This window comes from Neopsephotus bourkii, unplaced genomic scaffold (assembly GCF_033783945.1).
Source record: "Neopsephotus bourkii isolate Nb327-2 ecotype Australia unplaced genomic scaffold, CSIRO-AGI_Nbou_v1 NB_359, whole genome shotgun sequence".
Taxonomy (NCBI): Eukaryota; Metazoa; Chordata; class Aves; order Psittaciformes; family Psittacidae; genus Neopsephotus; species Neopsephotus bourkii.
The window spans coordinates 212,501-356,679 of NW_026900865.1; the positions used below are offsets into that span (position 1 = coordinate 212,501).

A 144,179-nucleotide genomic window follows, 5' to 3' on the forward strand; every position below is an offset into this window, starting at 1 on the left:
ATGATGACCAGAGCAGATGTTTCAGGTTTCAAAAAAGCTACGGACAATTAAATTGCTGTGCGAGGCACTGGCAGCGCCAGCTTTCAGTAATTCCCTGTCTCCGTGTGGATGTGATGTGATGGGAGTGGAAAGCAAAAGCAGAAACTTAATATGACCCTTGCCACAGGCATCTTGGATAAAGCACTCTTGGCTGCTAGACAAACACAGGCCTTCATCCTGCAGAAGCTGATTAGTTTTATACACACAAATAGTCCCACTGTGGCAAGAAGCGTGTAGAAGTTTATTGGAGGATGCCCCGAGAAGGGAAGTGGGAGTGCAGCAAGCTGGAGGAATGACTAATAAGCAGAGGGGAGTTAAGCAGAGGGTAACAGAAGTTCAGCTACTTGGCTGATCCATTAGGTGGGTGGGTTACAGCTGGAGCATCACATCAGATAAAGCAACAGGAAGACCTGAATGATGGCAGCCACAGGGAAGAAGACCACCAGGAAGTCTGAAAAGTGGAATGATTCTTTAATACCACCGAGGAGGGTGAGAAAGGAAGATACACAATGTGAGGAACGCAATTACTCACATGTCTGACTCAGGACTGAATGGGTGTTACTTCTTTATGCTTTCTTTTGTGATTGTGTTTTGGTTATTTTACAAGTAAGCAAGTCCAAAGAGAACACGCTGTGAAGCCCTTGGGAAAGCAGAGGTTACTAGGCCAAAGGAGATTAGGGGAAGAGTTTGCAAATGAGTGAGCACAAAGAATGTGTAAACCTAAACATCTGAGGAATTGATATCTGAGCAACCACCTTAGGTGAGAGAAGCAGAGCTGCAAATATGAATCAATGGACGTCACCGTGATCTTTAAAACTCTCTGTAACAGGCAGGAGGGCCATAAAAGAGCAAATGAAGAGAAGGAGCCAGAAGAATCCTGCCCAACTTGCCTGTGACAGTCTGGCAGGAGGGAGGCTTTTAATGGAGTTTTCTGAGCTCCTCAATTAGTGCCCCAGACCATAACCCTGTCTTTGCAGCTCTGAGTACCCGCTCTTTTTAACCTAATGGCTGCAGAATGGAGACTCCGTAAACTTGGATGCAAACTGTGGTCTTGCCTAAGAAGAGGAGAAGGCTCATCATCTTGATGTATCCCCAAGAGGCAGGTCTGAGGCCAGCCAACAAAACCCAAGCTTGGCCCTTGCTATGGTGTTTCCAGTCTGGTGGGCAAGACTGCAGCATCCAGAGTGCATGGCTTAGCCCTTAGCTCAGCACGGCGAGTCCCAGGCTAGGAATGGGTGCCTCACCTTTAGGGGAGAGTCATGGGATGTGTCCATCTGCTGAGCACCCAGCCCTAACAGCAAATGCACTTCTCAGGCACATGCCTACGGTCCTGGGACAAAAAAAAAGAAGACTCCTTGCATGCAAAGCTTTCACAAATTTGGTCACTGTGACCAAACTTTATTACCCATTTTATGGAACTGTGACAAAAAGTCTAAGAATCAAACAACATGGGGATCACAGAGGCTATTATGTTTATTGTGCTGAACAGACTGTGATAATCCATTAAAGGAACATTTTCAACAAGCAAGCGATTTGAAGTACAATCATAGACAGCAACTCTACACGAAGAACAAAGCGCAAAGTTAGAAGACACTCAAAAGAAAAGGTAAACTGTAGTTAAACATCTTGAAGCGGGTTTTTTTTACTTTTTTTCCTGCAAACACACCTCTCTTGCAGAAATGGTAAAGAGTTAAATGTCCAGTCTTAGTTAGCAGTGACCACTGACAGCAAAGAACAGTCGTATAAAATTTATCTCCCACAAAAATAAACTATATATATAAAAAATTTTATGATGTTCTCACTGATTCCGTGGCCACATGCGATTTTTCAGTCTGAAAACAAATGAGGTATAGTAGGCCCTAAGAGGTAGTAATGTGTTTTGATTGTACTACAATATAGAGAAAATACAAGACTCGGTTCCTCAGAGTGGTAAGTCTCTCAGAGGCTGAAGTGTGCCGCACACCCAGCCGTTATTTCTGTGTCATCCACGGAATACTGTGGTTTTAAAAAATGCAAAAATAAAACCCCAAAAGGGACTTGCTTAAGGCTTGATTCGATGCCCTTTGAAGTCAGCAGAATTCCTTCTACTGCCTTCAAGTGACACTGGATTTGGCCTGTTAGAGCTACCGTAGAGCTAGGATTCTTTCTCTTTCACTCGGTATTAACGTGTCTAGTTGTAATACTCTGATCAGCTCTTTCTCAGCGATTTCCGCCACTGAACCCTCTGTGGGCTTTCAAGGAGGGTCCGTATTTCTTGACACTGCCTCTGGGAAGAAGCCAGTAAGTAGTTATCTTAACTGCATTTGGCTTGGTACTAAAGCCATCCTAACAGACGCCTTCCTGAGAAACTACCCCTGGCCCAGTTATTAATACAATGGTAAAAAGTACTGACTAGGAAAGAGAGGAAGAAGAGAACTAAAACAGAACTAGAGAAAGCAAAACAGGAGGAGAGAAAGAGAAGGAACAACAAAAGTGAGAGAGAGAAGAATAAAAAAAACCTCTACATAAGAAGCATTTAAAATAAATCTGGCTGAAACATATTACAAAATCACATTTGTGTAAAATACACGAAAATACTTGTCAAGTATTTTCTTACAATCTACTAATTTCTTCTTCTTTTTTTTTTTAAAACACATATTTGTGATTGCATTATGCAAAAGCTGAGCTTGTTGCTTCCCACCTACAAAGCTTCAAGTTTCTTTGAAGGGTTTTATTTTTTTTTTGTTCTTTTTTTTTTTTTTTTAATACGAAAGTAATTTAAAATGTGTTCATTTTCCACAAGTTATTTTACAAAAATAGTTTTCAATTAGGGATTAGTTGCAGTCCTAACTGTTTCCAACGTCTCAAAACTAATGCTGAAAGTAACAAGTTCATTCTATTTAAAGTCTGGAGGTAGGTCTTTGTCAATCAATTAGTCCATTTCTTTAAACAATTCATTTGAGGTACAAACTTGGACAGTAATATTTAAACATTACAGCTAAATTTTTTTCTATGTCATGTAGTGTCATTGCAGAAAATTATCCTCACAAACCTATCAGCAATTCAGTACAAAAATATATTCAAGTTAACAGTACATTACACAGAAGTCTAGCAGAGAATAGGGTAAGTACATTGAAAAAAAACCCAACAAAACAAAACAGAAAAAAAAAAAAACAAACCAAGAGAAAGAAAAATACATAGTCATGCCAAAACACAATGAAGATATTGCTTCCTTAACTGCAATCAAGTGTGGAAGTAGAAATAAGGGGAAAACGCAGATACTCATGATTTATCTACCCAGTAAAAATTTCCTGCATTGAATGTGTATAGCAGCATGTATTTATCAGTCTGTCGAGTTACTTGTAAAAATCAGAGGTAGCACTGAATAGTGGGGGTAATATTGCATCTGGTGCTAAAAGTGCTGCTTTGAATGAAAAGATGGAAAAACGTCACTGGCACCAAGGTGCTCAGTGAACCATCCTATGTCAAAATACATTGCTTAAAGTAATGCACGAGCTTAGCTGAGGTACGTGGTGTTTGTTCTTACATCAGGACTGATGAGTACTGAGGAGGGATGCAATGCTTTTGAAATACTGGTATGGGGCGAATGGAATTAGGCGAAACTAAGCAAAACATCTGGATTATTTTTGTTAGGACAAATACACGGTTAATTTTGAGGTACCTTTCTGTATGTTTTAAAACGCTTTTCTCAGTAAAGACTTAGTCATTAATGGCATAAGGTGTTTGGTGTCAGTTATTTTTGTTTCCATAGAAAATGCCTGGATCTACAGGAAGCCAACTCTGGCTTCCTATCATCCAGAAGATGAGGGCTGCTCGTTTCGTTTACTACTACTTGTGCTGATATGTTCGTATCTATTACTATACAACGTATCTTTGTCTTTCTTCCCTTTTGCAAAATGAAAGTACCTTTCTCGTGTGGATTTCTTTCTTCTGCTTACCAGCTGAATGAAGTGAAAGATCAGCTTTCAATTTTTTTCCTGAAATAACAGTAAGTCTTAAAAAAAATAAAAATAAAATAAAATAAAAAATCAAGTACAAGTCTACAAGAAGGTTACAAGAGAAAAAAGAGTAGTATGTATTCCCTATCTTTGGTGTTCTAAAACAGGGAGTTCACTAAGTAGGGAGTGGGTTCCTGGAAGAGCTGCAAGGCTTTAGTGTCACACACACAGCCTTTCCTATTTCAATGCCCATTATAATGACTATGTTACAAGTTAATTGTTTAGATGCAGTGCAGTGAATGACATAAACCCGATTCGGAGCAATTTTTGACCCACTCACCATTACTTAGCAGCTCAAATGGACTATTAGTAGGTTAAGAGAAAAGAAAACAGTAATTAAAGGTTGCATCGTTAATCTGTGTCCCCTTTGTGTTACAGCAGTTTTTCACTAAACCTGGGACTGTGAAGGGATTACAAAAAAGATGATTAGTCAAATCCTTTTTAAGGTTATGCAATTCCCACCCCCCCCACCCCCCCCAGGCAAAAGTGGAAAGACCATGGCAATAGAAAATAAGTGGTCAAGGCAGTGTCTTCTCCCTTCAAAAGACCCAACTGCTGATGAGGTAGAAATTGCGTGGTGCGGTCTCCTAGTCTTCCTCTGCAGACTCTTGTGAGGACGTTTCTTCGGTCTCTTCCTAGAATACACAAACAGGAAGAATAAATGCTGTGGCAACTGTGTGTATTAATGCTGCTGACAACTACCTCCTGAGCTAACAAAATGCCCTTTACAACTGCTGTGACATCTCACCCCCACCTTGGGAAGGAGGTGTAGGTCCCCTACTCTCTGATCCCCACACTTTTCTCTACCAGGCTTTCCATCTACCCCAAGGAGTGCCAAGAAAAGGTCATCTGTGCCATGCTCTGTCAAGGGCCTCTTATGGCCAGAAGACATCAACAGCTAGAAAATGGAAAGCACTTTGAGCAGGTAAGCTAAGGCTCTGGAAAGCTTTCTCCTCCCTGTAGGCTGTTCTCCTCCGCCCTAGTGCTGCCTTCATGTTTGCCTTCAGCAGGCCTGACCAAACACGATGCTCTTACGCTGCTTATTTAACAAATGTGCAGTACCTTTCAGGACACGGGTGGTAAACTGGGGGCAATAAACATTTCTAATGAAAGGGGCTGTCAGTGAAAAGTTGGTTTTTATCATCGCCTAAGACAGCACGTGAAAAAGATCTAGGAAGAAGAGGAATTTACCCCCTCAGCCAACTGAGACCTTTGAAGAATGACCAGCTTAAAACAGCTTATAACAGTCTTCATACTTTAATAGATTTGATTTTCCACATGGCTTCATTTTGTCTGGGTGGCTAACTGACACAATTTATAACTCTCTTCCTTTCCCAGGCCACTACAGTACACCATTCAGCAAAGCATGCCTTAAAGCTTGCCTGCGTTATATGACCAAACTTCCATTCATTAGTGTTTGAAACACCTCAGCTGTGAAGGGCTCCTAAATGCTACCATGTGTGACACTACTGCGGAGGAGCAGCATCAAGGAAAAACACTGGGCTTTAATCATAGGCCACTGCTCACTGCAATCCCCTTTCAAAAGGTTTTAAGCTCCCCCCCTGCCACCTCCCCACAAGAAAAGACTGAAAAAAGCTGTAAATCCAGGAAATAAACAGAAGTATAAATAAATGGATGACAGCTTAAAAAATACAACCAAAGCAGCATCAAGCCATGAGATTTCACACTGGTTTTGTTTAGTCTGCTTTGGGTTATGTGGGAAATGTGAAAAGCATGAAGCGAACGGTCCCCCCTCTCCCTTCAAACCCCTACCCCCTGCTAAAGCTTGGGCCTCAGGTATTCAAGCCAGTAGGTTTATACCTCTTGACTAGGAAACAGTCCATGACGCTGGGGTACCCTCTCAAGCACCAGGCACAAAGATGTAGCATGAGCAAAGCCGTGGATAGAGGAAAGAGAGCAAAGTCAAGCATCAGCTGCCCTCTGACCCTGGATTTTCAATTAATATTTAGATTCCAGAAGACACCGATCTATCATGCAGATGAACAATCTCTTCCTCACAACTCAGTCACAGTGCTGCTAAGGAAATGACCCCCAGCTCACAAAAGGAGCAAGCAAATTTTACTCCATCCCTGGCGGCACTGAGGGACCTGAGCTCACACTCCATCGGATCCCATTAACGCGTAAAGGATTTTCCCTGCTTTATCTTCCTCCCAGAACGGGGACTGTGACTGTTACAACATGCAAGTCAAGAAGAAAAATGGTACGTCCAGGCATCTAAGGAAGGGCTAATTTGGGTTGCCTGTGGAGAGACAGTACGTTGGTTTGAGCCTCGGTAATTCAGAACTCAGGATGATCACGGCAAACACTGGCTTTGCCTCCAAGCCAAGTATTTCAGTTAAAAATCACAACTGTGGGTTCTGTGCTCTTAACATAATACAGGTAGACATGGTTTGGTATTTGATGATGACCACATGCTTAATTCCTCCCAGCAACTCAGTCCGCCCTGAGCCTCTCCTCATTGCTTCCCAAGACGCCAAGTGTACACGTGAGCGTGGAGCAGCAGCTCCCTGTTTTATGCTTGGCTTGTCAGGAGACTACTGAAACCTGATGGACTCATTTTCCATGAAGGTAGACTTCCGATCACAGCATAAGGAAGGATGGGAGAGAGGCGAAGGATCTGGAAGGACTTACTTCAGAGCCCAGCCAGGGTGGCCACAGAGAGCTATTTTAGTTAAAGAGTTGCCTACTCTAGTGATTTTTACTGTCAACCTCACAATATTCCTTTTACTTATAGCCCCTGCTCCACTGACCATCAAAATTAAGGAGAAGATCTTCCTTCATGTGTATATATATATATATGTATATATGTTCATGTAACGAGGGATGAGTTTATCTTATCTGCGTATGTACATGCAAATGTGTGTACCTGTAGTACCTGGAAGGATGAGAAATAAAAAATCAAGCTAAACTCCCCCAAATACATGTAGTACTTATTAAATACTTATTAAATTACTTATTTAATTATTATTAAATAATGAACTAATTATTAAAAATATTTGATACCAGCAGACTCTGAATTCACATCAGTCCTGGGAAAGACTTTTTTTAATGAAGAAAAGCTGGCAAAGGGATCAGATTGTTGTGCAGCAAAAAGAAAACTTTCCTTCATTAAGTTCATTCCTTGCAAAAGCCTAGGATAGCTCAGTTACAGACGGGTGGTTTTAAGTCAAGCTATCATGTAAGTCCCTTGTCAAGGCACAGATGGAGACATGATTGCTGCTCTGAAGGGCTTACAATTCAAACAAAGGGATAATACAAATCAGACATATATGCATGAAGGGACCCAAAGGAAGAAGCAAGTAGAGGTTCTGAAAGAGAAAATGCAAATGTGTAAGACCAGAACAGAGAGGGAATTTTTGCACTTGTGAAAAAATGGTTGCAAATATCAGCAGATTGTGCAGCTGTGATCCTTAACCCACCCTATGCCTCTACAGCACCCACAAGCACATGTCTCCCCAAAAGATGGAGGGGGGCAGGCGTTTTGAACTGTGCACTCCTTTGTTGCAAACCAGCTCTCTGCTGAGTCATTCACTGAGTGCATTGCTTGGCATGTCAGGGCACTGGGCACCTCAGGGGAAGGATGCTTTGCCATCAGTTAGCACCAGAGCACTGGAACAGGTTGCCCAGGGGGGTTGTGGAGTCTCCCACATTGGAGATACTCAAGTCCCGCCTGGACAACTTCCTGTGTGATGTACTCTAGGTTACCCTGCTCTTGCAGGGGGGTTGGACCAGATGATCTTTTGAGGTCCCCTCCAACTCCTCGGATTCTGTGATTCTGTGACCCTCCAGGCACTTGCAACTCCTCACAGACCCACCAAGGTCAATGGCCTAGCCATGTATCATAGGATCAGTCCCTGGGCCAAAAGTGAAACACTTTGTAAGTGCAAAAGTGCTTCTGATCAAGTTGAAGAGAAGGGCAAAGCTCACGAAGGAAAGCGTGGTCATTAGAGCATACATCAGAAACCCAAGTCATTCAGTCACAGCATGATAGCCACGCAGAGCATAAATTCAGCATCACCACCGCCACAGGAAACGCTCGGCCAAGAAGCAAAGGTTTCACGTTGCACAGCAGCCTTAATTCAGGTTGTTCTCACTTTTTAGGTGCATTCACTGCAGTTGTGGAGACAGAATGGTGACATGTGTTAATTGAGCGTGAATGTTCATTGACCCAGTTTTGCCTTGAACTGCTACTCCCCTGGTTATTTGTTTTCTGCTCCAGCAAGCTGGGGAGCAGCTGGGCTATCGACTGCAAAGAGAAACCTGAGAAAGCTTCAGACCTGGTCAAAGCTGGCTAACAGGGAATGCGCAGCCAAGCAGAGATAGGGTAAATAGGACAAGCACCTGAAGGGCAAGGCAAATACCTCCATGCACAACTCCGCCTTTACTCCCTGCTGCCAAGACAATATCCCTGTGCATCTGTGTGCCCCACATACGTGCATCCTCAGGGGCTGACTGGCATGACAATGTGCTGCAGAAGCAGCTTTACTTGGCTCCATGCATACTTATCACAGAGTGATATTGCAAGAGAAGCTGCAAGCTGTACGACAAACACCCTGAGCTGTTTCCTCCCTTAGTTGCTGTAACTGCCCTACCAAGCAGGGAGTGATGGGGGGTTGCTGTCTCTCCCACAAGAAAGAGCACCAAGAAGGCTTTCTCCAAAGCTCCTATGTGCACAGATGTTTAACAGGTCTTTTCTGGAGGGATATCGTCTGCCAGATGTGGACACTGGACTGGGACCCTCCTGCCTGTCTGATGTTGGGCCCAGAAGATGATAAAGGGCAAATGCTTCACAATGGCTCAAAGCAGGTATTTGCCCTCTGAAGGGGTACTCTGCAGGGGGGCTGGCACCACAGTTGTTGGTCCTGATTTAACAGTGGTGAAGGTAACAAAAAGGACCAGGAGGCAGGACAGCAGGCTTCAGTCAGAAGTGCTATCTGCAGCCAGCATGTCTATTTCAACTTGCCCAGCATGCAATCCTTGGTGGGATCTGGTTGCCTGAAGATAGGAGCCCAGGGCTGCTTTAGAAGCCCTGGGTATTTCATCTGGTATCTAGCAGCCAGCCCAGAAGGGTCCTGGTCTTCTGTGTCATGCCTGTCTGCCTTGTGTTGATGTCCCTCATCCCCTGGGACACCTAAAAGGGCACAGACCAGCAGGGTTGAAACGTGTGGCCCCGCTAACCCTCTCCAGCGTGACAATGATCCCTGCTTTTCAAGCTTCCCCACTGTGGGAAACAAACCAGAGTATGCTGCAGGAACAATGTGAAGTGATAACCGCTACCATGTGCGTCTGGTTCCTAAAGCTCAGACAAGAGCATCCCCCACCTGCAGAGGGCAACTGGCATTTCTGTAGAAACGTTTGTTCTGTTCTAATACCCCGGGGGCAAAGCTCCTTTATGGCTGTTTCAAGGTTAATTGCCTTTGCCTTACAAAGCTCACTGACAATTCAGCTGGCGATTCGGTTTTCTTCACCTCCTGCTCGTGAATTTCTGAGCTGCGGATTTAAAACCACTGGAGCCAATGTTTCGAGATGAACTGCAGCATCACAGAAATACTACACACGGAGCCTCCGAGTTTGTCAGAGCTTTTATTTTATAGCAAAGTATTAGCTATTGGCACAGATTTCGCTGGCTGCTTTCTAAGCCCAAGAGGGTATGCTTGAATAGATATGTCAAAAAGAACTGCTGACAAGAGCAACTTGCAAACTGTGGACCATTGTCTGTTGTTAACTTGTCTGAAATCCCCTGGCATGCACGCTAATACTTTCAGAGGAGTCCCTGAAGGCAGTGGCTCCTATTGCAGATGCAAGGAGCCGGGCTGCACCCAGCTGAGACACAGCACCAACACACCAAGCTGCTTTAGGAATCCTTACAGCACTAACAGATGCTCGGTAGGTTGGCTTGGTGTGAAGCTTCGGGTGGGATCGGCTGCTTCGAGCTACTTCATTCTGCAAAGCACACTGACAAGCTCAGGGACAGCTGTTGCTCAGCAGTAAGGCAAAGTTTAACTCCAGAACCTGGATTTAGAGCTCAAATTGATGCAGGTATTTACTTCACACATCACAATAAACAGATTTAACGGGGCAGAAGAGGTCACCATGGCCATGTACAGAATGGCCACACAACTCTTCTTACTGCTGGATTAAAGCATGTTTCTAAGAAGGGCACCTAAGGAAATCATTTCAATACAGAAACTCCACATCCCAATACATACACGTAAACCAGCCCACAAGCAAGAAATTCCTGTCACTGCAAGAAGGAGCACAACTTCTTTAACTTGGTGACTAAAAGCACAGTTAAAAACTCTGCCTACAGAGCAGTTCTGGAGCCTCACTGCCCTCTCCCAGCACTGCTCCTGCAGTCCTTAACTAAGGCATGGGACAGCCCTGGGGCAGTGACCAAGCAGGTCTCCCCAAGGAAGCAAAACTCAGTACTTAAATGACATTAAACAGAGGGACAAAGATGGCAACTGATGGGAAAGTTTTGGGTTGAGATTTAAGGAGTGGAAACTACCATTTTACTTTAAATGTGTAAATTCCTATGGACTTAGCCTCTAATGGCCCACCTTTTCATGTAAGGATGTTAGCCTTCTAGAGACTACAGGCTTGGCCATAGTGTGAGTCCAGCATTTGGACAAGAGCAAGGAGCCTTGCTGAGCTGCTGCTTAACGTTCCCAGTGCCCAAGTGCATGACGTTGGGCATATGCAGAGCTGCCTGCTGCTGTTAGGAGCAGTCTAAGGGTTGGCAAGTGCCTTAAAGATCATTTTGACTTGGAGATGTCTTCAAAGGTTCCATGCTCAAGAAGGCAATGCACAATAGACAGCAAGGATAAGCTTTGAATGTTCATGTACACAATAGCACTGGTTGGGAAACTCACAGGCAGACTTGTTTTGAAATCCTCATGATCTCTGATTTGAACCTGATACTTCAATCAGTGTTTTCTATCTTCTATGAAGCAACTTACACCCATCCAGCTGTTGTGTGTGGAGGACGCACCTTTATTCTGTTGAAGTCACTCCAGTTTTATATAAATAATCAAATATTTTGTGAGGGATGGAAAAGGAGCAGAGAGAACAAAGCAAAGCACTGATGCTGTCCTGCAGGTGACCAGGCTTCTGAGCTGCATGTTTAATAAGCAAGTTAAGGGTGTCCTTTCCTTTTGCTGCAGGAATGATACCGCTTGACTAGCAAAAAGGCTGTTCATAGGGATTACTGGATGATCCACATCCCCAGCTGCTGGAGGAAGTGATTTAGCTGGGGCAGGCAGAGTGAAGCTGCTGGGACTCAGCTATTGCTGAGCATGACAAAGGCCAACAACAGTGGGCAAGGTGGGAGGCGCAGGAACCACTCTGACAGAGCCCCTTCTTCTGCTGGAGGAAGTGTTTCACAAGGCTTTGCTAAATTACAGCCCTTGAGTAACAGGTTCAGGTAACAAGGAGACTAGGACAGTGCTCAGGAGGATCCCAACAGGTCAGGACAAGACAGGACAGGACATTCCTCTTTATTAAATAGAGATTCAGATCTCTCTTTCCTGTTAGATTAAGGGGGATTCACAAACATTTGTCCATCTCCTAGCTTATCTCCCACTAGGGGAACTATTTGATATAATAACGAGTCTCCCTGGTTACTCTGAGAGAAAAGCCTTATCTGACACAACACTTTTAAAGCCTCACACTGAATACTTCCAGAGACGGGAATTAGACCGGCTGACATTTAGATACCTTAAAAAGTACCTGCCTTGGGCTCTGCTTTTCAATGCCTGTTACAGATGGGCATGAATGAACCTCAGCTCCAGGTGCCCAACTTTGCCACCTATTTTAGAGCAGCCCTGAAGTTAACTCGGCAATGTGGCTTCTGCAAGGCAGCAGGGCACTCACTGAGCGCTGAAGCCTTTTGAAACTGAGACTCAGCTGTCTACATTACGTCAGGCCAGATTTCTTAAACACATTTTGGCATCTGAGTACAGCAAGTGCCTTTTTGACCTAAGCAGGTCAAAACACTTTGAAAAAGAATCTGTTCCCCATGTGATTAAAAGGAGACTAAAAATCCCCAGCAAAATCTCAGCACTAGTCGGGGAGAATTTCTGCAGGAAGCACGGTTTAAAGCCTGCAAAGCACGGACCTGAAGTGAAAATGGTGCTTGAAGCAATCACGGGTGCTGCGCTAACACTGGCAGAGCCGTGTTTTGCCTTGGACAGCTTCAACCCTACAAGACGTAAACAGTTCTGGTGGGAAGGAAATAAAATGTTAAGGAAAAGAAGGTAGCAGTGCTATTAGGAACATATACAACTGAGCTGGACTAACCCCAGCTTTGAGAAGCTGCTCTTACAAACCTCTTGTGGAGCTGTAAACTGGAGGAGCGGTAAACTGCTCGCACACCACACTTCAGAGCCAAAACCCAGTCTGGAGCATAAGGCAAGCAGAGGCTCTAATAATAGTCTCTAATCAGCAATACATATGACCATAATTAGGTGAAAGAGCAAAAACCAAGAGTGGATGTCAACCTTTAACAATCCTTAGGTTTGTGCAGGTCACTGCACGAGCTCTGCTCTCTTGTGGCATTGGAAGCAACAAAGCCCGAGAGGATCCTGGAGCCCACACAGGTAAGCCTGAGGGAGTCTGCTTTCCTCCTGAGCCCCTGTGGTACTTGAAACAGTGCCAATTTGTGTGCCTATTTTATGTCGAGCAGCACAAGGGGGATCACGGTGAAGGTGTCCCAAGAATGGAGCAGGGAAAGGAACACCAGTGCAGACTTTGAAGTGGAGGTCAAACCCCCACGGTTTACCTTCTGCCACTTCCCCCCTATTGTAGAACATGAAAAGGAGAATGAGGGAAGGCCTGTTAGATTTCTATTCCTTTCCCCCCCTAAAAATGACTACTTGTTACAGAGAGGAAGCAACTGCCAGAAGTTATTCACCTCCAATCCTTTATCACTTCAAAAAGCATTACAGCTCTGTCCACAGACCCACTGGCAACTCTGCGGTTTGGGAGCACCTCTCTATCTGCAATGATAAATACCAAAATAAGGCGTCTTCCCTTTTGAATCCCGGCTCAGAGATTTTGCCAAGTGATCAAACTTGTCTGAACCTTGGCGCAGCAGCTTTGAAGTATTGAGAAAGAGAGACTGAAAACCTGCAGCCAAGAGCCACACACACCTCATTAGGGCCCAGCCATGCGGGAAGACCGAGCGGCAGCCGCCGGCCCCGTAGACCCACTGGAAAAAGGGCTGCGGGAAGGGAAGATAAAAGAGCCTTTCACAGTGGAAGTGCACCAGTGACATATTTACGAGCCCAGCCCCGAGGCTGAGCATCCCGCACCATGCCAGCGCAGCCCTTGGGGTGGGCAGGGGCACGGGGGCTCCGTTGCTGCCGTCACTCTTCCGCAGTCTGCCCCGGCTTTCCTCTTCCTCTCTTTTAGTTGGTTTCCGAAGGAGGGATTTTAACGTAGAAGGCTCTACCTTCCATGGGTCGTGCCTTGAAAAGCCCCCAGATGAGAAACGTAACAGTGAAAGACAGCGAGATGGGCTCTCCAATCTGGTCCAGCAGAGTTCATGTGAAACTTGATGATGTAATTCCGCTAAATGGTTTTTCTTTGTTCTTAAAATAATACCCCAACTACCCCCAAACCCCCAAAATAAAAACAGTAAAGCGTAACAAGAGTTGTAAAGCACTTTTAAAAACTTCTGAAGAGTTTAACCACACAGACACTGGTGAGGCCGTGTGCTGGCGAGCAAAGCCGAGTCTTTAACTTTGAGAGCTGAAGCTCTGGGTTTAATTTTCAGTTTCAGACTAAACAGCAGGTCTGCAGCGAAAGGCAGAGCAGAGCGATGACTCCTGAGCAGAACGGGGTAATGGAAATGCTTTCCTTGCAGACTTTACTGATTGTGTAACCATGGAGCGCCTCTTTGGGCAGGCAAAAGCCCAAAATCTGAGAAGTTTGTGTTGGTTTTAATAAACTCACCCCCCCTTCCCCCCAATCCCTTTTTTTTTTACTGCAAAGAATTCTGTTGCTATTTTATTATGTAATGCTGCAGGCTAAAAATATATCCCTAATTTAAGCCATCTTTGCCAATAAATCTACAAATATCAGGTAATCCAAAAAAGGTAGGTATGGTTTAATGACACACTCTTCTTGTCATCTTAATACGTTCAACTCCTAAAGGATTTAGAGTTATGCATTTAAAGATTTTTGCCAGTTTCTTGAATATCTCCACACAACCTGGTGGAAAGGGCTATAAAGTAGGGTCTTCTTCAGCATGGAGCAACAACACAACTTCGCAAGCCCCATCGGCACCGCGATGCACGCTACCACAAGGCCAAGCATTTTCTTTCTCTAAGCAAGATAGTCTGATTCAAAATGAATAGGGCTGGCCAACTTAAAAGATAGTGATTACTTTTGATTATAGAACCTTTTATGGGAGTTTCTCCTCCATCTGAACACATCTATATTCTCTAACCAAATCACAAAAGGTATCCTGGGGGAAATGTGTGTTCAAACCGTGTTTTCTTTTAGGACTGAGACATTTGCTGCAATTTATACCTCAGTGTTAATTTATTCTCCTCTTCCTAAACATAAAAAATTACTAACATAAATTACAGTTAATGTCTCACTGTATAACACAGTTCTCAGGAGACCATTAAAGTGATGGGTGAGCTGCCTACCATACTGTAACCGTCTCTTTGCTGCTCTGATTTCAGTTTTCAGATTTCACCTCAAAATAAGCATGGGAATCATGGAAGGGGAGGGGGTAAAAGCCATTCACTGCCTCGAATCTGATATCTCTCAGGTCCTACAGCTCACGTCCCTTCCTTCCAGACTCAAGTCTGGTTTCAATGGAGCTCTCATTTTTCTTCCCACTAATCCTGCCGTGAGATCAACCATTGGTAACTCTGTGAGAAATTAAATACTAGGATGTGGGAAATCTGAGATCTGAATTCAGGCAGAAAGTGGGTGATTAATTTTTTTATTTCCTTCCTTCTATTTTCCCATGATGTTGTGTGGCAAATAACTCTCGAAACCTGATATCAGACATCAGCCCCAAACATTTGACCATATTGACAGAGCAGACGCAAAGCAAGAAGTACATTGGCAGTATTATATCCCTTTTTAATATAAGCAACAGTGATTTCCAAAGAGAGATTTTGGCCAACATTTTCTGAAAGCATTCTGGCATTTCCAGAATTGCCTTGCAATGGGATCAGCAGCGGAACTTCATCATGGTGATGCTCACCATCTGCTGGGGCAAACTTCATAGAGAATCTGCCATCTGTGGCATTGGGATCCCAGTGAACAAAGATCCACGAGACAGTTTGCTACAGTGATGTGTTATAATGCCCAACAGCCAGGCAGTCATTTTGAATGGCTTTTTCTCTTTCCTCAGAGTGAGAAAAGCACATTTATTCATTTAGGTCCTGTAAAGATAAACTTAAGAAGTTAAAAAATGTTGGGCTGCCCAAAGGTTTAGGTCCTTCATTCAGAAAATCATCTACATACTCCTATATCCTTCAACGTGAAGTATCTGGGAGTGTAATTCTCACTGCATAGTCTACTAAGAAGCTGTGACACTCTCAAACTTATTACTCTGTCTATAAACAAAGCAGCACCGTGCTCACAATACCCAACAAGCAACTGATGACCATGAGCTCTGAACGGTCCCCCAGATGGCAGCCTGTCTGTCACAGCCAGTGCTTGCCATCTGGGTTTCTTCATACAATCACAGCACTAAGGGACGGCACCATAACAGCCTCAATGGAAGTGATATGGGATGGAAGCCCCACCAGGGAAAATGGTTTTAGAGTATCTATCACAATTTCATTTAGAACTGACTTTTATGAATCCTTTGTATGTGGTCCTCTCTGACCTGCAAGGGAGGAGACATGCTCATAGATGTGGCCTATCCATCCCAGCCTTAATGTCTGGCCCAGGTGTCACAAGCTGATGGACTGCCCAGGGAGATCAGGTGTCACCCCAGGGTATATGGCAGCAGTGATTTCAAGGAACCAAATTCACTGAATTCCACAAATGCCCCACTGTGACTGACAGAGTAGCTGTGAAATGCTGCTTATTCTTCCGTTCCAAGACTGTTATTTTGAGCTACAAGGGGACCTTATAGAATTCCCCATATGTCATACAAAATCCAGAATCAAATACGGTATTAGCTTCTTATTGCTTCCTTCCGGAATATGTTTGAAGACATATATCAGTTAATAAGAGCTGAGCATGCTGTTCGTTTCCCTAGCCAAAGCTTTTTTAATAGTACTGGTATGCAAACACTGTAACAGACCACCCCAGCAAATTATATAACAGATAAAACAATGTATTTTCATAAATCTTAACTTTGATTTTCATTGTGTTAACCGCCATTGCAGAATACCTCATTTTTAACATACCATTTGCCACAGAATTTACACGGTCCTGAACTGGCATGGCAAAGATGTAGAAGTGGCAGATGAACTGGTTTACAGCCCTGGAGTATCTGTTAATAATATCTATGTCAGGAAAAAGACCTTCTTCCAGTGACCTGAGCCGGGTGTGGAGGAGCAAACACGATGCTGACTGTGAACGATGCAGAGCCTTTATGAGAAGCTCAGGCACCTTCCTGCACAGCTTTCTGACATCCCTCATCGTTGCTAATTAGCATTTTGATTACTTTTATTGCTCTAAGTCCAGAGGCTGATTGTTCTGGCAGTTTCAGCTGTCTGGGTATTGTTCTGTAAACATCTTAAACCAGTTTCTCAGAGGGTAGTCGAGTACTGCCTAGGATCCTGAATGTCTGTGAAGTTAGATACCCAAATACTACCAGCACAGACTCTTGTTACTCTTGGACATCTTGGCCTAAGTACGTACCACGTGCATGCAAAAGTAGCACTGTTTAATTTACTCTTGACTGACATGCTTTTAGACACTGTTCCCTGTCCAGCCATCTTCCTCAATGGTGTTTCCCAAGCACATGTCACAGCCCCTTCTCTTCTGGCCATCATTAATAAATAATTAATAACTTGATAAATAATTAATAACTTGATGAAATAGAACAAGTATAGAGTCCTGCATCTGGGCAGGAACAACCCCAGGTTCCAGTATAGGCTGGGGAACGACCTGTTAGAGAGCAGTGTAGGGGAGAGGGACCTGGGGGTCCTAGTGGACGACAGGATGACCATGAGCCAACACTGTGCCTTGTGGCCAAGAAGGCCAATGGCATTCTGGGGTGTATTAGAAGGGGGGTGGTTAGTAGGTTGAGAGAGGTCCTCCTTCCCCTCTACTCTGCCCTGGTGAGACCTCATCTGGAATATTGTGTCCAGTTCTGGGCCCCTCAGTTCAAGAAGGACAGGGACCTGCTGGAGAGAGTCCAGCGCAGGGCAACTGAGATGATGAAGGGAGTGGAGCATCTCCCTTATGAGGAAAGACTGAGGGAGCTGGGTCTCTATAGTTTGGAGAAGAGGAGATTGAGGGGTGACCTTATTAGTGTATATAAATATATAAAGGGGGAGTGTCACGAGGATGGAGCCAGGCTCTTCTCAGTGGCAAACAATGATAGGACAAGGGGCAATGGGTACAAACTGGAACACAAGAGGTTCCACTTAAACTTGAGAAGAAACTTCTTCTCAGTGAGGGTGACAGAACACTGGAACAGGCTGCCCAGGGAGGTTGTGGAGTCTCCTTCTCTGGAGACATTCAAACCCGCCTGGACACGTTCCTGTGTAACCTTATCTAGGTGTTCCTGCTCCGGCAGGGGGATTGGACTAGATGATCTTTTGAGGTCCCTTCCAATCTCTAACATACTGTGATACTGTGATTAGTGCGATTGCAGTTTGTGTCAAATCAGAGCTAAGTTCTGTACTGGATGGAGTACCCCCCTAAACAGCTTCCACGGCCACAGTCATGGGGTCAAAGACAAAGCCACCCTGTCCGCAGCCACTGCATGCCTGTCCAGGGCTTCCTTCTCTGACAGGCTGGGGAGAGGGAAGAGATGGGGAGAGGGCAGAGAGGGAAATGTTTCAGCTTACCCCTGTGGCCTTCAGCCATCAACTGCAGTGTCTACTCCAAGTGCTATGCATGGGGAGGTTCAACAGCTGTAGTCCATGAATGTTTACATGTGCTTTTAGGGACAGGTCTTGCCCACCATACAGGGAAAGAGCAGCAACCTGAGAGCATGTCTATATTGAATGGGCAAATGTGTGACATGCGCTGCATTCAGAAAGCTGCCTCCTGCTGCAGGGCTTGCCTCAAGGGAATGAAATGCTGCATGTTTGAACAGTTAAAATAAACTTTTTCTTGTTCAGAGCTGAAGGCTCCTCCTGCGTTGGGCTATGCCATGGCACTCCTGCTATTCACTGACTCAGAAACGGGTTGACAAGGACATGAGATCTCCAAGCAGCACATGGCAGCAGGCAAGACTCTGAACCTTCCAGACAGTCCCTGACAAGCCATGAAGCAAAACGACCTTGCTAAATCCAATTCCTTTTTAGTCACATCAAATTGTGACTGTGTGTTACTCAAAAAGGGAGCATCACCACCTCAGTTTTAGCAGAAGGGGAATAGCAGCACTGAGAGACTGCCCTAAAATGTGACTTGCACACTGCCCTGCTCAGTGCTAATGTCTTCAAAGGAAGCAAGAGGCTTACCTGGCACAGTGCTGATTGGGGCACCCCTGCTCCTTAGGCAGTGTATGGGGACACAGGGACAAGCACCTCAGCCTGCCTTGTAGGCCACCCAAACACCAGATCCCAGCAAAGGTCAGAAAGGGTTTCCAAGTTCCAAATAACTTGAGACAGGAGCCTGGGGGTCAGATGCTTGGTGAGTGCCTCTGGTTCCTGTGGGCAAGCTAAGGCACCTGCTGACTTCAGGAGGGACTGGGAAGGTAGGAATTGGGGTATGTAGTGATTTTCTCCATTAAACATCCAGTTTCTGCCTGCAGAGGAACAGGGCTACCTGTACATCTGCTGGTAATTCACAAAGATCGAGGGCTGGATTGCAGGGGTTATTTGAGAATCTACTGAAGCAGTGGTCATGATGCACACTTCAATACTTAAACTACCTCTGTAAAAACCATCTGCCTGTTCCCTCTGTGCTCTCCATGAGCTGGTGGAAATGCTGGGTGAGCTATTTCTAGGTTGTCATTACTGGGCGGTACTCACTGAGGTGTGAGCAAAAGCAACTTTTATGCAAGTGATCTTTGTAAAACTGATTTGTGCTAATGGCCCTGTGGCTCCAAGTGCTCATTGTACTAAACGGTACTTGCTGGCAAAGTCTTTGCCATCCCCACACTGAGAGAGGCCAGTGTGAACCTGCCCCTATCATAAAAGAAACTACAAAAATGTGAAAGGAATTGCCCCACAGAGCAGAAACCGACATCTTCAGAGCACTGCATGGATTTCTCATTTCTGACTCTTTAAAAGTCTTTCTTTAGTAGAATACCTGAATATACTCCTGTTCCTCTGAATATACTTCCTTCTGGTCATAGAATATCTCAACTTATTTATTTACAGCCAAATTTCTGGAAGCAGCCATCTCAACAATGGCTGCTCTATCATAGCTATGTAATCATAAACACTGAAAGCCTTGGAAACCTGAATCTTACACTGATTTGGATATTTAAGTGTAGCATCATTGAATTATGTTATTCAGAGTATATTCAGAAGTTATGTCATAATGTAACACAAGATCTGCTGTCAGTAATACCTGGCTTCCTCTTCTAGCCTTCATTCTTTAGAACAGGCTAGTGCTTCATCCATTCATAGAACAGATTATTTTGGGTTTTATCTCAAAAACTGGGCCGTTTGATGTTTTGTTTTGAGGTTTTTTGGGTTTTTTTTCAGTCATCAGACAAACTTTTCAGTTTCCCGGTCACAATAAACCAGTCGTAAAATAAGACTGAATAAGTCTTCCTTTGGAAACCACATTATGCAGTTGCCACCATTTTGTGCTGGACGGAGAAAAATGGCAAGGGCATAAAGCTCAGCACCATCCACAAGTCTCTATTTACTGCAGGCATAAAGAAAGCATGAGACCTTCCTGATTTCCTTAAAATCAAATGAAATCTCTCCCAGTTCAATGGTAGATCCATTGCCGCAGTTCAGGCATTCACCTGATTTCTTAACAATTCTGTCTGTAGTCCCCATATTTGGTATTCTAATGTTGTCTTTCTCATTTTACACCAACCCATCCTTGCAGGCTGCTTGAAATATAAACAGCAGGAACTGGTACCAATGAAACATAATTTTCAAATTGAAGCCATTTTTCGCAGGACGTTATTATCCATTTGTTTAAGTGGCATTTTCAAATCAGAAAAATGTTTCCAGAACACTCAAAGGCAAAATCTGGAAGGATTTTGCAAAGTGGAAGTGTTCAAAGGCCCCAGATCAAACCCTATTTTTATTTAAAAAACTCAGTTCCCAAGTGATCATAATATTGGGAAGCTCTGGAAAAACAAAAATTCCAAGGACACCTATGGCGAAAAGGGTCGATAAAACCATGAAGCTATTTATGCAAAACCTCTGACCAGTTCCAACAAGCATCGTCCCCCCATGTGGGAGTGGTGGGAGGCAGGGCACTGAGCTGGAGGGCCCACAACAGGTCTGGGGCTCAGCCCCAATGGTAAAGCTTTGAGCAGCTCCACTGGGTCCAGGCTGCACATGGGAAGGGAGGTACGGTGAGCCTGAGCTGATGGAGCTGTGATAAACACTTGCTCAGCATGTGTTCACAGGGTACCAAGAGCCTCAAGTGCATGTAAGATGTCCCCCCACTTCTGCCTCTGGGAAAACATTCAGTTATTTGCCTTAAAGAAACCCAATAATGAAAGAATGGCAACCAAGACTTTCAGAGGATGCTCTGGAGTGGTGTATGTAACACAACATGCGCTCACCCTACACTGAAGCATAAAATTCCACATTATCATTGAAAAATAAAGTTCTACCTCTGGGATCTGACAACTTCTTGACTCCCTGTATCAGGAAAACCAGGAAAAGTACACGACACACAACACAGCTTGCTGGATGCATTGGGGCGACCAACAAATTGAGGCACCAGGTCAACCTCCAGGGCAGTTTTCCAGTGTTTCTACAGCCAAGGCTCAGTTGAGTAAGGCTGCAAGGAGGGGCTTGGACAGTGGCACACGCTCTCTCTGATGTGTATGCACACTTACTTGGGTGTGAAGGATTTGCTGTCTCATGTCTTTGATGCTGGAAGCGTCTTTTCAACTTACTGAAGTGTTTCTCTGGGGTATTTCTACCACATTTCTGTCTGAGATTTCCTAGAAGGGCAAAAATAAATCCACAGAATGCTTGAAACTTGTGGAAGTGAAGATTCATTCCACAGCACAGAGAGGTGATGCTGCATGTGCCTGATGCATGTCCCAGTGCGTCAGACCTGCCATACAACCACCAAGGGTCCGAGGCTCAGTTCTGCTTACTGCCTGCTGCTTTTGGGCTGCATATGAATGTGTGAATCACAGATGTAGCTCCTGGGCTGCAGAGCCTTACTGTGCTCTACATTGAGTAGGCATACGTGATGGGTGCGGCTGGGGAACATATATAACTTGTGGTTGTGAGTGTGTGTATATATGTATCTACATATATCTATATATGGAATAATTAACATGTGTAACCTTATTGATATCAAGACTTAGAAATGAGTAACATGAAAAAAAAAATACAGCAAATCTGCATTTTATTTCCTATGCAAAATTACACTGTTTTTTTAGCTTTTATTCTTGTTTGGATTTGATCTTTCTGATCACTGTTTTGAAAGCATCTACTGCATTTGGCATTAGATGCCAAAGTACACTTTGTGCATTTTGGTGTACTTTTTCTGTACACTTTTTTGTGTACACCTTTCTATATACACTCTATGCCTACTTTTCTGACTGTCTTTCAACTGATATGCTGTCTTTCAGACTCAGATACAAAGGATTTGAGATTTGCATAGACCTCCCAAAGAGATTATAGGAAGATTTTCAAAGGGCTGTTCTACACTCCGTATTTCTTCTCTCCAGAATGATAAAAATAAAACATGTCCTGTTTCCAGAACACTCTGATAGCTTTCATGATGTTTTCCTAAATATATCTATTTCCTTTGTATTACCTAAGTGTGTAACTCCCCCATATGGCTGAGTCTACAGCTGCTACAAATTGCTTAAAAACTCGGAAAATTGAGACATTTCTATTTGGACCGCTTATTTACACAGCTCGGTAAGAATATTCCTGCATCATGGTTGTAGGATCTGGCTGTCATTCTTTAGAGACAGAGCAGATTTCAAAGGAATGTCTTGGTTTTGAGGTTTAGGCACGTATTTCCATGAGAGTGCTAAACTTACCGATGTCACGCAGTTAGGCTGGCTATCTTTCCCTCGTTTTCCCAAGGAAGTGTGAGAGTATGAGTCAGTGATCATCACAAAGATGTGTACAGACCACAGTGTTTAAAGGTTTGCATTAATGATATGGGTGTGTGGATTTCCAGTGGATTTTACTGCTGCATTTACCGTCTGTGTGATGGTAGACACTCAGTGCTTTGCGGATGTTTGAAGACATCGCAAAGGTTTATACAGGCGTCTGTATGGCCCTAAACTGGACAGCAGATATTCATAAAGAGATTTAGAGTACGATGGAGCTCTGCATGGAGCTTAAAATGTGGGAAAGAGTAATGGGAACTGCGCTGTTATTCGTAAAATGAGAATCTTACCTGTTTTTTCTGCTTATTTTTAAAAACGACACAAACCCAAGAGGCATAGGCACTAGAATCACAGAATGGTCTGAGTTGGAAGAGACCTTAAAGATCATTCAGTTCCAACCTACCTGACATGGGCATGGACACCTTCCACTTAACCAGGTTGCTCAAAGCGTCATTTCAGCCTGGCCTTGCACACTGCCAGGGATGGGGCAGCCACAGCTTCTCTGGGCACCCTGTGCCAGCGCCTCAGCACCCTCATAATCAAGAATTTCTTCCTTATATCTAATCTAAATCCACCCTCTGTAATTTTAAATCCATTCCCCCTTGTCCTGTCACTTCATGCCCTTGTAAAAAGTCCCTCTCCAGATTTCTTATAGGCCCCCTTTAGGTACTGGAAGCTGCTCTAAGGTCTCCCTGGAGCCTTCTGTTCTCCATGTTGAAGAATCCCAGCTCTCTCAGCCTGTTTCCATAGGAGAGGTGCTCCAGCCCTCTTATCATCTTCATGGCCTCCTCTGGACTCCCTCCAACAACTCCATGTCCCTCTTGTGTTGGAGGCTCCAGAGCTGGATGCAGGACTGCTGGTGGGGTCTCATAAGAGACCTCCTTCGACCTGCTGGTCACGCTCCTTTTGATGCTGCCCAGCATACAGCTGACTTCTGGGCTGTGAGTGCACACTGCTGCGTCATGTTGAGCTTCTCATCAACCAACACTCCCAAGTCCTCCTCCTCAGGGTTCCCCTCAATTGACTCTCTGCCCAGCCTGTATTTGAGCTTGGGATTACCCTGACCCCAGTGCAGGACCTTGCACATGGCCTTGCTGAGTGAACTTCATGAGGTTTGCCCAGGCCCACCTCTCAAGCAGCAGCAGCAGTAAGAGTAATGGCAATGTAACCTAACATTCACTGAAAACTTAAGAGAACACAACAAAAATTCAAAGCACAGGAAAACACTCAGGGATGAAGCCTGACCAAGAGTTTCTGCCGCTTTTACCATAGCAGGCTGGGGTAACACGCTCACTATCACATAGCAGTTCTCAAGTGTAACCTCTTCCAGTCCCCACTGATGAAGAAAAGATACACTTCTAACTTAGTCCAGACTGCCACATGGTAAAGCCATCTGGGAGGATATTTTGAAGGAAACAGATGGAAAAGGAAGAGATTCCTCTGAATGTAGTGTAAGATTTACATTATCCTCCATGAACTTCCATGTAGTCCCCATGTTTATATAATTTATCACTATTTCCTTAGACAGCTCAGATTAGGAAGCCTGCATGAGCTCATGTTCTTGTCTGAATTCTGAGTCTGAACCTCCCTCCTTTAAAGGGAAATTCAGTAGTGTAAAAAGAAATTGGAGGAAGGCAACTGGACTTAAGTGAAACCCAGCAGCATGAAGCTCCTGATCACTGTCCCAGGAATTACACTGCTTTACCTCCTGCTTTCAACCTCAGGAAGACACTGTCGTTAGCGCTTGCTCACAGTGATAGGTTTTGTTCTCTGTACCCACACCCAGCAAAACCTCAATGTTGTGCAAGCATGGGAGAGTGGCCTGTTAAAACCAGAAAGGGTTAAAGACAAGTCAATGATTTCACTGAGCATCCCCCAGGCCAAGGACTCAAAAACAAAGCCATGTTCTCTGAGTGAAGACATGGCATACAAACAACTCAAAGAGTGCCGTTTCACTAGTTGCGCTGTGGTGACTGGGGATTTCTAAAAAGCCTTCTCTCTCCTTTCATGCATTCTTCCGTGCCTCCTCATTTTCTATACAAACATTTCCATTACTAATGGGAATGTCAAAGGGCTTCCTTTTCCCTTTCTCTGCTTCTGACCACAGAGATGCTGCCGAGGCTCCGTGTAGCAGCGGCTGCATCCGTCTGGCTGAAACACCCTACAGCATCCCCACCCGAATCACTGCTTCAGGAAAGAAGGGTCAGGAAAATCCACACAGGGAACCCTGGTGCTTTAGTTTAAACGCCTACATCATTTCACCATCAATTAAATCTGTCATTACTTAGTTCTGCTACCAGAAGATGGAGTCCCAGGTTCCCTCTTTGTCCTCCCACACCCCAGCTCAGCCTCAGACCCAGACGTTTCTTCCTCTCTTGCACTAGGGCTAGCACTTGATTACTGTTCAAACAAAACAATTGCAGGAGTAAGTGCCCGTGGAGACTGGAGACCTCACAGCTCCACACATGCCATCAGCAGCAAGGGCTTCTGCCAAGCCAGGCTGCGGGCACAGCAACTAGCTCTAGACCCCTTCATCCTGCTGATCCCAGTGGGTATGAGCTCTGCTACGTGCCAGAGGAAAAAGCAACATGAACCAGCTCCTGGGAGGCTTTGCCTCCCAGATCTGGCCTCCTTCACACAGCAGGGTTTAAGCCTCCCTGTCTCTCAGGTGCCACAGAGGAGATGACTGGCCTTGTGCCCACTGCCAGATTTACTACCACGCTGTAGTAGGAATAGCCCGATAGCGGCTGTAACAGTTCAAGGATGTAAATGAGACCAGGGAGAGGAAATATCTTTTATTAGAACAATTCGGTGTGTTTTGAATTGTGTGGGGTAGTCCAAGGGTTACAGACAGTAAGTCCTTGGAGACGGATGTTGTGTTTCTTGCACAAGCTGGCCTAATATAAGACATTACCTCTCCTTGCAAAACTTACCTCAATAGAAAATACTACTACATTTATCCTGTGTGTTATCTCTGCCATTTGGAGAGACATTAATACTATTGCCAGTGCCATGGATTCACCATTGCTGCAACTGTATTGATTCCATTTTGTAGAAACCTGATCCCTGTACGTGCTTTGGAGAGCTACATCATTTCACCCCTTCAACTCACAGCTAGGATGTTTTCTGTTTCTTATGTAACAGCTCCTAATTCAGATTACAGTTATTATTACACAATTATGTACATTGTACAATAATGTATTGAAACCATAAGGCAGAAAAACAGAAGTATTATTTCCTTCTGAAAGCAGACCTTTTTCTAGAAAAGCAATGGACCCTTTATGCTCTTGACTGAGCATAGACGTACAGCAGCACAGCCCATGGACTCTGCCAAGCAGTGATGGACCTGGTCCCACGCCAACAGTCTTTTCTCTGCTGGTGCATATATAAAGAACTGGCATAGTCATATTTTGGGTTTTTTTTTAACACAGGGCAGGCTGGGGAAAGAAAATGGAGGCAAATGTAACACAGTGTTTGACCCGTTTCATAATGCCTTGTGGCTTGCACTTTGTCCAAGGGTGTTAAAGAGGAATAATACAATCCAACAGAAAAAGTTCAAATGTGTTAGCCTTTATGATGGATCCAGTCTAGTTACCAAGTTCAGCCTGTTTTATTTTGTGGACTTAAAGACTGCTTTAGACCAGTGGGGAGAAGGTTTTTATGCCTGTGCCTTCTCCTTGCTGGAAGCAGTCCCCAGTTAACCCATGATCAGGACATGCAGAGAGACTTACCACATGCTGTGTGTGCGTGTGCCTGCATTATCATGGCAAGGTGGCCTCTGCAGAAAGAGCACCAAGCAAGCACTGTCTACTGCTTCCTCCTCTCCTTCCCAAGGGCCACTGCATGAATTGTTCTGGTGATTATGCCTAGCAAGCCAACAGCTGTCCCCCAGCTCAAATGATTGATGTATTTCCCTTCATTCTTTACAGTAAAAGAGACCCGTTTAAACATGGAAGAACTATTCCATTCAAATTAGTCTAAGAATTTAAATGCGCTTTTCTTACCTGAGCAGGCTTCTTTTGAACCACTTGTTGAGGCTGAAAAGTAAAGCAACAGCACGGTGAGAAACTCATTGAGGCCACTTGACCGTGATTTTGCAGATGGTGGGAAAAATGTTTTCAGCAACAGAAATAAAACACAGGCAAAGCCCACATTCAAAAACAGAGTGATGAACATAGCTCTCACACCCAGCCTCTCCTACACCTATCTATGACCTCGCTCTGCAGTAGTTCAGATTACTGTTGATTCAGAGCAGTATGTTAAGTTTGTGTAATGAAAACCAAGGTGAAATCTGATTTAATTACATATTTCAGCTCTTCCATGGTTCTGCTAGATTTGTTTTGCTGCACTACTTATCAGACAGTGAGAGTGGCCTAATACTGTAATTAGAGTTTGTTGTCTCCACTGATGCTGTTCACTCTCTTACCACTTTCAGCTATGAGTGTAATGTTCCACTGTGGCAAAGTCCTCCCCCTGCCTATAAGCAGGAGCACAGCTTAGACAGAGAGATGAGGGACACATAACCACATTTCCAAGCCAGGGCTTCCCACTTGATGCAAGCCATCCCTGCCAAAGAAAGCCAGGAGGCTGGGTAGGCAGTGGCCTCAGCCCTCACAAGTTCTAGTTTGAGACCTTTAGCTGCACAAAGGTGATGCAGCGCTGACCCTCATGAGCCTGTTGACGTGTTTTTGGGGATGCCCATCATCGGGCAGGTTGGCTGTGTGGGCAGGGAGAACCACAGGCTGTGCCCACCTGCCTGTGCATGACCTGGTGGTACAGCCAAGGGATCCTCAGCGAGGCTCCCTCCTGGCTGCTTCCACTTGGGAATGGGAAACACGGTCCCCACAGGAGTCAGAAGACCCACCAAGGTGCTAGTGTGTTTCAGCCCCACCCCAGGGAAGGAGGGGGAGTATCAAATAAAGCACTAATACAGGCACATTTAAAATACACCACCAGCACCCAGCTGGTGTAACAAACCTTGTGGGTGCTAGGAGCAGCATGGAACAATAAGACCACAGATAAAGGATGAAATCCTGACACCAAGAGCACAAAAGAGCTTTTCTTACTTTAGTGGGGCAAAGCTGCAGCCTCTCTCCCCTCCCCCTGACTTTCTGTTTTCAAAGTATATGAATTGCACTCAATGATTTTCTTCCTGCCCTTCCTTCCTGCCTGTTCCTAATCCTAGCCGTGATTTTAGTGCCTCTCTTGGGCAGAAGCCAACATGCTGTCCCTCTGCATGGCCAAAACCCTAATTTTCATGACAGTGTAGTAGGAAATAACTTGAATATTTCTGAATAAGCAGTTTAGTGTAACTGGCCTTTCGGAGCAATATTCCAGCGGGAAGGATCAATGAAAATGTAAATTGTATGTAACTGATTCAATTCAGGCTGCCCACCACAAGTGTCCCATTTGAACAAGAGATGCTTTGTTTATCTTCAGTCTTTTCCTAATTCAGTGGAATCCTAGGGCTGTTATGTTTTTGTGTCTGTGCCCCAGGCTCCAAGTTCTGCTCTCAAGCAAGTATGAGAACCCCCCCCTATGTGATGACTGGGTTCATCTTTAAACTTCAGGGTGGACCCGTTTCTTTTCCATTAAATACCCTTGCAATGGAGAAGCTATTACCAAGGCACACATTTTACTGATGCCTTCTCCAGGTGGGCTGCAAGCCCTGAACTCATTAATGGACATCTTCTGCCCTTGGACAAAGCCATGATTTGTTTCAAAGAACAGAACTCATTGAGCTCTTCAGTAATCTGCCACTGGTGCTTTTCTGCTTTATTTTCTTGGTTTGCTTGCTGATTACACCTGTGCACATGTTTACTCTCAAACCACATGAAATCCACAGACATTCTTAGAGGCTGACTGGTTTTTCCTGCTCAGAAATCCCCATGTATTTTTGGCCATGCACTCTGCATTCATGTGACTCTCACACACTGTAGCTCAATGAAATCTTCTGAAAGAGCTGCCAACTCACCAAATTTTCCATGAATTAGGTCCTGACACTTCAATGAGAGGAAAGACAATGTCTGAAACAAGGCCAGCTCTGGCTTTCTGCCTAGTATGTGTCACAGTAATTCTACCAGCTGCCCTTCTACACAGCACTTCATACTTTTCAGACCACCAAAAAGCCCCTTGAATACTTTCAGTGATAGCTGGGGCTCGAGTTGCCAGCATGTTTTCCCAGCCTCTGGCACCCAGTGGCTCTGGACTGGACCTGGAAAGTTTTGTGTGTGTGTGTTTGTTTTGTTGTGTTGTTATTTTTATGAATGGCTTTCGCAGGGGACTCTGACTCCGGCACAATCCTATCCAGCCATTCATAAAAAACAGAGAGAAAATATTGTACTTTGCCCAGTTGGAAACTGTCTCTGATACTGACCAAGGCTGTCAAGAATCTTAAGTCATTCAAGAGCTTCGCTATCGTAGTGCTTCCCGTCGAGTGCTTCCCGGCTAGGTTTCCACTGGATTTGGGATCTGGAGTTAGGTGTGTGTTATGCTTTCTTCCTTAAATGGAAGCAGCACGGCCATGAAAGCTGGAAAGCAGGGCTCAGCCCCATAGCCGGTATGAACAGCCACCCCACAGACACTCGGGGAGCCGTGCCCACCCGTGTCACACCGAGCACTCCAGCCTGTGGCTGCTGAACCCACCGCAAGAGCTGGGTTTCAGGAGTGTTGTGTTTCTTGCTGCAGCCTGGGAGAGGCATCAGGATGAACGCAGGCCAGACAAAAGCAGCCAGATCCAGTCCTGCGAGGACTGCAGTGCTGGCTCACCTAGGTCACCCCAGACCAGAGGAATGGAAGTGTGCGGGGATCATGAGAAGTTTCCCAAGCACCCCCCTTTCATCTCTTTAACTGTTATGGATGTGATGCCTTTGGAAACTTTGACACAGTATAGACACAGAATCACAGAATCACAGAATCCCAAGGGTTGGAAGGGACCTCAAGAGACCATCTGGTCCAACCCCCCTGCAAGACCAGGGTAACCTAGAGTACATCACACAGGAACTTGGCCAGGTGGGCCTTGAATATCTCCAATGTGGGAGACTCCACAACCCCCCTGGGCAACCTGTTCCAGTGCTCTGGCACTCTCACAGTAAAGAAGTTCTTCCTGATGTTAATGTGGAACCTTCTATGCTCCAGTTTACACCCATTGCCCCTTGTCCTACGCTAAGCTTTGTGTTCACTGAGTTAAAAGATCACTTCAAGGCTTCAAGGGGGACACCTCTGATGCAAAGAGTGTTGCGACTGCATGTTCAACTAGCTGGAAAGAAAGAGAATCTGTCTTGGTTATGGAAAAGACTGAAACCATAAAAAAGCCAAGAACGAGATACTTTAAAGAGGTGCTAAGGAGCAAAATAAAGTTGCACACAAGACACAAGAGTCCTGAACCATTATGTATCCTCCTCAGGAGCCTGAAGAGTAAGATAGCAGACCTTATTTTGCTCTGACAGAGGCTCTCTCGCTTGTGTCAGGGATCAGATGTAAGGGGAGCTTGGTGATCGTATGTCAGGGGAGCTTTGTGCAACGCAGGACTTTCACATTTTACTTTTATCCTGTTTAAAAAACACCTACTGTAAAATGAATGTGTGTCTGCTGAAATACCACACACTTGAATGCAAAATTCAGGGTTTTTTTAATATTATATTCAAGTACAAGTCAACCTTAAGCCACTTTCTTAAACATGAGAGGGAAAGAACGAGCGACAGTGTTGGAAAAACACTATGATCGTGTCATTTAAATGCCTCCCATACAAGAACAAATCCAAAGTACAGCAGGGTTCCTTTTGCCATGTTTGAACTATTAGGCATGTGTGAGCTAAGGCAAAAGATGATGATTTAAAACTTCAGGATAAGAGTTGTGATTTTGAGCAGATAAAAACCCACCTAATGAAGGAAGTATGCAAAGGTTTGGGTAGTTTTATCTTTGCTGTGAGCTTTGGCTGTTCAAAGCCCAACTGTTCATATTCTACAAGACACTTTTTCCACTCCTCCTCTGTCACCACATACCTCATTCTCTTTTCAAATTTTCAATTCAAATTTTCAATTCAAATTTCAAATACTTTACCTTTTGTCAATATCTTAGATGCATCCTTATGGCCTACACAGTTACTGGTCAAACTATTTCTTTGCTTTTTATAGGGGAACAAAAGGGCAGCCTCACGTGAGGAGTCTATATTCATCTTGTAACAGCGGTCAGAAGTTGTTTCAAATCCAATTTGTCACACTTCTCATTCACTGGAGTACTTCTTACCCTGTTACTTTTCATAGTGCTATAAGGAAGGAGAAGGGTAAGTCTATGCCAACTAGTATGAGCAATGCTGGATCGCATGCTCTGATTTGAATGCAAATCATCCCCTGACTGCTGTGCCTGAAGCTCCAAGGGCAAGAGACACACTCACAGCACTCCTAGACTTTGTGTTTCTGTTTTCCTCTCCAAACTGAGTATTATGAAGATGTTTGACTGATGCTTCTTGGCAACAGTGATTCTCTTTTATACCCTCAGTTTGACACAGACAGGACATTCACATGGACGCAGCTCTGCTGATGAGACTAAATGACCATGATGGAAATTAATACCCAGTTAGGAAGCCATTCATAGAGCTGACGGATCAGTGTTGTGCAGAAATCATTAAAATGATTTCACAGGTCACCCAAACACTTGTACCTCTAAATTAAAAGATGAGTAAACCCATATTTAATCTTTTTGTCTACATATCCTCGAAAAATCAGGAAGTTCGTATTATACCAGTTGAGACCAATATAATCCAAAATGAATCATGTCTTCCAGGCAGTTCCATGTGACAGCAGTTCTTCCCTACAGCTTTAACTGGTTTGAGTACAGGCTTTCCCTATCTTCTCCAGTACAGTGATACAATGCAGCCTGCAAAAGAGCCTTCATCTCTGGGCAAAAACTACTTCCAGCTTCATGACCGTCAGCAGGATTGCATGGGATGGTGTGCCTGTCATTCACTCCTCTATGCAGTTATGCGCAAAGCTTGCTGTAGAAACTATCTTTCTTTCAAGAGCATAGCAGAAATGCTTTTTCACCCCATTAAAAGCAAGGGGGAGATGTCCCCTTCATCCAAGTGGGACTGGCTGGTATTTTGGAAGCACAGGTCATGAATTCTCCTGCCTCCATTGCATGTTTGCAGTCAACTGGCAACCGTGGTGTCTGTGTATGCACACTGCTGTGGGTCATTAGGATCTAACAGCAAAACCATCTGGCCCTTAGAGTTCAAAGGAGATTTCACAGTTCTCTGTGCAGTCTCATAAAAGAAGCTAATAGTAATCTGTGGAGAATTTTGGCAAAATCTGTGGAACTTTTATCCTGTATTTTCTATTCTATTTGGCACTCCTCTGAGTTTTTTAATACCAAATACAAAGTCAGGTCATTCAAAAAATATTTATTAGCTTATTAAACCGACCTCCCCTGACTGCTGCTGGAAAACCCTGCAAGATCTCAGGAGCTGCACCAATAATTTTAGCTGATGACAAAGAAAATAGTACTTCTATTCCACTTGTGGAGGAGAGCAGAGAGCATCAGAGTCTTCCAAGTACACAAAGTGACTTCTTATAGTTGACTGGCAACATAATGTTATATTCTAATTGGCAAATTCAAAACACACTGCTTCAAATTACTCTTTTGGCAGCCAGGAAATTCAGGCACTGGCACATATATTCGGTCAGGTATGTGTATACCCAACTGACTTCAGCAGGGTTAGGATTGCATGCGTTTTGTTTCTAGGAAGCTACCTTCACCACAAAACGTCTGCAAGTTGCTGCATTTGCAATGGGTTGATGTTCTGAGAGGTTAAAAACTGTGAAAAGAATGCATCAAAAGTCAAATCCTGTTTTCTTTTATGCTAATATAACCTATTTATTTTTCAGCTGCTTTGCTCAAACCTTCCTCTCAGATGACATCCCCCCATTACAGGTGGGATATCCCACCATTACAGGTCTTGTTAAGTACAAATGTAATGGTTAGAAACCATAAGGGGTTAGAAAACCCCTTAATTCTTCTTCATCTGCCAGCTGAACTTCATCTGCAAGCACAATACCCCATTGAGTTTATCAAGGATATAATCGAAATTCAAAGCACAGTAGCTGTTACTTCAGTGCTCTTGATAGATGCTATTAATTTTTATAATGTTTCAGCCATTATTGGTTACTTTTCCATAGAATATTTAGGGTAATGCAGCTTGTGAAATATCCATTTAATGGACCTTGTATCAGTGGTTCAATACCACAAGTAAACTGGCATACTCAGCTAAAACCAATAGAGTTTGGCAGCGGGAGTATCTGTTGTTGCTGACTGCTTTTTAGAGTCTCTGCTGCTCTGTTGTGTCCCCCTGTTACTTGATTATCATCTATCATGTATTTGACAAGCTTTCCTGGTGCATTTTGCTCAGCTGACGTTCAGCACCTTAGCATTTTTCTGTTAAAATACCACAAAGCAATTCCTGCCTTTCAGAATAATTCTAGCACGCAGTCCAGCGCTGAGGTTTTCTTGATACTCACCTAAGGAAATACGAGCTGGCTCTTTTGTCTGGCAGATGTCATCTGTATCTATCTATTTATAACTCCATACACAGACAGACTATTGAGAAAGCCAAATGGGACGTTCCAGTTATTCTTAGTTATAGCACAGGGGGGAAAAAAAAAGAAACAAACCTACATTTTAGTAGGCAGAAATAAACTATGTTATTTGCAATGAATCCAAGCCCTCATGATTCAGGGATATAAACGGATCAGAAACCGCTTAGCTTTATACCTTGCAGACTTCTCCAGACAAATAACTATTGTGCAACCCTTTATCTCCAGACTGTCTTGTCTGTTTGGATACAGCAACCCCTGTGTTCACCATGCATTTCTTTTGGCTCATGTGGAAATGATTTTGGGTCACCACTAAACAGGCTTGATTTGAATTCATGACCTGGAGGTGAAACGCACTGTATCGCATTACCATCCAGTTCCAACTTGTGTTTTAAGGTCTTCCCTCTCTCCTTCTTGCTCAGGCATCTCCTGCCATACAGACTGAAAAAACAGGGGCAGGACTGTCATCACTGGGCTCATCTGTAGCCCTGACTGCTAGGAGCTCCCGAATCTCCCTCCAGAGAAATAACAGAGTAAATAGGGCAGTAAAGGCTCAAACCAGGCAATCTGCTGCAAAACCGGCTACTGTTTGGAAAGTGAACGCAGAACTTCAGTGATTTTGCTCAAAATATAACTATTGTCAGGGAACACTTCTCTTTCTGGCCCTCTACATTTATTCCCCTCCACATTTTAAGGTCACAAAGACCTTAATACTTAACTCATTCATTGATAGTGTCCTTGAGTCATTTCGAGACTGGAAATTGAGACAGCAATACAGGCTTAGATAGAAGCAGTCCGATTAATTTCCAGGCCTATGAAAGGTTTTGCCAACAACAGGCCCAAGCCTATAGGCAGAGATGGAAAAAGAACTGAAGTGGCAGTGATGTAAAACAAGGGACAAACTGCTCCATTGGGCAGCCCTGGGACCACAGCAATGTCACAGCAGTGTCAGGTGGCCACTCTGCCCTCTGCCCCACATCTTCACCACCAGGACGCTGCAAGGCCCATGCCACTTTTTCAGTGCACTTTCCTTCACTTATTGAAGGAAAATACCAGTGAAAATACAACATTCACTTCCCTAAGCTATTGGCCACCTTCACGACTCTTCAAAGCTGCCTTGAAGGTAGTAATTCAAGCCAAGAAATCTCAGTGTCCCCCCTTGGGTATTTTCCAGTGGCAGCCTGTGACATATTTCTTCAGTTTATCTGCATGCTAAAAGTGCTGCTGCCTCTAGAGACTGTGCTTCATGTTTTAGCAAGGCACACCTCAACCAGAGGAGGAGAGCATCAGAGTAGGCGCTATGTAAAGGCAGGTACAAGAGAACGTGATCTGCCTAGAAAATCAGCAGACGTCACCTACGGGAGAAAACAATCCAGTCCAGGTCCACAGCCTGGCTTCCATCCATACTGCCTTTCTTCCTCCTGTACAGCGCTCTCTTCCACACTGCCTACAGGGAAGAGTCTGTAGGCTGTGCTCTTTCCTTAGCCACATGTGGGTACCATGTTAGGCGGCAGAGGACAAGACTGTGTGAAGGAGAGAAGGCTCCCAACTGCACAGCACAGATGACTGCAGACATCATTGAGGCTGTGCCCAGGCACTGATCAGCAGCTCACTGAGCACAGACACAACTTTATATCCTGTTAGGAAGAACTATCTGTTCCCTCGTCTGTACAAATTAGGGTAAGGATACAAGGGATCTAAGCAGCCTCTATTGCAGAGCATTTCTGCTCTGTCAGAGATGGAAAGCATCTTGTACCAAGCTTATGTGGTCCTCCCCAGGCCCAGCCTGAAACTACTGCAGGAGCTTCCCTTTCCCATACAGTCCATTGCCTCTGTGACCTCCCATTGCCCTGTAATGGCTGGGCAGGGTTTTCCTCCAAAGAAAAGGCACACAGTGCAAGGCAGCCCAAGTGACTGTGCCTGGCTCATTTTCTGCAGCTGAGGATCTGGCCTCAGGCACTTCTCTTGAACTTCTTTGTCTGAGCAGATCCCTTGGTAGCCACATGGTTTTTGTACGTCTGGGATATACGGATGTCTGATAGCTGTCTGCCTATTGAACAAACTTGATAATCATTAGTGCCTCCAGGAAGCTGATGCTGCTGAAAGTGTGTGCCCGAGCCCGACCAGAGCCTGCTGGCATCCTGGCACAGTTTTCTGCAAGAAGTCCATGTCCAAAATAGAAATACACTTCCCATGTACTTGAAATATACCAGGGGTTTGGTGGCGAGTTGTTGTAATTAACCCACTTCCTGGCTCGATATATTTTGGGATCATTCTGCTGTGTGGTATGTTAAATAGGGAACTCAGCTCGTACTGGTATTTTTTAAATGGAAATTACATTCATTATGTCCAAAGGCATGATTTGTAGGCACTCCTTGCAAAGCAGGAAAAAAAAACTCCGTTGCATTGCATTTCATTTCTGGTGTGCTTTTACCATTCACTCATTACTAGCAATTGCATCATTGTGAAATCCGCGTGACGTGGTAACACATTTTAAGAGGTGGCAGCAAAACAACTTTCTCTTCTATTTAGCAAGAACTCATTTAATAGAAGATGGCAAAGTCAAAGTCTACAGTATCCTATCGTCAGCCTCTCAACAGCAGCAGAAATATGAATAGTGTCTCTGTACACATGCTTCCCTTGCTCTGAGAGAACTGAGGAGAGAGGGAGGGAGAAAGAGATTCTGCTGTTGATAATCCTGGTGTAATTTTGGAGTTGTTCTATTTACATCCCTGGACAGACTCTAAATTTAGCCCAGCCTAAGAGAGGTTTGACTGTAGTTGTTACAGGACAATTACCTGACTGTCTAGCTACATTTATTTAATAGCCTTTTGGAAGCTACATCCGATCTGAAGGTCCTATTTGTTGCTTGGATCTAACACTGTGAACATGGAAGGTATGTGTGTTAGGTATGCATGCAAATCCCCTGCATCTTTCCCCATAATAGTACTGAAACCTGATAGCACATCAAGAATGCAGCGCCTGGAGCACCCTACTACAGCCCCGCTCCCTGGTACAGCTTAACCTGGTTTCCTCGCTCACAGAGCTCCATTCGCAACTTGGAAAGCGGCCTGCCTTTAAATGTTATGGTTGCTAGGAAGGGCTTGTGATCATTCTGCCAAACCCAGGTCATTGCAGAGAATAGGACTGCTCAATATTTACTCTCGGTTCCTGGTAACTCTTCCGTAGTTTGTTGCTTCTGTTGCTTAAGTGACAAAACCTGATTTTTCATGCCACAAAACCCAAAGCTAAATCCTGCCCTTGGCTAAGTTCTGCCCTTGGTTCAAACCACTTGCACAGTCTATTCAAAGAGGTAAATCCTTCCACCTCCTACCCAGTCACATTCTATTGTGGTTGGAACCTATGTGGTTTGGGACGTGCCAAAAAAACATACTAGTTGGTAGCATCTGCGGCTAGGTGGTCCTGGCAGCAGAAGTGAAAGCTGCTTGCTGGATGAAGAAGGATAGCTGGCCTCCAAATACTGCTGCAGTTGGCACAGACATACCTTTTCTAGGAGCTAGGTACACTGGGTAGACAGAAGCTTCATTTGCAGCTAGCTGGACATAAATCACCTCTGTGAGATCAGGTGGTATATTAGCACCAGGCCACTTAAAGGCATCTGGTAAGATCATTTTAGTGTTGGCAGCAATGTGGCCAAGGGCACCCTTGTGCTCTCGATATTAACAGATGTGAGAGCTACTGATGGTGTGGAACAAAGTCTTTCTGCTGGTACTCACCAGGCCACTGCCAGGCACCTAAGTATCCCCATGTTCCATGCCTGTGACTCAAGCAAGGCTTCATCTTGAGAAAGGAGCCAGGGAGGCAAGCCCCAAGGACACCAGAGGTTTCTTTGAGCCCAGGCAAACCCTGTGGCCTGCAAGGAAGCCACCAGCAAAAGAAGAATAGCATTTGGAGGAGAAGTAAGGAAACAACAGTATGGCTTGAGACAGCATGTGTGCACTTAGGAGCTTCTGGAAATCTTTGGCTGGTAGGGAACAGTGTTGGGAAGTTTGCATAGTGGGAAAGATCCAAAGGGATGGAACGGAGGAATGAGAGTGGCAAGGAAAGATGGTGGGGAAGAAGGGGACCAAACACACACCACCTTCCCTACCTGCACACAAAGGGGAGCGAGATCTCTGCACTGCTCGTTATACGCAAGGAATTGAAAGGAAACACAATTACTCATAGGAACACAGTTACTCAAAAGAAACACCTTACTCATATTTCTCTTTGTCCACCAACGCACACAAGACTGCTGTATTGTTGTCATATTTTTGGCTTCTTCTATGCTTCTTGGTGTGCATTACTGACATATTTTGGGGTTTTTGTGGTCTTTCATAGGGAGTAATTGCAAAATTTGGTTAGAAAGACTGTTTTCAGGTACCAGTGGGCTTTTTAGATTTGAGGTTCAGATACTTTTTGTAGGCTTTATGGGAACTCTTCATTTCCTCAGATCACAAAAAAGGAAAAGAGAAATAGGAAGGCCCTGGGACTGTACTGCCTTGGATTACACCCCTACCCGAAAGCAGAGAAACAACCTGCCATTCAAGGCTGATGACAGCAGGATCCACAGGAACACGTGCTCTTCCTGAAGAACTCAAGCCATTTTTCAGCATGGCAATGTCTGCATAAACAGGTCTGCTTCAGCTTTGTGGTTAGACAGTGCTGGCAGCAGCACAGCCAGGACATTCACTGTTTGGTATACAAGCCCTTCAAAAGGGTGGGGGACAGCGATGGGATAGGGAGCTGCCCATGCTTCTTTGCTTCTCATCACCTCCCAGGAATGTCTGCCTTCGGGGATAGTTACATGCATTTATGCTAATAAATATGTGGCCTTTTCAGTCATGTTTTTTTCACTTTAATTCTTGTGTGCCCTTGCTGGCACGTGCCCTTAGCAATTTGTGGTTATTATTTTGCTCATTCAAAATTGTACAACTGTCTTTTATGACTGAATATAAGGGGTTTTTTTATACTTAAGCAAATGCAGAGCTCATGAAAGTGATATAGTCTAGATCCATTTTGCTTAGCAAATACTGGGTTTTCTTTTCTTCTCTCTCTCAGTCAAAAAGACAGTATCTTGCTCACTGTACATTGGTTTGCCAGCCCCGAACTGATGATTTCACGAGTCTTCCAGATGCACCATCACAATTCCAGAAAGCCAGGATTTCTGTGAGATCTCCACATCAGGATATTATCAATAAACTTTTTGTGCCTCCAAGGGAACCCTTCAGTGTTATGTAAGCTCCATATAGCTCCCTACTCAACTCTGTGGTGATCTCCCTCAGATGGGGCCGATGGGGTGATGGGGCTCAACCTTTTTGGCTGCGGTTGGTTGAATGGCCCCTTACGAGGTACTCAAGATCTCGATGCTCAGCACCAACCATGACTTAATACATGATGACACTTCTTTCAAATCCATGCTTATCCCATGACACGATGATCCCTGTGCTTGGACCGACTGATAGACATGAGATCATGCAGCTGAAGAGCAGGATTCATACATCCTTAAAGAGAGAGCACAGTGAAAACAAGGCTGCTGCCCTCTGCGCAGGATAAGGGCAAGAAAAGTAGATGCAGGGTAATTTTGCATTGCTGATAATTCTGGCAGGGAGGATGCAGCCCATGAGCTTTAGTTTAACCAGCCCTGCCCTAGAAAACAGTTTGGCCATGTGTCCTGGGTTCATCAGCCAGTAAAACTCAGAAGTGTGCTTTCTTCAGCATGTCTCAGCCATAATACACTCAAATCACAGGGTTGTCAATGTCCTGGGGGAGTTTTAGTATGCAGGAGTTGTGTTACTGGAAGGGCGTGGGGTGCCAATGAACCACAGAGACTTTAGGAGGAAAACGTGTAATGCTTTTGCTGAATAGCATCCTGTAAAAACACAGATACAGACAAGGGCATCTAGCTCCTGAAGACTACAGAATCTATCTGCAATCTGAACTTTCCTACTGTTACACAGTAGACAAGGGCAGACTTCAAGCAGGGAAATTTGACAAGTGCGTGGACAACACCACGGTGAACATGTTCGTATATCTCTTCAGCAATATGACTCATGGTGGATTTGGTTTGGTTTGGGGTTTGCTTTTTTGCTTGCTGTTTTCCTCCAAGTACATTCTTCTTAACTGTCAGTGATTCGTCAGAAATGGAAATTAACTCGGACATTCAGTGGAAGACCTGTGATGCTGTGATGGGTCATACCAATACTACTCCTCAGTTCACCATGGACTTTGCCACGAAAAGCTGAAGAATTTATGTTAGATAACTAAAACCAACAGCACTATTTAAATACATATTACCTCTGAATATCCTTCTAATCTCTGCAGATCCCAAAGTGATTTGCATACTTGGAGTGACAGGAGAACGTGATAAAGGGGCCTGTTTCACTCCGCTCTGCAATGCAGCCATTGCTGGGATGTTTAACAGCACAAGACAGTGTGCTGGAGGGGCAGGAAGTGAAGAATAGCATATCCAGTGTATATGGCAGGGAAGAAAGGATGTAATTATCCAAACTTGAATTTGGCCAGGACACTGAGGTCAAAACCCCAACTCTTTTGAAAAATGCCATGAGAATTCTGATGACCACATGTGGTCATAGCCTTGATTTTATGTCTCATCTGAAAAACAACACCTCCAGTGACAGTTTTCTGAGTACCATACAAAGATATTCATCCTACATGAATCAGAAAGAAAAGTGCACCCCAGCACAGCAGCTAGGTGTCCTTGGAAGTATTTATTGTTTCTTAGTTAGCCTATATAATCTCATAGCACTTGGGACACATACATCCCCTTTCTCAGCACTGGTGTACGAAGAGAATGGGACACTGTTTATGTTGAATGTATTTATCAGAAACTCAGATCACAACCCTGCTATTTTCAAAGCAGCAATATTCCTCCCATGATTAAGTCGTGACTTGACTTCTGTTGTCTAAAATGTAAATCACACCGAGTTTTTCATCTATGAGCAACCACTAACCAAAACAGGCAACTCTGCATTTCAGTATTAGCAGCCTAATGCATTCTGCATGATTGAAGGACACAAACACACCACTGCCTTAAAAGACTGTTTAGAAATCACCACCAGGTAAACGGCAATAACAGAATGCACACAGGTTTTAGCCTACTTCAGATGTCAGGTTATACAGCATCACTTTATGCTTATTCTACTAAGGTGAAAGCAGTGAGGACAGGCTAGCAGCCTGTGCATGGGTAATCACTAATACTCATCAAAGCTCAGCCGGAACGCTGTAACTCAGTCATGCACTCAATGTCTCACACTAGAAATTACGTCCATCTCTGTTCTTACAGACTTGGGGAGAGAAATTTAGTGCTAATGTACTAAGGTGGCTTACAACTTAAGAGCGTTAGTTTTTTATTAGTCTTAATTCTTAAAATCAAGTTCAGCAGCCTGAACAGATTCTGCCTGGCACAAAACATCACTCACTCCTCAGCTCCTGCTGCTGCTAGAGTAATTCTCAGACTCACATCACCTGAGAGCTGGACCTAATGGCAGGTGCCTCCAGGCACCCAGATGCCTGGAGCCCTCCAATAGCTCATGAACTGTATCATGCTGGAGTGGGTACCACAGCCAGCAGTGGAGCCACAAGGAACCACATCCTCTGCTATTGAGACAGGAAAAACACCAAGGCTGACATTTCCAGGCTGACTAGCAAGTATTCATCCAGTTCCTTCCTCTATTCCTTTCTTCCCATGGCACTGCACAACTCCGGGGCAGCAAGTAATGAATCCAGCGAGGCAGAAAGCCTCTGGGCAAGAAGATTTTCATGTAACATTAGGAAAGGCAGGGGAGTTTACTGTCTGCATTAGATGCTGCACAGCTGATCCCTCACATGAAGAATGGGCACTCCAAACATGGAAGACTAACAAAAGGTGAGCTGTGAAGAGGCCCAGAGAGATGAAATGCTTCCTCACAGAACACATTAATGTCAAAAACATTAGTGAATGCAAGTTTCTTGGAACTGGTCTAGACCTCTCTCACAGTCCCCATGTTTAAAATATGACTCGAAAGATTATGAGAGTTTGCCACTTGCATTCAAACACCATCCATAGGAAGGAATCCCTTTCTGGCCGTAAAGCAATCTGTAGCACACCTTTGCTTGTGACAGACTCTGATGGCCCATCCTACACAGGAGGTCACATCAGAAACAGATCATCCCATCTGGCTTTAGCATGTGCAAATCAAGGGTTGGATACCTACGTCACTAGTTTAACAAGGCAGAGCTAGTCTGCCTCATAAGAACTACCGCAAGAGGGTTACTTTTTCACAAGCATTTCCTTCCATAGCAGGAACATGCATGCATGTGCTGCAGAGAAATTAAATTCTAAATTATGATCAAGGAAAATTTAAAGGAGTTGACACAAACCCCAGTAAGACCAGATGCACATAATTAGAAATCTCTGATTTGTCTGAATAATCTCACAGAATTGAACCCAGCTCAAATCCATCGGGTTGACAGCACGAGTAACTGCATGTGGGATAGCGTAAGACCGCAGCACTGAAGGAAATGAATCTTGGAGGTTCTACAGTGTGAGCCAAAGTATCAAATATATAGGTCTTTCAGCCACAAAGTTACATACAATGTAGGAATATGCTGCAGTGCCTGATCAGAATAAAATTAAAATCAGTTATCAGTCTTTGCTTTAGGCAACAACGAGAAAACAGCACTACATACAATCACGTTAGATAGCTCGGCTCAAATGAGATGCAAGTCACACTACATGAAGTATAAGCCATCAAACCTAACGGTTCGCATCCTTTTAACAAAACTGGAACCAAAACTGTGATTTCTGCCTGACACTAACCAGGCACAGACTGATTTTTCAAGGCAAAATCTAGTTAGCAGAAACACAAGTACGCTTGCATCTGATCTCACTGTTACAAGCTCGAGTGAATGTTTGTCTGCCTTGCTGGACATACAAGAGTATGAGTTAACTTGTCACCCAGCTGATTTTTACTTATTTAATAATACTAATATTATGAATATTCCATTTCATAGAGTAACGGGATGGTTTGGATTGAAAGAGACATTAAAGTCCAGCCCCACGGACACCTTCCAATAGACCAGGTTGCTCAAAGCCCCATCCAACCCGACCTTGAACACTTCCAGGAATTATTTACTTGTGCTCTTTAAAGCAACTGAACTTAATGTCAAATGTGTTCTCCTATTTCCTTTCTGCCATTGCCTTTTCTGTGAAAAGAGCATTGCTGCATCTTAACCACACACAGTGCCCACAGAATTAGATAAAACCCCAGCAACAAATACACAAATATAAGTGTCCCCTTGCTTGTTGCTTTACTCCATTTACTATCCTCTCATTGTTTTACTTTAATTGCTGGGGCTTGATACCGTACTCATTTTACTCAGTCAGTTCATAATACCAATTTCCCTGAAGGTCAGAAACAATACTTCAGGAAATACCACCTGCTATTCAGGGATATCACAGGAAATTTGCATTTCCACTTTGTAAGTGTCATTATTTTGGGCCGACAAGCTACACTTATTTCATTACCCCAGAGTTAGATATCTGAAAGCTAGAAAGAGAGAGAAGGGGCGTCCTGGCTGGTCTCCCACTAGCGTTTCATGGTCATTGACAATCAAGGGTGAGAAGACAACTTGCTGCTGAAAGATGGTGCATACTTCACCCACAGCTCTCTGTCACTTCCACAGGAGCCAGGGAGCGATTCTGCCTCTTTGCTGGTCTCCTCCTTTAGAGCCTGAGCGCATTCTTCCACCTTCTGCAAACAGCACTGAGGAATGAGGTGGTGGATGAAGCCGGAGGATTTATTCCCCTGCAGGAACACAGGAGACTTGAGCGCAGTTTCTGCAGGGAGTTGGATGTCTTCTTGCTAAACTTTGATTCATTAAGTGTGAGACTGCAGCATTTCGGGACCATCCTTCCCATTCTGGGGAGGAAAGCTGCCCCCAGTTGCAAGCCTTGCAACCTTCACAGCAACTGCAGCAAATCCAAACTTCAGTCCTTCAGTGTTTTTTCTCCAGGTGGGCATTCTGAGGTGGCCACCAATGCAAACTCCAGCAATTTTACTCCCTTAGAGCTCTCAGCACTGCCATGGGGCAGGAAGGAGGAGACCTGTTAGGAAGCTGCAATCCTCTGATGTATTTTCTGCAAGACATGGAGCACATTCAGCTTTAGCAGCCTTCTTCCCAGCTCTTCAAGCTCAAACTTGCCTTCAGCCATATTATTTTCTCCTCCTGGCAGGGAAGAGGCATGCTCCACAGTGCAGAGCAGAGTACCTGCATCAAGCAGGTGCTGCCCTGGGAGCGAGCAGCATGGCTGCATGTCACATCCTTTCATGCACATGTCGGGAAGCATATACTGAGTGAAACGCTGGGGACGAGGGGTATTCCAACTGCCTACTGCTTCTCCCAGGGAGTCTGCTCTGTCCCCCAGAAACACACCTAACAGTGAGCATGAGGGAAACCAGCCTGAAGGCAGAAACAGGCTTTAAAATGGCTTTATTTCTGGAGGTCTGTCCAAATCCAGCTCTGTGGCTCAAGAGGAAGCACGACTGTGGGAACTTTCGTGCACAGTTTCTTCTTGGCTGGCCAAACACATCCCAGAGATTTCACTTCTGGGAAGAATGCCTTGAAGTGCTGTTTTTTATGATGAGGGTTTTTCAATATGTATCTCTGTTTCAAGCAGCAGTGCTGGAGACTGCTGAGGGAGGTCAGCAAGCCTTATGGGGCGGACTAAAGGAATCTCTCTTTTCAGCTGGCTGACAGAAGGGCACAAATGAGGTGGCAGCAGAAGACTGCATTCACCAACAGCTTCCCTGAGTCCCTCTCCAGCCCTGCTCACAATGGGGAGCTGTGTGGCACTCTCACTGTTGCTGAGGAGCTCCATGCTATGCAGAGCCAGAGATGATGCCAGCTCCTCTTTCCTGATGCAGAGGCAAGGCTGGAAGCTGCCGCTACGCCAGCAGATCTGAGCTGCAGATGCAGCACTGGCACAAGCAGCTCCAAAAGCTGCCCAAAGTTGAAAGAGTTTGGTTTGCTCTACTCGCCCAGGAAGAGGAAATGCAAGGAAGCATAAAGTCACCATGCCCTTTCCCAGACATGAGGGCTATCCCCTATGAGCTGAGAATTTCCCCCCCTCGGAGAGTCCTGCCCAAGTATTAGGATTTAGCATCTGGCGGAGATGGCAAGGTCTTGCTGGCAGAAGAGAGCTGCTAGCTGGCACTGGCTCAGAGGCTGTTTGCACAAGGGCTGTCTTTTAAAACTGCAGACTGATAAAACTAATGACTGTGTTGAGAGACGCTCATAAAACACTGAGTCACCCGTTATTCAATTAAGGAAGCCGTCACTGATCTTTCAAGGAGGCCTGAATGGGTTATTCCCCTCCGTGCTGTGCTGAACTCAGAAATACCAATCTGTGTTAACACTTTGGATGACCTGTGCTGCCAGCCAGAAAGTTCAAAAGGTGAGGAACACCTCTCAACAGGAATAAACAGTGACACACGTTTGGAAATAACCCTTGCAATTACGATTAGCTGTTTGGTACCCTCTCCTGCTTGGAAGCTTTTGTGCTACTAAAAAGCTACCTAGGAGGGATGGCAAGAAATGGCTGTAAACCAGCCCCAGCTGCCTTCAAGGTGGGTTTAAAAATCAGGAGGAGGAGAAAAGCCAATGTTTAATATTTAAACAAACAAACAGAAAATTAATTTTTTAAACTTTTATGTTTCATTTTATGATTGTTAAATCAATATTAATACAAAATGTAAATCATTTTATAGCCTCCACACAAGTCTCCCTTGCTGCTCCCTTCCCAAGAAGCCTGTTCTCAGGCAGATGCGCATTACTCAGAAACGCTGGTCCTGGTAAGTAACTCCAGAGCGAGACCTGCTGCCCTTCTTCAGACACACTGCTTAATGGCTTCTGTGAGAGTTCTGCCTCAGTAAAAATACCAAGTTTTGGCCCATTACCTTCAAATGAACAGAACAGTTTATTTGTGGTTCAAGGTGCTTCCTCCTCCCGTCTGAAGTTTCTGCTTTCCAGGCTGAGCCACAGAGGTACAAAAGGGGTTTTCCTGTCATCCCCCAGGTTGTACATACACTCTAAAGGGCTCCCAAATTATTGTACTGAGTTTTGTGACTGAAGTTGGTAGCTGCAATCCCTGCCTCCACTGAGCAGAAGCCATGGGTAGAGATGGGATGTCTTGACAATGAGCTTTGATTCAGTTTTAAAGTAATATTTCTCCAATGCTAGTCTCCAAAGACAAAAATCTTTTCTGACATTCTTTAGCCTTTATCCCCACTGCAAATTGCACACACAAAGATGTGCTATGTTTCTAAGAATCTCTTACACCCTATAGATGAGAACCAGGACAGTGCAGAAAACCAGAAGCAGAAACAATAGCTAAGAGCTATGCTTCTACCTCTTATTTTTGTGAGTTTGCTGCAAGAAGCCCTTCCAAAAAGCAGTCAGGAAACACTCGTGAGCAAACCTTACACCAGCCCGCTGCATCCTGCTAACATCACACAGCTGCTGCCCCCATCCATTCACTCCCTCGTGCATTTGAACTTCATTTATCCATTCATTGGGGAGAAGGTGTTGCAGTCCTCCTTCCCTGCCCCTTACCAGCCTGTTTCCTTTCCAGAGAGCATCCCAGCTCCAAGGGCTGTTTTGCCTCCCAGCTCACCTCCTTAGAACCCCCCCACTGTGGTCCTCGGGAGGGGGCACAGGCAGGAAGTGGTTCTGACATGTTTTATTGATGTTTTAAAGCATAGGATCCGAATGTGCTGAATGCTGTGGAAGATTACTGTCACACGTCCTAACCCACTGCCTATCTGTTGGCACAGTATCACCTTTCATAAATAGCTGGATATCATTTTCCAATCAGCGTTGCCCTAAACACAGGAATTATAGGCAGGACACAAACCCAAACAACCCCTATATACTTGTAACATATATCCATAAATAACGATCAGGCCCTTAAACGTTTCTCCTTTAAAGGAATTTTCCGTATTTTAGATCAAACACTTCCTAATGCTGATTTGTACTTTCCAGTGCCATAAATAACTAACACAAAGGAAAAAAAAAACATAGCATGTTCAAAATCAGCCAGATTTATATTTTTAAATTATAAAATATATGCTCACACCATGCTTTGGGTACTGGCACGATTTTCTCAATGAATGCAAACAAAGCAAGATCTGCTTGAATGCATCAGACTCCCTAATGCATTCTTAGCATAGCTCCAGGTCAGTGGAGCCAGACCAGTTCACACCAGTTCAACAGTTGGCCAGCAAGGTTCACATGAACTGGTATCTCTGGAAGTATCTCTTCCATTCCCTCCTTCTCCTACTTGTGAATGGGTTAATGCTGCATATCTCTGTACACCTATGAACTATCTGGATTCGGTTCAAGCCACACAAAAGCAGGCTGGAAGGCACACATGCACCTTTGCCACCTTTATACTCAACTACAACAGCTCATTTCTGTGTGCTTCTGCTCCCAAAACCTGTATCCACCTCAATCCCTACACATTTCAGCTTTCAGTATGGCCTGCAGGTCCACGGATGAAGACTGATTTGGACCCTCAAGTGCCTGCTTTTATCCTCTTATCATCCAGGCAAACAGGAGCTTAGCTCATATTAAACCATTGGATTTGTCTGCTTGAAGCATACAGGGAAAGAACAATGATGTGTTTGAGAGGCAAACGTAAGCCATTTGGGGATGCACCAGACAAAATCAATATGGGGCAGCTGGTGATCAGCCAGGTTTCACTCCAGTGGTGCGGTGAGAACTGATGGGAACTGGCTTGTGTTGTATGAGGAGACACACCCGGCTATGGAGAGCTCCAAGAGGAACCTAAGTGTAGAGCCCTTTGGGGCAACCCAGTCAGTGAGCATTGAGTACTGAGCAGAGTACTGGGATCTCTCTGGCCTGCAGTACTGTGTATGAAGTCCCTCTTGCTACAACACTGTCCAATTTCCCATACACTAAAAACTATACATAAATAATGACTCTTTTCCTCCCTTCCTGTTGGCTTATACAAACAGCTTAATTACTGCATTGCGTTTATCTCATGTTGCAAGTGTCTATGGAGGATGTTCTTGTGAGCACGTACCGAATTCCAACCATCAAAAACATGATGGTGGTATCCCAGTCCTGCTGCAGCAGCTGTTCACTCCATAGGCAAGGAGGTTGCAATTGCTGCTCGTCAAAGCTCTTGTTCGCAGTCACAGACCAAGGGCAAGCAACCAAGCAATGATCAGGACATCAGCAGATGACCCCCTGCTGAAATCATGGCGCTAATACCTTTTCCAGGCAGCTTCAGTAGTAATGATAATACAGTAACGATGGAATCCAGATGAGGGATTATCACAGAATCATAGAACCAGCTAGGCTGGAAAAGACCTTTAAGATTATCAGATGACTTTCATTTCCAGGACTGCCAGGCTAACACCCTTCATCAGAACTAAATTCACCCAACAAAACTGTTTTGAAGAAAGACCATACATAGCACCAGCCTCTGCAAAACAGGCTGGGAAACACAGCAGCTTTATAACTTTAAACAATCCCAGAATTTCCAGGTGAATCCAAACTAACAATACCTACAAAAGCTCCATTTGAAAACACTCCTGCCACCAAGAAAAACCCCCAAAGCAGTCTGCCACCAAGAAACAGGAGGAGTCCAACTCTGAGGAGATGGACTTCTCTTCCTCTTAGCATCCTGCTGAGCCTCAGGCTGCCTGGTTTGGGGCTGGCCTTACTATGAGAGGAGCAGCAAAGTTTATGTTGGTGAGCAGGGTGTCACCCAATGCAACTGCTGATCTCTTTGGGTGATCAGAGACCAGCTGATGGGAGCTGGGAGCAGAGAGAGTGAATCACCCTTCTCCAGCACACCAGCCTGAAGACACAAAATGTCTGGGCACAGCACACCACTGTGCTTCCAGTGCTTAGACCATGTCACCTCTGCAGTCCCCAAACTGCCCACAGCTAGAGAGTGCTCTGTGGGGGCTGCATAGGGTGTCAAAACATTATCCTGTTTGTGAGTCATTTATTTACATCAAATTATCAGAAGTAGCTATAGAAGCTGAAGTAGAATGGAGAGAAATGAAGAAGTGGATTAGTGCCATTTGACATCTACATTCTTGTTTTCAAGGAATCAGCCAGCCATTAAAGGCCCATAAGCCAGACTGGATTTTCACAATGGTAATAACTATCTAGGAAACTGTTTCTATCCTATTCTGGTGCTAACTACTATATACAAGACATTAGATTAATGAATATATAATCTAATCTGTATTATGCATGTATTTGTTTTAATGAGATGGCTACATGGTACTTGCAGAGTGCAATTATCATTACCTTCCAACCCCAGCTGGAAACTAAGTACTACGCAGCTGCTTGCTCACCCCCTCCACCTGCTGGGATGGGGAGAAGAATAGGAGAAAAGGTAAAATTTGTGGATTGAGATAAGAACAGTTTAACAACTTAAATAACAACAACAACATTGTAATGAAAATGGAGGCAACAAAAAGAGAGAGAGAAATAAAACCCCAAATAAACACAAGTGATGTGCATTACAATTGCTTACCATCTGCTGACTGATACACAGCCTGACCTGAGCAGTGATCTGGGCTTTTTGGGTAACTCCCGCTCTGCCTTTATATACTGGGCATGACATGCTGTGGTATGGAATACTGCTTTGGCTAGTTGGGTTAGGTGTCCTGTCTCTGCTTCCCCCCGGCTTCCTGTGCCCTCCTCACTGGCAGAGCATGAGACTGAAAAGTCTTTGACTTAGAGTCATTCCTTAGCAACAACTGAAACAGCGGTGTGTTATCAGCGTTGTCCTCATACTACATTGAAAACCACAATACTGTACCCACTAGAAAGGAAATTAATTCTATCCTAGTCAAAACCAGGTCAGTAATGATCCCTACTCCTTCACTGATGACCTTAAAACAGAATCCCCTTGCTAAGGAGGTACGGAATTATGCCCTATTTTCACATGTGGATAGCCAGTTAAATTGTATGCAAAATCCTTTTACTGCCTGGTTCCCTAATTCTGTTATAGATAAGAACAGTAAAGAAAGTCATTGCCTATAAAATGTTTGTTTCTGTTTTAGCGCAAGAAATGTAAAATATGTCCACATGCAGCCAAAATCCTATTTTTGTCTTATTTTAACTAAACCATGACCAATTTCCTTAAAATTTTAAGGAAAAGAGAAATGTTCCTGGATATCAGCTGAGAACTTGCACACTACGTTTCAGTCTGGACAGAATTTTTATGGCTCTGTTATTACCAATAAACAAAGCTTAGAATGGAAACATTGACAGGACATCCACTGAAACAATACAGTACAGGCCACTGCGATAGATTCAATTAACATCTAGTAGAAACTCTGATCTCATCACATGCCAAATAACATCATGCTTGGAGAAAAACAAAACTAGCACGGAACGGCTGCTGTCAGTTCCTGAAGGCTGCCATCCTCAAGTTTCTCCCACAGATTGGAGGTTCTATAAACCGATGCACCTTCTTCAAATCAACAGAAACTACCAATGCCAGACCAGATTCCCTCTTCATTTGACCAGATTACACTCCTTTAAATACAGAATATCACTGCGGGCTACGCAAGCCCTCAGCCTCCATACTGAGGTTATGACTACAGCTGACTTTGGCTCAGTAGCTGTTGAAGATTAAACAAAAAATTAGCTGTTCCTGTACAACAAAACATTTGGATATTAACCATAGTTAAAAATCAAGCCTTGGTTTGCTTCCTGCCCATGGGGCATGCTACACTGAACATCCTTTTTAAATTCCACAGGTAATAAAATTTGCACTCAATGAGGTCAGTCTCAGCACAAGTCTGTACTGATGCCAGGCACAGCAATCTCTTTCATGTGTGCTGCTTTGCAAGCACTGAGGCTGCAAGGCATGGGGGCTCATGAAAAGACACTGCGTTATAGGTTCACTGACATCTTGATAGAGCTGATAATGCAATTATTGCTTGCTAGGAGCTGACAAGTTAAACAGACCTTCGCAGTAGTGGCAGAATTATGTCAGAAATGAGCAGGAAAAACAAGACCAGTACGACTCACAGGATATGAACTTCTGTTTCCTAGACAAGTAAATAAAACAAATCCTTTTCAAAATGATGTGGCTGTAATCTGGACTCCATATAGAATCATAGAATAGTTAGGGTTGGAAAGGACCTTAAGATCATCAAGTTCCAACCCCCCTGCCATGGCCAGGGACACCTCGCTCTAAACCATATCACCCAAGGCCTCGTCCAACTTGGCCTTGAACACTGCCAGGGATGGAGCATTCACAACCTCCTTGGGCAACCCATTCCAGTGCCTCACTACCCTAACAGGAAAGAACTTCCTCCTTATATCCAATCTAAACTTCCCCTGTTTCAGTTTTAACCCATTACCCCTTGTCCTATCACTACAGTCCCTAATGAAGAGTACCTCCCCAGCATCCCTATAGGCCCCCTTCAGATACTGGAAGGCTGCTATGAGGTCTCCACACAGCTTCTCTTCTCCAGGCTGAACAGCCCCAACTTTCTCAGCCTATCTTCATATGGGAGGTGCTCCAGTCCCCTGATCATCCTCCTGGCCTCCTCTGGACTTGCTCCAACAGATCCACGTCCTTTTTATGTTGAGGACACCAGAACTGCACACAATACTCCAGGTGAGGTCTCACTATAGCGAAGGTGCAGTCAAGACAATTACAGTAGAATTCAGGTAGGGTTCAGGTGTGTGCAAACAGGGCATCAAAAAGCCTTGTGCCACAGGACAATTAGATATGTAATATAAGGGGCCTAACCATCTGCTCCTGATGAGACAGTCTCCAAGGTGGGAACTCAGCGGTAGAAAGGGGAAGGGAGAGCCAGCTCTGCAGCTGAGGACAAGCATCCCTCTCCCAGAGGAGGACAGCACCACTACTGGCTGAGAGCCATCTCTCCCTGCTCAGCATGGGCATGTGCTGTGGCACAGCTTCGATCCCCTTTGGATAAAAGTGGCCAGGCTCGTCAGATCAACCATTTAAACTGACTGAACTCATCTGGCTGGTTTTGCCTGGAGTGTATTAGAAAGAGCTCACAGACACCGCCTGGCCTCAGCTGGGCAATATCAGTAATCTCTGGCTATGATGAGCAGGCAAGGGCAGCAACCTCTTCCACAGGGACAGCTCACCTGGATCTCAAAGGGGACATCTTCCTACAGCTTAACTACACGTGGTCCTCTATGGGCAATGGGCAGTCAGGCCAACTTGTCCTCTTTCCTCCACTGACCTCACCCACTTTGTACCACCCAGGCAATCAATCAGTCCCTACTTGCTAGCACAGAACTCTGGAAAGGATGAAGTTTTGTTTTCAGATCATTTTTACTGGTACAGCAATGTGAATAGTCTTCATGGTAACAGCAAAGAGAATAAAACACTGAACTGAGGCACAGTGTACAGGTCATAGTTATTAATAAACCCCCCAAAACACCCAACTGACACCAATAAGACCAGAAGGTGCCATTGCTATCACCTAGTCTGATGTCTCACACAGACATCAATGTCTGGTCAAAGGTGCCATTGTCACGTCAAAAAGACAAAGAGTTTTGCCTTGCATCAACACAATAATTTTAGGTTGAAATATTGCATATCTTTTAGAAAAACATTCAGTTGTTATTTAAGAACTGCAAGTCTTGAAGAATTCACCATACCCCTAAGTAAACTGTTCCCGTGATGAACTGCCTTCATTCTTCAAAACGTATACCTCATGTGCATATGGGAACTGAAAATGCAAAGTGTGAGTAAGCCAATTTCTGCCGCTCTGGCATGAGCAAAGACCCAACCTCCTATCGGTTTTATGAGGTTATTGTAACACCACATAGGAGGCTGTACTATCTGTTTGGAAGATCTTGTGCAGAATTTAGCATGAGAAGTGCTAAACATTTTCCCCACTTTGTGAGAACTTTCCAGACTGGGTTTCCTTCTCAAGACGAAAACAGACCTGACAAGTCGTGTATTTTTTGCACAAAATACATGATCCACAACAGCCACTGCAGTGGTGGTGGTACCATAGCTCTTCTCTAGCCCCCAGACTGGGTTGCTTGCCAAACAGCTGGGGCTGAAAAGTTGCCTGCTGAAGTTAAAAGACACCATGGTTCTATCAATCAAAGAGCACGTTTTGCTTTCCAGCTGAGCTCTGGTTCTTCCATATGAACCAAGAGAGAGGATGCGCTGCTGACATGCAACCAAAGGGGAAGTGACTTTGCCTTGCAATCCAACAAATGCCATGGTAAGTAAGGGTCAGGGAATTGGAAGTTGGATGACCCAGCAATACAGTATTTTGAGGGTTGAGGAAAAAGGTTAATTAGAAATCCTTCAGAATTAAAACATCACAAAAGTTCATGAAACAAAATGACCAGTGCAAGGAAGCAACTGAAATTTCCCATTTCACATATTGCTTCTCAGTTCTGATCTCTCGTGTTTCTTTTAATCATGGACTGATTTGTATTTCAAGCAGAAAAGACCTTCTAATTCAGAAAATGCCAGAATGAGACATGTAACATTTTTTGTTTTAATTGAAAGGAGAAATCTGTTGAAATGGACCTTTCTTCTTAGGAATCTCTGATTAAACAATTTAGTATTTCTGGATATATATAAAAAATATCCCTCAAAAATTCCAAACCAGTTCCAGCAAACTCTTACCCAAGCTGAAACCCACATCAGAGCATCTTACATTTTGCTGCAGTTGTAACTGCAGCCCTATGCATTACAGAGAGGATGCATCTCCTCACACTCAACTGGTATTGCTTGTGAGCTACACCTCTTCAGTGGAGAGGAAAAGCAGAGTCTGTGCTGCAAATTCATGGCAATGGTGGGACACAGCTGCTCATGGCCTGTCTGTGCAGCAGCCGTGCGCAGGAGGGAAACAATGAACAGTACAAGAGCAGTAAGGGACATATTTTTGGGGGAAAGTAAGTGTTGCACGTCTTTTGCTTTCTTAACTTGGAATAAAGTCCAAAGCAAGCACTTATGTACGTGTCATCTGTTCTTCCCCTCAAGATGGCAATCTGTTAGCATCACTGGGATGTAAGGAGACAATTGTCATCGTCCTGTTTTGGTAATGCCAGAAGGTTTTCTCCAATGTAAATTTAATCTCCCATAAAAAGCATCCAAGTTTTTATTTACTTGCAAGAATCAGATCACCCAAAGGGTATGACTGTGGAGAAGACCCTCAGCAAACCTTCATCTGCTAGTTCACTCCCTCCAGCAGAGGCAGAGACCCAATGTCTTTTTTCACTGAGCTCAAAGAGGCCAACTGTCATATGAAGGCACAGCCTTCCTCCTCCTTTTGCCAGTACTTCCTGTTTGGTGGGAAAAGCTGCATTTAACTTGAGCCACCATGGTTTTCAAATGGTTTTTCTTACCTTTTTTTAGTCAAATACATGGGAAACAGATCTGCAGAAAACGTGACCTTGTGGCTGAAGACTGATCCCTTCATGACTCTACATTAGTCTCCAAGTGAACACTAGAAGGACTTCACCTTCAATCTCTGTTAACTGTGACCTGGTTACTATAATTTGCCTGCATCAGTTTAGCTGCAGACCTATGTTTTAAAATTCAGCTCTATAAAAAAACAGATTAGACACAATCAATAATTAGACTTCAAAGACCTTAATCTGTCACATGTAATCAGCATACTGAATCACAATTAAACCATGCATTTTACAGCACTAGTTTTTTGAGGACAACAAGCTCATTTTTACCAATAGTCTTCAAGGAAAAGACTCCATTATTTAAAGGTACCTCTAATTTCCATGCAATTCATAAAGCACGGAATTTTGAACATAAAGTTGCTTTCACATTATTTCACGATCCCTGCAGTATTTTTCGCACTAAGAGTTTTGGAAGGTGAAATTAAGCCAAGAAAAAGTACAAAATAAAGTTGTCAGTGCACTGATTGGAATTACGGTTACGCATTCTTTTATCATATACCCCAGTCAAACCATGCAAACCATCTGAGTCCACATGGCCCACAGGTGAATCTCCCACCGTGGGCATTAAGCACTGTAACACGTTTAATTAATTCACTAAAACACATGAAGGCCCTTGGACATCATAGCGATCGGTGCCAAGTAAGTGCTTAATAGTTACAGCAACTGCTAATAAAACATCGTGCGCTCTAGGCTTGGAAGCTGACGTGGAAGAGCTGAGGGGCTCTGGGGCCTTGAGGTCATTCATAGAATCATAGAATAGTTTGGGTTGGAAAGGACCTTAAGATCATCAAGTTCCAACCCCCCTGCCATGGGCAGGGACACCTCGCTCTAAACCATATCACCCAAGGCCTCGTCCAACCTGGCCTTGAACACTGCCAGGGACGGAGCATTCACAACCTCCCTGGGCAACCCATTCCAGTGCCTCACCACCATAACAGGAAAGAATTTCCTCCTTAAATCCAATCTAAACTTCCCCTGTTTAAGTTTTAACCCATTACCCCTTGTCCTACCACTACAGTTCCTAATGAAGAGTACCTCCCCAGTATCCCTATAGGCCCCCTTCAGATACTGGAAGGCTGCTATGAGGTCTCTCCAATTGCTTTGCAAGGAGACCAAGATGGGTAGACAGATAAACAGGTGGATGTATGAATGAAATGAAGGAAGATTCAGGGAGGCTTCCCCAAAAGAGCTATAAGTAGGCCAAATTACAGTAGATTTCCTATGTTTTCTCTAACCTAAACAATCCCACCAGGTGTTTAAGGTTAAGGCTCTTATCTGAAGAGCTAAGAGGGTTCTCCAGGGTACCAAAATGAGGAGTTATGGACTGTAATGCCTTCACGTGTAGGCTGTGGAATCTATAGTTTATGAGTCCATGAAGACCTCTCTGACAGACTCGCAGTACATCCAGCTTTTCCCTTGGTATTTTCCAAATACAGTGCTGTTCATCAGGATGGAAGTATGAGAAGTTACGTGCAGCGCATGGAAGACAGTGTGCTCATTTCCCTTCTGTCTGATTCTTCCTATTTTGGAGAGGACAATTCCAGCAAAAAGTTCTTTTTGTTTCAGTTGGCTTTAGGAAATTCTGAAACAACCCCGTCTGGTTTACCTTCATTTAACTAACTCAATCTCAGCTTCACATAGAGATGATTTAACAAATTAAGTGGTGAATGGCAAAGTGAACTGATTTGAAAGCGCCAGTTGGAAATGCAGCGTTTATCAAATTTCAAAATTGTCAGAATTTCAAAATTAAAAGGTTTTATAAGGAAAAACTTGTTATTTTCTTTCTTTCAAAGAGAGCTGTACTGCTCATCCAAGCCATTCATATAACATCTCATTGGAAGGTGTGGGATGTTGTTGTGGCTTGAGCTGAAACCAGGACAGACGTTTAAATGAAAGGAGTGTTAGTAGAAAAAAGCATTACATTGTTTACATTTTATGGGGTCCTATCACTCCACAAAGAAAAGCAGAAACAACTTCAAAGAAAAGATATAGTTCTGTCCTATCTTTGGTAGCTGAGCTTGTTTGTTTTATAAACACAACTACTTTTGGGTTCAAAAAATGAGCAATATTCTGTGAGTTCAGAATACTGCCTTCCACAATATATCCATTACTAGGACAGTTGACTACTTGTTAAAACAGTACTAGAGGAAAAAAGCTGCACATGTGCTCTCAAAAAGACTATAAAGTCACTATTACCAATGGAATTTAAAAGCAGAGGCAACTTTGGCTTTTATTTTGATATCAAGGCGAGTCTTCCTCAACTTCTTTTCTTTCCCCTCCTCATTTTAACACGTTATTTATGGGAGTGAAACCCATTGATGGGAGTGAAACCTACAGGATGGAAGACAGGAATTGGGATCCACGATGTCTTTGTGCTGATGATGTATAGCACCTCTGGAGAAACCACTGAGCTGCTACAGCTGGCTGTATGGGTTTACTGCACCTCCTAGGGCAGAGCACAGGCAGTGAGCTTGCCCACTGCTTCCTGAGGTGAGCAGAGCTGGCAAGATCTGCCACTAAAAATGGTTCCAGAGACAAAATAAAATGATGGGTGTTCATAAAAGCAAGGAAAGGATGAGGAAAAATACTGAAGGAAAATGGAGAATGGAGGGAAACGGAGAGAGAACAGAGGGAGAATGAACCGCACTGCCCTACAAGAGCAGCTTTGTGATTCCTCCAGTAATGTTACTCTGTTTTGTTTATCATGAAAAGATGCCATTAATGCTTCAGCCCCATCAAACAGCAGACCAAGTTCATGAATGGCACCTATCAGAGCCCAGGGTAAATCCAATGATTAGAGGGAATTTGCCAAAGGGCCTTTGTAGCTGAGAAAAATGCCTACTCCAGAGAGGAATGCAGAAAATTCCTGGGAGGACAGGCCCTCCTTTGTTGGCAGTCCAGCGGTATTCTGGAGCAAATAAAGGCTCACAAAAAATGGGATCTTAGAAGCAATGCACATTTGAAGAAAACGTTCAAAGACCTCCTTGAAACATTCACACCTCCCCCCCTTTCCCAACTGTACTAATTCTGTTTAGGATGACCGAACAGGCTATACTGAAAACACTACTATTTTAGGATCACATAATAGAAATGTCTCCCGACAGCAACAGCTCTACTTAAGTTTTTTTTCTGCTGCTTTTTCTCCTGTTAAAACTTTTGTTGACACAAGCTTTTAAGGGCCAAATTCTCAGCCAGTGCAAATTGCTACAGATCCACTGAAATAAAGGGATCTCCTCTGGCTTACAGCAGTATAGAATGTGACGTTGGGTTTAGCCTGTAAAATGGAAGAAATGCACCCAAACACCAGAAAGGACCTACAACCAGTGGAGAAAGGTATATTGACACCCCACCTCTGATTCACCCCGTCTTATTAAAGTCTGTTCCAAATGAACAGGCATCACCTATGAGCTATGCAGTGGCAGCTAACACTCAGTTGTACATGGAAGATTCGCCTGGATAGATCCATTCTGAGAGTATAAACACATCCAGGCACAAATCAAATTCACAAGATCCGAGACAAGCTGTCACTTAGCAACTGCAAAGGACATGACATGTGGGGGATGATTCACTTCAGACTCACACGACGGATGCTTTTTACTTCTTCTAAGTGAAGAACTCCTTCATAAGAAACACATTGAGATCAGCAAAACTATACGGAGACCCAAAGACCTCAGCCAACTATGAGCAAAATCGTATTAAAGCTGCAAATTGTTATGTAACATTTGTCCATATTTGCTTACCGTGACCTTGTCAACTACATTACAGCAATATAGGTTTTGTATTAAAACAGCCCCAAACCATACAGAGCATACAGAGACAATGTTCTCTCTGCCACAGGCAAGGTTCTAATCTTGCCTACATCAGTGTAAATTCAGCGTATTTCCAACACTGAACACCAGCGAAAGTGAGGTCAGAATTTGGCCCTATGCCTCCTTCACTCTGTTTTTCTCCAGAGAAAACAAAACAATTTTTGTTATTTCTTTGGTGTGAAAAATCAGATACAGATTTTATGGCTGATTTAGAAGATCTTATCTGCTTCTGAAATCTTGAATTGCATGAACTGCATGTAATCCTCACATAAACACATTCAACAAACATGATTTCCTCCTTCCCTCCTCACTTCCTATACTCAGAACAATCCTAATGCCTCTTTTTTTTCTCCACAGTGTGCACTTAAACACAATACGCTTCCTCATAAACATTCTTAATGACTTTTATTTTATGTCCTGCATTGCAGAATTTGCTGTGATGATGGAGGAGTGAAGCAATACCCATGCAGTTGGAAGGCGGCTCTGTACTCATCAATGGGTGTGTGCTGCATCTCTTTGTATGCGTGCATCTAATAAAATTATCTGCAACACTGGAGACTGATAGGCTAATGTTTTTCAAGGATTGTGAATTGTGAATTGTTTGCAAAGGTGTTTCCTTTATTGCTCTGCAAATGCTGTTCATTTGACTATTTGTTTTAATGTTCTTTTACTGGTCCAAGTGGATTTACGTTCACACAGCAGCACAGTGGCAGCGAAGGGATAAAAAGCTGGGTGCACAACCAAAGCTGCGCTGTGCAGGGCACCACTCTGTTTTGCAGTGGCTTGTTAAATAAAAGCAGTAGTGTTAAAAGAAATCTTTTCCTGTTTTTTAAGGAAGGAAAGCAACCAAAGTTTTCTGCTAAGTTCTGCTTTCTCCTGGATATTCCCTAGGGAGCTGCTATGGGGATGCTCTAGCTTCCCTCAGCGTCAGTGCGTTGCCACTATAGCTGACACAAAACTTGGAACACTATCTCCTTCTCTAGTAGGGAGAGCTCTCATCCTTATTCGCATTTGTCTGTTGTCTTCAATGTGATTCCTCTGAAAGTAAGATAGCAAACTGCACTCATGGGTGAGATGCCCTGAGAATGGGGCCGTAAGGCAAAAACGTGGCATTAAGGCAGACAGGCTGGAAGGGCTGTGGCACTTGCACCCCCAAAGCCCACACTTAACATGGACACTGAGGGAAACAACAGATCTCAAGGTACATTATTCCTCCAGCAAGGGTATACAACACCTACAGTGCTACTTAAGTGCAGATATCCAGCGCCTTCCAAGGTCAGATAATCAAAGCAGAGGTTAGCTATAGCAAAAAGAGAAATACACTGAGTGTAACTAAATTCCCTCCAAACAGAGCACATGACTCCCCAGCATAGCTCTTTAATTGCCATCAGCTGCCTAAATCCTAGGAGCATCTTCTGCAAAATAAGTATCAACTTAGAAAGCTGGTCATTGGAGAAGTATGCACAGCCTGCAGAACACACGTGTGCGCGCTAACCTTCTCCTGCAACCTTCCTTTATTGAGCCTCTGCCTGGCAGATGGCTGACATTTTAAAACAGGCTCCTAAAACTCCAGATCCATCTGTTTGTTTGTTTGGTTTTCCACCAAACAGACCGTAACAACTCCAGCCATTAAAACCATCCAGGCTAGCAGGGTGAATGACTGTCACTGCAAGCCTGACTTGTCATGCTGCCACGGAGCAGTGTGAAGCCCTGGGCTCTTCCTCCCAAGCCAGGGTTACATCATCTCACACATGCTCCTTTTACTAGCTGGTGTTTTGAGCTCCCTTCAAAAACATCCACAAACGACGCACTGATTTACTCGCTGTTCTGCACCGTCAGGGTCCCTCCCTCAGGGAGAAGTTCCTGCTCTACCACAGACTTCCTCTGTGTCTTTGGGAAGACGCATACACCCAGGCATGTAAAGATATTTTAGGAACCCAAAGGCAGAGACAGATGTTTTCAATAACACGTCAGATCAAAAAACCCTTGTGTTAACCCAGCAGCAGACACCTTGGCCATTCAGACACCCCCGGCTCAGCCGGCAGCACAACCTCCTTCCTGCATGAGGGGTGACACAGAGGCTTGGGCGGGCAGGAACGGCATGAAACTACCCTGCATGAGGTGGCTAATGGGTGAATCATGGCAAACACAGACAGTAACACCCCAGTGATTCCTGCTCTGAAGGAAAAAATAAAGACTGGCTGTTTAAAGAGGGGATTCGGTTCATAAGATTTTGAACTCTCCTTTCAATCAAAGGCGGAGTTATTTACCACTGCAAACAACCATTAAGTCCTAAGCCACTAAATCCTGTAGTGAAACAAGGATTGAAGCAAGAAATAACTGACTGGCCTAGATTCAGTGGCCCGTACAGATTAAAAGAGAAGTGGAAAGGGAGCTTGGAGGCGTTTTTGCACCCTGTGATTTCTGGGGTTGGTTCAGTTTCTTCAATTGTCTCTTCCATGGGGACAGGTACTACCCATGCCCATGGGAGATTTGCTTCTCCTCCAGTCTCTTGGCAAATTGACTAGATCCCACAAGAGCAAGCTAAATAAAAAGGGTATTCTTCCAACATGAGCAGTAAGAACATTTACAGAGGACAGAGAAAGGGTTCACGTGTCACTGCCCCTTTCTGGTTCCCACTTAGCATTGTTTCCTTCTGGTTCCTGATTTTGACTTAGAATTCAGAAGGAATCATTCCAATTAAAACCGTGGTGCCGAATCAATATGAGACCAGAAGGAAGACTCTGGTTTATCAGAGCAGCTTCGTGATGGGGTCCTTCAAAGCCCCAAAGATGCCGGCACCATTCCTAAAATGTGCCAGGAACCTCTGAAGCACTTACTGTAAACATCAGATTTTTCCTCCTCCACAGTCACAGTGAAACAGGGAGAGGGCAGAGGGAAAGGAGGATGGGATGGGGAAGTATCGGGTCCTAGAATACTTTGGCAGAGCTAAACTTGACATTCGCTCAGCTTCCGGATCTGTGGCTGGTGTTCGCACCCAGCCTTGGCTGCTCAGCCCCAGTATGGGAGGCAGGAGGAAACAGTCACCACCAAGGTCAGACGGAGGATGTGGTGATTGCCCCTCCGAGCCGGCCCGGAGTTCATCAGGATATGAATGTCTGTACAGGAGTAGGCACCGCTTCCAGAATGAAATCTGGACAGTGTTAATTTATCATGTCTAAGCCCGAGGCCTGAAATAACAGTTACCAGCATTTGTGGTTTTCTATACACTTTGAAAGTGCTGGGTAGCTGAAACAGTCTGGTTTTTTTCCAAGAATTAAAAGCACTTCTGACCTTCTTTTCAAACACCCTCTGTAAACATAATGAGATAGGCACACATTTACTGCCTTTTTGTAGGGGGAAAAGAGCGAACTTAACATAAAGCTAACAGGTGAAGAGAGGGCAGAGGTAGCTCTGAACACAAAAGGTCTTGCTCTATTCCTTAAAGGTTCTCCTGTACTGACAGCAATTAGAAAGTTCAGCTGTAATTTCACCCCTTATTCATATAGGACCTAGTCTCACCTTCAACAGGAAACAGGGACTGAGTTAAGAGAGCCTGAATATAATAGAAGTCTGTGGCTGTGGTGCACTGCTGCCATCAATATAAATCTGTCACAAACACACTCAGTGAGGAAGAGGAACTTCCATACACTGTGGCCTCTAGATTTCTGGATGCAGATGCAGATTTATAGCACATGGGAAGCAATCAGACTTTGAGCCAACGTGGGCCTTGAAAGTGTGTAGGGCTGTGCAGGCTGGTGCTCCTCAACTGAACGGCACTTCCACAATTGTATTTGTAAACCTCTCCTGCCAGAGAAGGCTATGGAGATGGTCTTGTTACACTGGATTTTCACAACAAGGTGGCCTACAAAAGGAAAGTCATGATTTTTAAGCTGGACTGGAATTGATTTGTTATATGGCCTTCAAACTGCTGCCCTGTACTTTCATGCGTGCTGAATGACATCTTCTGTTTATTTCATACACACGTGGGATGTGAACGGGACACGCATGCAATGGAGAGTTAAGGGGCCATCCTCTATGAGGAAAGGTGGAAGAATCAGGCCCACAAAGCCATCATGATTCCCGTCCAGCTTTGCTCACCTTTCCATCAAACTTTGCACACTGATAAAAAGAGCCCTATCTGGAAGGCACTTACATCAAGTGACTGAATTAACGTGATTACTCTTCTGAATTACGGTATCTTAAGACTGTTTTTACATAAAGGGACCTAAAAAAGAAAGCAGTTTTGAGCAAACTGAAAAAACAGCTCAGTGTCACTATTAATTAATTAAAAACAATTTTTCATAGTCAACCTAATAGAAGGCTTCCTACATGCGACCAGTGACCGATTAAGTGAGTGACTCAAGCAGTAAAATCACAGTTGGGCCCATTTTTTTTCATCCTGGAGGGCCAAGTTCAATATTTTTCCTATGAGGCATGCCTTACTATAAAAAGAATGTGATGTTTGAACGTGAGCATCTCTGCTCTCGGTGCTGGCACCGAAAGCCTTTCCTAGCCCTCCTGCCACATTTCAAGAGCGCAGGATGAATCACAATCATGTGGCTCACCTCCCAGCCAAATTCTTTTCTTCTACTACCACTGCGAGTACCTCCCAGCCTGCTGCCAGCAGCGGCTCTCCCCAGCCAAGACCTTGGGGGCGAGTGTCAGAGGGAGAGACTAGATCCCTCGCTTCCTCCCTCCTTCCTCCTGTGAGGAAACAGGCAGGCGCAGTGTTAGAGACCTTTAATCATGTCTAAATAGATGCTGGAGGAGGCTGAGGAGGAGAAAAGGAGTAAGTAGGAGACTGAAATGGAGGGAGACAGGAGAAAGAGGATGTGTAGGGCTGGCTGGATGCTGCAACCTGCACTGTGCTGTGAGTTGGCTGAGCACCACATCCTCCCCCCCACCCATGGACACACTCTTCATGTGTTCATCCCATAGTCATCAGTGTAACACTGCTTTCCAACCAGGCAATGGAGACCCCTGCACAGCAGAGCTGCAAGGTTCCCTCTGAAAAGCCTTTCAGATGCTTTTCAAGTAATATGCTGGTATTATTTAACTGTGCAAAAATCACTGCCCATCTTAAAGAAAATGTTTCCTTTCCATAAGAAGAATGGCAGTGACAGCCCAGAACACAAGACACAGGAGCAAGACTGAAGATTCAGGATTGTAGAAGGTTCATTCTTTAAGACAGAACTAAAAGCATCTCTACCTGACCTGCTTGTAAATGAAAAATGATCAAGATGAATGTTTGGCCACTGGAAAAGCTTTACTAATCTTGGATGTTTTTACTTGCTTTAAGGTAGCAAAAAGGTTCTAGTGGAATAATACTGAACTAGCTTTATTTTTTTTTCCAAATTATGCCCTGATTCTTATATGTAGGCACTGTCCCAGTCTCTTTGATGGCTCTGCACTGATTTACACAGAACTGAAACCTTGAACTTTTACAGCTTACCTGGTGCCATAAATAATACGAGACTTAAAACAGATACAATAAATCTTGATTTACACTATTCTCCCAGGTTTATTCGTTGTCCATAAAAGCAAGGAAGGAAAAGCACCCCAAAGGATATTAAACTCTGGAATCTCTTGAGCTCTGTGTTTTGTTCTGTGTACTCAGCGTTCCCACACCTGGGCACCCTGGGCTCAGGGATACCCCAGAAATGAGTGCCCTGCTTCCAGAGACATTGCAGCTCTGCTGAGAACCCTGCTAATGCTAGGATGAAGAATTTGGACTGACTTCTCCAAATTTACATTGAATTAATCCCCTTTCTCCTAAGTCTGCTCCCATATCAATTACATCTTAAACTTCCCCTGCCAAATATCTCGCAGGAAGGTTTTTACTACCAACTGACCACCTCTGGGCCAGCTCAAACCAGGAATCGCAGGGACACAGTCAAGTTACTGACCATGTGCTTGCTCACTGAGAGAGGTTTAAGTGGTGCCTTTTACCTTCTATTTGCAGCGAGCTAACCACACACACGTGGCCAGCTACCACAGGTCAGCCAACAGGCAAAACAGATCCTAGGTCGCACTCTTGTTGTGAGCTTTCTCCATGAAATAACACACCATGGGTATGACAGCTCTGGGGAAGAAACACTGAATAAGGACACATGAAACACCCAGGGTCAACCCTTGCTCCTTTTCTGTAGCTCACTGATTAGATTTTCCATTCTCAAAGTATTCCTTAGTATGGAGCTGAGGCAGAAACCTCTGGCAAGCTTCCACGTAAGAGTAAGGACAGCCTTTGAGAAAGAGCCCTGTCGGTTTCTGAAACGCAACACTCCGTTCTCCCAGTTGAGGGATAAAACTTTTCAAAATACATTATTTTTCTTGCAACCAATAGGAAAATATATTATGTACTTTATAACATAATTTAAGCTCCTGAACAGTTATGGGAAACAGAAGTAGCAGAGTCTATGGGGCAGGGAATGAGGAGCTGCAATACACCACCGATTCGCTTTCTGCAGCCTAATTTCCTATGTGGAACAATGGCATTCTCCTTTATACTATGCCCAAGAGATCTACAAATCAGAAATGTGATACATATAGAAGATGATCTATTTTTTACTTTTCTAAAAAGTACTTCCCCAATCAGAGGTCCAGAAGACTGAGAAGGAAAATTAATTCAGTTAATTCAGGAGAAAAGGAGACTACTTAAAATGTAGGTAACTCCATTTTAAATTCATACTTATTAACTTTTCATAACTATATTATATCATCTTAGTAGAGAACTTTCAGAAAGCTGGATAAATCATTGTTACCTCTATCTCAATGGGAAAAAGCAGCAGGCACCAACAAATACTGCAAATAAAAGTGTTTGACTACAACAAGACCATACTGTTGATGTTAGAAATACTCCCTTCCATCATCTGTGATAGCAAGTTGCTTTAGAAAACATAACAGACTTATCTGAGTCTTTGAACTAAAGCTAGTAAGTGGTTCCACTCAGGTTAGCATATGAATATGCTCTATCCGTGGCAGTGTTCAAGGCCAGGTTGGACGAGGCCTTGGGTGATATGGTTTAGTGCAAGGTGTCCCTGCCCATGGCAGGGGGGTTGGAACTTGATGATCTTAAGGTCCTTTCCAACCCTAACTATTCTATGACACTGCACCCCTGGAAGACCTTGACTCCCATGGTGATCACCTAAGTTGGTGGCTCTCAGTGAGCATGTGGAAGAAAAACTGAAAGGTCATTTTTCAGTAAGACAGCAAGAGCAGAATTCAGCCCCAGCATCAGTAAGTTCCGCTCCCATGGGGGGAGGCTGGGACAAGCCTGTTTCTATGAGCAAGCACGTCCTTTCACATCAAGCAGTCCCAAAATGATGACTACCTCGACAAACAGCTTTTCAGTAAGAATTGTACTCATACTGCCAGTTCCCATTCAGCATCCCACATGTCATTTGTAGGCTACTTCTCCAGAGGATGTTTTCAATTACTTGGCTGTTTTTCTTGCTTCCCTATGCCCTCTGTTTCTCCCAACTATTATTCAGTCCCTATAAAAGTATTTCTGTTGTGGCTGTAACTTGGGCATGAGACACGTAAGCGTATACTCTGTCTGCACATGCAAGTTAATGACTCAGATTCTCTCATTACAGGCTGTTTATAAGCAGCTTTTACCATTTCCTGGTCAGAAGAGATTTCTACTTTTCTGCTGTACCAGAGCTCAATTAAACCATCTAATCAACCTGATCAGGTCAGACCAAGTTCATTCAGCTCCACCTACATTTGAGTAGTAAGTGACTCAGGGTTTTCCTTCTGCTGTTTTGTTTGTGGGTTGGGTTTTTTTTTTGTCTAACAAAATAGCTATTCAAGTTTAGAGAAACATATGCCCATTTTTGCTTTGGATATTAAATAAATCTAATGCTTTTATTGTGACTAAGAAGGAAGCACCGGGGCACTGCTCCAATACTATTCAGTGGACCTATTCGCTAGCAAACACAGCTGATACGATGGGGTTGTTTTGTTTTGTTGCTGGATCCACTACAAACACAAGCCATTGGCAACTCAGCCAGCGACATATGAGAAGGGGCTTCCTCTCCCGCTGTAGTGTTCCTGGCTGCTTGAGCATGAACAGAAAAGGTGGATGGATGCCAACTGGCAAAACAGATAGAAATAGCAGCGCATGATTCCAACACAAGCAGGAAAAAAGACCAAGCACAACACATCTCTCTCTCTCCCATTGACTAAGGTTGCTTTTGGCAAACAGCAGCAGGCTTTTGCATGCTTATTTCCCTCTGGTTGGGGAAGATAGCTTTAATTATGTAGCCATGCAAGGTAATACTGCACAGTCTCTGGCACTGTTGATGTATTCAAGCAGTAAATAGAGGGCAAAAGGACTGATCAGCTGTTAGGCAGCTCACAGATACTCCCCATCTTGGCTTTCTAATGAAATTCCACATAAGGGACGTAGCTGGAGGACTCCTCAGACCAATTCACATGCACTGCAGGAACGCATGGGAAAGGGTGTGCACCTACAGGGAGGGGAAATGTGTCAACAGCAGTGACGCAGTAATCCCTGCACATTATGAAAGGCAGGTTCACTGGGATTCACTTACTTCCTTCGTCAACAGATCTTCATTAGCAAGTGTGTGGAGCCTGCACATGTTTCGGCATGTACAAAGTATGGCAGTGGGCGGACAATATTCTTCTAACAGTTTTGTTTCCTTCTTTCTCTTTTTTAGTGTCCTGAAGGATATTGGCAGCTAAAAACTGATGTAGATCAAGGCTGATCTTCCTATCACTCTGCAATGAGTACGAGGACTTGCAGAGGGATTCTTTCCATCCATGATTATGATTGCTATTATCACCATGACTGTTACTATGACTTTTTAATGTTTTGCTTTTAAGGATTCCTCCCACACCCACCCAACACTGTGACCAACCAAAGCCAGATGGCTAATTCAGGGAGTCTATCGGACAAGAATATATAATGTAAGACCAGTCCCAAATCAAGAGGTGACTTTTCTACCATTTCTTTCTTTTTCTGCAATGTTTCATTTCTTAACAGGCTCATTTGATAAAAATCACAATTGCCATTTCTTTGTAAAAGCCACTGGCAGATGTTTTGTTGCAAGAGAGACTGCACAGAAAGGGATGGTGTTTGGTGAAGTATTCCACGCTGGGCAGTGACAACTGATACAGATCTTCCAGGAAGACATGCACTCTCCTGGAGTACTAAATTTGGTGTCTGCAGAGTGGGAGACTGCTAAGCACCTGAGGGCAGCACCAGGGTCTAACCCTCAGCTTCCCACTCTGTGGGTTCTGCATCAGCCTGATAAACAGAGTCACTTTACACTCAAGCCAGACTAAATGTGCTCAAGTACGGTAGGAGCTTCTATGACATCTATTTTGATACACAAACAGGGAACTTCATGTTTAGATTCAACTAAGACATGTATATGGCCTGATGTTATTAAAGGATGGCAACTGTGAAGTGTACTTGAGGATGCCAAGGTCAGCACTTAGTTTGTGAGCATCCTGACCAAAGGATTTAAGACTGTCCTAGGACTGGTCCCCTATTCAGTCAGATCTCCAGTTAAGTCAACATGGTGCTTAAGATGGAGCCTTTACTATCCTGTCTTTGGGGGGTAACCCTATATAGCCCTCATGTAAGAACACACAGGAAAGTATGAATCCTCATCATAAGGTGTTCACCATCTTCAAGAATTCACTCTTGCCTGCATTACTATTGTAAAGAGGGAAGGCAAGAGAAGCTGAGTGCACATACAAAATATCTCTACTATTAGACTTACACTATGTATACATTAATAGCCTTACTAGGACAGAACAGATACTGATTTACCCCTGTGTTCTTTTGCTGTAAGCAAATGCCTAGAAAAAGGACACACAGAGAAAGGATAAACCCCCGATACTCCCCAAGCCTTTAGTTATTTCTGGGGATGGAGCTCCTCAGCCAGATGCGGTCTGTAAGTGTTTACTAATCCTCAAAGGATCTCCCTTCCATGAGTTTCTCCAGTCTTTCATTGAACCCTTACAAAATGTTAGCATCCAATGCCCTGTGGCAAGGAGTTCCAGATCTAAAACGTGCAGTGCGAAGAGCCATTTGCGCTTGTTCTGAAATAGGCTACTACCGATTTTACTTGATTCCACTCACTCCTGTCATAGAAAAGCTGGTCAATAGACAATCCCTACCAACTCTCTCCATGCCTTTCATGACTCTGTAGACTCTTCTAAATCATGGTGAGTCACTGGAATAGGTTACCCAGGGAGGTTGTGAATGCTCCATCCCTGGCAGTGTTCAAGGCCAGGCTGGACGAGGCCTTGGGTAATATGGTTTAGAGCGAGGTGTCCCTGCCCATGGCAGGGGGGTTGGAACTTGATGATCTTAAGGTCCTTTCCAACCCTAACTATTCTATGATTCAATGATCTCTCTTCCAGGCTGAAGAGTCCCAGCTCTTCTACTCACCACAGGGTAGCCACTCACATAGCAGCCCCTTGGATTGCAGAACAGAAGTTTCTACTACTTTCTTTGTAGGATGAGCAGACCATAACTGCATGCCCTATTTCTGAGATGTTGACAAACACATCAGCATACAAACCCCAACTTACCTTCAACTCGCATGAAACAATTTTGGTAAAGAACTAAATGCAACGGAAGTCTAATGATAGGAAATGGTACCCTATAGCACCTTAATCAGAAGGTTTCTCCGAAAGACAGGTCAAATTTAAACACACAGCTTTACAAGTTACATCTTAGTAGTGGAAAACAGTTCAAGGAACGGCTGAATAGGCCTCACACACATAGACAAATCCCATGCTTTTTGCTTGGCTACGTGGGTGGGTGGGGAAGAAGGACCAAGGTGGAGCGAGGGAGGAGAGAACGGTGTGTTTTGTTTACAACTTGAGCGATCTGGAAGCGTGTGTGTTTTCCTGTGGGAAGTGCCTCGCTCTATCTCTAGTGATCTGAAATCAGTGTCAAAGGTTTGTGAATGGGTTACAGAATGAGCAATGGCACCTCCCATTGTTAGCTGTCTACATTTTTTATAACCGCTTGCATACTTTTGGTCAACCACTGTAAAATAAACAGTCCTTCCCAAATGTTTTTGTTTTCTTTGACAGCACAGCAATAATTCACTTGGAATGCTGCAGAATATAATAGCACTTTAAAGCTGTTGTAAAGCTGCCTTTTTATGATTGATGCGTGAGTTGTTTTCAAGCAAAAAAGATGCCAGAGCTACAAACGTATATGAAATTAGAAGATGCATCATGTGTGTATATGCATCATATGTACGTGTGCATGGGCTCAAGTGGGAGAGGCTAATTTTAAATAGTCTTCATTTTGTGGGGAAGATCTGATCATTTGCCTGGGTCTGAAAAAATGACTCATTACAACAGCCAGATTAGTTTCTACCACTACTAAAATCTAATCAAGATGACCAGAATGAGCATCTTTCAACATGAACTCTTAGGACTTCACGCTTGCTATGCCCCTTGAGCAGAAAAACAACACACATATAACTGGACATTGCATCCAACCAGAAAAATCATTTTACAGATAGAACATTGTATGACTGCAAATGCAGTCAGCAAATCATACTTCAGACTAGAAGAGAAACCTGTGACAATTACAGCAGTGGCTGTTACCCTGCACTACCAGAGAGTGAGTCTGTGTGACCACAGATGTTTATGTTCAGTCAGCACCACTGTAGTTCTCTCTCTCATCTTCTTTCTGCAAACTCTTGCCTCCAGACTGCACAACAAAGCCCCTAAATTGTGCTGTATGGGGAACAGGAATAAGATGTACATTAAGTTTGGTCCTGAAGGCTCAGAGGTTATAGGTCCAGCCATCACACCTGCACTCCTGACAAACAGCTGGAGACTCAGAGGTCTGGCCCAGCTCAATGCTTCTCCAGCAGAGAGCAGTGATACACTGTCAGTGAGCTCAGCCCGGAAAAGCAGGGCAGCTTCCAAGCTCCTGAAAAGGCAAAAGCCTGAAGCTGGCAAGCTTGCCAATGAGAATGTCAGAGAAGCTGGACTTGAAGACAAACTGACAACATGGGACATCTGAAAAGAAAAGCATTAAAACAACCTGCGAAGGCAGAGCCTGAGCCAGCAGCCCTCACTTCAGGAGCAAAAGCTCTCAGATCAGATATGCAATCCTTGCAGCATCTGAGAAGTACAGGGGACATTGGTACCATAAACTCCACCTGTCTCCAAATTAGTATCTAGTACTCTCTGGCAGCCATTGCTAAAGATGCCTATACACATTCAAGTGATGTCAAGGAGAAGATTCCACGCTGCCAAGAGAATGGTTTCTCTTACAAACCGTGTTTGAAATGTCACTGTAAATTTGTCCAGCTCAAGTTGTGAGCAAGGCAAAATTTTCAGGCAGAAACAGACTCTTTTAATAGACCACCCAATACTGCCTTTAAAAAAATGATAAGCTTGTCTCAATCTCTGTCCTGTATACAAGCTGCTCACACATTTCAAAGATAGGCTTACATATACACACAATGCACATCCTCACACATTGGCAATTCACCCTTTACACCTCATATGTATTTTATAGAATCACAGAATAGAATCATAGAATGGTTTGGGGTTGGAAGGGTCCTTAAAGATCACTCAGTTCCAACCCCCCTGCTATGGGCAGGGATACCTTCCACTAGACCAGGTTCCTCAAAGCCCCATCCAACTTGGCCTTGAACACTTCCAGGGATGGATATATCCTTGCATACATTCTCAAAAGCCACTGCTAGTAGCAACAAAGTCCAAAGATGAAGCCCTCTTAGGCAATAAAAAGTACTAATGCTAAATTACAGATTTCATTGCTGTGGTCTCAGCAACAGGTAGATGATGGCCTTACTTGTCCCAGCCCCAAAGGAACTGATCTGGATGCCTAGAAGCAGGCCTTCCCAGGCAGAAAGGTTTTCCTCTGTCCCATGTGCTAGTGAAATAAATGTTGTTTTTTCATCTAAAGATTTTAAAAATATTTCACAAAGCAAAATGGAACTGCTATTTCTATTTTACACATGATGAAAACTGAAGTACACCAAGTACACTGCCCTGAGAAGATGAAGCCAGGCAGGCAAGTTTGCTGGTTTATGCTGATGATTCCCAAGCTGCTTGTAGCCGGAATAACTTGTCACGGCTTTTCTGCCTGTCAGGTTGCTGTGGCTCTGTGCCACTGCCACCTCAACATCTCCTGCCACTTCTCCTGTGACAGGCTGAGAAAGCTGAGGCTGTTCAGCCTGGAGAAGGCTGCGTGGAGACCTCATAGCAGCCTTCCAGTATCTGAAGGGAGCCTATAGGGATGCTGGGGAGGGACTCTTCATTAGGGACTGTAGTGACAGGGCAAGGGGTAATGGGTTAAAACTTAAACAGGGGAAGTTTAGATTGGATATAAGGAAGAAGTTCTTTACTGTGAAGGTGGTGAGGCACTGGAATGGATTGCCCAGGGAGGTTGTGAATGCACCATCCCTGGCAGTGTTCAAGGCCAGGCTGGATGGAGTCTTGGGTGACATGGTTTAGTGTGAGGTGTTCCTACCCATGGCAGGGGTTGGAACTAGAAGATCTTAAGGTCCCTTCCAACCTTAACTGTTCTATGATTCACTCTTTCCCCTGTCCTGTCAACATCAGCCTGCTCTCTCCTCCCTAGCTGCTGCCTCATGTCTCACACTCCTGTGACAGCAGCACTGGTGGAGATGCCCATACCCCCCTGAGGAGCTTTCAAGCCAGTCCTCCCTGCAGCACTGCAGCTCAGCAGGCAACCTAGTGTAGTGAGAGGAACCTTCTTGGGTGAGAGCAGCTGATTTAAATCATAACTCATCTCTTCTGGCTTTGTGTCCCACATGTAGACACGAGTCTGTTCTTACAGTGGAGAAAAACACAGAGCATCCATTACATCACACAAATTCTGTTCTCCAGAAAGCAATGTTAGGCCAGACTCAACATTTGAGCTGTAAGGCTATTTTGCACCAGCTACCACCAAAAGAAGGCTGCTGTGTCAACAGGAAGCTTCATGAGTCAAGAGCATGCATGCATGCACACACCCTCCACCCCTCACCATGGCCACTTCACCTCACCTAGAGCAGCAAAGGAGTCTTTCTTGTCTTAAAGAAGCCCAGGCAGGAACTGCTCTTTAAAAGCAACGATGGCTCAGTCCGGGCTGGCTCTGGGTTATATACAGCTGTGTAACCTGGCTTGCCAGTCTCTTTCCACCCATGTGCAAGATAAGGAAAGCCTGTGAATCCTGCCACACCTCCATCGCAGGGCACAGCTGAGATGTAACAGAAAAGGTGGCAGAGAGAGCCTTACTGGTGCTGGTAGGAACCAGACTGGTTTCCCTCTTGCTGGAGCCTATCTGGGTGGTGAAAGGGCTGGAGAGTTCAGGCAAGCTTGTATCCTCCACTGCAGTAACCCAGAGACATGCTGGCCATTGGCTCCAAATGAGGAGCTCATCTCCATTCTTCCTAATTTCCTCTTCCTTGTTCCTGCATTGGTAGCACTAAGATATTTTCAGACAAGGATCTACTGTGAGCTTATATGTAAAACCATTGAGGCAATAGAAACATGTATGAATTAGATTAAAACAGAGTTTCACAGTGGTAAATAGGGGATTTTAATGTTTCTTCCTCTCACCATGTCCTGTCTGAAGTACTCCTATGCTTTTTAGTCTCAAGCATGCATGTGGGCGCAATTCTTTTTTTGCTGAAACGACCCATGCTCTTTCTGCATCTCATGGGCACATGATCCTACAGGATACAGCGTGAATGAAGAGGGTCTGAGAGAGAGCTTTGTCTTCCGTAACATTCCCCAGCCTTCCCCATGACAGGGCAACAGCACTAGAGAATGGGAAACCCTTGTTTTCTCCATCAGCCTGGGCTGTACTGCCAAGTGCGTGTTGTACCTATGGATCACATTAGATGGTCCTGCAGATACCATGTAGGCAGTAAGCAGCAGATCAGCAGCCTAAATGGTGAGGAGAATAACCATGAAAGTAGAAATGAAGGGTATTTTTTTGTCAGACCCTTTGCAACACACTGACCTTACACCCTCCCCTTGTAGCCAACATCCCTGTTTCTGTTCGACTTTAAAAATGAGACAAGCCTATCTGTTTGTCATCAGCGTTTTGAAATGTAAGTCTGGAACCACTTGGACAGGTAAAGACCTATTTTTTTCTATTACTATTATCATTGTTACAGAGAGAGATTGTATTATTTCAAGGACAGCCCTGTTACGGCTTTCTGATATCCTCCATGCAACGACCTCCTTTCCCAGGAGGGCATAAAACCTGGAAACCAAGCAAAACAGTCCTCTCTGCACACAGGAGGGGAAAAACTTCGGAGCAGATAGTTGTCTGCTCCAGCAAAAATTTGGGGTTTAATTAGTACTTTTTGCAGCTCACTGCTCATCAGTAGCAATATTGTTCATACCGTCGCATCTCTGTAAGGCTCACCCTTTTGTGCTTTCAGAAGCAGCCAGAAAATGCATCTTTTTTTGTAACGTTGATGAAATGTGAGCAAAACCCCCCCAAAAGCTACAGTGTTCATCCAGGACAGTGACTCCAGGATAGTGATGTCCGTAACAGCGCTTGTTACCAAGCCTATAAGCAAGAAAGTGATGATCTCAATATGCATTCCATGTTTCGCTTTCAAAGAGTGGTTCACATGAGCAAGAGCTTTAGGCCACCTTCCTCAGATGAGCATTGGAGGATACAGCAGAGGAAGAAGGGTCAGTGTGGCTCCTTTCCCAAAAGGCATACACAGAGAGGTGAATTTTGGATGGCAGAATCAAATCAAGTGACAATCTACATCTCACGTTCCTCTTGGAAATCACAATCTCCTGCCACTATGCGAGATTCCCTTCTAAGTGATCCTACCCTAAACCCCCAAAGCACCTATTGCCCTGCTCCCTCCTTGCTCTGCCACCAACCTGGGCTACACTTGCAGGCAGCAGCAAGGAAAGTGGCACTCAGCACACCTCAGGCCTGGGCTCCCCCGCTAGGGAAGAATGCAGGCTCGGCTGAAAGCCTTGGGAAAGTGCAGCCCTGCTGTTTCATGTCAACATTCCTCCCCCTCTGCCTTTCCCAAGGTCTCTGGCAGAAAATCCTTTTTTGTTCTTATCAGTTCAAACAAGAACAATGAATTCCTCAAGCCCGCAAGAATGTGACAAGGTGCCAACAAAGCCAACCAGAAAGGTGATGTATGGTCTATAGGCTGCCGCTCAAATAAATCACTTCACAAACCAGCGCTGCAAGGAGGGAATTCAAACAGCTTAGAGCCTCTATTTCTAGTTTTCCCCTTCAGATTTTCACCTGCCAAGTATCCCAAATAAAAGCAGTATGTGTGATGCTGAAACACTGCATGCCCTTTGCTTTTGTTACCAGGAACAACTGTGCAGCATCTAATTGAATTGATATTACAGCAGTGTGCCTGCACAGAGTTGCAGTTTCCATTATAAACCCCTATATTCGAGTTTAAAACTGGCTCACTGAGCAGGGCTTGGTGCACACAGCTGTGAGCCAGGGAGCAAATTATTTTTACCATATTTCAAAAATAATTGGTTTGGCTCTTTTAAAATCATACTAATGTTTTTTTTTAAATGAGGTTACCGTGTCTGGATACTTTTTAGTATATATATCTTCCATTTCTACACAGAAACTGATTTCCTAGTGAGCTAGCCTGACTGGGGAAAGAATAATGACCAACATTTTCAGTCATAAAAAGGCAGCTTAGCAGGTATGTATTCTGCATGTGCAAGGATTCAGATGTCTCACTCTCTGCTTGGACAATATGCTTTCTGGACAGAATCCACATGATGCTTGACACTGAAGAGGTTATAAGAAGAATGGTTTCATGCTAAATTACACTCACGATGGTGAAAATTCACAGTCCAGACAGAAAGGCAAGCAGGTGTCTGAGGTGCTGAGCCCACACATGGGCTCTTTACAGCGAAGCATGCCTAGCCTTGCTATCAGTTAGGGGCTCTCCACTCTGGTTTTGCTGGTCCATCCCAGCCAGTGCAGCAGCACAGTGCACGTGCAGGAGATGCTCAGCTGTGCAGGCAGCAGCTGGGTAACCCTCTGGAAGAGCCTGCACTCTATTACTGGTGTGTATAGCACAGCTCTGGCCCTAGGGAGCAAACTTTCTGGAACAACCACCCATGACTTGCCATCAAACTTTCCCCTCTAACGCTGCCACACCAACCCAGTCACTTGAAAAACAGCAGGTGTTTAAAATGGTTCACACTGTAGACCCTTTTCTTGGCCAGAGACCTGCCATGTACTTCATCAACCCAGCTCTATGTGGGGTGAGCAAAGGAAGGCTGCAGGGGGGAAATCCATCTGCCAGAGCCAAAGGCCTGCCATGGGCCAAAACCCTACACTGCTGTTCTCATGCAAGGCAAGGGGGCTATAGGAAATAATGGCTTACAGCGTGCTAGTGTAGATTCCTCATACTCCCCTAACCCTGCCCCTTAGCATTAACTAACATTAGTATTAAAAACGTTGTTGGTGCTACACCTGGAACATCCAGCTCTCCGCCTGCACCTCCTCAACATAATCAATATCATACCTCAGTGGGGCTGAGAATGTCTTCAGCACCAATGGACTTCCTATTTTACATCATACCAGCTCAGGAGGACCACTACTTGGCAGACACTCCAGCACTGCTCCTGCTCCATCATCTACATTATCTACATGCTACGCCACCAGTAGAGATATCACTGTGATGCCAATTGCAACAAGTACACTAAATCCACGCATCCCTACCTCACCTGTGTATCCCTGAAAAGAAAACATCACTGTATCTCCTACCTCTGGCAACCAGACTCTGCTAGATTTGTCTGGTATAAGTTGGCCACGTTTGCTAACTAGTGAAGAAGAAACACAGTAAAGAGGAAGAAATAACATACCTGGCTGATGGAGTATTGCACTTTTCAGATCAGCTTTTACTGCTTGCGTGAAAAAACTGATAATGCACCAGCAAATGTGTTGCAGAGCAGTGAAAAAAAGCTAGAAGGTATCTTTAGTTAGTATGGCTCTGGAGTACTACATTCTTCTTAATGAATGGGGAAAAACAGAGTTAGCACTGGGTGAGGTTCCAGTCTACTGGCCACTTCTTAAAATAGTTTGGTCCTCCATCTTTAATGACCAGGCTTGCACTTCTTTGAAGAAGCAGTTTTCTTTAACTACACACAGATATGTTTCAAAAGAAAAAAAATATTAAATAATCCTTGCCCTAAATGCATATTTTATACAACATACCAAAGCATTCAAGTAATTCATGTGCTGGGTTGAAATGGTTGACTTGGAACTGCTACAGTCTGCTGAGCACATTGTATGGGTCAGGAAAAAGTCCTCCTCAGAGAAGCCTAAGTAGAAGTTATCCCAAGCAGAATGAGAAGGTTCTCTTCTGATACTCACCTTGCCATTTGTGCTGACCAGAGGAGTATCTGTGGGTATGGATCTAAGCCTGGAAATACTCGTGTATATGAGTACCCCTGGATTATGCCAGTCAAAACCATCATTCCAGAAATACAGCATTCCTGCTGGATGAGGTGTGGCAACAAGAAAGGTGAGACATGGCATGGAGCCCAAGCTCATTCCCTGAGACACCACGATCAGGCTGAGCCCTGTGCCACTTCTGTGGGACTGAGGGAGAGGCAGGGAACAGGAGGAAGAGAGGAAAGCTGGGCTACCGGGGACAGCAAAGTAGGTTATGGAAGCAACAGTCCAGACTGGGAGTGGATGGGATGCTGAAGAGGAGAGAGGATGGCAATGAAGACTGGCAGAAGAACAGTTGGGAGCTATCACCTTGAAAGACTGGTGCTCTTAAGTTCCATGATGTGCCCTGTGATACTTAGTGAGTTTCTTAAACCTTAGCTACTGGAGCCAAATGCATATAGAAAATATTAAAATAAGCTCTGTTGAACCATTTTTAAGGAAAAAGCTCAAAATCCTGAAGGCAAATATAAAAGCAGTTTCTCTTTTAAATCTCATGATTCTGAGCCAATCTCACGAAGCCTGGTGGGTACATTCTCCTTTAGAAAAACTTCTGTACAGCTACAGAAATCACATACAGAAGGCACCATGGCACTTTCAAAATCACATATACAGTTTTTATAGGAGAAAGATTTTGATGCTTTAAGAGAAATGACAGCTAAAGGGCAAAGACGAGGAACACCAAGGAACAGAACCTGTTTTTACATTGTCACTATACAGTTACATTTTACATCACGTGTTGACTGTCTCTACCTGCCCTACAGATTGCTGGTCCAGATAAAGAGAAGTTTAAAAAATATAAATATATTTTACTTTCAAGTAAAATACGTAATTGCATTGTACTCAATTCACTTTTGCCTTCTAACTGCAATTCAGGCCTTACTGAATTACTTATCTACACCATATACAAATAAAAAAGCTCAAACCCCCCTGAAATTAGCTAAATTCTTCTATTAAATCACATCTTTATATCAAGCTTGAAGAACACCAAGGGAATTTTAGCAAACAGAGACATTTATGTTAATCCATTTCACCTAAACAGGCACAAGGTCTTAGCACATATTACAAGCAGAAATGCTCCTTAGCATCCTCTTATTCTCACCTCATAAAACAAACTGTGTGCAGTTTGGCACCAACCTCCCAGTTCAAGAAAGGCCCCAAAAGACACAAAAGCAGATGTCACATGCTGGGGCTGAACTGCAGTAAATAGCCTCCCATCATGAGCACTATCTCCTGTGCCTAACACAGGTATATCCTGCTGCAGCATCTTACCCAAATAAATACGTATTCACATGGCAAACAAAAGCACATTTTTAATTTAAACAAATGATGCAATATGATTAATTACCAATTTCTACTTCTGAACTGGTGTTCAAAAAGTCAACTGACTGCCTAACAACATTGCAGCTCAAAAGTAATATATAACAAAATCCTGTATGTAGTTTATCACGTACTAATTTTGTGCTGCCTGTTAAAGGAGAAACTCATTTTCCATGTGACCTAAATAAGCACTTTCATCTGAGGGGAAAAGGGATAAATGACCTAATCCTGCTTGTTGCCAATTTGAATTCACTGTGCTCTCAGAAGGACTTCACTGACAAGTAAGAGTACTCAGCACCTGGAGCTCAGAGACCTCACAGAGTTTCCAAACAGTTGGAGCAGGGCTGCAAATTTCTCTCGTAATGAAAATGAGTGCCTGGTAATATAGTATGCTCCATCCTCCACTGCTAATTACAGTAATGCCTTGTTTAGTTGCTTACTAGTATCATGTTACTAGTAAAATCTCTCCATCATTATTCAGATCTCAAACACTATCTCTTCTCCATTACCTCTTCCCTAAAAATGTAAGAATGGGCATTCCAGTTAGACTATCAAGGCCAGTACCCCTTCTGAAATGGTTCCCAGTAAAGAACACTTAGAAGCAAGCATGTAGGTAAGACAAGCACATAGTTACACTGCCCATAATGCTGCCAGTGATTTAGTTCTGGCACCAATGATTTAGTTCTAGGACTTCCAGAACCTAAGCTCTGGTATTGAATAGCCCGAGATAAAAATCACATTCTTTGAATCTGTCCAACCCATAAAAACTTCCAGTTTCTGTAACATCCTGTAATAAGGGGTTTCAATATACCTTTGTGCAATAGAGCATCTTCTTTTGTTTCTTTGAGACCCACCAGCTACTGCTTTCATTACATGACTCCCAGTTCCATTATTAGAAGAATGACAGTGAGCATTTCACCTTCTGTGTGTCATGACTGATTTTTGAGACCCCCTAAACACATCCTACTCACAGTCACGCTCCCTCCTGACCAAAGAGCTCTGCTCTGTTTGATTCTTCACCTGAGATTCATTCTACACCTTCCATTATCCATTTTACTCTCCTGTGTGTATTTTCCAGTCCTACTCTCCTCTTCATTCCTCAAACCCTCTATGCTCTCTTTTTTGGCCAGCAGATGAGAGCCTCGAGGATGGCTGAGGAATACTCAGTGGAGTCTGGAGGAGACCTGGTTTCCTTTGGCTGTCTAGACTGAGTGGTGGCTAAATGCTGTGGTGTGCCAATTGTCCAGATTAGAGATGTAGCTTGAAAACGCCATGCCTCCATCCTGGCCCATGCTCCAGTTTCCTTTGCATGGAGAAAAGTGTGTGTGTTTTGGGGGAGGAAAGAGTCAGAGGCTGCCCCGCTCCTGGGTCTTGCCTGGATGTGGATTTGAAACAAGGTTCAGGTTCACATCTGGAGATAGGAGCTCATGAACACGCTGAAGTCAACTAATTTATGTCACCTTTTTACTCCCATAAAGCTGATAATGACTGGTCTAGCTGCTTGGGTAAGGCAAGTAAGCTTTGTTGTTCTGAGGGTCAAGTAGCACACTCGAAGTCACCATGCCTTTGTCCTTTACAACTCAATGGACAGTGGTGATGCTTTTCTGATGACAGCATGGACTCATGCATCTCAGAAATTCTGCATGTCCTTTCAGCACACAGCTCCAGCAAGAGGCCTGCTGCCATCTCAGCTTCCCAGTGTCAGCCACATAACTGCCCGCAAAGACAGGGGATAAACTATACAGTAGAAGCATGAAACCTGGTGCCAGCTCATCCCTTTTATCTCTTTCCTCCTCTGGTTTGTTAACTCCAAGCCTTTTGCTGTGACCATACAGAACAATGCACATTTGAAAATGCCTGCAATGGAACCACCTCACGTCAAGCCTCCATCCTCACCTGCAAAACATCATCTCAGCTACAATCTCTCCTCAGGACTTCTGGCTTCCCTAAAAGTCAGTTCTGCAAAAGGCAGAGGAGATCAGGTAAAACTGGGGACAGTCATGCAGGTTCTACCTTGTTCTCTCTATAGATCTAGAGATTAACCAGAACCGAAAATACAGCCTGTGGCTGTTTCACTGAGTTACCAGTGTTTCCAAGCCTCATGCTAAGCATGCAAAGTACACTCTTGAGGATTTGTTTTTGTTTACGGTTTCTTTGCTTTTTAAACTAAGCTTCTTAAATTCCCATTAAGGAATCATGCAGTGCGTATGCAGGCCCAGCTAAATTAGTTTTGCAGCAACCCGCCTTTGCCCTGAGCTGCTTCTAAATTGCTCCTCACCACATTCCGGTTGTTTTGGGAAACCCAGGATCCGTCAAATGGTAATATGGTCTTCCTGCTGTTAAACTGTCCCCTTCAGCAAAGAAGACAGGAGCTCAAAGGATCTGGTTTGTCTTCTGATGGCTTCAGTAACTGGACTTAAACTGGAATGGGAGTGGAATTTCGTGGTGAAAACAGACACACTATCATCACGTTGTCTCTGCATAGAGCCCCTGATAGATTGGCATGCTCAGGAGATTTTTATGTCCACTTTAACACCTGCTTTTCTCCAATGAGTTAAAAAAATGGGGAAATTAAACCACCATTGAGCTACATTAACATGATAGGCGCTGCATTATTTGGCAATGCTATTATGGCTAGAATTAACTCAACCATAAGCATTTAAAAAACCACGTAACTGGTCCCCAGTCTTTGACTGGAATCTCTGTTTTTACAGATTAGACCAATCTACCCTAACATGCACAATTCCAGAAACTGCCATTTAAAGGCTTCATGTCTACAGTGCAGATGTTGATGCAGGAGGAAGAACACTGTAGAGAATAGGACTAACAAATTTCAATGCTGTTACTGGTTGCGCTAAGGACTTCCCATAGTTCTCCGAGAAGCACAGTAAATCTAATTTTGCTGACCATAAAAGGGGATATTACTGCCTTGTGTCTGTTACAGCTTAGGACAAATCTTCATGGAAGCACTCGTATTTTGCTGCACTAGGCAAAAACTATGGTTTTCAAATGGTATAGAGGATAAAGAGTCTGTAGTGGTTGAATATATTAGAAAACATGTCGAATTCATGCAATCTTCCACTGATATAAACCACAGGAAAAGTGAAAAAACCCGAACTCCTGATCAGGAGTACCATTAGGTACCATGAGTTCCCTATTTTCACAATTCTTTTTGGTATTAACTAATTTTTTATCAGCACCAACTCATAACTTTGCACAACTATTTTCAGAATCATTGCTTTTGAGCAGCATATGTCCCAGCAAAATTCCTGATAAAAGTATACTGGTATCTCCCCTCCATTGTCAAAGTAGCCCAGAAGATGACCTTCCCTCTCATTCCCTGACCACTCAATGAATAACACTGAAACAAATATTTTGGAAAACCAGACACATTGCACTGATTGAAGCATCCATAGCCACACGATTACTAGTTTTCTTTCAGACAATTCCACCAGGTTTGTGACAAACAATTCCTTTCTAGAAAAGCTTATTTTTTTTTAACTTAGTTTTCTTATCAGTATTATACTTGACCAAGTCTCTACAACTTTATTCTTTTCTTTACAGCTTATATCTATTTGCTTGGTGTGGCGATCAGACCTACTAGCCAGGTCTCTGGCTAGTAGTTCCAGGAGCTATCTAGGGTGTCAGTATGGCTGTCACCACCACCCGTGGGCCAAGTCACCTACTGTATGCCCTACAGCTAGGGCTTTGTCATAGGAAGTTTGGAAATTTCACATTTCATAGAATCATAGAATAGTTAGGGTTGGAAGGGACCTTAAGATCATCAAGTTCCAATCCCCCTGCCGTGGGCAGGGACACCTCGCACTAAACCGTATCACCCAAGGCTCTGTCCAACCTGGCCTTGAACACTGCCAGGGATGGAGCATTCACAACCTCCCTGTGCAACCCATTCCAGTGCCTCACCACCCTAACAGGAAAGAATTTCCTCCTTATATCCAATCTGACCTTTATCTGTTTAAGTTTTAACCCATTACCCCTTGTCCTATCACTACAGTCCCTAATGAAGAGTCCATCCCCAGCATCCCTATAGCCCCCATTCAGATGCTGGAAGGCTGCTGTGAGGTCTCCACACAGCCTTCTCTTCTCCAGGCTGAACAGCCCCAACTTTCTCAGCCTACTTTTTTTGGAGAACAGTGTTTGGTCCTGACAATTTGCCACTGCTTTTGATCTGTTTAAAAACTCTTTCGCCTGCATTTCAATATTAGACAGGTCCTTTCCCTGTAAAGGAAAGTTCTGGTGTGGAAATCTTCCTAAATTCTTCTAGGATGCCTAGAATTCGTATTTCTCTACTCCTGTGGCCTTGCCTTACTCAAGCTCTCCTTTTACTTGCTCAAGATTCATTGCCTCTACAGACTCTTCAATGACCTCCTGTTTCCAGCATGTTTGAAAGTGTTTTTATTAGTACTTCCAAGACTTTAACAAGCTGTTCCTTAACACCTTTTTAGGCCTGCTTCATCAATGCTTCCCATTTAACATACCTCACATTTAACATTAACGTATTTTCCTTTCTCCTTCGTTTGGACATGACTTCTACTTCTTGAAGACTATTTATTTGAAATTGTCCTCTCCACTCATCTCCTTAAAAATAGCCAGCTTTTCATAACCCTTCTATATCTTTGATAGCTGGTATATTCATGCATTGAGCATTTAAGAAGTCTGCAAGCAGTCTTCCTGAACAGTGAAAGTCACTTCACCCTGTTGACTGTTAATTCCCTTTTAACTTCAGTGTTATGTTATTCCTTCTTATGAGCTCAGATATTAACTGTGGAGAAATATGTGAAGCCGAAGAACAAGGATGATTTAGTAGGACATCTTTGCTCATTATAACTGTATGGATTTTATATATGCTATTTTTATGTAGGATAATTCAAGGTTCTTTTTCCAAAGGACCAGTAAAATGCTCTTTGCTCTATAATCATGCATTCATGTACAGACCCAATGATGAGTGACTGAGTATTGCTGGGCTTTAAATGCTGGTTGATTAGCTTACATGAAATGAGTCTGTGGCATCAGCTTCAGCTCCTTGTGAGTATTAGTTCTCAGTTCAAGTATGTGTTTTTAAGAATTTCAGAGAAAAGACCCCAGAGCCTGTATTTAAACCTACCCTTCAACAGCTTTAGGCAATCTGGTGGAGCAGTGTGGACCAACCTGCAATTCCTTGGCCTATAATCAAATTTTTATTTGCATGCAGAATACTATTTCAGAGGCCATTTATTCAGCACCTCTAATTAATACCTTTCGTTTCATTAGGATAATTATAGTCTACACAGGTATGTCTTTTGTCAATACTGTAATCACAGCTTGAGGTCACTGCTTTTCCAGATTAATCAAATATTTGTATTATCATTCACCTAACAAAACCTGTGGTAATAACCGTATTGTGAGAAAACTAATTTAAAGGCTCTAGGCTTTTTGCTGTTATTGAAAGAGCTTGACCTTGTTAATTCTTTGTTTGGAATTTTGCTTCCAGAAATACCTGTGAGGATTATTTCATAGGTTCATTTGCTAGTTCTTAGATGTCTAATTGTCTAATTTGTAGATGTGATCAGGTAGTTAGTGTTCTAAGTGTCATAAATGGCAACCACAATTATTTCCTGAAGCAAATTTGCAGGCAAAAGAAGACCATTTTTCAAAACCAGACCCGAAATGTGGTTGAAATTGTAGATAAAAGCATCCCCAGCAGCACTAAAATGCAGCTAGAGGTGTCATGCCCAAGTGGCAGAGGCTAGGTTCATAATTGTTAGATATTGGCTATGTTTAGTAAAGCTGTAAATATCACGTGCTGGCAAGTAGTACTTTATGTTTGGCCTTTTCAACCCATATTTATTATGGACTGGTGGTGTCTGTTGCATGTATACCTGTGCATAAAAGTGAAGCCTCCCTTTCTTCTGACTACATTAAGTATGAAGAGAATGAGCCTGGTAGAAACTCTTGAGTTACTCCCTTCCAACTTCTGGCAATTTCTATAGCATCATAGGCTCTGGTTTATTATCCTCAGGTCTTTATCTTCTGTAGATTAAAAGAATAAAAGGCAAGCAGCATGTGAAATACACATACAAGGGCATATATGTCAGCTGTATAGACAGACATAGATAGAGCCATTCTTCTACAGGATATTTAGGCTGTAGGCAGTGTAATGTCTTGTGCTGACATCAAGACTCCTTAAAAACAGGAGGTTTGGTTATAGGGCCTGACTAGTGATCCTGCTGGCAGCACCTACACAACCCTGGTAGACCTTAGTATTGCTGCTCTTCAGTTTCCTGATGATTTATATGGAATTATGAAAAATGCTTTTCAACAGTGAGTGTAGTATGCTGGGATCCTCAATTAATGTAAAATGCAGTTAACTCAGCGGAGCTATTGCAGCTTGCTGCAGTAAGCAATCCTGTGTATACCCTTCTCTAACTTCGCTCACTTACAACCTGGCTTCTGCACATGGAGCTTAGCACCCTTGCTTAAGAGAAGGTCACAGTAACGCAGACCTCAAGAGTCTCTGAAAACATTAGACTGTCTGTAAAATCTTTCCATAGGAACAAAAATTGACAACAGAAAACAGGCATTTTGCCTGTTTTTGCTTTGGATGGTAATGAAGGAAAATTACAAAGTCAACACTCTTGAGTACAGAGGTAAAGCCTTCTTTAACTCCCATTTCTTTAACTGAAAGTCCCATCTGTGGAATGCTGGAACTGGGGAACTGAAAATCTGACTCAATGTAAAGCACTTAGTTGTCATTAAATGTAAAAGTGAAAGGTATCTCTACTATACTTGCTGTCCTGGAACTTTAAATGGAACATATGGCACAAGAGGGTGGAGAGCCTGGATGTGAAAATACAGATACAGTTCTCTTTCCAGAAAAACTATGAAGAGTAACTTACTGATCAAATGAAGTCGGAAATTCACAGCACACCAGATATGGTTAAGGAATGTCAGAGTTTTAGCAACTGCTGATTAGTTAGAGACCTAAACTTGCTTACAATTGTTTGTTATCTTGTACTCCTTAGAGTTAAACCCAATATGAAGGATCAACCCATCTCTACCAAAAGGGAAGGAAACAAAGAGAAACTGGAAAACAGTATCTGGACTTTAAGTGCTGGCTGCATGTCTAGCTGGTATTATTAAGGGACAGAAGTATGTTGCAGTGTTGAGTACCTAAGATAGGAATGCCATCTAAATACTGCTTGAATTATACCAGTGAGCAGTTTGATGGGTGACAATGCTTGAACCAGTTCTGTGTTATTTCCTTTTCCTTTCAACCACGGACACTAATAGCAAAAATATTCTGTCTCACTGCTCTTATATAAGAGTTCTCCTCCTACACCAATGTTTTAGTCAGAGGGCAGTCAGTGGGTAAAACATGCTCATGACTATTTCCTTTGCTTCAGAAACACTTGCCAAATTGTAATGGCTAAGGTTTTACATTTGCCTTTTGGACTGAGTGGTCTGGGGGTTCTGGAGACAAGCCACCATACAGTGGGACAGTTCTGCTGGTCACACTGAGCTCCTGATCAACCTGTGAGTATTGCCTTCAGGACTGCTCAGAACAGCTTCACAAATGAGTAACATCCTGAATAGTGGAAAGCTTCACTGACTCTCCACCTAAATATGCAAGTATAAACTTAAACTTCTGTGAGTTTATACTCATAAACTCTGAGGTTTCCTCTGAATTTTTGTCTTTTTATCCCACCCAAACTCTTATTTCCTCTGTCCCTTCTTTGAGCTCCCCTCCCTCATTCTGCTTCCTTAGTGTCACAGAACCACAAGAGTCTGGACTGTGAAGGACTCTGCTTCATTTAGTCCACTGATTTCAGCAAAACCCACTGAGTTTTTAGTACATTTTTTTATAATGTAATGTAGTCTCCTGCTTTTTCTTACCCTTTCTGGCTTAAGTCCACTTTTCCTTTCTTTTATGTTGTACAGTAGATTACAGCCTATCTCTCTTTCCATTTGTCCTTAGTGTCTGTTTCCTCTTTTTTTTTATCCACCCTGCCTTTTCTACACTATCCCTGTGTTTTATCTTTTCCTCTTTCTCACTCCAAATCTCTGCCACTCAATCCTGTTTGATCATCCCATCTTTACACCCAAGGACTGTATCTCCTAATCGAAGACACAGAGGTAAGAGTCATATGTGTCTCCACAACCCCAAGTACGACAACAATTATTTTTACACATTATCCTCATGTTTTTAACTGCCTAAAGAGTATGAATCTTTCTTTATCTGCCTTTTCAGCTTCACTTGGTCTGAAAGCATGATCTTATTTGCCTCTTTTTGTGCATGTTCAGTCCAACTGTCCATGGGCTTTTCTGACTTCTCCACAATCACTGACAGATATTCCTTATTATTCTACCTCTTCTCAATTTAGATTGTTTTCCCATTTCTGAGCAGAAACACAGGGCCTACAGAAAAAGGAGAACAAAGAAACTAGGTGCTGGGAAAAGCTTTTCAAAACAAAAAAAGTAAGGGAGCCAGGGACAGAATTTCTGAGCAGGAGGCTTTAGCAGGAAAGAGAAGGATGCTTTCCCAGGAGCGAAACGTGTCTCACTGCTGAACTAGCTGAGGCAGATGGAAATTCACTGCCAAAAAAGAAAGTGACTCCACGTTTTGGAAGAGAACAGAAGCATCAGGAAGGTTATCACAGATTTCTCACATGACTTTACTTTCCCCATAAACTACGAAGAAACAGAGGTGGGGAAATATTGTGGACATTCATTATTTTGCATAGGTCTCTACAAGCTAGAGCATCTTTAAGTCACCTTATATTTAGAAACTCTTCTATGTCCGTTTTGTTTCCTAGAGCATATGCCTCTAAGAGTGAACGAGAAGTCGTACTGCTGTCAGGATTGGTCCCCTGGGACAGTATGAACCTGAGAAAGAGTAAGGGTGATCGGTGGTTGCAGAGGCCATCTGGCTTCACATCTGTGAAAAGTCACAGCTGTAACACTGGGAGAGACTCAGGCAGACCTTGAGAAACAGTGCTGCAGACACCTTCCTGGACTGGGAAAGAGGCATGGGACTGCCTCTGCTGGGGCAGCAACACAGCAACCTGGCATGCTTCTAAGTGAGCCTGTGAGTGGGGTGGTTCTCACAGAGCAGCAAAAGGCAGTGGGAAAATCAAGCAGCTCAACTTGCTGTGATCACTCCTGCCCACAGTTCAGCTCTCGGTGTATCAGCAGACATAGCTGAGTTTAACCCAGATTTCATTTCAGTTTGGTAGCTCTCCTCTGAGTGACTCAAAGCAACTCGGTTTCCAGTACAAGCCCTGGCAGTCTGCTCCATGGCCTAATATATTTTGCATTTGGGGGGAAATATTTCTGATATTCAATTTAAAATTTCCTTTGTTCAGTTTTTCCTATTACATCTACTTTATCTTTTAGTTTTTAATGGGTCCTTGTTCACCTTTATATTAAATGTGCCAAAAGTGCTGAACCTCTGCTGATAGCTTTTTCATTGCACGCAGCTACAGGCATTTCAGATACCTTTCTGCATGTTGACCCTCAAACCCCTGATGGAAAAAAAACCCTTTAATTACCAAAGTCTTTGAATCATGAATTTCATTAGTGTAAAAAAAATATCAGTAGCAACAAAGGGAAAAAAAAAAAACCTACTGTACTTAGTAAATCATTGTATCTTTGCTACTGCCTTATACAGGATACTTTAGAAAGAACATATTTTTCTACTATTTGCTACCTCTTTTAGAAAAACTGCTAAAGAAACAATTTCTAATACAATGATTCTTCCATGAAAGTGAATTTTCGGCCTTACTCATTTAACATGTGCAAAATTCCTTCCTGGGAAAGAAAGTAGTAAAAATCACTGGGAAAAAAGCAGTTACATATCCATTGGGGGTTTTCCGCATTGATTTTACAACTCATTATTGCATCTATGACTGTTGCTATATTGATTTTTAATATATAAAAGAATCTTTTTTTAAGCCATAAATTCTGTTACTGCTATGTGAAGAAGGTGATTTAAATCACAACAGGCTAAGATAATAACTCAAGCAATGCTTCTCCTGGCTGACCTACAAATGCCACTCACAAATAGATGAGAGAAATGCTTCGAAGTTCGGTTGAAGGGAAATGGTTTTCGTGTAAAAGAGTTTGTCATGTTCAATCTAAACACAAAAGCATTTTGTAACCCAGCCTAAGAGACAACTATATTAAAACCAAAGTTTAGCTGAACAGCTTTCATTGCTTAGCTCTGCTAACAGCATTCTAGCACTGAAGAGCCATTTTGGTAGTAATAGCCTACTGACAATTTTACACCAGCACCTCATGCCTATTCACAAATCTCCACTGACCACCACAGAAGGCAATGTTAATAAAGGTCAGAATTACCATCTATCTGCATAACCTCGTGCAAGGACTGTGCTGTAAAGGATCAACCAGTCTAACAGTTTAATGTATTTGCAAAAATCTGATTAACCCACACTAAAGTCACAGAAAACACTTCCAGATATTTTAAATACTTGAGAGATGACAGTACAATAGGTTCTTTATTGAATATTTTAGTTTGAGATTAAATTAGTTCCATTCCTTTAAAGAGTACATTAGCTGACTTATTAAATGGACTAGTTACTCATTTAAAATTACTTCCTCGGTTTGTGGTACTAGGAAATGACTCTTTAACAAGTATGCTTGAAAGTGTATCATTGCTCATTCGCTCACCAAGATAAATGGATGCCTTTTAAAGCAGCGTATCACCTTGCAATTGTTAGAATAAAAACTGAGGCAGAAATAAGCACTGTAAGCATGCAAACAAGTAAAACACAGGACTGATTATCTACCTAACCTTAACTCTTCACACTAACCCCGCCAAACGTTTACCTTTCCTATTTATTTTGTAAAGTGCTACATTACCATTATTTTCCTGAAAGAGATTAGTTGCTGTAAAACTTCCTTTTCCTAAGCACTTCAAGAAAACCAGTGCACATGTCAGTGAACTTAATGGAAAAGTCACAGGGAGCTGAATGCCACATGGAGGACACACCACATTAAATGCAACCCAAGCTGCATGCACAGAGAGTGAGATTGCTTGCCAAATCATTAAACATTGCTCTTAGCACATTCCATACATTTTATATATTCTGAATAGAGCATTGCATATTCTTTATTCCATATATGTTGTTCCATAATGTAAAGATTTGTATCACATCATTTTCTATTTAAGAGCTAGAACAGCTTTGTGACTAAGGACATAGAAGTAATTGTAGATCAATGTTGGTGGGTTGTATATGACTTCAGGAGCAAGATAGACTCCTTTTTTTGCAAAGAAACATGAAATTAAGTAACTTTGCTATCACTGGGTACAAACCAGTGATGTCCTCCTCACAATTTGCAACTTGAACTTGACCCATGGACAACTCATCCTCCAGACCTGAGTATGTTCCCCCCACAGCCACAGGAGCTGCCACAGTGGATCTAGACAATTCAATTTTATGTAAAAATTTATACTTTCTATTTCTATGTTATATTCCTATTTTCTATTATCCATAATAAAAGGTTTTTGCCTTGGAATTCCGGTTTGAAAATACGTATGTCTGTGTGTAAGTGTATAAAGAAGACTCATTCAAATACATGCACTTGTGAAGATCCCATGAGCCACATACTGGACAATCTGCTCTTTCTCAGATGGCATCCAATTCACACAAAGGCTATCTCTTTCTTCCTTCTCATTCACCATTTCATTCTGACCAAATCAGATCTGACTGATCCTTACACGGCTCCACAGCAGAGCCACTCACAGTCTCCTGACGTCTCCTTCAAACAAATGAAGGCATTATTCAGATGTTACAAAATGACTGCAGGCCCTCGAGTATTTTTGTAACTTACATAAATACCCTATAATGCACTCATCGGCCACAGAGCTTTTACGTATGTGGCATCTGAAAGATATTTAAACGGACAAACACTAACATGCATTCCCATTAGCCTCTGGAAGCACTCTGCACCAAGGCTAATGGAATAACTACTCATTTAAGAAAGAGAAGCAGCTAAGGAGAGGCTCAAAACAAAATCAAACTAACCTTAATTCTTTAACGTTGAAACCTCTTAGTGAACTTGTTTGTCTCCACCCCAGCTTCACAAGGTGCAGAAAAGTCAGTTTCATTTTTTAGCAGAAATGTTACGGTGCTTAGAGTGAAATAGAAGCTACTTACTTGGAGCCTGTGAGTTAAGCACTCCCAGCTGCGGGAAGCCCCACTCATCACTGTCATTTACATTCAGATGTTTCACATTGTTGTTGGTGTAATCATTCCAGGTACAGTTACTGTGAAACCGAGACTAAAATAACCATCCACATCACAGCTAAAATATGGCTTTGTGCATATAAAGGTGAATGACTCTGCAACAACTGCAAGCAGGATTTCCAAGTGCTTTGGATGTGTGCTCTTTGGATTTGCTCTTTTATCGGCGATGCCTACTAGGGTGAGTATTTCTAAGAGCACCATTCCTATACAACAGGTTTACTTAGGTGAAAGAGAACTGGAAAGAAGTGCCTACAGTAACCTGCAGAAGCCTGGAAAACCTGTCCCAGGGTGAAAAATCAGGAAAACATGATAGGAAACAGTGGCAAGAGGAATCAAATGAGAACCTTACAACTAACCTTCTCACTTCTCCATGGCATTACAGCCATGAATAAATGGCATGGCTTTATAGTTGAACCACACAGGCAGCTGATCACCTTTGATGACCACCTGATCATTAAGGGATGGCTAATCACCTCTCATCTTGACTCGTTAGTCAATGAGGAAATGTGGTTAATCACCTCAATTATAAATCTATCCTACTTAGCTAAATATTGCCCACAGAGCCTGAAAATACTCCACATCCCTGGAAAGAGTATATCAACAACCCTAAAAACTACTTCTGCCTAGTACATTTACCTTTACACAACCTTAATTTTCAAGCACCTATAGAAATTATACTGGGGCCAAAGTTACTAAAAATGCCTGACATTCCAAAGGGAAAAGGTACCATCTTGACAACCTTTGTAATGGTTACATGGGAAATCTGATTAAAATGGTCTGCACAGTTTGTCCCACTGCCCAGAAGGACTGCTCTATATCTTCTTTCAGCTCATCAAAGTGAAGAGCAAACTCACATAGGCCATTTCCTCAGGATGGATAAATAAAGAGTCAGCAACTCCTCCCAGCCAGTCCCACTGCCCAGGAAAAGCCCTATGCATTTATTGTTCTTACTCCAGTACCAGTTGTGAGAAGTCTTTCTGCTGTCTCAGGAGCAGCAAACACAAAATTCCTATATGAAACACAGTGTGTATGACTTCATTAACAGGCCATGGCTGGGCACAGAGGATGTAATTATTAAAACTCCAGGAAGTGGAGAGTCCCTGTCCAAACTTTGAAATGCTAGGAAAAAAAAAATGAGGCAAATCCTAGGGGAAATATTTCTGAGAAACTAAGAAATAGCGCCCGTGGGAAACTAAAAGGGAAAGGAAATTTGGGAAGCATTTAGGGTTAGAATGAGTGGATCACACAGAAACCCCTCCTGTCATTATCAGATGAGGGAAATGAGAGTAAGACAAAGATGCCTGAAGAACACAAACACAATTTAATGAGGCAAGACCTGCTGTAACTCATCAACTTTATTAATTGACGTGTCCGTAACTATGAATCCTGTCCTTAGGTCTGATATGGGAAGAAGCTGGAAACAAAATATGGAAAGAGGAAAGCTCCACACAGGATATGCTACCCATTTGATGAAGTCTCCATTAAGTTGCTAAACCTTTTCAGTAGCTTTCTGGTAAAGATGCTGAGGAACAGGGTAGGGGTAAAAAATAGCTGCTACAGGGAGATGAAGTGATTGGAAGGTGGCAGTTACCCATCTGATGTGAACTGGGGCCATGAACCCTGCACAGAGCCTCAAACTGAGGCCAAAGCACAGGCATGGACTGATTTCCATCTCTGTTAGCAGCCAGAAAGAAGCATAAGAAACAAGCTCCCAGAGCTGCTAAGATTTGTAAGCCTTCCCAGCAGCTTGGCCAAGTAAGAAGAACGAGGACTACAGGGATATGAACACAAAAGATGGCTACAGAAACTACTTGGTTGTTATGGACCCAGTCCTGCATCTCCAGTCTTGTTTAAACTAATGACTCTAATGTACTGGGGAGGAATGAAAAACCCACCCACTTGGTGAGGATATAAAGCAGACATTCCTGAGCCTTGAGGGCTGTCATGACTCCTTCAAGTGTGTTTTATGAGCCCCACTAAACAGCGGAAGTGAAAGAGTCGTAACTCAAGGGTGAAGTTGGAAGTAGGAAACATCATCAAAATTTGGGGAACTCTGGCATCAAAGGTGAGGTTATTCCTGCAGAATGCCTTCACCATGTCACTCCAACAGAACCTGCAGTGACGTTCATCAGAAAGGCTTGCTGCTGACAATCTGAGAACGCTGTTGGCTACACATGGATCATGCTTGCAACAACGTCCCTGAGGAACCAGGAGTGTCTTCTTCAATAGAAAGTTATACCTTGTGGGTTTGTGTTGTTTTGAAACAACACAAAGACTTCTTTCTGACAAACACAGCAACTTTAAATAGCAACTTTAGCATTTCTAACAGAGAGGTAAAAACAAATAATTCTTGAAGATTCATGTATTTTTACTGCCTTCAAGCAATGCTATAACCTCACAGAAAACCCTAACAACTGTTGGGCTTAAATCACCTCTGTCGGTACTGCACATCAAGCATTCAGGGAGTTTTCTCTCCCCTCTCACTCCTTATTAATAGTGTCATTTGCCTGAAAACCTGCTCATTCTGCACCTGAAGTCATAATCCTTTGCTTGCAACCTCACAATTAGTTGCTGTGGAAATCATCCTGGTGTCACAAAAACAAAAGGATTAGTGAAACTTCAGGTAGGAAATAAGCAGGTTGAGCAGATGAACTCTTAGAAATAACGGGCTGTTTTCCTGCAACTATTCACCAAAAAAAATATAAAAAAAAAAATTAAAAGAAAACAGAAAAAAACCCCAGAACTTTCCCCCAAACCTAATCTATGACTTACGTTCACACAGAGCTGTCAAAGACAAGGGATAGAAGAATTTCCGTTATGACTTATTGAGGCTGTTCAGTACTTAAAAGGGCCTATAAGAAAGATGGGCTCAATGCAATAAAACGAGAGGTAATGGTTATAAACTGAAAGAGGGAAGATTCAGGCTGGATGTGAGGAAGAAATTCTTTACAATGAGGGGAATAAAATGCTGGCATAGGTTGCCCAGAGAGGTGATGGATGCACCATCCCTGGAGACATACAAGGCCAGGCTGGATGTGGTTCTGAGCAACCTGATCTAGCTGAAGATGTCCCTGCTCATTGCAGGGGGGTTGAACTAGATGATCTTTGAAGGTCCCTTTCAATCCAAACTACCCTATGATTCTACGACTTTTGGTCCAGGAGAAATGTCTAGAAAAGTCTACTGGCTATAAATATATTTATTGCATCTTGATAAAGTACTTCTAAACCCCAGGATCTTACATTCAAATTACTGTGAACCTTATGCATGCCTTCTTAACAAAAAAAAAACCACTCCACACACCACCTATCTGTGGATATTTTTCCCCTAGAAAATAACACATTTAGCATAGTAGTAAAATAAGCTTCTTGATGAACTTCAGATCAAACTAACTAAAACCAACCCCTCATAGCTCCCACCTGCTCTGCCACCCATCAGAGCAACCACTGCTCACTCATCTTCACCACTCATCTTCATCCAGCTGTGGGGCTGGGGTGGCAGACAAAGTGTTTGCTAGTTGTTTGCCCTCTGGCTCTCCGCAGTGACATGCCAGGAGCACAGATGAAACTGCCTTTCACCTTTGTTTCATGATTTAAGATAAAAGACCAGCAGATTATCAGTACAAGGGGTAAAAATCCTCTTAATAATTATGGAATAGCTCTTCCTCTTGGAAGCAAAGAGCACATGCAGTGTGGGACGCCATCTGGTTCTGGCCCGGAGTTCAGAACCAGGGCTCTCTCTGTCCTCTCTGCCCTCCATTTACTGTTGAGCGTGATGGACAGTAAAGCTGGGGTAACTCTACTATTCATTCCAGGTTTGATCTTCCACAAAAGAAATCCACTGAGTAGTAAAGACCAAAATACCTGTTTCACTACTGCAAATGAGGAAGAACCTGAGGAAAGCTGGTCAGCTCTACCACAGATTTCTCTACTCAGCTGCTTGGCAAAAAGAGCTGCCCTAGCATGCTCTGGCCATTCTCAAATCCCTTTTCTCCTTCCCCTCCCAGGTGAAACAAAGCAAAGCTGACAGACTTACGACAGGCCTGTGCTTGATGGGGAGGAACCCAGCATACAGGTAGTGCATAGAAATACTGAAGATTTGGTTTGGAAAGTGCCTAGAGCTGGAAGTAGGACTTCTCAATCAAGTAGGTCTGGACCTTCTCTGATGTCTGGAAATCTCCAAGGAGGGAGATTCCTCAGCCTTTTTGCAGAGCGTGTCCCATGCTCATCTCCTCCTACTGTGGATTTTTTTTTCCTTTGCTCCATGGAAATTTCCTTTGCCAAAACGTGTGCCCATTGCCCCTTGTCACCATTACATAAACTGGGAAATGCCATGGACTCAGTATACCTGTGCAAATGAGAGAGAACTGAGTTCTGTTTCTGTTAGCAATATGGCTAGTGCACAAGTGACATTCCATTCACTTGCATCCTCAAAAGCCTCCACTCCCATGGCCTGAATTTGCACATAATCTGTGCCTCCCAGAGGGCTTAGAATAGGGATTCTGGTAAAGAATAGGGGTGAGCAACTTGCACATAAGTACAGCATGTAATTGTTTATTGCATCTTTCGACATGTCTTAAAAATAATTGTTTTTCAAAGTTTTGACAAACATAATGTATTGATGTCCTATTTGTACTGTGGATCATCAATTTTAAGAGGTTACAAGCACTCTGCATATGGAGTTGGAGAGGTAATCCTTTTGTAAAGAATTAAATCTGCCAATAACATTTGACTTTGGAACATAGGTGCTAAAATGCTCTTTAAGAGAGACTTGCATCTTCTCATTAAAATGAGTGCTTTAGCTACACAAACAACAACCACAGATCTGAAAGGAAGAGATGCCTCACACTTGGTAGCTACGCAGTGTTCATGAAAGTTTTGTGACCTCCTCAATGCAAGATTGCTTTTACTTTCATTAAATATATATATATTATAACCCCAGTAAAAACAACCCAAAATACATGTAACACCAGAAAAAATACATTGAAATAACACTAAGGATCTAATATAAATCCACAAAAGCCAGGAAATTCAGAGATAAAGAAAGACTTTCAGATGAGGGAAAACTTTCCAATATATTAAACTGGAGCATAAATTCACTTCCTCTTCACATGTTTGCCATCAAGTCATTCCAGGCACAGGGGGTAAGTTTCTCCCTGGGGTAACTCAAAGTGCCTTCAGCAGTACTACACCAAGAATCAATTTGGCCCTACAGAACTATGTCTTAATACTTTCTCTAGTTCTGATAATTACCACTGATTTGAGTTTAAACAGCCACTTCCTCTCTTACAGCTCATTTTCCCATCATTCACAGACTGCTATAAAACTGGATTTGTGAGATCGCAGTAGTTTCCATGAAAACAGACTATGATGTCAATTGTGGGGTTAGGACTTCATTGACAGACCAACTAGAACTTCTGTGCAAAGGAGAAAATCCACACTCAAATACAAATATACCTGAGATTAGCAAAGACAACACTGCACTTCACTGGGCATGGACATTTCCATCTGCACAAATAATATTCTCTACTTTTCACTTGAGCCAAGTATGAAAATGCCCCTTAAAAATTTCTGTTTCATTCATAAGTCATTCATGGTGCTGATGTGTTGCCACCCAAACTCAGCCTTGGTGCTAGTGCTTCATGGGCCAAGCTTGATGTCAGCAGCAGTTTAAATCATATGCTGTGGGTCCAATTCTTTGCTGCGCTCTCTGGAAGTGCAAAATCAAAAGTACAGCTTAAGACAGGATATGAAGGGAATGAAATGATTTTGAGCTGTCTTCAAAATTACCATGATCCTGTCCTTGTCTTTAAGCTGACATGGCTTTTGGCTCTGGGACCTGGCTATCCCATCCCCAACAGAGCAAGATAACCATAATGAATGAGTTATTAGAAGACCCCCACATATTTGGTTGAGCAATGGGACCCAAAAACGGAGTGTGACAAGGAAAAGTGGAAAAAGGAAAGACAGGATGCGACCTTTGCACAGCTAATACAGGCACGTAAGAAAATACCCTGATCCTTGAGATACAGAGCAGAACTGCTGTAAACAAGAGCTTTCCATATCACTTTTGTTTCTGAAAGAGGAAAAATAGTTTCCTAGACTGCAAAAGGCAGAGGGGCTATGGCTGACCCCACGCTGCCATGTGAAATAAGAGATGGGTAGCTTAAGCACTCTTCCACCCTAGACTGAAAACTCAGTGCATGGGACACAACTGAGCTGACAGCTGGTGAGGTCAGATTCAACCCAAGAACTGAGGAGTGACAATTCCCTGTTGCTCTAAGTTTTACAGACACTTGGGCTCTTTGTTCATTCTTTTTGCCTGCCTCTACTCCTTTGCTTTAAGACCTTCTCAAAGGCTACCTGAAATTTCTCATGTTTAGTTTTGCACCAGATGTTTATTTTGTTGGAAAGCTTCCAAATAAACCCAGGCATTTTTTAATTAAATAAATGCCCTTTTCCGTTTTTCCAGTGTCTTATCATATTCAAATTAAACTAAGAACTTTTTCAAAGCTTCTATCCGTGACATTTATGTAGCCCTGAATGAGCAGAGCAGGCAAGCTATGTATTCAAACTTTGACCTGGAGAAGACAGAGAGTGGATGGAGGTATGGTTCACCTCTGTCTCTATTCTTGTGCAGTGTCTGGAATGCCCACATTGTAAAAGTGCAAAGGAAGGACAGAATCCTTCCCATGGCTTCTTATAAGGCCACAAAAAGCCTTCATGAAAACTAACAAGTCAACAAAAAATGAGGATGCTAAACATGAGTTCTGCCTCCCAGTTATTACACACTCAAGATAATGGCTTTTGGGGCTGTAAAGAGGGGTATACAGAGCTTTACAATGTATAAAACTTGCTCTGGGACATTATTTAATTACCTATTTGAAACTGTAATCATGCAAAGCAAACCACAATGATTTATAATAATGCAAAAAGATTATGATGGCTCTAACTTCCCCCTTAAATAGCTTTCTTAGTGATTTGGAAGGGTAGGATTAATAACCTCTTTTTTGGAAACCAATGGCATCTGGTTTGCCTGCAGAAGCTCTGAGACCTTCTACTTCCTGAAATGAGCAATAAAAGAGATGAAATAGCTTCTGCTTGGAGCAAAATTGTTATTAAGTATATAATTTTAAAGCATTTTTGTGTGCATGTGTGAACTTCAACTTTGTTGCTCTCTCTACAACAGATATTGCCTTTACCTAAGGAATTTTGATCTAGTTTAAACAAAAAATATGATGCACAAAACCTTCTCCCTTTAGCTACGCTGCAGATTAAAGGGCAAATTCTTTCCCTTACTCAAAACCATAACCACTGGCTTTTTGTTAGCATAACTGACAGAAGCTTTCCAATTTATGTATCACCATTAACAAGTATTAGTATTAACTCCAACCAAGTCACTTACAGTCTTGCTTTTGAATTCACTTCAATGGAGCCAGCGCCTTAACAGACTTGAAAAGACTTTTCCTCAGTGAGTAATGTACCCTCTGCACGTATCTACCTATGAACACAGCTAGGTGTATCCTTAATGAAAGTTACACCTGAGGAAAAAAGCAGAATCATCCAGCGTTTTCAAAACCACATCTTTTGTGTATCGTCGAAACATTTGCTGAAGGGTGAAGTATAGAGATGTCCATATTGCAGTTTTCAAATAGACCATTGAAATGATTGAACAAGAAAAGCCTTCTACTTTTCAGAAGCAATACTGTTTATATGACATACAAGTTGCCTTACAATTAAAAAAAATCATTAAAACCCCCCGTCTGTATCTATGTACAAGTCTAGACTACTTGTTCGCTCATGCAGTGACTGCTCAAAACTTACTGGTGTTAATAATAAATTTATTATATTTACATATTGATTCAAATACTATTCTTGCTATGTGAGTCACTGTAAACTTTGTGTTCATCTGGTGCCTAGCTTCAACATGTATAGATATTCTTCCTCAAATTCATAGAATAATAGAATCATAGAATAGTTAGGCTTGGAAAGGACCTTAAGATCATCCAGTTCCAACTCCCCTGCCATAGTACTCCAAGTGAGGTCTCACGAGAGCAGAGTAGAGGGGCAGGATCACCTCCTTCGACCTGCTGGTCACACTCCTTTTGATGCAGCCCAGGATACGGTTGCTTTCTGGGCTGCAAGCGCACACTGAAGCCGGCTCATGTTCATTTTCTCATCGACCAACACCCCCAAGTCCTTCTCCACAGGGCTGCTCTGAATCTCTTCTCTGCCCAGCCTGTAGCTGTGCCTGGGATTGCTCCGACCCAGGCGTAGGACCTTGCACTTGGCATGGTTAAACTTCATGAGGTTGGCATCAGCCCACCTCACAAGCGTGTCAAGGTCCCTCTGGATGGCATTCCTTCCCTCCAGCGTATCAACCAAACCACACAGCTTGGTGTCATCAGCAAACGTGCTGAGGGCGCACTCAATCCCACTGTCCATGTCAGTGACAGAGATGTTGAACAAGACCGGTCCCAACACCGATCCCTGAGGAACACCACTCATTACTGGTCTCCAGCTGGACACTGAGCCATTAACCACAACTCTTTGCATGTGGCCATCCAGCCAGTTCTTTATCCACCAAGTAAAATTACCTGAGTTTTGTGCAAATGACTATTTGCACAATTTATAAAGCTTTATAATGAACCAGCAGACAGTTATACATGACGTTACTGGCAGATGGAGAACGGCTGAAATCCAGACAACTGATTTCATTAGGAGCTTGGCCACTGACTTCAACAAGCCTAAGATTTTATCATGCATCTCATGGCTGCATATTCCATCTACTTGATCAGAGGCATCTTGTGTCACCAACAGACCACTTGTCTATCGACATATCTCAATCAGACTTACATATAAAACTTGATAAAACAATTTTGCATGGTTAAATGGTCATCCCTGATTTGAATGGGAAGTTTGCAAAAGAAGGTCCTTAAAGATTGCTTACACCTTTTCCTCCTCCAAATAGTTCATGAATGTTAATGAATGCAAGAGTGCATGCCATGGCAGAGACAGCCTTGTCTCCTCTGCTTTTGTAATACTGTGATCCAAGTACAGTATGTACTTTGTCAATGCATTGTGTCAGTTGTTTCTCAAGACCCAGTCAGTTGTCTTTGGAAGGAGAGTCCCCAAACAGATTTCTCAAGGCGTTTAGCATCATTAACAGGAAACAATGCAGGAGGAGCAGCCAGAGAGTGAATGGGTTCTGTGTGAATACTAAGGAAACCCCAAGAACACGTTAACACAATGCAACTTTGATAAGATCATAATAGTGAAGCTCACATATGTGTTTGTATTACATTTTGTAAAAGGCCCTAATTGCTGTCTATTGGGGTAACTGATATAACAGTCAAAATGGATTAGGATAATATATTGGGTAGTGATTTCTGCTGTATGCAGGAACTAACAGTCTGTTTCTTAAGCTCCCAGCAGTTACTTAGAACAGACAGGATGTAAAAACCTTCAATCTTGCCCAATTCACTGATAAACTTAAAGGCTTCAAAAGAGAGATTGCCACTACTGGTAAACTACTTTTAATCAAAACAAACCAATCTCTGCAGACCAGACTCCTTTCTCATTGACACCGATACATATACACAAGTAATACATCACTTCAAATGTCATGTATCAATACTATTAATTCATCATAAATAGTGCCAAAGCCTGACCCTGCAATTCTGCAGTTCCACAGTTCTCAGGATTGACAAACTAGAATAAAACAAACTGAAAGTAGAAAGTTTATTTAAAAAATGTAAAATGAAAAGCAGAATACAGACATACATCATGCATTACTACCCTCCTAAAACTGCTATGGGACTAGCACACATGCAGATACATAACCAAACTGCAAAAAAACCTCTGAAACATTACAACACTTGCAATAACAGGCAATACCATTTGAACTGGCAAGAGAAGGAATTAAAATCACATGCAAATAGATTACAGCAAGCTGTTGCCTGCAAAATTCTTGCAGCCACGCTATAAAGCACACAGATAACGTCTTAGGTGCGGGGAGGTTTCTCTAGGGTGGGATTTAATCCATCTATTCTCTGTGACTGCCTATCTTTGTAAGGTACTCAGATGCCTAGTATTTTCTAGTTAACCTTAAAGCCCTCTGCAGACTAAAGTTTAATTAACTGAACATGCTCAAAATTGCTAATCTAAGGTAGCAAGTCCTACCTCCCAACAAACACTTCACTGCATCTCAAGTTTCAGCTGACAGCCCCCCCAAATCCAGGTCCACCCTATGGAGAAACCTTCGGAGCTACATAAGGTCAGGGCATAGAACAGCTTCGTTCATAGTGCTCATGGCCAACTGATACATCAGTGTCTTGGAGCAACAGTACTCACTTGGGGGGTCTGCCTGTTAGCAAACATGATGAAGATTTGAACCCACACCTCCTGTACAAGTGTCCTAATCACCAGCTCCTATGCTTTCCTGGATGAGAAGCATTCTCCAGCCCTTCTCTTGAAGCTGAAATGCCATGCACAGAAAAGGCTTCCAGGACAAGCTACTAACATCCCAGTGAGGCAGCAGGTAGCTTGGGTGCAATAGACTTCCCACACTGTCAAGCCATGACTTTCCTGTTAGGGTGGTGAGGCACTGGAATGGGTTGCCCAGGGAGGTTCTGAATGCTCCATCCCTGGCAGTGTTCAAGGCCAGGTTGGACGAGGCCTTGGGTGATATGGTTTAGAGTGAGGTGTCCTGCCCATGGCAGGGGGGTTGGAACTTGATGATCTCAAGGTCCTTTCCAACCCTAACTATTCTATGATTCTAAAAGGGATGAAACCCAGAGATGCCTGTGTTCAGGAAACAAACCCACCTACTTCTGTCTGTCAGTTCAGGAGAAGCCACCCTAGCACAGCAAAAAGATTTCCTTCCTAGAAAGCAATCACTACATCAAACCAACAGAGATGAAGCCTCCCTGTCTTGCAAAGAAGAAAATCATACCCCATCAACAGCCTCCAGTAACAGCGAGGCTGACACTCATTTTCTGTGCAATCAGAATCAGCCTGAACAGGGAGTAACAAAAGATTGCAAAACAAACAGCGTGCTATGAGCATTATCAGCCTCTACATCACTATGACATCTCCTCAACATACAGCTTTCTCATTCAGTCTGTAATCTTCCCAGGCCTTGGTGTTTCCTGTTCCAGGGTCCCCCTGAAGACTGAAAGTATCTGGGTTCTCCTGGACCTGAAAAGACCTCTTCCTCTTTTAGCAGCAGTGTCACTACTGCAACTTTAAACCACTAAACCGTACCCCAGGTCTGACTGTTGAAACAGTACAGCCTGTGAAGTCACAACTTTCAAATTTCAGGTTCTTGTCTCTTTATTTTGGTTTTCATTTGCAGTCTGATGAATACTTCAGATAGGTCTTGGGATGGATAAAGACATGCACCTGCAAACGCCATTGTAAACTATGCTCGCTTTGTATTTTAAATTGGTAGCTAGCACAATATAAGTTCAAGAAAACAAAGCAAGAATGCCTCATGCTAAGTAAATCACATCTAAAGCACATTACTGTTGATAAAAAAGCCTTATTTTTTTCCTTGCTTGGAGTTGTGTGCTACAGAATTAGAAGCCACCTCCTGGTGAGGATATTTTGCAGCTATTTACTGAAAAAAGCCCATTTTCTTGTTGAAAATCTAGCTTCATACCTAAAATGTAATCCTGAACTGCAATCTGAGGTAAGGCTTAGACCCAGGACTAAGGAAGAGGAAATAACAATACTCACACTTAAGGCAAGTAATGACTTTCAGTCAAACACCTGAAAGCACTCTCCACATATTAATTATCACAATACTAGTCTCCTCCCAGCCCTTCCAGGAGAGGATCAACCCTGCATTCCTTCAGCATCCACATTGCCTGCCTGGGTCTATAAAGAATGCAGAACAAAGCCAGAAGGATTACTTTAATTATTACTTTAATTGTTATCATAACTCTTAATTGAAAGGAGTAAATTCACCCAAACAGGGACTGACTTATAAAACGGCCCTTTCCTATTACTGCTGGAGAAAAAAATGTGTATTTTTGTAAGGCTACTGCATTACTGGGACTTGCAGTATAAAACAGAATAGAATGAAAATAAATTACATTAAATAAGCTGCACAATTAGTCAGAAATTATAAGAAAATCTAGAAGTCTTGACTCTGAATCTTGTGTCCTGGATCACACTTTTAACATGCGGGTTTTCATTCCATCTGCACCATTACCTTTCAAGAGGACAGGGGATGGAAATACCATCTTTGAATGAGGTGACCCTGAACGGCCTTGTCCTGCAGCTATGGCTCAGATCAGCTAGTCCTGGAAAGCAGAGTAACTGCATTCAAAACACTCCAGGAACTAGGCACTTTGGTTTCATGATTACATTTGTCATTTACTGAATCAGTATTGAACTTCTACATGTAATTAAGGTACAAAGATGAGAAAATACCATCCATATACATCAAATACCTTTCAGACTTATATTTGGGTTTGGTCCAAAACCCTTCTGGTCTGAAACCTGTCCATTCTATCCTGTATGCAGAATCATAGAATCGTTTATGTTGGAAAAGACCCCTTAAGATCGAGTCCAACCATTAACCTTGCACTGCAAAGCTCACCACTAAACTATGTCCCTAAATGCCACATCTACACGTCTTCTAAATACCCCCAGGGAAAATCAGACTCTTCAGTACCATACTCCTACCCCTCATTGCCCACCAGCTAGACATAAGCTAAACACACTGAGATTACTCACATCCAAGTTTACAGAAACAGGTAAACCCCATATATTGTTTAAGATACAGAACTGAAAAGCGTTGTTTCCCTCCTTATCCAACCTGTTCACAAGCAAGCTTTACTGGAGATGGCCTTGACTGAAGGCACAGGCGGGCTGCCAGGAAATCCGAGTTCTATTCCTGGCTCTTCTACAGATTTCCTTGGGCAAGGCAATTAACCTTGTGGAGTACATTTTCAATGGAGGTGAGGCCCAGCTTCTCTTTCTGCATTCATAACATTTTCAGTGATTAAAATGGAATTGTAAGAGCAAGAATGAGTGCCTGTGCTTTTCACTAGCTGATGTATTTTCTCTGTCAGGTAGCTGGATGCACTGATAACTGTGCTAGCAACAAAACCAAACGTGCAACCACCACAGGTGCAAAAATGTCTCCTGATGCTGCCATGGCCAGCCTCAGTGCTCAGTTTCCTCATATGTTAAAAGGGCAATGAGGCTTGTAAAATGAAAATACACAGCTGAATGGGAAACTGATTTTCAAAGTTCTTGAACACCCGTTACCTGAGATCATGAAAAGGCAACAGCTCAGAATTCCAGTTTACCTTTCACGACAGATGCTGCATTTCTACTGTCTGCATTTTTTGCCTGTTAAAATCTCCTCTTTGGGCCTCAAACAGAGTAAAAGATTTTCCTTAAGGGATTCTGAAATGACAGCTGAAGGCAAAATATTTTTTAGCAAAACTGGGTATGTTTTAAGATCCCTTAATGGAGGTAGAAATGAACTAGCAAATGAGAGAAATATTCTTTTGGTAATATAAATGCATTTTAGAACAGAAATAACATGGCTAAATTCTCTTTTGTGGTCTACAAGATTTGCACTTGAAATAATGGTGCCACATCTGCTTATACCAAAAAGGAAGAGGACTCCAAGACTCCAAGGAAGGACACTCTTTGCTTAGATAAGCTTATAGAGAAACAAAGACACATATATCTCTGAACACAGGTGAGACAGAACATATATTTAGTGATTTTTTATGTGTCCTGTATGAGCATGCAAGATGCTTTTTCCTTTCAAAGAATGCTGAATAAAAAAAAATAGGCAAAGATTGGCAAACAAGAGCATTAAATATCTGTTAGTCATAGGAGAAAAGTTTTAACAATCACTGCTTTTGTCAAAATGTTCAGGTTTTGAGAGGTGATTTCTTTTGCAGATCATCTGAACTAGAAAGTGAACGTATTGGTATAAAGCTTTTAAGGCTTCCAATTCATGTCCTTCATCTACTTGTTAAGTTTAGTAATTTTCAAGGAAAGAGGTCGTCTGTTTTTCATAATTATAAAAGCCCCTTCAAGCTCTATAGAAAACTGAAACGATGACCCCCTCCCAGGCGATGATCTTGCCCACACAGATGTAAAACATGTTCATGAAAGAAGTTATTTTATATTACCATGCATTAACATCTATGACCTTCACAAAGAAGGTAAGGTAGTTTGGAAGATTAAAATAACAGCAACATGTGTCAAACAGCGAAACAACTGCAGTACAAAGCAGTAACACCACAGATACTGCAGTCAAAAGTTGTAACAATGTAAAGTCACTGAAGTTATTCTTCCAAATACAAGAAACCGAATTTTTATCTATATTCTATAGATGAAACTTCTATATTCTATATATTCTATATTCTATCATTACATAAATAGCAACTTCCTTTTTCATTCATCATCATCCAATACATGTGACTTAAGTTTTACCTCGATTACTGTGAAGTGATTCTTTCAAACAAGTACAGGTTCTCATGACAGCAGAATCTCTAGCCTGGCTTGGGGATACACTGGTAAGCACCATCAACAAACCAGATCTATCACCCATAGCTTTTGACATTTAAAACTCAGATTTGCATCCTATTTTATCATCTAGATTGTCTGTCCCAGTGTTAAAAGGTTGCTCTCTCCAGATGAGAATTCACCCCACCTATAACTAAATCTTTTATAGAGGAGGATGGACTATGATCTCAGAACACCTTTCCCTCTCTACCACATAGTGAAGAAAGCTGCATGACTTTAAGCATCTCCTGGACTATGACTTCATATGAGACAAAAATGCGCTGAAAGAGAAATAAGCACAAAGTTAAATGGCTTCACATCACAGAGCATGGCACTAACAGACAGAAACTCCTACTTAGATGAAAGTCTGCAAAAAATCATTGTGGTCAAGAAATAGCCTCAAAACATTGAAGGGTCTTCTGAGGCACCCAGGTTCTCCTGATACGCATTTCTTCAAAATTCAGAACCTGGCTTTCAAAATCTTACAAGGGAATGAGCATTAGGAGCCCTTGGCCTGACACAGGCCTTCTGGAACTGCCAGCATAGAAACATCGCACAAATTCCATGTTTAAGGTTTGATATTTCAGCTATGTCAAAACTGCAGTGGGAAATAATCTGAAGAAAAAGTCACCAGAAAAAGCATTTTTGTAATGACTTTTTTTTTCAGCGTGGTTTGGCACTGCTTAAACTGACTTTCAAGTATAAAGTGGAACTCTGCCCTCATTATAAAGGGGAAAACCTGAGCTTCAAAAGTACTGCAACATCTATGTAATCATGACTGGATCAGATAAAGCTCCTGCTTAAGGAAGTTAAGTTTATTTCCGATTATCTTCTATCTCCTACCAACCTGAAATGTGCTACCTAGGCTACCCAACAGAAAACAAAACTCTTGAAGGAGAGAGAAGCTTTCTGAACAAGTCACAGTTGTTCCTTGGGCATCAGTGATGAGATGCGCAAATGGATGCTTCACAGGTACCCTGAGCTTGGAAAGGCACCGATTCTCCTCTGCTGTTATAATCATGAGGCTTCCAGAACTGCAGCTCTGGACTTTTGCTTGGGTTTTTTTGAGCAATTCTGCTATGCCATGCAGTGAAACTGTGGTTCAGGTTAAAAAATGTGGAGCTGAAATCAGACAATGCAAAACCAAACCAAAAAAACAACCACCAAAAAACTATCCAAAAATATAACAAAAACAATGGAAATGAAAAAAATACCCTTTTAAGGATCAACTTCAGAACTGAGTTTCAGGTTTCCCCATTAAGCTAATGACTGAGAGCATTAGAAGTCTATGAAATTTCCAGGGGTTTTCAATGCAGCTCTTTGGAACAAACAGCAGAATAATTGATTATTCAGTCTCTTGCTTTACTCATAACCCTTCAGTCTCCTCCTTTCAATCAACTTCCAGCCATACACAAATTAAAACAGAAGAAACAAGAAAGCATTGACTGTGAGCTCTTTACAAAGGGTTATATAAAGCCATCAGCAAAACTGTTCCTGATTCCACAAACAGCAGCAACAGGAGGCCTTAAGTGGCAAAAACCTGGCACTGGTGAAGTCAGCGCAACCTTTCACTCCATTCCGAGAATGTAAATGTCTATGGCTATGGATTTGATGTTATGCCTATGCTACATAAAATAATCCTGCTAATAAAACCCAGTGTGGTTCATCCTCCTTTTTCAAGGATCAAAAGCTATGTCTACAATACACAGGCAATATGGACCAGCAGGGAAAAAAAAGGCTGGTGCTGAGGACTTCAGGTCCAGATCACATATCTTTCAAGAGGTTTTAATTCCACTCTAGCCTAGTCCTATGGGTTGAATGCCTACTGGATGGCACTTCTGCAGCACAACTTTCAATTTTGTTTCAGTTGAAAGGAATCCAGCCCATGAGCTCTGGGACTGCTCCACAATGCATGTAAGACACGAGGGACAATTAGGAGATGCATTTCCAAAGCACACTCCTGATTTGACCTAACACACTAATGTGGATGCATCCAAACAGCTTAGACCATATTGCTGCATTATACCCTCTAAAATTAAGGAGTACCAAGGTCATGAAGAGGTTTACCTCCCTGTTAATAGGACTTGTAGCCTTCAATGTGCTTTACACAGGGGCAGCAACCTATGGTGAAGATGACTTACAGCCAGTGCTAGGCACTGTGTTTCTGACTCCAAATAGCTGATTTCCCACTAGCTTGACCTTGTTATCTCCAGGATTTTTATTTTATAAGCTCTACACATTTAGAAAGCTTAGCTGTGTAGCTGAATATTTTATCTTCGGGAGAGCTTGTCAGCTTTTACATCTGTTCTACTGACAAGGGTCTTCTCCTTGATGACTTTGCAAAGCACGCGTTATTGCACTGAAAACTCATCAGATGTCTCATACACCTGTGAGAAACTGAGCTACTTGCCTTCTTCGCTTGGGCTCTCCCTCCCCCTCCCCAGTTTTATAGTAGTCAAAAAGATTTACTTCTCTTCTAAAAAATAATACATAAATAAATACGTTGCAAGTCACAAACATTAAATACTTAATTTGAACCGGCAGAAAGCCCAGCTACCGGAATTCTACAGTGGTCTGTTAGGTCGTATGTCTCTGCATGTGCATATTGAAGGAAACAGCAGAAAAAATACTTTACAATTTGATGAACAACATATGACACAGAACCTCTAGACTCATAAGAAAGGGTTACAAACTCAGGAAAATACCTTCCATATAGAATTCTGCTGTCTCCAAGAAAAAGAAAATACCTGTACACTCCTTACTTTCACTGATACAGAACCATCATCATTCAGGCTTGATATATAAATTGGAATAAAGAAGCAAATATTCACTAAGGACTTGACTGAAGTTCAGGTGATAAAAAGGGACATTTTCAGAGTACATGTTAGATGTCAAAACAGAAAGGCTGATACTGTGCCATCTGCTTTTAGGCAAAATCCTCCCTTGATTTCAACCATAAGCTTTGCTTATGATTGGCACCATGGCTTATAATAATTTTACCATAGTTCTTTCTGGAGCAAAATAAAACATCACTCTCCATTTCATCATGCACACAGGAGGAACCCATGAGCCTAGTTTAAACTGGAAAGAGAAAAGAAGGAGAGGGGAAAATAAAAAGCACATTTGATTTCTCACAGTCTATAGAATTATCTCAATGCCACTGCAGACAGGAGCATTACTTCTGAAAATCACAATAAGCACTCATAGGATCAGAATAAGCAAATGAAAAGGCTGTGCTTTCAACAGGCACAGTAACAAAGTAATACCAAGTTTGAAAATATGCCTAAGTTTTTAAAACATGAGTGAAACTGTTGCACTGGTCTCACAATAAAGTAATGCATATACTCACTAAATAGCCAGTGATTCACATTTCTGCAAATCAGATTCTGCACCCAACAAATATCCTATACTGAACTTACTGCCTATTCTTTCTTCCCCATAAAGATACAAAAACAGAAGGGAAGCAGTCTAACCTAAAAGATGCCACAAGGGTTGCATTTAGCCCTTTCCACTGGAAACTCACCTTAGTTTCTGACTACGAGTGCTTGGGAAAGAATACCCTTTCAACATTTCACACTGCTGCATTTTCAAACACCCCTACTGCACTGTCACACATTCCTAATACAGTGGGGATGCCCTGCCTGTTATAAATTACTCTCATAAACCATCTATTTCTGCTGCTTCCTTTGGGGTTGCACCCAAGGTTAGGATCAAGCAAGCAACACTCAGAATCCACATGTGCAAGATCTGAACTTAACAGGAGGAAGCAGATGGTAACTGATCCTTGTTTTACTGCCCTTGGCATTTGCCTTCTGCAAGATGCCTTTGAGAAGATCACCAGGACAGGTACATTTGAATATACCACCTTCTTCCTAATGCCAATGAGCCTCTTCATATGTACCCGAAATCTGCTTGACTTAAAAACTACAGGCATAAGCAGACATCTAGTATGTAATGGTCTGTTTTCCCATATCCTGGGGTATTTTATCACTGTGGACAATGCCACAGAACTCGTTCTTAAAGTGACTGTTATGTGACCTTATTTAGCTGCTGATACTCCAGAGAACCTCAGCTGTAGCTTTAAGTACCTTCTGGTCTTGTTTGAGCTTTTGCAAGCATATACTTTAAAGGCTGTGTTGACATCTATGCAAAAGAACTGAACAAAATGCGGGGAAAATTTACCGCAGAGAGGAAAGAAAAGGCAGAGTAAAATAAGGGAGCAAAACTGAGATGGATTTGAAAAATAAGTTTAAGGGAAATTGTTGAGCAGATAAAGGCAAAAGGAATTGGAAAAGGGAAATCAGAAATGTTAACTTGTGATGGAGCACATGGCCACAACTTCGTATTTTCTAATACCCCATCATGCTTTCCAAGTGACATCCCCATCATATTTCTATTGAAAGCCTCTGCATAAGTGAAAGATGTGCAGAGGAGAGGTGCACAAGTCAGACTCTTGTCAGCTGTAAACATCAGTGAGAACACAGAATTTCCAGTATCCGAGACTGAAACTTTTCCACAGCCAAAGAATCAAACCACACATACCTGATTGCCATGTCTACAGACTAAAGGGCCAGGGAAAGAGGAAACTTTCACTGAGACATATTACTAGTCATTACAATTATATGAGGCATGAAGATGGCCCAGACTGGAAAAACTAAATTCTAAGTGCAAGTATCCCATTGTTCCTTCTCTGTCACTGGATTTAAGGAAAATATGCTGTTTCTAGGCAATGTAGGACAAAGAAGTCTTGGTTTTAAAACTTTTAAACTTTATCTTGTAGACATTACATCTGAATATTATCACCTCTCTTAATCACCTTCTGATGCCTGATAGTGCCCCTTTAACCTTTGTTAGTCAATTACTGGATGAGTTATCTCCTTACTCTCTTTTGAAGGAAGAGTTGTGCCCCTTTTCATGCTGATAAGAGACACAAAAATATTCACTCCCAGCAAACATTTAAAAGTAAAGTGTCTTGAGCAAACTACCAGGGTCTAAAGGTAGAAAGCTGTGGTTAACTTCTCTGTTATCTTAACTCTTTAGTCAATCCACCAGAACAAACAGGCATAGAAGACGGATGCTCTTTTTTACAAATTAAGCAGAAATAATTGTTCTCTGAAAGAATGGACTTTATAACATGCTTTGTAACACAGCAAATAAATCAAATGATTGGAAGTGAAATACCTACCCATTTTCTGGGCCGGCCTCTGGGTCGCTTTTCACCAGTGGCTTCTGCTTTCTGTAAATGGAGAAGAAACACAACATATTTTATACCTCAGCATTATTTAACAGACTCAGTAACTAGGAACTCCTTTCCTGTAACATTAGCCACAGTTATCTCTCTTGGGTGGCACTAAGGCCCTTCCTGCTCTATGGGTGGAATAATATTCAACACAGTGATTATGTTGGTTTTCCTGACATTTCCTAGCCAGAGTGGCCAGGGAATGCCTCACCTGCACCCTGCACCAAGGGTGCTCCTGGTCCTAATCCACCCCATGTCCAGGGGCACAGAGAAGCATGCCCATGCACATCCAGCTGCTCAGCATAGTCTGGGGTGCCCCAGCCCGGGCCAGCCATGGGGCACGCAGACTGTGGAGGGGAGCACAGGGCACTTTGGGAACCTGAGAACCCCCAGTAACACCAAATCTAGCCTTGCACAGGCTGTCAGAAATTTACTTCAGCATCCTCCTTCCTCCTTTCAGTATTTTAAACAAGAGAGACTAGGATGGGGACATTTTTAAAAGCACCAGTGCTATGTACAGTGGAAAGTATAGTCTCTGGTTATTTCAATCGTGATGCACTACATCAGCAAAACACTTCCTAAGCATTAGAAAGCTGAAAACAAACCTAAAACATCTACATACACACACAGTCACTGAATCAAAAATACAGCCTGTTTCAAGCCTGAACAAAGCACATTATAGAAGCCACAATTCCTTCTTTTAGTCCCATGATGTTCATGCATGAAATGGATTTGGACAGACTATTACCATGAACATGTGCGTTTGTATTGGGAAATAACTTCTCTACTTCATGTAAAGTTTTCCAGATAAGCTGCAAGTAAACCTTTCACTGGTCCAAAACACACCTTCTCTTCTCAGGTTTAAGGAAGCAGCAGCATGGAAGGTGCCCTAGAAGTGACAGCTATATTTATGTAAGCCCAGCAATTGGTCCTGGAGCTCAATGCAAGGGAAATAGGGATTCTCTTACAGGCTCTTTCATTAACTGACTGTGTGACACTCTGAATACTATGCCTTATGCACTACACTAAAATATGGGCTTTAAAATTAAAATTGCAGGTTATTTTCTCTAGGTAGGTTCTAGCCATCCACACTTCTCATCAGGTAAATAACCCTGTCCTACAGAGGGTGATGAGGATTTTGCTACCAGCTTTAGTGAAGGCAGGACTTGCCACATACAAAATCCCTGCGAATAAAGACTTTCAGCACACATTCTGTGAACGTGCTTTCACATTTCCATGAATTGGTTTTTTCCTGGTTAATTGTATGTGTATTTGATTTTCCCTTAGAAATCAACTGTGTCATTAAATAAATCACTTGCTGGTCAATGTCGGTAACATATACTGTAACCTAATGCTGTGTAAATCGGATTCCTCTAAAAGAGAACCTGAGCTGAAGAAGTTGTGGAGGAATCTCTACAAAAAAACTGCCCTGCGAGCTAAATGCAACTCTTTTGAAATCAATATCTCAGTAAGGAGAAAGCTGTGAAAAATAAAATTCACACTCCTAAAGGGCAAAATTATCACTCAGACCTGTTAAAAGAGTAAACCTGCTCTTTAGTCGTTTATACTGGTGTTACATGTAAGGCGAAACCCTCTTATGAGAATACTTGTTCAAGTGCATTTACTATATCCTGTAGCTGTCTATTTCAGGGTTTTGTTTCCTTTTAAAGTGTTCATTTCTTTCTACCTGATAACCTGAAAGATGCAAAAAAAAAGATGTGGCTTGGTTTTGACAAGCTGTAGCCCCCTCCATTTATGTTCACTTCACAAAACACTGGGTAAAAACTGAGGAGAAAATATTGATCTTAACAATAATTAAAGGTTAAAATTGTTCTGAACAACTCAACACCTGACGTACTATTGAAGCAACAAACACCATTTATTTTCCTCTGTATATTACCGCGCTTGAAGGAAAGACCCTTTTCCAAAACTCTATGAAAAGCAATTAACTTTATGAACATGAAAACTACTTTGGTCTTACAATTAAAGCTCCTACAAACCTGACACAAACTGTAAGTGTAACAGCAGCATATAATCCATTTTGATGGGAAAGAGAACATGAGAGACTTCTTTGAGTAACTAATCTTTGCTTCCTGCCATAAACTGTCACACAGCGTGGCCGCTTGCCACAAACAGGGCTGCGCTTTACCCCCGAGGAAGGGCCTGTCAGAAGTGGCTAGTGTTCCTGATGGCTAGTTTGGATATCAGTTTGTCAAGTGCTTGGGGACCTTTCACATTGAAAGGCACTATATTCCTGCTGTATATGATTTCCACCTCATGTTAGAAGAAAAACATTTCCATGGTTCTTATCAAAACCAAATCTTTCCCAGAGGTGAGCTGAGCAAACAGCAAGGCATGCCAGAGACAATGTTTTGGTACAGAGCCATTCTGTAAGTAAATAGGAAGGTTTCCACAGACTAGACTGCAGAAAACGAAGGACAAGAACCTCCAGAGTGAAGTTTTTTATCTCCATTCCAAGAAAGACAAAACACTTCTGGAACAACCAGAAGAAGTACTGGAAGTCCAGTAGTGATGATAAAGACATGAAGCTTAGGAAAATATTCTAACTCCCTCTGGATATTTTGTAGTTTGCATTTTGCAAACATAACTTGTGTTTTCTCCAACAGAGCACAAGACTGTCTTTTAATTTGAGCACCTGAAAGGTTTTATTGCGTATCAGACAAGTAATTCAGTGTTCCTCCACATAATTTTAAACTAATTAATAAGAAAAAGAACACGTAAGTGCCAAAGCATTCCCTTTCCTCTGAACCAGGTATTTGCATAATCAGAAACATGCCAGTCTGATGCCTCTTTGCTTTAATTGAAGTGTTGCCTCTGAAGCTAGGAACAAATCCAGAGAGAGCTCCAAGCCACCCAGAAGTAACACAGATCTCATCTGGGGAGTAAGATGCACATGTTCCCAGCCACCCTACAAGCAGCAGCTGGTACCTGCTTCATCAGGAAGGAAGCTGCTGCCTTCATGCTCTAAAGCACTTTCTAAAACTGAGATGTGTTTGGTCAGGGCTTTCTTAACATTTGGTGCTACACTGTGAGGCATGATCTCGTTCTGTACAGCTTAGACACAAAATCATCACACTTAAAGGCGGGTCGGGAATGTTATCTAACACAAACAAGTTTCATGAAAAATCATGCCATCCCTCATAAACAATAATATGAATATGTTATTTTTGCTATGTCACATTTTAGGAACAGAATTAGACTTGTTTTTTAATGCATGATCTATATGGAAAATGGGGGTGTTTTTTGCCCCAGGTGAGGAAGATGGTCATTCCAGTCACTGCTGCCTGGAATCAGCTAACAGTCCCCAGGCCAATTTGCAATTTACCTAAGCCCTGAACCACAAAGCCATCAAACCCTGCTTCCAAACGTATTTGACTGCCTATCATCTCTACCTCCTTGTTGCATAAATGCATTGGGCCCAGAGAGAAACTGAGGCTGTACTACTGAAAGCAATTAACAAGACAAGTATAAATAATTGAGCAGCTATAAAGTGCTCTTTGGTCATCTGTCTGTTGTCAAAGAAGATCTCAAATGCAACAGAATCCAAATTTGGAGAACTCTATCCACTTTGCAAAATGATCTGCTGGAGACCTCAGATAAAACGTGTCAGAGCTGTAAATCAGGTGAAATAACTGAGAGGTCTCAGGAGAAAGATCACTGTGTCAAAGACCTTTCCCAGGAATGTATCCCTCCCCTTAAAAAAAAAAAAGAAGTTATTTTGTTAAAAAAATAGGCTAGGCATTGGCTGAATGCAAAAATATCACGCTTCCCATGTCCTGTTTTACCCATTTTAAGCATAAAAGGAATCAGTCTTCTGCTTCTCCTATCTTGCTCAGAATGCCTGATTTTGAGGTCTTATTTTTCAGGTACAACCACCATGCTACAATCACTTGATAAATCTGATCTTGTTTTCCCTTTAAGCCTGGAATGACCAGTGTTGGTGAGAATGAATGAAGCATGGAGAAGCCAAATACATTTTCATGAACCAATTTAGGGCAGAGTCCTGGTCACATGCACTCTTCTTTTACCTTTGGACTGCTTAACTCGGGGACATGCCTTTCTACATACCAAGTTCTGGCCATGTAATGTAGAGACAGTAGTTGATTTAGTCACACACAGTACCACAGAGCCTGGTTTTCAGAAGATGGTATTTCAAGATCCATAGGTGTTTTCAGTGAATTTCATTACATCGATAACTACAATAAAACTCCAAATATTTTAACTGAAGGTGAATTTCACTCAAGAGTTTACTTTTGGATATTCCTGAGATATCCCTTGACATTTTCTTTCAAGATAAACACATAGTAGCTACTACTCCTTTTTTCTTAACCTCACAATTGTGTTTCCTCCTTCCAAACAGAACAGTATTTATGCCTATACAGCATTTTTGTCAAGCCCATCTACAGGAGCTAAACAAAGAAAAGCCCTTGAATGCTTAAGGGAAATGCAATGGGCTGGGAACACAGCTGAGCTTAACAAACAAAGCTCAAGCACAGAACACCCAGGAAACTAAAAAGGAACATCCCTGCTAAGATCTTCCTCCAAAACTAGTCATGCATTAGGGAATAAAAGGGAAATCTTCACTTTTTTTGCTAATTTTTAACAAACATTTTGAATGAATAACAGTCTGATTTTTTTAAAGACACCAACTTCGGTAACAGCCTAATTGTGGGGAATCAAGTCCAAGATGATCAGGAGGTTTTTTGTGTCTATCTCTTCTCATCTGCTAACATGTTGTGCTCCTTCTGTTTGCAAAAATTAAACTATTGGGAAATGGTTAAGTTTTCTATAAAACTCAGGTTACCTTTTGTGTCCAGTTTCTAACAAGCCAGGCATGTGTGATACGTGAGGCTTTTAAAAAAAAATGCCTATTACCTAAAATTAGAGTAATTGCCACATTATTAGCTGTCCAGTTGGTCTTGCAACATCCTGTATGCATTGTCAAGTTTCACATTGCTAATTTCCTAACAAGCGCAGTTTGTTTTCAGATGCCCCAAGGCCAGTTTACTAAGACCAAACACAAGCTCTGAAAGCTACCAAAAAAATAAAAAAGAAAAAGAAAAAAAATAAAAGAAAAAAAATCCCATGAAGCAAGGAATTAAAAATACACAACACAAGCACGATGCCAGGGTAAATTCTATGTCAACTGATTGAACAGCATTTCCTTTTCGAAGTGTAACAAAACAAAGCCTCAGTTCTGGAATATCTTAAACTCACTGCCAGTTTGTGCAATACATTTTTAATCGTGATGTGTAATGGTTTGCAAGAGAACACCCAATCAATTAATCATGAGTGCCTTCTCATGGCTGCTCGGTGGGTTCTCCTGGCCAACGTTTATCTTACATGTTGTGAACACTCTAATACATTTCAATGAGCTCCCTTTGAAACAACCAGGGCACACACTAGTCTTTAGAAATTCCATTAGATCCCAGTTGCATGTATAGTACCCAGGTTCACATGTAGAGGGGCTTAAGCTCAGTCAACCAGCTGTCCTTCTGAGAGCTGAGGCAGGATAGGAAGCCTTAAATAAATACATGTATGCATATGGATGTGTAAATATGTTCACCACAAAATGAAACATATAGCTCACTCCTATAAAAGGTGATAACCCTCACTGCCAAATGAAGCCTTCTCACAGTGCCAAACCCTTCCCATTCATATTACTGTTAGAAAAACTATCAGAATTAATATTACATAAAAAGCACTTTGAGATGCCTACTGAGAAGCTGAACCATTTTAGAAAAGGTTAATTATCAATTTGGAAAAAGAGCTGAAATATTTATTTGAAATGTGATCTCACTGACTTTCTTCTAGTCAGGCTTTATAAGTGGTTTATGTTTTAGAGGATTTATCAAACATTTATATACTTTATCTATAAACCTAGAAACAAGTCAGTCTTGTAATTACATACCTCTCCAAGGGTTGGTTTTTTTTTTATGATTAAAAAAGACAGGTGGTCTTTGGTGATTTTTTTTACATTATCAACACACAAAAAGGTTCTCTCTAACTAGAGCAGTACTTTGATGCATTCTGAAAATCAAAACATTACAATGAAGTTGCTCAGTTCATAAATCACATTAAACAAAACCCAACAACTATATGCACCAGAATAATCTATAAAGCTCTTGATTTGATATACCTACATATAAATCTATGTTTTTAAGTTACTTTCCATTTATACTGATTTCCAAATCACTCATATAAATGAAATAATGCCAATATTTCCTTTAGAAATATCTTTTTAAAACACACTTCTATGAATTACTTAAAATTTAATCTTACTACAAATATTTCTCCTAGGAAAGCCAACACTCCTAAGAGTAATATTTAAAATACTAAAGCTCACATTTGGATTTGCTAGACTAATAAAAATCTGCTTTCTCTCTTTTGAGGAGTGAAAGTTAAACTATTTTAAATTGAAACTGAGGAACTTTTTTATTATGTAAAGAAAAAACAAATCAGCAACATTTTAAGCTCAGTAGGTTGCAGAGGGGCTTTGATATATTTTAAATACTTAACCTGTAAAGCATTTTCTGCTAATTCATGAACTTCTTGACAGAATGTCCTGGGTTTGTTTCCAGCTCAGCAAGCAAAAAAACAATTTTATATTTAAAGAGTTGGAAAACGTTCCTCAAATAAACGTTGAAAACACTTAAAACAGGCATGAAACTATAGCCCCCCTCTAATGATTTACTATTTCTCACCAGTTACTATAGCAATTCATAACACTGAAAATTATCAAACTGAATATGGTCAGTACCATAGGCATACTGAAAAGTGAACCATAATTACATGAGACCACAAATACCTTCCCCACACGTTTTTGTCACAGATCTACTTAAAAGATAGTGATATACTTAAGCAATACAGTTCACTACCAGATTTCCTAAGCTTTTGTTTCCAATTTAGTACCTGTAAATTAGTGCTAACTGCTGTGTAACCATCAACATAAACAAAATCCCCATATTTGTTTTCCAGCTTATACACAACTATTTGCCTTCTCTAAAATAATGCCTACAGAAAGATCTTATTTGCCTTCATTATTTTCTAATGCTGAGCTTCCTCCACTTCAAGTAAAATTAAGTCACAGTTTCACATTGTATTTGTGATGTGAAGTCCATGAACTAAATGCAGTGACTTCAGGGAGCTTCTCCTATAGCTAAATATATTCAGAACCCCCAGAATTAAGCTTGCTCCCATCACCAAGCAGAAGCAGTGGCTCAGAAGACTAATAGCACTTCAAGCAAAAGTCTCTGAAAATGATTACTGAACAAGCTATAGTAAGCTTTTACTGTAATTCAGTGTTTACCATCACATTTTAAAGCTGTAAATTTCAATATATGCACTTATTTCCATCAACACATAATTGGATTTACTTCTAATTAACCTATGTTTGACAAAACACTTAGCTTTAATACACAGATTTGGTCTGGAGTACTAACAACTGTAAGTGGACAAGAAATTAATCTTCCTCTTTCAAAAATCCTCATTGAGAAAATAATATCCTTAATGTTGATTTTCTTACTAGATACAGGAGATCTCAGTAAACACATCAAATACAGCATGTTATTTCCCTAATGTGCACACTAGTCAGAAAGCAAGCCTAGGGTCTGTACCTAGGGTCTTCAGGCACCATGTTAATACTAACCTTAAAAATGCAAAAGATGTGCATTATGTAGCTTCTATTATCACAAAGATCCTGACTGAACAGGTCGCAGTCTAAAGGACTGGATTTTTTGCTACCAGTTAATGAGAAAACAGCATTAGGAACTCTAATAATCTCACCTTCTGAGCTGCTTTAGAGGGACTCTTGTTTTTGCTTCCTTTGGGTCTTCCTCTTGGTCTTTTAGGAGATGGTTCACCAGTTGGTTCCTAAATACAGGAAAACACGCTATTGTGGCAAGAGGCTACAACTAACCCAGAACATCTAAAGGATAAACTGTAACTGAGACGTTACATAAAACATGTGGATTAACAGTATAAATAAATAACAATACTTAAAATGCAACATGAAAAAATAAACAACTCGAGGTAAAGAAAAAATACATTTTGCACAACAAAAGAGCTTAACTTCCCTTGTAACTGCATAAAAACGTTGAAATGTTTGCTTATGCTAGCACAGAAGTTACAGAAGAAAACACAGTGTTAGAAGATGGCTATGATTTCCCTCATGTAGGAATGATTATTCAACAGCTAACAGAAGAAAACACAGTGTTAGAAGAGGGCTATGATTTCCCTCATGTAGGAATGATTATTCAACAGCTAATGTTTAGCCATTTAATTTCAACTGCATTTCATTGCAGCAAGATACAATTATATGCAGTTTCTAGCACAAACTTTCTTGTTAAGGGAAAAAATTAACTACCAGAAAACTGTAAAGTAAGCTTAGAGTATTTTCTTTCTCCAGGGTACAAATATTTTGGACTTTTTTTCTGTTTTCCTGCAGTCAGCATTATATTCACACCTATTCTAAGCATAATTGAGTTGTACTAAAATGCAAATGTAGAAGTTTCTTCAAACAGAGCACTAGCAAGCCAAAAAACCTCGACAAAGGAAAATATCTGAAACAAAACCCCCAACTCTGAAATGACTCGACAGGAACACTTATTATTTTAGCTGTTTCTTAACTAGCTCCTCTGTCTGACAGTAAATAACCAGTCCTTAAAAATGGGTATGAATTACTAAGAGTTCGGATTCCAAATATTTATTCAGTGAATCATAAACACTATAAAACTCTTCTAGCCTTAAATATTATACATTTCATTCAGATTACAGGATGTGGTAAAACTAATTAAATGCAGTTTGTTAACTTAAACCAGCTTAAAACCCTCCAGCTTTTTGAATTCCCGGGTAGGTTGAGGGAAGGCTGGCGAGGTGACTTCCCCAACTGCTCCAGCCCTCAGTGGCGGGCCCCGCAGGCACTGCACAGCTGGGCTGAGCACGCTTAAGGGGACGCGCTTTTCGTTCTCTTCCATACATCCAAACGCTATAGGAGAAAAAGAAAAGGGGGGGGGGGAATAACAGCAATAAAGAAATAAAATAGGAAGCCCCGGCGGGAGCTCGCAAGGCTGGGGCTGGACGGAGGAGCCCGGGGGTGAAGTGGGACCGGGGGCAAAGCCCGGAGTCGCTCCGGTGAATTAAGTGTCACTGAGGAGGGCAGAGCGGGAAAACCTTAGGCTCCGCTTTCATGCCTTTCCAAAAAGTAGTACTTTCTATACGATTTGCAGCAGCACATGGCTGGGAAAGAAGGGGGAGCAAAGCAGCTGCGTTTCTCCCCTGCTCGGGGCTCTGCTGTTCAGCTCCCGCCGTGTTTTCCGAGACCCTCGCAGGCTCCCGGGGCAGCGAGGCTGATGCTAAATGAATGGGAGTCAACATTTTTAAAGCCCACGGAAGCTCGCTTTAAAAAAGGAGCTCCCCAGGCAGCGCTACTTCCCAGTCGTGACTTCCGAGGGAAGCGTGGAAAGGGCTGCGAACAACCCCGCGCTGCCGGCGCAACCGAAGATCCCCCCTCGGCGGCGCCCGAGGAGGGGCTGCGGGGCTCCCGGGCTCCCGACCCGGCGGCGAGGCTGAGCGCGGGTCCGCACCTCCAAGCGTTGCGGCGACAATGGCACTCGGGGAGGGGAGAGGAGAGGGAAGGAAAGGAGGGAGGGGGTGCGGTGGAGATAATGCACGGGTCTGGCAAACTTAGCGCGGATTCAGGTCTTGCAAGTCAAAAATAGGAGCCCGGCGCGTCCCCTTCGCGGCTGGGGGTGCGGGGGGGAGGAAGCGGGGCTCCGCTCCCCGCGTCGAGAGCCGGGAACGGTGCCCCTCGGCTCGACCTGCTTGGGAAGGCGACGAAGCAAAGGCAATAGGTGTTGCAAACGCAGGGCAAGCCCCCTCCGGCTACCTCCCCCCACCTCCATCGGCAAAAGGGGCACCTCTCTGCACACGATGACGGGGTGAGGGGGGGAGGTGGGGGGGGGGGGCGCCAGGGGAGGGAAAAAAAAAGGCTAAAAAACCTATGCGACTTTCTCGCCACCCTCCTCTCCCCCAACCCCAGGATCTAGGGGCAGTCAGGGGCTGGGCTGGTCAAGATCGGAGGCGGCAGCAGCCCCGGTGGGACCCGACACACGCGCACACGCACACACGCGCACACACCCGCACGCACAGACTGAGACACTGCAAGGGCCGGGAGAGGAGGGAGACAGGAGAGCCCCGTTCCCCTCTCCTCGCTTTCGCAATTTCAAAATCAGCTCGAAATGACCCAGCGAGCGCTGGTTGGTCGGAGCCGCGCTGCTCCATGTTCCCCATTTACATTGAAAAGCCCCAGCTCGCTCCGTGCACAATAGTGAAAGTCCCGAGGCAGCGCGGTGGCTCGGCCGCCCGCCGCAGCTCCCGCCGCTCCCGGGGTCCCCCCGCCGGGGCGCCCGGCGGAGCCCCTCGCTATACGCCTCTGCACCGCCTCGCCGGGAAGCAGCGCACAACAAAGCCCCCCGCCCCGGCTCCGGGACTCCTTCGCTTGCAGCATAATACATGTACATGCCTCTAACATGCCTAGAGATCTGCGGCTCTACGTATCTATGCGATACTGACTTGTGGTTGCTTCCTGGGTCTGCCTCGTCCTCTCTTCTGAGGCTCTGCGGTTGCAGGTTGCTCCTGGGCAGCAGTGGAAGGCTGACCGGGTCCCTCACCTTGTGCACTCATCGTGACTTCTGCTGCTCAGCCTTAAACCAGTCTCTCCAAAGCACCTTGGAAGGGGGGGAATCAAAACGAGCTCTTGCTGCTTTTGCTGCTCGCTGCCACCACCACACCGGACGTCCTGGTGCTGCCAAAAAGGAGAAGAGAAGGGGAGGAGGAGGAGGAGGAGGTGATGGTGGTAGTGGTGCTGGTGGTGGTGGAAGAGGAGGGGGAATGAATCTCTCTTACAATTTAGGAATGGTTAGTAAGTAACATGAAGCAATTCAAAAAAGGGGAGGTTTAAAAAAAAAAATAGAAGAAGAAAAGGCAGAGTAAATTGCAACCCTGGAAATGCAAGAAGAGAGGGAAACACTCCGAGGGGAGCCGGGAGCAAACCAAGAAGGGGAAGAAAGATCCTACAAATTGAGAGCAAGTGGTGGCTATCGCGCTTGGATCGGATCAGGACAAATTAAGATAAGACACAGTGAAAATGGCCTGAGAACACTGCACGGTCCTGCCAGAAGCATGCACCCTGGGAAGACCGGGATTTCGGCAGCAGCGGGCGAAAAGAGCGATCATTTAAAAAATAATAAAACGATTTGGGAGATTGGGGAAGGGGGAAAAAAAAGGGGGGGGCGGTGCTGGGTTCGTGTCTGTGATGGGAGCTGCGGAGACTGGAAATATTATTATGCGAGTCCTGCCCACGGACTCAACTTGGGATGAGGGCTTTAAAAAAAAAAGGAAAAGAAAAGAAAATCCACCTTTCCCCGCGGGTGGAAAAACCAGGAGGGGGCTGTGCGAAAGGGGAGGGGAGGGTGCGGGGGGAAAGGAGGAGGAGGCAGAACGAGAGACCGAAAACCCAGCGAGCGGGGGCTGGCGGCCGGCCAGAGAAAACACGAGCAGCACGGCAGCCGGGTAGCGCCGCCGCCGCACGCCGCGGCCGCCTCACGTGTCCCGCACCGGCACGGCCCCGCCGCCGCCGCGGCAGGTTTAAAGGGCCAGGCCGGGCTCCCGGCTCCCCGCGCAGCGCTCGGCGGGGGACAACGCGGGCTCGGGCCCCCCCCGGCCCGCACTCATCCCCGCCCCGCCGCCGCTACACGTGGGTGCCCCGCCGCCGAGCGGAACAAAGGCGGCCGCGCCGGGGCCGCCCTTGCACCGGGAACGGGCCGGGCCCGCCGTGCGCCACTCGCGTTCCGGCCGCGGGCAGCCGCCGGGAGCGCGGCCCCTTCCCTCCGCCGTCGGGGTGGCGCTGCCGGTGCGGGGCCGCGCTGCCGGCGGCGCACGGTGCGGCGAGCTCGGCGCCTCCAGGGACGGCGGCCGCCTGGGTAAGATGTGGGCGGTGTAACCCGGCAGCGGGTCGGAGCTTCCCTGCCGCGACGGTGACAGGCGCGGGAATGACCTCTTCTGGAGAGCCCTGCCCCGGCATTGTTCCCATGAGCGCGGCTGGGCTGCGGGGTGCGGACCTTCCCCAGCTCCCCAAGGAGCGTGTCCCACACAGCCTTCTCCCTCCTTTGGCGTTTGGTCCTCTCCCGTGCAAGCCGCGGTTCGGCGCCCGTTCCCTGTGGCACACGCAGATCGCCATAAAGGCCAGGGAGGACCCCGATTTCTGTGCGTCCCCCAAAGAACGCTCGCACCTGGACTCCATGTGCGACTTCGGCATTTCCCCCCGTGCCACACCTCTCTCAAGGTCTTGCGCTTTGATTGAGAGGGAGCTACTCCTGTAACTGTCTTCTCGCATCCCCGGGAGTGGACAAACACACGAGTGCTCTTAGAAGAGGGGGAAAGAAAGAAAGTTACATTTTCATATATAATGCTGAAGAGGGCAGAGATACCGCTGCAATGCTGCTTGTACTGGCTATCTGGATGCATCTGATTGTCACGATACCTTATAAATTCTTAGCTGTCTACAGATAAATAAACACAATCAGGCAAAAAGTTACTCCAGTCAAACACACGCAGCCACTGATGAGCAAGGACTGTGCTGAGGAGACAGCTGAGTTATTTTCTGTGGAATAGGAAAAGTACACTGCAGACAGATGGGCTAAAGAAAGAGTAATCCTAGAACACTTCTTAAGTCTGAAAATATTCCCAAAGTGTTCTTAATCCAATCACAAGCCTCCCAAAGCCTGCTCCCCTCCCATCTCCAAAAGCAACAAGCTCTGGAAGATGGACACAGTCCACCTGTTAAATCTCACAGCTATCAGGAAAGTCTTGTAGTTCCAACTCTACTTTGTAAAACACTCAGTTTCCATCACACAATGAAGAAATCCACAGAGCCCTACATCCATTCTGTACATCAAAAGATGAAGCTGCTGTAGGAGATCTGGATTCCAAGTGGAGATTATAAAGTCTGTTAAGCTTTGCAGCAAGTAAATTTTATAACATCCATTAACCTCTTTGAAGCATATTCATGTATCCATTTCTTTGAAGAAAGTGCTACATACGATTGCTAAAAGCGTGTACCTCTGAAATTCCCTTTCCACAAATTCATCCTACATGGCCTAATAATAGTTCCATTTGTCTTCCCTTGAGTAGTTCTACTAACAATACCATAGTATGAAGATTCTTTACATACAGCCATAAGCAAATTATCTTCACATAGCAGCAGTGCTCCTAAAATCACTGTTTGAAGGCTGTCTGGATAAGAAAAAGACTTGGAACTTGCACTGTGATTGCACAACAGTTTGGGTCTTTCTAGGGATGTCTGCCTACAGATTGACTATCACAACAATTAGTATCAGAGAGCTGAATGACTCTTGGTCTTTTCCTTCTTTGAAACTGTCTTGATTCCCTCCTTAACCAGAAGTTCTTAGATTATAAACCAGTATGGTATCCCTGATGGCAGCTCTGGGGATACAAGCCTGTCTAGACTAATCCAAAGACTTGTTCTTACATCATTTATATCCAGAGTACACAGGTAAGCAACATGACATCCAGAACCCAGAAAGCCTGATTTCCTCAAGTGGCTGGTGTAAGCTGAGAAGCCAGAAACAGTTCTTGGGTTTGTTACAGATTCCTTCCCAAAAGAGATGTGGTAGCTGGTCCTTCCGCTGTTCCAATCCATCCCCTGACAGTATGGATTATGGTCCAGTGCAAACACCACTGAATATAACTGCATAATTCATTGAAGACAATCCAGCAAAGTTACTGGAGTAGAGATGAGCTACTTCCCACTAGCCTTGGCCTGTGATTGAAGCTTTGCTCTATCAACAAAAGTATTCCTTGTCAGTCCTTTTTTTTCTTTTTTTTTCTTTCTGGAAGCATTCATAATAGGGTAGGAAAAAAATTTATAAATATAAAATAAGGCCTGGTTTCCATTCTCCATTAGCCTACAAACTCAAAATTTCCAAAGAAATTAAAGGAATTTCCTATAAGATTAAGAAGACGAGAGTGAAAAATAAGATGGAGATTTTGTTGCCTAACCCAGGACACTTATAAAGAAGCCATTTGTTATTCTGTAGTCAGTCTGATGACTTGTAGAGGGTTAAATGCCCTCTGTTCCCAGAGGGGATCTTATGAAATAGTGCAGTTTAACAGCAGCAATAATGTTTTGTATCAGAAGACAGAGCTCCAGGTTGCAGCAAAGTATCTTCTAAAAATCACAGGTTAAATAGGCCTTGGAGATTCTAAATATCAGCAAGGTGCCCCCTTTCCCTGTTCACTTCTTCATCCATCTCCTTTCTCAAAAGCCTGTGGATGCAGAAGAATCACACTTTGTAAATCAACAGGCTCATGCTATGCACCATCATAAGGAGATGTCGCCTATGGATAGCAACCTAATGTAACCCACACATAACTATATCTAACTCCCACCTGTGGAAGTCTGGGAGCTTAGATGGTCTCAACTGTTAGTGCACTACACAAAGAGAATATTTAGTTTTTGTCCAAGCTGCTACTTTTCCTTGAAGGTCTGCAATGCAGTCCGTGATAGGAGGTGTATCACCGACTTCAGAGTGCCTGCTCGCTATGTTTTCTCCACTCCAGTTCTCATGGAAAGCAATCTACTCAAAAGGGGTAATAAGGTGAGTTGTTTAAGGCCCTGGCTCAGGGGGAGCACCAGTGGTGTGTGACTTTGAAAGATGTCTCAGGCCAGGGATGGGAGAGCAGATGGTAAAATCGAGGAGAATTTTTGTCCATTTCCTCAGTTCTTCACAGAGCTCACAAGTCACGTAGAGAGCTCCTTAGAGACCCCTCCAGTGCTAGAAGCTACCATGCCTATAAGGGTCACATACTGGTTGGGAGTTTCACTTTTTTGGCCAACCAGAGTAGCTACTTACATAGTCAAATGGGTACCAAGGAACTGGGAATCCTGATGCTCTGTTCTAGAAAACCAGTCCTCTCAGGAGAAGTTTGTTTTGCAAACATTGTTTGTATTTGTGGGAAATGTTAACTTTTGTTTTCCATGCTTCTTTTTGCATGGACTCCCTCTGGTCTCTGGGGATACAAGCGAGAGGAGGAGAAGAGCAGGAACATGAACCTTGAGCACACCTATCAGATAGGCCAGGATGAATCGCCACTCTTCTGCTCATTTCTTTCCATCCAACTGGTGGAACAAACAGCGGCTGCTGCTTCAGAATCAGCATCTGCAGATGGCTGGGAGAATGCTTTAGGGAAGCATGACTGCGGCTGACAAACAAGACCCAGACAAGAACATTAAGGCTCACTCTCAGGCCTCATCTGTACTGGGGAATTTTCTTCCCTCCTCCAAATTCCCACCATTGCTAATACGAATGCAGCTGCACAATTGTTAAGGATGTTGGGAGTCATAATATATGAGTTTTCATCTCGTCAGCCATTTGCAGTACTGTGTCAATTAACCCTCCTCAGAGCAGGGTTAACTGATACAGTGCTGAAAACGGCTGCTGGAGCCGAAAGCTGTCTATACTAAGGCTCCTATTGTTGCTAACCCTGGTGCAGCTGCAGTGGAATCAGCTCATGTGGGATTATTTTGGTAACAATTCCCCAACCTAAAAACAGCCTAAAAATGCAACATAGCCACCTTATGGGCCAAAGCACGCTTCCGCTGCACCTCAACAGCTATGCAGCTAGGCTGTCACCCTTCATAATCAGAGTTTTCCTACAGTCCTTTCAGTCCAGGAGGTACCTTTTGTGTTTCTGCATGAAATACTCAGTAGACTTCATCTCGGCAAACTGATGTTCCTGTCACCTCCGTATGTGGCTGCCTATGCTCATGAGCTCTCACTAGCTCTGGCCTTGAAGATGCATTGGGGAAGAGCCATTTGTCTGGTGGTGTCTTTTCATTGAGTCATACATTCATTAATTCAAAACAAAATTTGCCCTTTCACTCATGGAAATTTTGTGATTTGGTTTTCATTTTTAATTCCTTAATGGAGATTTAGTTCTTTGGTGTATGACTGGAGATTCTTGTTCACCAGCAGGTTTGCTTTTTTTGATGCTAACAAGGAAAACCTTAGTTACTCAGAGCAGCACTGTGAAGACTCAAGCTGACTTTTGATGGAGTAAACTTCTATATTGAATGAGCACAGTTGGCAGAATCAGTCCCACTTGTTTCCATGTGCTTTAGGAAGCAAGTTATGAAACAGGCTGGTCAAATGGGTGTTTCACCTCTTGCTGAGTAAGGCTAATACTTACAAAAAGCCACTCTCTATCCTTCTCCCACATCCACGTCCAAAACTAGAACAAGGAAGTGTTGTTTTGCATTTATTATACTTCTGAACAACTATTTATCAGGCAGATGACGGCAGCCAGGGTTTTTTTCAGTGCAGTTTGCAAGTGTGAAAATATTGAAGTCCAGACTCAGCAAAAACCTCAGTGAGAAACTCCAGCTCACTAAAGCCCTTGATTAATGACAAGCAGGTTTCAATTCATGCACAGCATTTTATGCAGATACAGAACACAGCTATATGCAGAATGGTGAACAACTGCATTTGCCTACAGATATCTACAGAGGCTCTACCTGCTCAGGGGCAGACACAGAGGAGATGCTGACCACAGCCTCCCAGCAGCAGGGATGAGCTGCAGAGCCAGTACAGGATGCTGGGATGTTGAGCAAAACCAGATTTGGCAGAAACTTGGGATACAGCTGGGTATTTTGAGAAAGGGGGAAAGAATTGGCTCACTCTGTCTGTGATACTGCTACTGTGGCTCTTCCTCTCTCCCAGGGATCCCTTTGGACAAACTGAGGGAGTAGGCAGGGTAACTGAGCTGCTGCAAAGCAGGTGCGACAGCAGCCTGTGGAAGGAAGGAGGAATGCATTGAATACCCCTTTAGCTCAGATTTTGCTGTGGGGATGCATGACAGAGTTCTCAGGTCACAGCTGTCACACAAGGAGCCCCCCTCTTGGTAAGCATACTTATGTATTTGCTTAGAGGGCTTGAATTAATCTCCTGAAAGGTTCTGGTGAAAATGCTAAACAACTCCCATCCCAAATCCCAGTGGAACTCGATTTCTCATCTCTCTTAGCCCCTTTTCAATATTAGGGTCAGTATCTTGAATATGTTTTCATATGAAACTCTGATTAAAAGTACTTAAGACTGGCTCATTTTTCTCTGCAATGAGTTCAGTTATTTCCTTTCTATACCTTCCAGAATTTACTATACCATATCTAAATATTGGCTGCAGTCCACATGTTTTAGATCATTCTCTATAATGGTCCTGTTGTTATAGAATCCTTTGTGTGTGTGTGAGAGAGAACATGCATATGTGTTGGAAGCGAGGCAGGGTGCATATAATTGTTTGGAAAGAGAAATCAGGGTATATTAATTCCATAAGTGATTTGTGAACTGATAACATAAAAGTGATAAAAATAGCGAGCAGTGAAATTACATACCTCTAGTGCATTACCTTGTATGTGTGGTAAATAATACTTCTGACCCCTGTACACTACTCTATGTATGTTCTAGTAATAAAATGACTCATTCACCTTTCATTGCTATATAATTTTAAAGATCAGATTTATTGTCATCACATTTCCTCATTTTTACTTATGTCCTAAATGTTGATCCTTCGAACTGAGCCATACAATGTGTTAATTGATGTTAAAGTTACATGAAGATGAAACTAAGGCAGCAGTTGAAAGTCCTTACTCATTACACAAAAACCTCATTACCTGCTGAAGAATCACAGAATAGAATCATAGAATAGTTAGGGTTGGAAAGGACCTTAAGATCATCAAGTTCTAACCCCCCTGCCATGGGCAGGGACACCTTGCTCTAAACCATGCCACCCAAGGCTCTGTCCAAACTTGTCTTGAACACTGCCAAGGATGGAGCATTCATGACCTCCCTGGGCAACCCATTCCAGTGCCTCACCACCCTAACAGGAAAGAATTTCCTCCTTATATCCAATCTAAACTTCCCCTGTTTCAGTTTTAACCCATTACCCCTTGTCCTACCACTACAGTCCCTAATGAAGAGTCCATCCCCAGCATCCCTATATGCCCCCTTCAGATACTGGAAGGCTGCTATGAGGTCTCCACGCAGCCTTCTCTTCTCCAGGCTGAACAGCCCCAACTTTCTCAGCCTGTCTCCATACGGGAGGTGCTCCAGTCCCCTGAGCATCCTCGTGGCCTCCTCTGGACTTGTTCCAACAGTTCCATGTCCTTTTTATGTTGAGGACACCGACATAAACATTGGTCACCATGTGGACACCAACATTCAACATATGGTTGAAGACCATACAGAGAATGTACACATGTAGGACATGTTAGTGATCCAGGGGAAAAGCAGGGTCTGAGGCTTCATTTGACAAATCAACCAAAAGACCACGTAACCAAAAGAAAAAAACCACCTTTTTTACTCAGTGTCACAATGTATGGGCAGAGCTCATGAGGATTTAACTAAGAAATGCCTCTCTACTCCCAGGACAAAATGAAATGAGTGCTCCTGACCCCGTAGACACCTTTGGCTCTTGCCTGTGACTCCCCACATAGAGGATACCTGTACGTGCTAAACAGAGAGCATCAGTTTACAGCACGTTCATTCCCCACATGGACTGATCTTGTGGCCAGCAAGAGTCACTTAGCTCAGAGCACATCAGATAAGCCAGTTCATGCTTGCAGCAGGCTGAGAGCCCTCATGGTTGTGTTTATGGAGACACCACTGCATGGCAAAGTTGCTCCCAGATTTCTTTCAACTTCTCCTTGTGGACAAGTCCAAAGGCAGTCTGCTGGTTCACAGTATCACAGTATCACAGTAGGTTAGAGATTGGAAGGGACCTCAAAAGATCATCTAGTCCAATCCCCCTGCCGGAGCAGGAACACCTAGATAAGGTTACACAGGAACGTGTCCAGGCGGGTCTTGAATGTCTCCAAAGAAGGATTCCACAACCTCCCTGGGCAGCCTGTTCCAGTGTTCCGTCACCCTCACTGAGAAGAAGTTTCTTCTCAGGTTTAAGTGGAACCTCTTGTGCTCCAATTTGTATCCATTACCCCTTGTCCTTTCATTGTTTGCCACTGAGAAGAGCCTGGCTCCATCCTCGTGACACTCCCCCTTTATATATTTATATACACTAATAAGGTCACCCCTCAATCTCCTCTTCTCCAAACTGTAGAGACCCAGCTCCCTCAGTCTTTCCTCATAAGGGAGATGCTCCACTCCCTTAATCATCTTAGTTGCCCTGCGCTGGACTCTCTCTAGCAGGTCCCTGTCCTTTTTAAACTGAGGGCCCCAGAACTGGACACAATATGTTATGTAAATTTAGTCCATTTTCCCACGGGGGGGAAGTTGTCAAGCACCCAGAGTAGAACCAAGGTAAAACCTCCTGCGCTAACTATTCCCCTCGTGTCCCATCCTGTAGGGCTCTGATTCAGGGATTAGGCAGTACAGAGGGCTGAGTAGCTACCCCTTTGTGCAGGAATGAATTTCACCCAAAGAGAGTGTACTTAGTTTCTATAACTTTTTCCCCACAAGCTAAGATAAATTTCTGCTTTGGTCCATTAACAATACTTGTATTTTTAATGAGAATTATTTTGTCCTATATTTTCTTTGGAAATAACAGTCATATAGTTTATGTGAAATACAAACAAACGAGGGAACAATTTTTACCTAAATGTATGAATAGCATTTTGCTATTTGTCATTGTGATATATTTATCTTTTGAACTTTAAGTGAGCTCAGCTGAAAAAAATGCTTCTCTTCAGCACATGACTGGAAAATATATTACACCAGAGAAGTATATTGCTGTTTAGAAAGAGAGTTTCTATTTCTATTTCTATTGAGTTTAGAAATTAGTGGCTAAATATAATTTTCCACTATACTTACTTTCACAAAGTACGTAGTAAATTATTTACATTACAGTAAATTCTTAGTACCTATTCCAAAAGGTGGTAAAATCAGCATTCTCACCCAAATTAATGGCTGGTTTGTGAATGTGCATTAAAACTAACGTTCTTAAGATCTTTTGCTGCCTGTTGAAGCCTTATAAAACTACCGTAACATGGCTAGAAGAAAACGAATTTGTCAACAAAATGAACCCTGGGGGAAGGAGAAGAAATTGGTACGGGAAGAAAGATACAGACTGGCCAGGGAAGTCATGATAGTTTACAGCAGATTGCATGAAGATTTTGGTCTGCTGCATGTATAACACTCATCTTTTAGTGGCACATACGTAGTTAGTGATGCATGGTGGTTTCTGTGTGTAGTCTCTCTGAGAGCTCCCGCAGATCAGGAGATGCTGTGGTTTCAGCTGGTCCTGCTGCACCGCTGCCTGCCATGGCCTGTCCTCAGGGGCAGGAGCAGTGCAGTGCCCAGGCTCCCTGGCAGCGCTGCCTTCATGCACGCCTGCGTGCAAGCTCCTGCCACAGCAGCAAAATCATCCAGCCTGTGCCTCTCAAGGGCTTGGGAACGGGGGGGAGAGCTGAGCCGAGCTCTTCCTGCAATGGCAGCTGCTCCCAGACACCATTTTGCCCAGGGGTCATTTGCCTGTCACATCCCAGACATGCAACCCTCATGTGATGGGAGAGCAGCCAAGCAGCCATCAGGAAAGGCTGGGGCCGGGTGGGAGCTGCGGCTGCTGCCAGAACAATTCCTGTGACACACAGCTTGCTCCTTGTGCGCTCCAGAGCTGTACCCAGGGAAGGAGGCTGCTGGGAACGCGCTGCGGGCATGATGAATGGTGCTGTCTGCCATGAAAACTGGCACTCCATGGGATGAGCACCTGCTTCCTACAGCATGCGCTCCTCGTATTTCCACACTGCTCTGCTTCTTTGTTAATGAGGTTGCTTTTTGTCCCTTGTGCGCATATATAGAGCACAAAGGAGGGTCCAGGGCTCATAGCACCAGTTGGGAGCTCCACAAATGGAGATTCCTCTTTTCCCATAGCCAAGCCTTCATTCCTCTCTGACCATCGGCAAACCATGTGCAGCCAGCTCTTTGGAGGTGTTCGTACGTCTACCTCCCATCAAGCCAAGCATGAATGAAAAGCCTGTGCCCTGTCAGATCTGAGTATTCCCTATCTTCCACGGCCATTACAAAGATGAAGACATTTCTGGTCTACAGAAATTTGGCTAGCAGCAGTCATTCAAAAATCATGTCTGTGAGAGAGGGTAGTGCAAACACTGAGGAAAAGCTGCATGGTTACCTAAGACAAAGAAGCATCTTGCTGTGTTTTTAGTTGTGACTCAGAATTAGCAAAAAGAGGTTTAAACAAATCTCCATACTTAACATTCTGCCTGAAGATATTCCTAGCCTTTTATTTATTTTTTGGAATAATGATGCTAGTTGGAGTCCATTAGATAATCACAGGAACATTAAAACTCTCCAGGGCATGATCTTACCTGTGCAATTAACTGGGGTGGTTAGAAGTACAAAGTGAACCTGAAGCAAAATTTGTACCAGAACCACACCTCATTATGTTTTGCTGCCGAAGTCTGTCATAAATAGAGATGTTTATTACACATCTGCCATTTAAGGTCCATGTTATGTGCGGTGTTCTGTTTTACTTATATTTAAAAGTTCAAAACCACACGATGACAAGCTGCATTAACTCGTGCCTCAAGGACCAGGGGTGCACATTCACGTTGAGCCTTAGGTGATACTGCAGTTCAGTCACTAGAGAGTTACACATTGTTTACAGAGGTATATTGTGTAATTAACATGCTTAGTTTCAGTCCATGGCGTTTCACTGGTGTGCAAGACCAGTCAAGCCCTGTATGTCCATTCACATTTATTAGACCAGACTTTGTCCTCAGAGCACCACTCCTTCCTCTGCTTTCAACAGCAAATGACACTAAAACCCCCAGTTTCCCAATTCAAACCCAGTTATTTTCTTTCCTTACAATTATTTTCTTTTTCCTTTTTAATTTATTTTTTATTTCTTTATTATTATTTTATTTTGTCCTGGGACCCAGTTGAGTGGGCAATTCTGTTCTCTTCAGTGACGTTAGCCACATGCCTAAAATTAAGCAGGAGATGATGTGCTTTGCTGAGCAGAATGCAGAGTGCTCCACATCTTTTCAGATTCTCATCTGCAGGCTGAATATACTGACACTTATATTTTGTTTTGTTCTATGGGGCTGCACAGATTGAAAAAAGTAGAATCAAGAGGGAAACTAATGAAACTAGGAACAAAAACTTGAAGTTGGTCTCAGTTTTGATCCAGAAGTGGCCACCAACATGTTTTTGCAGGATTCTGCCATGGCTGCAGTAAGCAGAGATTAGCTGAAGCCATCTTAGTTTTGAAGATAGGTGGTGTTGGAAAGACATTTTATTGCATTAGTGTCTCCATTATGTTAACATTTAGGGCAAACTGCAAGGCTCTACTAATTTTGCAGGGACTTAGGGGTCTCCATACAGAAACAATGTGAAGACTGCTAAGCACTGGAATATTTGGGAAAGGTAAATTGCTTTTGATGTCATGATTTGACCATTTATCTTCTTCTCTGGGGAGGACAAGCTTCTCAGAATTGTATACTTTTAAAAGAAACCCCTGGTATGTTCAGGAAAATGAATGGCACACCACCAGCAACCATGTTAAGCCTGTTCTAAAGAAACAATCCATTAATTTCAACCATACTTGAAAGAGCAGTCAAAGTCTCAAAAATAATTAGGCTCCTACAAGTAAATGGGAGGGATGGATCTAAATGACTGCTCCAGCAGGGGGAAAGTTAGGAAGGATTGAGGTGCAACATGTTAAATTTGACAGTAGCCCTTTATCCAATCAGTACAAATGATTGACTGGCCATTTAGATCATGTGCTATTCCAGCCCTGCTGTAAAACTGCTTTTTGTCCAGTAGGGAAAGTGAAATGTGGGATTATTTACAGCAAAAAAGAGAAGGGGAACCAGAGGATAACCAATACCCACAGAGAATGTGTTCAGGCTTCATTAGCTACTCACAGAACAATGCATATGGTTCCTCCAAATTTAGTTGTCATTTATGACTTTAGATCATAAGTGGGTAGATGTAGAATCCCATACTAGCTAGAGCAGGAGAGCGTGGGAAATAGTATAAATGAAGTAAAAAGGGATTCAAGTGATCAGTGTTTTGGGGCAGGAACTCCAGTTACAGAAAGTACACATTTTGTTCACACTGGAAAGAATAGAACAATGCACATTGAAGAGACATTTACTGGATACGAGAAATATGATGTTGCAAAAAGTCATAAAAAAGGATATATAGAGAGTTATTAAAATGGAATATTAGAGAAGCCAAACCACATTTATGTACTCATTTCCTCGAAGAAATTTCGCAGTGTTTGAAAACTTAGACTTGTCTCTCACAAAATGTAATCAATTGTTCTCATGGATTTCCACAGAGCAACACCCTGGGACATTGCGAACAAATAGAACTTAGCAAATGGGTGAACAGATACAAGGGCGGAGGTACTGGCAGCTCTGCCCTGAGAGTCCAGTTGGTTCTTCAGGACAGTTCTGATGGTGAGATTATTCCTAACACATATTCCCACCTTTCCAAAGAGTTTTTATTGTTTATTTATTTCTGGAATGCTGATTGCTTTCATGAGGTGCTCTCTTTAAAGATGTCTCAAATACAAGCAGGCAAATGGTGGCCCAAAGATGTATTCTTCTGCATGTTCTTCTCCTCCGGGGTCCGTGATTTGCAGGGAGAGGCATCTGGAAGAAGAACTGAGTCTCCTTCCTTCACTTACAATGCCAAGGGTTTTAGTAAAACAGTGGAAACAGCACTGTGTCTCTTCTGACAGTTTAGAAGAGGTGAATATCCTGGGGGCAAAACATGAAGTTTTTGCTTGATGGTTGTTCATTCATTCCTTAGGCAGAACTCCCATTTGTTTCAACAGATTTGCCTGAGGAACAACCTCAGGATTCAGCTCTTAAAGGATACAAAGTATCTTAAAGATAATCCTCAATGCAACTAAGATCCTTCAGGCCCAAATTAACCATTCCAAGGTCTACAGGAGAGATCATCATAAGTCTTTAAGCAAGAAACGGAAACATCATTATTCAAGCCTGGGAACACCGGTTAAGGGCAACACTCCTCTGCTTTGATGTTCTAGGAAAATGTAAACAAAAGCTGTAATTTGTGAGGTTGAGGATTGATCAAGTTTTCAGAGTGCAAAATAGCCCTACAGGAATCTGGTGAAAGTATCTGAAATTACTGGAGGGAAGAAATTTGATCTTATTTTAAACCTAATTAAAGCCTTCTGCATCTCCACAGAAAAACTCCAAACCCCTGGAGATCTCTGATGATTTACCCTCTAGGGAGAACACACAGATATGAATTTTAATAGTGTCTTTTGGTAATGTGGTGGATAAAGACAAATTGATTACAGCAGTTTGGAAAAAAGCAGGTGGTGCATTACCAGGGCCACTGGGTTCATGTTTTCTCAGACATGGTGAAGGCCACCCAGATTGTAAAAGAAAGTTGATATCTTTAAAAACTTCAGTTCTATGGTTTGGGGCTTGATATAGCTTTCTTGTTTCCGGATAGACTGGATTATATCAAAAGAAAAATAAGATGTATGGTCCAAATTCTGTTCTCATGTGCACAAAACCAAATCTAGGTTAAAACTTCTGACATCGACGGATTTGATCCCTTTTTACACCCAACAGAAGAGCAGTGCTGTCCCAATTACAATGATGCCTACCATTACTCAGTATCTGCAGACCAATGTGAAACCAAAAGAGAGTAAAAGTCTGAGAAATCTTAACTCTGACCTGAGTTTTTCTATATATTTGCATGAAATACCAAGTAGAACTCTCTCATACAAGAAGTACCTCATGAAGATACTTCTGCCTGCTCTCAGAGGACATGGTTGTTCAAAATCTGTTTCTGAGTCGGAGCAATCCCAGGCACAGCTACAGGTTGGGCAGAGAAGAGATTCAGAGCAGCCCTGCGGAGAAGGACTTGGGGGTGCTGGTCGATGAGAAAATGAACATGAGCTGGCTGCAGTGTGTGCTTGCAGCCCAGAAAGCAACCGTATCCTGGGCTACATCAAAAGGAGCGTGGCCAGCAGGTCGAAGGAGGTGATCCTGCCCCTTTATTCTGCTCTCGTGAGATCTCACTTGGAGTATTGTGTGCAGTTCTGGTGTCCCCATATAAAAAGGACATGGATCTGTTGGAACAAGTCCAGAGGAGGCCACGAGAATGATCAGGGGACTGGAGCACCTCCCATATGAAGACAGGCTGAGAAAGTTGGGGCTGTTCAGCCTGGAGAAGAGAAGGCTGTGTGGAGACCTCATAGCAGCCTTCCAGTATCTGAAGGGTGCCTATAGGGATGCTGGGGAGGGACTCTTCATTAGGGACTGTAGTGATAGGACAAGGGGTAATGGGTTAAAACTGAAACAGGGGAAGTTTAGATTGGATATAAGGAGGAAATTCTTTCCTCTTAGGGTGCTGAGGCACTGGAATGGGTTGCCCAGGGAGGCTGTGAATGCTCCATCCCTGGCAGTGTTCAAGGCCAGGCTGGACGAGGCCTTGGGTGATATGGTTTAGAGCGAGGTGTCCCTGCCCATGGCAGGGGGGTTGGAACTTGGTGATCTTAAGGTCCTTTCCAACCCTAACTATTCTATGATTCTATGATTCTAAAACACTGGGTGTGCACCCTCATGCAACATAAAGTGAGTGTACTGTGATAACTATAGGCTCCTTGCATTCTATTTCTTTCTAGCCCATTTGTATTTATACTGAGACAATTAGATATACACATATGAATGTAAAAGACATTTAACTGACATGCAGATGGCAAACCAGATGACAATACTACTATTGTTTAATTCTCTAGCTTTGAACACTGTCTAATTTTGTTGATTAGTATTTGGTACCCATGGATATACACACACCAATGCAAGTTTGCACATATGGATCAGACTGACGTGATCTGCTTTCAGATCTAGCTGGTTTTCCGTACCAGAGCTAGCCTGAAGCCTGCCACAGAGCCATGACCTTGGCATGCTGAAGAGCCTCACTCATTCCAGTGTGGCATGGTATTAGCCTAGGTTTGAAGAAGAATATGGATCTAATCCAAACAGAGGATAACTCTCCAAACAGAGATATGGCCCTGGAACGTTCTGCTCAGATGCCTCTATCTGAAAAAAATGAGACACCTCTACATGTGCCATGGAAAAGCCTGAAACTTCTGCTTCCCAAGATGTGCAGGGCTGTCCTTTATCAGGGCTAGAAATGAAGTATGCATGGGAAACACTGAGAGAATTAGGTGTCTTAAAAAAAGCACAAAGAGAAAAATCCTGAGTTCTCATCCTGTCTGTCAGGACCGTTCATATTTCTACATTAATGTGAGGAAGTCGTTGCCTAAAATACAGAAACTACACTGAGAACAAGTGGAATTTTCTCAGCCATTAGAATGAAGTCATGCTTGGTCTTAGATTCTTATTTACTGTCATGGTTTAACCCCAGCCAGCAACTAAGTACCATGCAAGCACTCTATCCCAGCCAAAACCAGGACAATATACCTTTTGCAATGGCACAACTCTTTCCAGAAGGAATGGATAAAGTCCAACTTCTCCCTCTTTCCAGTAGCCTTTAATCTGATGGTTAAAGGACCACACTGGAAGGCAATTCTCTTAGGTGTGAGTACCCACCAGCAGAGCTGGGGATTGACGCTGGTCTCTTGTGCGGGAGGTGTGTGCTGAAATTGTGATACCAAAGGGAAGATGGCTGGGCTACCAGAACTGGAGCTGCATTTCAGAATAAAAATGAGCTGTGTTGAACTCCTCATAGGAAGGTTGTTGATAGCCACCTTCAAGAAAGTGCCAGGCTCTAGATGCAGAGTGAATGAAACAGTTCCTGCAGCCTTGACAAGATCCACTGGGGAGGAGGTTTACAGATTTGCTTATGTCCTTTGAATTTCTTAACTGTCCCATTCCAGGCATTTAGAGCAGCTCAGCTTGCCAGATGCTTTGGAACCCAGCTCTTTGCCTATTGCAGGGGGAGCATAGGCATCTAGCACAGAGCCTTGAGAAGCAGATGTTAAATGGCTGGTGTTACAAGAATTAACTTTTCGGCACTGAAGTCCTCACTAGATCTGGCCTTCTGCACCTGTGAACCACATTAAACACCAGACTGATAGTTTAAATTCTTTAGCTCTTCCTAGGCAGAGCAGTGCCTGCATACCTGAAGGAAAGTCTAGGTCATTTAGCTTGCATTTACAAAGGTGTGCTAGCTTAGCAGCCCCTGTCTGCAAGTTCGAGGTAGCATGGGAGTCTAGTCCCCTTCCTTTATCTACCCAAGGAACTCAGGATACAAATAAATAGATATGTAATTTTATTTGGTTTGTGGCTTTCCATGCAAGATTTGAAATTACACAGGTCTGTAATGGGAATTTTTCTTCTGAGTCATACCTTTACATGAATTGTATTTTTTTTGGCACAAATATGAGTTAGAAAAGCTTAGCTGATATACTGCAAGTTAGTATTCATCTTTTGATCAAAGCTCATACTGTTGTATGTTTTAAAATATCTATCTATCATGAAGTGTTAGTTCTGCAGGAACCTTTTTCCTCAATAAAATGTACTATAGCCACCCACCTTTAGAACAGCAGAATGGTTGCATCTTGTAACAAGCATCAGTGCGTGGTTAACAAGAAGATGAACACGTTTTCCTGCACAACAGAGTGAGTCTGACTTCAGAAACCAAACTGGGAGAGGAGACTACGAGGCACACAAAAACTTTGTAAGAGCAGCCAGCATTTCTGATAGATTTACAAGACTGGGACTTACTGGCTTCAGAGAGCGACCAAAAAACCCAAGTTAAATAATATTGTGTAATATCTGTTTGTCATGTATGGTATGAATTTACAGCTAATTTGCAATCTGGCAGAGTTTATACAATTAATACACTGATACAGTTAATATAGAATCACAACAAAAAACAACCCAATAAAATTGCCCCCATGACTAAAAGCTGCAAGAATATGGGTTTCCCACAGAGTCGTGACAAAGAGTCTGGGAATTACATTTTTTCCCACTTTTTTATTATTTTACTTTTGAGATAAAACTTTGAGTAGTTTCTCCTATACCCATTCCAGCCTTGCAGCTGAACTTGTTAGCTAGTGAACCATAACATCTTAGCATCTAGGCTGCCCTTGTTCAGTGATGTTGCTAGAAACCAACAAAAAGTGCCATGCCATTGCTTTGCAAATAGCAGGGAGTGACTAAGAAGCATGCATATGAATATGGATTAGAATGATCAGATCTATGTTGTGCTTAGTCTGATAGCCCATCTCCAAGAATTTCAGCAATTGATGAAGGGTCATGAAACCAAGGTATAGTCCATTTTACTGGCACATAATGCTACCTCTGCTCAATTAACTGTTTATACCAGCCACTAGTAACTTCTGTTCAGCTTCGTGAGTCGAGAGTTTGTCTCTCTACGGCTCTCATTCTTTGTTTTAAACTGGATACATGTGGTTCTAACCATCTAGCTGCTTTATTTGTGCTTGCGAAGTTCGTGGTCTGAAGCTTGCAGCAATCAGTTCCTTCAGCTAGCTGTTTGCCATGTTAAGCCATATTTTGCTCCCTTCACAGTTGAGGGTAAGTAGAAGCAACCTATTTATCTTCCCTGCATTGTTTGCTATTGCATACAGCCTGCAAAAAGACACACAGTAAGCAGTTCCTATTTTGTCATTTGCCTTGGCTGGAGCTCCCATCTCATAGACAGTCTAACATATTACCCATTTATGCCCTGCTTTCTTGCTTTTCCAGCCCTGAATTCAGATCTGATTGACGTATCAGTCGCTTTGACTAGCTCCAATAAAGAAAAAACAGTGCCACACAGCTGTAACTACCCATTGCTCTTTAAAAAATGTGACCAGCTTTCAAAAGCTGTCCAACACTGTGAGAAACTCACTGACGTAAGAGTACTGCTGCCAGAAAACTAACAGGAGCAAAATGAGCCAACTGAGAGTATTCATGAACTACAAGAGAGGGAACCAGAGACCTGTCTTCGAAGACAGCAGCAGAAATAATACAATTCTGTAGTATGGTTTTCATGTGATGAACTAGCTGTTCCAAAAGCCAGTATTCTTTCATAGGCTGCCAAAGCTGACTGAAGGAAACATCTAGTCAAAACCTGTAACTTAGGACCAATTTTCCAATTGCTTGGGCAGTTTCCGACTTGTACAGGTAGCAGTAAAGAGCAGTGGATTCATATTACACAGAGCTCAGGTTAAATCTAAACATTGATGAGGGTCTCCTGAGAATTCTCTGTAGGGTTTGCATATACTTTTTTTTTCCCTTTGACAATCCTGGCAATAATCAGCAAGGAGTTCTTTTGTTTGCTCCCTGTGGAAAATTTTGACTGGTTTGTGTTTACAGAATCAAAATCAGAATCAGTGAAGACAGACAGGGAAAGCATGAAAACTGATGTGGAGCAAAGAGCAAACAGGGGAGTACCAACCTTTGTTGATACCAACAAAACCTTACCCATTAGCCTTTGTTTATTCTCCCCAAGTAGTGTGTGCTCTGTCTTCTCTCGTTTCTATAATCTTGCAGATGAGTTAATGTGAGAAGATCTATCTCTATAAAACAGGGAATCCATTTTAGTAGGTTGACTGAGTTAGTTCGCTGGTCCTCCCATTGGAGCAATTTGCGAACAGCAGGAGTGTATCCAGCAAAATGTAGTTCTTCACATGGACCTCCCAAGTTGTCCCATCTCTCCATCAGAGAAACTTTTGTGGGGCCTAGGGAAGGGAGAGTCCTTCTGTGAAAATAAAAAATAAAAATGCCATGTCTAGGTGGAACCCTGGAAAAATTCCGCAGAAGAAAATCTCATTATGAACCCTTTCCCTACACGCTGTATGGCTGATCTGAAATGTTAAAGCGGAAGACAAAATATTAGCGGGCAGGAAGAGAGGCTTGGAGTATGTGCGATCTGGATTCCCTTGGTTTTTTCTTGTTCAGGCTTCATCTTGGGTGAAAAAGACACAGCTGCTGTGCTTCACTTTCTCCTCAGAAAAGAAAAATTGATTGATGCTACCAGTGTTCCTCCCAGAACCGTTATTTGGGTTTGTAGAAATCTCAATGAGGAGGAACAATGTATTTTTTACACATATAAAGTAAGTGTGGCACTCACTCCAAATGGCTAGTGCAAAGCACTGGACAAGGATTAACCTGCAAGCATAATAGATTTATTCTGCATAATGTACAGGGTTCCACCCTGAGATGCTGTCTTGCTGTCTGCCTGTTTGCTTCTACATGTGTACACTAGAAAATAAAGCTTAGATCAGCTGAGCTGTTTATTGGCAGAAACTGAATGTGTTTGGTTGGCAATCAGTTTGAAGGTTTCTAGAACTTGGTAGTTCCCCCAGGGAATTGCACTCACTTTCATCAATCCTTAAAGATAGCAAGAGGAGATGCACACAAAAGAATATTTGATGCTGTTAAAACAGTTATATTGGGTTGTGCATCTGACTCGGCTTTCAGGAAAATAAAACGGTTTATATGGGCACGGTGTGGAATGACTTAAAAGTGCACGTTATGCACCTGGACTATTAAGCTGTTTGTGTTCCTTAATACCTGGTTTCTGTCTCCACAAATGCACACAGGAGTATTTTCAGACGAAGGATATGTTATAGTCTCTCATCAGTTATACAAGTGGGACTGAAAAATACCAGGTTCTCACTACTTCTTTGCTCAAATGCCTGTTTCAATAGAGATATGAGTTCTGGGAGCACTGTATGACTTCATGCATTGCTTTCCAGAAGTAATGATAAAGAAGTAACATGAAAGACCAGCCCAAACAAAATCTTTGAACTGGAAGATGGACCAGATAACAGATATTTTCCAATTCATTTCTATTTGTGCTTGCAAATGTTTGGCGGAGCAAGTGCTCCCTTGAGTTCCCAGATGCCCCATTCCATTGGAAATCTTAAAGGCACAACCTAGAATATGGGCAATTTTTCAAGAACAAAGGAAATGTGTAGCCAGCAGCCTGGTTTGCTCTGAAGCTGTAGAGCATCTATGGATGAGCATTTCTGAGTGCAAACAACTTTTACACTAAATTTGCTTTATATTTAAGAAAAACATTTGCATAAAAACTTGCCAGGATGTGTGTTAGTCAAAATGTATTGTGCTCCCTAGAAAGAGCCAGGGAGGGAGAATATGAACTGCAACATTCCCTGGGCTTCTGCAGTATTGCAGCTGCTCTCAATTAAAGTAAGAGGTGGTTTCTAGGGACTGTATCTATGATATTTATCTTCCAACCACTTTTTTTATTGTTTTGCAATGATTTCATGAATTGCAATTGCAGCTTAAAAAAGGGGTGTTACAGTAGTGACCATATTGTCTGCCGTATTTCTTCCGCTGAGAATCCCAATACACATTACGTTACTGTCAGAGATTTAAGGTACAGCTATCTATAAAGTATCAGAACATGAACAAGGCTTAAATAATTACATACACTATATCCACAGAAAGCACCCTCTATTGAGGGACAAGAGAAAATGCTTGTGCTTTCAAGAACCTAGTGAAAGATACCTGGCAAACCACTGTCACTAGTTTATGCACAGTATAAATCAGACACAGACAAGCATTGTACTCAAAACCCAAAGCAACTGATGGTGTTTCATCCTGCTGCATAATTTTTTTCCATCCTCCTTCTTCTGAAGTTGATGGGGGACTCCCACCCTACGTAGTAGCCAACTTGAGCATTAACATAAAAGGGTTGAAAAGGGACATTATGGAGGATAAAATCCACTCATCAATTCTAATTCAATCCCAAATAGCTCCTAAAAGTGGGTCAATTAATATTTGTCTATTTTCTACTTGTCACCTGTAATCACTGGCTGAGGCATATGGTGAGCTGTCAGAAGCCCTGTGTTACAGCATGTCTCTGCTTTGGGCTTCTTCACTGACTCTGGATGATTTTTTACTATCTGTATGAAAGGGATGGTCAGATTCAAAATTCCTTCCCTCTGCCCTTTTCTCTCCACAGCGCTGGCACGTTGTTACCCCTCTTGTCTGGATGTAAAGTTCAAACAGGTAGCTCTGTTAGCTGCTAAGTAAGGTGAAAATAACCACCTTATGCTCATGATGTAAGGTAAAAAGGAAGCTGAAAACCAAGACTGAAGTATAGAGTTCTGTTATCCAAACATCATCATCCCACATTGTCAAATAGCCTCTCAGGTATTATCCTGCAGCTCAAAGCATCCACAGAGTGGGTATCTACTGCCTATCTGGGCTATGGCATGCTCAGTCCCATGCACAGAAACCAGGCAGTATCAGTTCTTGCAGATCCAGAGGGCATGGGTACTTCTGCTGAAGTGACCTTTTCAAGCAGATGTGAGGGATCACCATGAGCATGGTTGGTGAGTCTGAGTTTGTCAGCCACTTTGTCTTGTTCCTTGGACGACACCACCAACGTTTCCCAAGAACCTGATCAGGCTAGTCCCCTGCCAGGACTATAATGATGGTTACAGAATATAAACCATAGAAATCACACCTCCAAAGCCTGTAGTAGATTCACTCCATCACACAGGAAAGAAATATTTTACATTTTGAAGTGCTTTTAAGGAATAGCCCTGCCAGCAAACCTGCAGAAATGTCAGCACGCCCATCATTTGACCTGTGTGAGCTTTGTAAAACTGCATTAGTTTGGTTCACAGGGCTTTAAAGAAAAGAGTTAGTCCACAAGTGTTTCCCCAATGTAAATATAAATTATCCCAACTACTTGGTCAGAAGACAGTGTAGCAAATACGTACATATAATCAGGCATATCCATATCTAAATGGTTGAAAAGACTCTCTTTTCACATAGCAGCCACTACAGAAGAAAAGGTAGTGATCACAGGTTAACAGTGGGAATGAATGAAAGTATTCTTGGTAAACCCAGCAGTCCAAGGTGACTATTGCTAGCCAGTTTAATATGAAAAGATTACTTTTTAAACCTGCATGCTGCATTATTCTATATTAATATTGAAATAATCACTTTGAATTACAGCAAAACGTATCCCAGTTGCTCCTGTGCTGTAACTGAAATGGTTTTGAAGACGGAGCAGTTGAAAATTTCTACATTCCAGAGGAAGGGACAAGCGGAAGGAACAGGGAAGGCAGCAGTCTGTGGTTTTGGATGGCCTTGTCCCTTTTTCTTCTAAGTGCTTGCCACACTTGCAGCCAGCCCTTATTAACATTAACAGCAATCCTGAGAGTGCAGTGGGCTACTAAACTGATGTCACAGAAGAAAAGCATCAGAATCTCCAAAGCAGCTGAACTAGTGAAAACAAAAAAGAAAAACAGAGAAATTTGTGTCAACAGATGTGTTTTACCACTCATTATCATTAAGCCATGATACAGTTTTAATTACTCAGACTTCCCCTTATTATAATGGCCCCGTAAAATGCTGACTAAATAAAAAATAACATCAGTATACATAAGATGGAAAGCAGATGGCTGAAGTTTTTGAACTAGGAGCCATTGCTGGAAAAGAACAATTGCTTTTGAGAGTCAGTCGCCTATTTGGCTAGATATATTCTTTTAACATGTTTTACTACATGATTATAAAGGTTGAAAGAGTCAGATGCCTGAGGAGTGTGCTAACAGATACGGAAACATGAAAGGGCGACTTCCTTTTAAAAACATTGGTCCAGATGCTGTCCTCTACCAGAAGGCACAGAGGAGGGCAAAGCAAATTCACACACGACCTTCCATAATTCCTAGTACAAAGAAGAGAATCATATACTCATGATAGCAGTACCCTTGTGAACATAAACTTAACATTTGCAACCACCAATAAACAGGCTTTTTTATGGCTTTGCTCCTCAGACTTCCATCTGACATTGTCTAGCTCTCCAGCCTCACTCTTTGACTCCTGCAAGATGGCTCCATGATTCCCATGTCCTTTGTTCCACAGTACAATACCTGAAGCACACAATAAAATCAATTATCATTGTGAGAAAGTAAAAGGCTGGCAGGAAACTCCAGTATGGTAAGACTGAAATCCTAATTCTGGCTGTCTGGATGCAGAGAAAGTTTGAATTCCATGGAGTTCTGAGCAAATGACATGTTCTTCAGCTGCAAGACCATCTGCAGAAATCTACGGAGAAGATGAAAACAGCAGTTTACTTCTCTGAGTGCTATTATTGGAGGCTACTTGCCGACTCAGGCAGTAGATGCACTGAATGCATAACATGTGCAAACATTTTTTGCAAGAAATATCAATTGTAAACAAAAGAGAAAGACAGGCAGAGGAAATTAAAAGATGAAGCCCCAATTCTTTGGCACCTCCTTTGAAACTGAGGTTGGAATTTCATGGATAAAAAAACCCCGGAACCTTTTTAAGTTCTCCAAGACAGAAGAAAATGAAATGTGGTAACTGTCAAGCACTCCCTGTGAACTCTCTACATAAACTTAGTACGGGTTTAGAGCCTCTCTGGCTTTGAAGAAAAGGAAGAAGCCCAACAGAAAGAACAGTAGCCCATGGATCAGCCTATAGACTTCCCTGGGGATGCCAAGGAGAGATGAATTATTTCTACTTCATGATTGCATTTGAGTTGGAAGAAAAATTCAAATACGTATGCATGAAATCCATGATGTCCAATGAAGAAGGGCTTGATTTGATTAAGGTTCATCTTCTATAGATCTCGAGCTTACACATTTTCTACTTGTTCCCACTGACAGCTATTTTCTCTATAAACTGGACCTCTCAGGGTTCTCTGCTTAAGTTTTTCTAAAGACCAGTGAACGTGGAACATGAGAACCAGTATTTTCCTCCTGATGCTGTAGGTTTCTGCATCCACAACAATGAATATTAAAGAATTCCTCCATAATATCATGACTCACGTAACCAGCTGTAGATACCCACACTGCGGAAGCCTAACTAATTTAATTGTTGAGACTGTTTCATTAGGCAATGGAAAGAAAGAAGTTGTACATAAACTGGTTCTAAAATAAGCAACACAAACGCTGGTGAACTGTGCTCTATAAGTATTTCTTTCTCTCCTA

At 43.0% G+C, this 144,179-nt stretch overlaps 1 protein-coding gene across 3 annotated transcripts; it reads right to left on the reverse strand.

The window, feature by feature from the left end:
• Positions 1 to 1,494: 1,494 nt before the first annotated feature.
• Positions 1,495 to 120,850, reverse strand: HMGA2 (high mobility group AT-hook 2). 3 transcript variants are annotated; one of them, XM_061348486.1, is made up of 5 exons: positions 119,745 to 120,849; positions 116,958 to 117,044; positions 109,098 to 109,148; positions 26,442 to 26,474; positions 1,495 to 4,672 (listed from the first exon to the last, which is right to left on the reverse strand). In XM_061348486.1, exons 1-5 carry the CDS (start codon positions 119,853 to 119,855, stop codon positions 4,625 to 4,627), a joined length of 330 nt encoding a protein of 109 aa, XP_061204470.1. In that variant the 5' UTR covers positions 119,856 to 120,849; the 3' UTR covers positions 1,495 to 4,624. The 3 variants fall into 3 exon arrangements, with proteins under 3 accessions (XP_061204470.1, XP_061204472.1, XP_061204471.1); XM_061348488.1 differs by lacking the exons at positions 1,495 to 4,672; positions 26,442 to 26,474 and adding an exon at positions 94,026 to 95,081 and having other exon boundaries at positions 119,745 to 120,850; XM_061348487.1 differs by lacking the exons at positions 1,495 to 4,672; positions 26,442 to 26,474 and adding an exon at positions 106,898 to 106,993 and having other exon boundaries at positions 119,745 to 120,850.
• Positions 120,851 to 144,179: the final 23,329 nt, after the last annotated feature.

Bases quoted from the DNA above. Each gene is read 5' to 3' on its own strand.
- HMGA2 (XM_061348487.1), bottom strand. From the start codon at position 119,855: ATGAGTGCACAAGGTGAGGGACCCGGTCAGCCTTCCACTGCTGCCCAG. The intron at 117,045-119,744 runs GTCAGTATCGCA...TCCTGTATTTAG, and splicing joins GACCCAGGAAGCAACCACAA to GAACCAACTGGTGAACCATC. The intron at 109,149-116,957 runs GTGAGATTATTA...CTCCATTTACAG, and splicing joins CCTCTAAAGCAGCTCAGAAG to AAAGCAGAAGCCACTGGTGA.